At 52.8% G+C, this 121896-nt stretch overlaps 5 protein-coding genes across 5 annotated transcripts in view; 2 read left to right on the top strand and 3 right to left on the bottom strand.

Annotated features, from left to right (window-relative positions):
* The first annotated feature begins 1121 nt into the window (after positions 1 to 1121).
* Positions 1122 to 32379, top strand: SLC4A8 (solute carrier family 4 member 8). Its single transcript, XM_064735031.1, has 25 exons — positions 1122 to 1277; positions 7894 to 7975; positions 9701 to 9835; positions 11038 to 11173; positions 11845 to 12005; positions 13577 to 13762; positions 14702 to 14790; positions 14900 to 15057; positions 15407 to 15494; positions 16914 to 17060; positions 17221 to 17312; positions 17897 to 18071; positions 18335 to 18468; positions 19716 to 19961; positions 20052 to 20157; positions 21514 to 21675; positions 22284 to 22397; positions 22835 to 22996; positions 23516 to 23767; positions 25505 to 25573; positions 27806 to 27979; positions 28956 to 29093; positions 30094 to 30191; positions 30613 to 30716; positions 32057 to 32379. Exons 1-24 carry the CDS (start codon positions 1233 to 1235, stop codon positions 30698 to 30700), a joined length of 3237 nt encoding a protein of 1078 aa, XP_064591101.1. The 5' UTR covers positions 1122 to 1232; the 3' UTR covers positions 30701 to 30716; positions 32057 to 32379.
* A 3147-nt stretch (positions 32380 to 35526) lies between these two features.
* Positions 35527 to 39121, bottom strand: LOC135459255 (pro-glucagon-like). Its single transcript, XM_064735032.1, has 4 exons — positions 39061 to 39121; positions 38453 to 38555; positions 36641 to 36787; positions 35527 to 35963 (listed from the first exon to the last, which is right to left on the bottom strand). The coding sequence occupies exons 2-4, from the start codon at positions 38545 to 38547 to the stop codon at positions 35954 to 35956; spliced, it is 252 nt and encodes an 83-aa protein (XP_064591102.1). The 5' UTR covers positions 38548 to 38555; positions 39061 to 39121; the 3' UTR covers positions 35527 to 35953.
* Positions 39122 to 53532: 14411 nt separating this feature from the next.
* AQP5 (aquaporin 5) lies at positions 53533 to 56786 on the bottom strand. The gene is made up of 4 exons (XM_064734864.1): positions 56424 to 56786; positions 55016 to 55177; positions 54716 to 54799; positions 53533 to 53954 (listed from the first exon to the last, which is right to left on the bottom strand). Exons 1-4 carry the CDS (start codon positions 56784 to 56786, stop codon positions 53769 to 53771), a joined length of 795 nt encoding a protein of 264 aa, XP_064590934.1. The 3' UTR covers positions 53533 to 53768.
* Positions 56787 to 68185: 11399 nt separating this feature from the next.
* On the bottom strand, positions 68186 to 75449 carry LOC135459204 (aquaporin-2-like). The gene is made up of 4 exons (XM_064734928.1): positions 75084 to 75449; positions 71227 to 71391; positions 69335 to 69415; positions 68186 to 68401 (listed from the first exon to the last, which is right to left on the bottom strand). The coding sequence occupies exons 1-4, from the start codon at positions 75447 to 75449 to the stop codon at positions 68186 to 68188; spliced, it is 828 nt and encodes a 275-aa protein (XP_064590998.1).
* Positions 75450 to 96958: 21509 nt separating this feature from the next.
* The window catches only part of FAIM2 (Fas apoptotic inhibitory molecule 2), a 25265-nt gene continuing 327 nt past the window's right edge, over positions 96959 to 121896 (top strand). Inside the window, exons 1-12 of the mRNA XM_064734927.1 lie at positions 96959 to 97315; positions 99012 to 99192; positions 103893 to 103996; positions 104111 to 104175; positions 104944 to 104997; positions 108861 to 108911; positions 109983 to 110022; positions 110831 to 110868; positions 112220 to 112307; positions 115772 to 115867; positions 116744 to 116797; positions 118527 to 121896. The exon at positions 118527 to 121896 is cut by the window's right edge and continues 327 nt beyond it. Coding sequence (XP_064590997.1) covers positions 97301 to 97315; positions 99012 to 99192; positions 103893 to 103996; positions 104111 to 104175; positions 104944 to 104997; positions 108861 to 108911; positions 109983 to 110022; positions 110831 to 110868; positions 112220 to 112307; positions 115772 to 115867; positions 116744 to 116797; positions 118527 to 118676 — 936 coding nt within the window. The 5' untranslated portion in view covers positions 96959 to 97300 and the 3' untranslated portion in view covers positions 118677 to 121896. The remainder of the gene's footprint in view (positions 97316 to 99011; positions 99193 to 103892; positions 103997 to 104110; positions 104176 to 104943; positions 104998 to 108860; positions 108912 to 109982; positions 110023 to 110830; positions 110869 to 112219; positions 112308 to 115771; positions 115868 to 116743; positions 116798 to 118526) is intronic.

Here is a 121896-nt window from a genome sequence, read left to right as displayed (position 1 = left end):
GGAGGGGGGTCAGGATGGTGTTTGGGGGGTACCAGGATGATTTTGGGGAAGGTCAGGACAGTGCTGGGGGTGGGATCAGGATGGTTCTGGGGGTACCAGGATGGTGGTACCCCCGGGATGGTTTTTAAGGGGGTCAGGATGGTTCTGGGGGTACCAAGATGGTTCTGGGGGGTCAGGATGGTGTTTGGGGGGTCCGAATGATGCTGGGGGGAAGGTCAGGATGACCCTGAGGGGATCAGGATGATGTTGAAGGTGATGCTGGGGAGGGATGTTGGAGGGGAACTGGGGGTGAAGCTGGAGAGGGCTGGGGGGTCTGAAGGGATTTGGGGGTGACACTGGAGAAGATCTGAGGGGGAGGCTCGAGGGGATCAAGGGATGGTGCTGAAACAGAGCTGGGGTGATGCTGGGGGGGATCCAGGATAGGGATGAGGGTGGTCAGGGTGGTTTTGGGGAAGGTCAGGATGTTGCTGGGTGGGATCAGGATCATTCTGGGGGCATCAGGATGGTGCTGAGGGGTTCAGAATGGTTTTGGGGAGGGTCACAGTGATGCTGGGAGGTACCAAGATGGTGCTAGAGGGTACCAGGACGGTTTTGGGGAAGGTCAGGATTGTGCTGGGGGGCACCGAGGGCGGGCAGTGGTTCTGGGAGGGGGCCCTGGACTGCCGGAGGGGCCGGGGGTGATGCTGGGGCATGGGGTGAGAGGGGAATCGGGGTGAGGATCCCGGGGGCCATCAGGGGGATCCGGGGGCGCTGCTGCGGGCACGGGGGAGGGGGCAATGCCGGGGGGGGGGCGCTGAGTGCTGAAGGGAATTGGGGTGATCGGGGGGGGGTGGGGGGGGTCAGCCGACGGCAGGTGCTGGAGCAGCATGGGGGCGATGCCGGGGGGGGGCGCTGAGTGCTGAAGGGAATTGGGGTGAATCGGGGGCGTTGGGGGTCAGCCGAGGGCAGGTGCTGGAGCGAGGATGGGGGTGATGTCGGGGGGCACCGAGAGGGTCCTGGGGGGTCGGAGCGGGGCTGGGGAGGGAATCGGGGCTGGGGGCGCAGGGAACCCGCGGGCATCGCCCCTCCCGGCCCTGCCTCCTCCTCCTCCTCCTCCCTCTCCTCCTCCTCCTGCCGCTGCTGCTGCCGCCGGCCTGGGCGGGGTTTGGCCCCGGCCCCGGCGATGCTGGAGCCGCTGTGAGCGGCACCGGCCCCCCCTGGCCCCCGCCCCGGGGGGGTGCCCGGGCCCAGCCATGCCCGCCGGCAGCACCGAGCCCGATGGCATCCTCAGCTACCAGGTGGGGCCGGCGGGCGGGGGGCGCGCGGTGCCCCCGGGCCGGCCGGAGGATGCTCCGCGCCCGCTTCACTGCGGCATTTCCGACCGGGGCGGGGGGGGAGAGGGGAGGGTTCTGCAGGGGGGGCGAGGGGAGCGCGGAGGGGTGAAGGGCATCGGTGTGTGTGTGGGGGGGTGTCCGTGAATTGGGTGTCGGGGATGGGGGTCCGGGTGGGCAAAGGGAGGTGGGCGCGGGAAGGGGGGGAAGGGCACCCCCCCTCAGCGAGCCCCCCCCGGCTCCTCCTGTGCATCTGCATCTGCCTGTGCCCCCCCCCCCCCGGGCGGCTTTGGGAGAGGAGACAAAGGCCACTGTCCCCGCAGAGCCCCGCGTCACCCCGGCACTGTCCCCCCCCCCCCGTCACTGTCCCCCGTCATTGTCCTCCCGCTATTGTACCCCCCGTCACTGCCACCCTGCACTGTCCCCTGTCACTGTCCCCCTGTCCCCCCCTCACTGTACCCCCGTCATTTTCCTCCCGTCATTGTCCCCCCGTTATTGTCCCCCCCTCACTGCCACCCTGCACTGTCCCCTGTCATTGTCCCCCTGTCATTGTACCCCCGTCACTGTCCCCCTATCATTGCCACCTTGCGCTGTCCCCCCCATCACTGTCCCCCCCATCCCCCATCACTGTCCCCCTATCATTGTCCCCTCGTCACTGTCCCCTCCCGCCCCATCACTGTCCCCGCTGTCACTGTCCCCCTGTCATTGTCCCCCCGTCACTGCCACCCTGCACTGTCCCCCTCACCACTGTCTGCCCCGGTCACTGTCCCCCCCCATCACTGTTCCACTGTCATTGCCACCCCATCACTGTCCCCTGTCACTGGCCCCGTGTCCCCCTTGTCACTGTCCCCCCATCAGTGTCCCCGTGTTGCTGTCCCCCAGTCACTGTCCCCTGATCACTGCCACCCTGCACTGTCCCCCCTGTCACTGTCCCCTCTGTCACTGCCATCCCATCACTGCCACCCCACATTGTCCCCCCTGTCACTGTCCCCTGTCACAGCCCCACATTCTGGGGGTCTCAAGGGTTGTGCCCGGGCAGGAGGGGGCAGGGGACCCCTGGGCTGTCCTCCCTTGGGCTGTCCCCCCCTTTCAGCGTCTCCTTGTCCCTGTCCCCCCCGCCCCACACCCCAAGACTGTCGGGAGCTGCTCTGGGTGGAAATTAATAATGAGAGGTTGGGAATCAACGAATCTGCCCAGAAATTACAGCGTGAATGGAGTTTCTGTCACCCCTACCCTGTGACCATGGTGTCCCTAGGATGTCCTGGCTGTGACCAGAGGGTGCCAGGGATGTCCTGGCTGTGACCAGAGGGTCCCTCCCCAGCCCCATTTTGGGGGTACAGAGACCTCTCCTCTCCCCCAGCCCCAGCCAGGGGGGTCCCTGGGGGTGACACGGCCCTGGGGACCCCAGGACTTTGTCCAGGGGGATGGAGAGGGGTCAGGGGGGTGTCTCTGCCACCTCAGCAGCCCCCAGGTCCCCCCTGTTACCCTCATCTCATCAGAACTGTGGGTCAGTTATTAATGAATTATTAATTATTAATTACACCTCGGGCCGGGTGAGCGACATCAATCCTGCCAGCGCTGCTGGTGGCCGCTCCTGGTGTGTCCTGGGCTGGGGCCAGGGGGGCTCAGGGCTGGTCCTGAGCCTCTGCTTGGGGCTTTTCCTCATCCTCAATTACCCCAAAACATCCCCAGAGCAGGAGATTTCCATTCCTAACCTGAGGAGTCGCAGGGAGCCAGGGAAACTGAGGCAGAACACCCAAGGATCCCTCTGGGGGACACAAAATCCCAACAAAATATGGATTTGGAGAGGGGGACAGGACACACATGAGGAGGCAGAGACTGGAAAATGGGATAAAATAATGAATTTCCAAGGAAGTCAGAGACTTCCAAGTGGTGTTTTGGGAAGAGTTGGAGGTGACAGCTCAACCCTCCCCAATTTCTGAACCTTCCCTGCTGGGACTGGGGTATTTTTGGAGAGCAGAAAAGGGCCAAGGGGATTTTCGGGGAGCAAAAAAAGGACAAGGGGATTTTTGGGGACAAACAAGGGTCAAGGGGATTTTTGGGGAACAAAGGGCTGGGTTTGCCCTCAGCTGGGGGAAAAGGGGGTGGGAGGTGGTGGAGAGGGCCAGGAGGGGACTTGGGGTGGGAGGCTGTGGGGTTTGGGAGATTCCCAAGGGGATGGGACATGGAGAGGAACCAAAATGGGTTTTCCTGCTTTGCTCCAGCCATTCCTGATTTCATTCCTAGTAGCAACAATTCCTTTCAGTCTCCCCAGAAAACAACTTCCAGCCAGCCAAATTGAATTTTTCTCCTTAGAAAACAGCAAATTGAAACAACTCTGGCTGCTCTGAGACTCCAGGGTGAGCGATGCCAAGCTCGGCATCCCCCTTGCAGCCCAGTTTGGATGATCTGGTGCTTGCCAGGCTGTTGGCAGTGGAGGAGGATGGAGAGGCAAGGCTGGTGCCCATCCAGGCATCCTGGGATAACCCCTGCTTTGGGGCCATCCCCTTTTCTGCTCAATCCCACCCCAAACCCATGGTTCCACGGCCATAAATCCTCAATTTCCCCTGAATGTCCTCATGGGAGCAGCCCCTTCATCCCACCCCAAACCCACGGCTCCATGGCCATAAATCCTGAAATCCCCCCGAATGTCTTTAGGGGAACAGCTCCTCCCAGTCTGTCGCTCCAGGACACAAAATAAAACTGGAATCTCCAAGGTAAAAGAGAGGGAAGTTTAATTTCTGACTCCAATATTTATAGATTTCCAAAAGTGACCGCGGATTGGAGGGTGGCAGTGCCACCTCTCCAATGACACTGGACAAAACCAACAGGCCATCAGATTTCTCCTCCTCTGTAAAAGAATCCAAACCAATTAATTTTTACATAAAGTCCATAAGAAAGTTCATCACAAAAATAAAAACATCAGAAGGCTTAAAAGAACTTAAAAAACCAGAACAACGCTGAGTGGCCTGACTGGGACTGGGGCAGTTTGGAGGGGCAGCATTTCCCTCACTGTGATTTCGGGGATGTGTCCAGGGAAGGGCCATGGGATGTCAGAGCATCCCACCGGTGCCACCTGCCCCTCCTAAAGCTCCTGGAGCCTCAATCCTGGTTAATCACCCTCAGTGGGGCTCCGGGCTTGGTCCCGGCGGGATTTTCCCAGCTCGGTGTCACCTTCCCGGCCGGTCATTCGACACCCGGGTCACCTTTGCGGGCAGGTGAGCTCTGCAGGGAGCTCATAAAGCAAACGAGTGAGGAGGATGGAGATGCCGGATTCGCTCAGCTCGGGGAGGCAGCAGAGCTGGAGAGGGAGGAGAGGAGGAATGGGGCTTGTCCGGTGTGAAAAACGCCAATCACTTGTTTTTAAAATTTTTAAGAGTTTAATAGTAATAAAATAGTTAAAAAGAATAGTAACACAATTAGAGTAATAACAATTTGGACAAATTGAATTAGGACAATAAGAGACAATAAAAAACAAAGAGTTACAGACAGTCTGGGTACCTTTTCTGGGCATCATGAGCCCGAAAAAGGACCCCGTTAACAAAGGATTAACCCTTAAGAACAATAGCTTGTTGCATATTCAAACACCTCATCCATGATGCATAAATTCCATTCAAACACAGGATTCTGTCTGGTCAGTGTCAACTTCTTCCTTCTAATCCTAACAGCGCCTTCAAGGCGGGAAGAAGTTCGTTTCTTGTGAAAAGAAGGCAATAAATTCCCTTTCTCTGAAAGATTTAGGTGTCCTGTGGCTGCTATCTCGCTGCAAGCCCCTTTCTGTTAAACAAAGCATCTTACATAGCATCGTTTCTATTTTAAAAATTATTATAACCTAAAACTATATTTAACACAGTACTTAAGAAAATTAATACAGCATTATTTTCTAACACAAGACATATAATATTCATTTTAATATTTGCGAAAAGCCAATCATAAAATACATACATTTTTCACATCCAGAGCCTCTGTCCCGCGGCAGGACGGGCTCTGGTTGATGAGGATCCCCCAAGGGATGGGGCTGGTGCCAAAGTGAGACCTTCCAGGAATTCCCTGATTTTCTGCAGGAAATTTGGATGGAAACAGCCCTGCCCATGATGTTTCTTTTCCTGACAGTTTGTGCCTCACTTTTTTTATCTTCACTTTTTTTTTTTCATCAAATAATTAAACCATATATCCCTACATTATCCTGATCACTTATCATCAATACTTTCAATTAACCTTCCTCTACATCACCATCATCACTCCACAACCACCCCCAAAGACATAGAATTAACCCCAGAACTAAGCCCCCCCCAAAAAAACCAAACAAAAATACAAACCATGATGATAAATCATCAACCAATCACCCACCAAATTTTACGTCCTTGTAGCTTATAGAAAGCATGACCCGTACATCAGCTCTGGCTGATGAGGATCCCCCACGGGATGGGGCTTGTGCCAAAGTGCGACCTTCCAGGAATTCCCTGATTTTCTGCAGGAAATTTGGATGGAAACCAGCCCTGCCCATGATGTTTCTTTTCCTGACAGTTTGTACCTCGTTTGCTCTTTGGGAATTTGGGTTTAAAATCCACCCCAATGCCGATTGTCCTTCCTCTGGCAGGATGTGGTGTTTTCACCCCATTCTGGAGAATTTTCCATAAACCAGAGCTGGGTTCTTCCCTTCCATGGCGTTTTCTGAGTGTGGAGAATTTTGGGGAGTGTAAATAATCCTGGGTTTGGAACTCTGGATTCTGATCCTATCCATTTTTGTCTCTGGAGGTGAGGGCCACAAGGTGCCACCTTGTCCTGAGGGATTCTGACCCCTGTTCCAAAACCGGGGATGGACACGGGGATGAAGGAATGGCCTGGATGGGAAGGGACCCACGAGGTCACAGCAGTGACAATGTGACCCTTTCCGGGAGAATCCCAGGGGCTCTGCTGGGGCTGTGCATCCCCTGAGGGAGGGAAAACTCCCCCAAATCCTGCTGGAGCTTCCCTGGGGTACAGGAGGGGGAATGTTTGACAAAATGCTTTTTTTGGGGAGAAAGAGGCTTGAATTGAGGGAGGTTTGAATCTGCCCCTCTCAAATCCCTGTTCACTCCCACTGCCACAGCTGTGCTCAAATTTGCCATTTTATTAAAATTCCCATTTTAAATTGTGATTTATCCAGCTCTTTCACCCTGTGCCTTTTCCAGGGCTGGGGTTTTGTCCTTTTTGGTGGCTCTGGAGGGTGCTGGGAAGGGCAGGAGGGTGGTGATGGGTGTCACTGGAGCGAGGACGGAAGAGCCACTGGTGCAGGAAAATCCGGCTGCTGGGCAACGTGGGGAGGGCAGGCAGAGGAAGCGACACTGGAACTCTGGAATTGGTGCTCAGGCACCAGCAATCATTCCCAGCAGGAATATTTGCTCCTCTTCCTCATCAAACTCACCCGTGCCTGGAGGGACCTGAAGGTTTTCCATCCGTGGGTTAAAGCAGGAATTTGGGGGGAGCAGATTCCCTGATATCCAGCTGAAATCATAATCCATTATTTATTCTCCATTTTCCAATCACCTCATGGCATCATTATCAATACAAGGGCAGTGTCTGCCTGGTGGGGTTGGAAACTTTCCTTACAGATTCCAGCTGTGGTTGCTCTGAGCTGGTTCAGCTCTTGCTCCTGGAATCTCATCCAGCAGCCCCTCCAGTTCCCCCAATTCCCTCAGGATTTTGCTCCTTTTCCACCTTCACTTTCAGGAATCAAAATCTGGGTGATTTTTGTTGTTTGAATAATTTTCGATCGCAGTGATGGCATCGAACCTCATCCACTCAATCATCCCAAACCTTCCCCTTGAGCCTTTAGATGAGGAATAATTGGGAAACTTGATGGAAAATAATTGGGAAAATTGATGGAAAATATGGATTGTTGGGCATTGCAGAGTTTGTTTGCACAGATCATGGGATTTTGGTTTTCTTGGGGGCACAAGGAGAGGAAAGTTGAGCAATGGTGATTCCTTCCTTTAGTATTTCCAGCATAAAAGACTCATGGAATAGTTTGGGCTGGAAAACCATCGGACCATCTTGCCCCACCCCTCTGCCATGGACAGGGGTACATCCCATGAGCGCAGGTTGCTCAGAAATCTCAGTTAAAAAATGGGAAATGCTGTTTTCCATGGGGAATTCGGACCAAGGGGAGCCTGAGCCTCTGCAGGACCTTGAAGGCCTCTGGAGGTCATTGGTGGCCACGTCCTGTGGCCAAGAGCCACCCAGGGAGTCCTGCAGGAGCCACCCTGAGACCAAAGGTGGCTCTTTCCCGTCAGCTTGGAAATCCCTGTGTATTTTTCCATTTTTTAAGAAATCAGCTACAAAAACAAAGCAGGGGGTTGAGTACTTTTAGGTCTGAAATGCCCGAATTTGGGTCTGAAGTGCCTCTCCCCCCACAGTAACCATTCCAGACTCCTATCGTGTACAACATGGATGGGTTTATTTGGGATTGGGAAAAGAACCTTCCACAAGTCCCTGGTTTTTGGGCTGTGCCTGGAGGAGAAGCCGTGATCCTCATGGAATGGTGGATGGACAGGGAGCTCCACAGACCCATCCCCAACTTTTCCCTTCTTCTCCTCATTAGAGACACGACGAGGAGGCCGTGATTGACCAGGGCAGGACGAGCAATGTGGTCAACATCCACTATGAGAAGGAGGAGCTGGAAGGTGAGATCCTGCTGAGAACTTGCTAGGATCCTGCTGAGATCCTGCTGGGATCCTACTGAGATCCTGCTGAGAACTTACTGACATCCTGCTGGAATTCTGCTGGGATTCTGCTGAGATCCTGTTGGAATCTTGTTGGGATCCCGCTGAGATCCTGCTGAGAACTTGCTGAGATCCTCCTGGGATTCTGCAGAGATCCTGTTAGGATCCTACTGGGATCCTGCTGGGATCCTACTCAGATCCTGATGAGAACTTGCTGGAATCCTGCTGGGATCTTGCTGCGATCCTTATGGGATCCTGCTGAGATCCTTATGTGATCCTGCTGGGATTCTGCTGAGATCCTGCTGGAGGAGCCACCAGGCCCTGGGAAAAGTCCCTGCAATGTCCCTTTCCTGGTGTCACATCCAGAGCAGCAAAACCTGATGTGGTTCTTGGTTAAACAACAAATTATTGACTTATTTTTTATTGCAACGGCTTTTAAAGCCCTGGTGGAGGCCCAGTGGGAAATGTGTCCATGGGGTTGGATAATTTCCATCTGCTTTCCCCACAGCAGCTGCTCCTGGCTTGGAGAGGGCAGGATAATCATTTGATGTGGTGCAGATTCCCTGTTTTCCTCATGGAGTTCATTGTCATGGGGCTCCTTTGACCTTTCCTTGTCACCTTCTGCCATAAAAAGATTTCAAAACTATAATTATTGTATTATCTCCTGCTTAATGAGCAAATCTGAGGGGTGGTGGTGGTGGTGGCGTCCAGCCCAAGCTGGAATTTGAGAAGGGTTTTGGTGCTTTCAGGGCACATTTAGGTGACCCCAAACCATCCCTTGGTGTGAAGCTTGAGTAAAATGGGCTTGGAAAAAAGGACAAGTCTGTCAAAGTCAGGGATCCACTGAAATTTACATTGAGGGAAGTTGCTGTGGGAGTTTTGGGTGTCTTGGTTTGGAAAGACAGGAGTCTGCTCAGGAAGGCAGGAGCCTCCCCTGAAATGGAGAATATAAATCCTCCCCACCCCTCTGAATTGCTATAAATTTTAAATTAAGGAGCTCACAAAAATATGGGAGCAGGAAATAACAGTTCTTTAATAGGGAAAAGAAAAAAAAAAGGATAAAACAAACAATGGAGTACACTAGAACAACACTGACAGAGTCAGAACCCAACCTGACACCCTGTGGGGTGTTGGTGGCAATCCAATTGCATTGTGGCTGCAGCCCTCCTGAAGTGTCAGGGGTGGTTCTGTTGGAGCAAGGGGGATCTGCAGAGAAGGATGGATTCTTGCTCTGAAGATCCAGTGGAAGGAGAGACAGCTGCTGTTCCTCTGGGGAATCCCATGGAGAAAGCCGTGCTGGTGTCTCAAAAACCTCTGGATTATATCTGGGTAGCAATGCTTGGCTCCTCCCTCTGGGCGGAGCATCTCACAATGGGATGTTATAGTTCTTATCAGCCATGCAGTGACATTCAATAGCTGTTATCAGCAGATGTCCCTCCCGAGGGAGGATTGAATGTGGTCACTCAGAGAGAGAGATAAGGCAAACTGCCCACTTGACAAAGGTCATCTGCCATACAGATGGCAATGGAAAACACCTTGCATTGCAATCTTCAACATTGGGGTGTCCTGTGTGGGTCCTGGATGAACCTCGCGGGTCCCTGAGGAGCTGCCCTGACTCTGTGGCCTCCTCCTGGGGTGGCTGTGCTGGCCGAGCCGCCAACATTGCTGCCATCCCTGTTTCCCCAGGCCACCGGACCCTGTACGTGGGCGTGCGGATGCCGCTGGTGCGCCAGAGCCACCGGCACCACCGCGCCCACAGCCAGAAGCACCGGAAACGGGAGCGCGAGAAGGACGCGGTGCCCGCCGAGCAGGGATACCACTGTAAGTCCTGCTGGGGTGCCCACCACGCCACTGCCCAGCCAGGTCCCTGGGGACACTTTGTGGGGTTGTTTTACCGAGGAAAAGTGGCTTTTTTTTTTAGCAAGTCTCCCCTTTTCCAAAATTTTTTCTGATTTTGCAGTAAAATAAAAAATAAAAAATAAAATAAAATAAAATAAAATAAAATAAAATAAAATAAAATAAAATAAAATAAAATAAAATAAAATAAAATAAAATAAAATAAAATAAAATAAAATAAAATATCTATAATGGATTTAGGAATCCTGGTGTAAAACTGGAGTTGTGGGAAAGGAAAGCAGTCCCTGTGGATACTTTGTGGGGTTGTTTTACCGAGGAAAAGTGACTTTGTTTTTAAGCAACGCTCCCCCTTTTCCAAATTTTTTCTGATTTTGCAGTTAAATAAAAAAAAAAAAAAGAATCTGTGATGGATTTAGGGATCCTGGTGTAAAACTGGAGGTGTGGGGAAGGAAAGCAGTCCCTGTAGATACTTTGTTGGTCTGTTTTACCGAGGAAAAGTGGCTTTCTTTTTTAACAAGGCTCCCATTTTTCCAAATTTTTTTCTGATTTTGCAGTTAAATAAATAAAATAAAATAAAATAAAATAAAATAAAATAAAATAAAATAAAATAAAATAAAATAAATCTATAATGGATTTAGGGCTCCTGGCATAAAATGGGAGGTGTGGGGAAGGAAAGCAGTCCCTGTGGATACTTTGTGGGGCTGTTTTATCGAGGAAAAGTGGCTTTTTTTTAGCAAGGCTCCCATTTTTCCAAAATTTTTTTCTGATTTTGCAGTAAAATAAAATAAATAAAATAAAAAAAAATTATAATGGATTTAGGGATCCTGGCATAAAACTGGAGGTGTGGGGAAGGAAAGCAGCCCATCCTTATGGGTTTCCAAAATTTTTCCAAAATTTTTTTTGATTTTGCAGTTATATAAAATAAAAAAATCTATAATGGATTTAGGGATCCTGGTGTAAAACTAGGGGTGTGGGGAAGGAAAGCAGCCCATCCTTATGGGATGGAGGCTCCACTTTCCCTTGTGAGAGCCCGGAGGGAGCCGTGGGAGAGGGGCCAGCGCAGCGTTTATGGCTGGACTGGTTCCACTGTGATGCCACTGGAATGTGAGTGTGCTGGGATGGATCCAGGCTCAGAAATGGGATGGGGAATCTCCTCCTGTCCCCAGACACCCCATCCCAGCGGGTCCAGTTCATCCTGGGCACGGAGGAGGACGAGCAGCACGTTCCTCATGACTTGTTCACGGAGCTGGATGAGATCTGCGTGAAGGAGGGGGAGGATGCCGAGTGGAAGGAGACAGCCAGGTAAATAAATCCCTGGGATTTGGGAATGGCAGGAAGCTGTGCCAGAAGGGGTTTACGTTGGACACTGGGAAAAGGTTCTTCCCCTGCTGGAGCAGCTTCTTAGGGAATGGTCACAGCCCCAAGGCTGCCAGAGCTCCAGGAGTGTTTGAACAAAGCTCTCTGGGACAGGGTGGGATTTTGGGGTCTCTGGGCAGGGCCAGAGATTGGGCTCGATGATCTTTGTGGGTCTCTTCCCACTTAGGAGATTCCATGGTTCTAGAGGTCAGGGAATGATTGGTTTGGGGATCAGTGGGATTTTCGGGGTTATCTGGGCCAGAAGTTGGACTTGATGGTCCTCGTGGGTCCCTTCCAATTCTAGAGTTTCCATGATCCTGTGATCCTCATAGGTCCCTTCCACCTCTGGAATTGATTCCATGTTTCCAGAGGCCAGGGACATCTCTAAGTGGGATTGTTGGGGTGTCCTGTACAGGGGTTGCAGTCTGTGATCCTTGTGGGTCCCTTCCAGCTGAGGATATTCCAGGATTACGTGATACCTGCTGCCAGCTGTGGTGGCAGAGGAGTTCTCTGGGACATGGAACTCTCCCAGCTGCAGGAACCTCCTCCAGCCACTCCATGGTTTTATGCAAGGGGCTGCAGGGCTGGAGCCCTTTTCTCTCTGGCCAAATCCACAGGTGGCTGAAGTTCGAGGAGGACGTGGAGGACGGGGGTGAGCGCTGGAGCAAACCCTATGTGGCCACGCTGTCCCTGCACAGCCTCTTCGAGCTGCGCAGCTGCATCATCAACGGCACCGTGCTGCTGGACGTGCGCGCCACCAGCGTCGAGGACATCGCCGGTACCGGGGGGAAATCCTGACCGGGGCTTGGGGCTCCCAGCTGGCCTGGTGGGGCTCTGTCTTGGTTTGGAAAGACAGGTGTCTGCTAAGGAAGGCAGGAGACTCTCTGAAATGGAAAATATAAACCCCCTCCCCCTGAATTGCTATAAAATTTGAAATTAAGGGGCTCTCAGGCAACAAATATGGGAGCAGGAAATAACAGTTTGTCTCGGTTTGGGAAGCCAGGTGTCTGCTAAGGAAGGCAGGACCCCCCCCTGAAATGGAGAACGTAAACCCTCCCCACCCCTCTGAATTGCTATAAATTTTAAATTAAGGGGCTCTCAGGCAACAATATGGGAGCAGGAAATAACAGTTCTTTAATCGCAAAGAAGATAAAAGGATAAAATAATGCAGTAAACCAAAACAACACTGACAGAGTCAGAACCCAACCTGACACCCTGTGGGTCGGGGTGTTGGCAGCAGTCCCATTGGAATTGTGGCTCAGCCCTCCTGCAGTGTCAGGGGTGGTTCTGCTGGAGCAGGGATCCTGGAGAAGGGTGCAGTCTCTTCCCCTGAAGATCCAGGGGAAGAAGAGGCAGCTGCTGCTCCTCTGCGGAATCCAGTGGAGAAGCAGTGCTGGTGTTCCAGAATCTCCAGATTATATCTGGGTAGCAATGCTTGGCTCCTCCCTCTGGGCTCACATCTCCCAATGGGATGCTGTAGTTCTTATCAGCCATGCAGTGACATTCAATGGCTGTTATCAGCAGATGTGCCCCCAGAGGGAGGAGTGATTGTGGAGGAGATAAGGAAAAACTGCCCACTGACAAAAGACAACTGCCACAGAGATGGTGATAGAACACATCTTGCCTTGCAATCTGGGACAGGTTCCTAGGATGGGAGTGGGCTCTGGGTGAGCAGCTCTTGCTGGCAGTGTGGGGTCCTTTGGAAAGTGATTTTTCAGTTAGAGAGAGACTGGAACAAAATTCTGCAGCAAAATTGAAAATATTCTGCAGGGAAAGGGAGAGAATTCTCCCTTTTACTGCACACTTTTCTTTTCTTTACTTTACTTTACTTTACTTTACCTTACCTTACCTTACCTTACCTTACCTTATCTTACTTTACTTTTCTCAGTAAAAAGGAGAGTGTTCTGCAGCAAAAAGGAGAATATTCTGCAGTAAAATGAGAATATTCTGCAGGAAAAGTGAGAATGTTTGGCAGGAAAAGGGAGAATATTCTGTAGTAAAAGGAAAATATTCTGTAGTAAAAAGGAGTATATTTTGTAGTAAAAGGGAGAATGTTTTGCAGGAAAAGGGAGAATATTCTGTAGCAAAAAGGAGACTATTCTGCAGTACAAAGGAGACTATTCTGTAGCAAAAAAGGAGAACGTCCTGCACATTTTTGAGTATTTCAGGACCTGGCTGTTTGGCTCTCCCTAAGAGTTGACCCTTGTTCAATAACAACTCACTCCAAGCCATTTCCTTGCATTACTCTGATTCCATTTTCCCTCCACACACCGGGGTTCAGGGCTTTAGGGGCAGAGTGGCTCTGGCCGGGCAGGTCCATGCTCTGACCTGGTGTCCCTGTCCCCCCAGACCTGATCCTGGCCCAGCAGGAGCCCTCGCCCGAGTTCGACGAGCGCACGCGGGCCAAGGTCCGGGAGGTGCTGCTGAAGAAGCACCACCACCAGAACGAGAGGAAGAGGAACAACCTCCTGCCCATCGTGCGCTCCTTCGCTGATGTCAGCAAGAAACAGGACCTGCACCTGCTGGAGAAGCCAGGTGAGGTCCTGTGGGGTTTGGGGCTGGGTGAGGTCCTGCAGGGGATTGGAGCCAGGTGAGGTTCTGCAGGTATGGAACCAAGTGAGGTTCTGTGGGGTTTGGAACCAGGTGAGGTTCCGCATGGTTCGGAGCCAGGTGAGGTTCTGCAGGATTTGGAGACAGGTGAGGTTCTGCAGGGCTTAGAAGCAGGTGAGGTCCTGCAGGACATAGGGCCAGGTGAGGTTCTGCATGGTTTGGGGCCAGGTGAGGTTCTGTGGGGTTTGGAGCCAGGTGAGGTTCCGTGGGTGTGGAACCAGGTGAGGTCCTGCAGGGCTTGGAGCCTGGTGAGGTTCTGCAGGATTTGGGGCCAGGTGAGGTTCTGCGTGGTTTGGAACCAGATGAGGTTCTGCGGGGCATGGAGCCTGGTGAGGTTCTGCATGTTTTGGGGCCAGGTGAGGTTCTGTAGGGTTTGGGGTCCTCCAGGGCTTGGAGCCTGGTGAGGTTTTTGCCAGGCTTAACACCAGCTTGAGGTTTCTGCCAGGCTTTACCACAAGGTGAAGGTTTCTCCAGGGATTTGGCACCAGGTGAGGGTTCCTGCCAGTTTTCAGCACCAGGTGAGGGTTTCTGGAGGAGATTGTCACGTGGTGAAGGTTTCTGTCAGACTTGGCACCAGCTGAAGGTTTCTATTAGAGTTTGGCACCAAGTGACATTTTCTCCAGGAATTTGCACTGGGTGAAGTTTTCTCCCAAAGCTTTAGCACCAGGTGAGGTCATCTGCCTGTCTTTAGCCTGAGGTGAAGGTTTCTCCAGGGATTTGACACCAGCTGAGTGTTTCTCCAGGCTTTGGCACCAGATGGGGGTTTCTGGGTGACTTTGTCTCCATTAGACTTGTTCTGGCAAATAACAAACACCCCAACTCCTCCTTTCCTCCCTTTCTGAGTGTTTTTCTCTTCCCTCCCAGCCCAAACCCTCACCCCTCACCCTTCTCCCACCACTGCAGAAGCTAAAAATGGGGTGACCCCTGAGACCAGTGCCATGGACCTGAGCAAGGTGAGACCCCTGGACCTCTCCCACTCCTCCAGGGGGGTGAGAGGGACCCTGGGGGGCCCTGAGGGTTTTGTTTTTGGGGGATTCCCTGAGAGTGGCTGGTCATGCCCAGGCGGAGCTGCACTTCATGAAGAAGATCCCCAGTGGAGCAGAAGCCTCCAACGTGCTGGTGGGAGAGCTGGATTTCCTCCACCAGCCCCTCGTGGCCTTTGTCCGCCTGACCCCGGCCGTGCTCCTGTCGGGAATGACAGAAGTTCCCATCCCAACAAGGTCAGAAGGAGAAGAACAAATTTTTATTTAAAAAAACCCCAAACCCATCTGAAATCACCCCAAACCCACCTGAAATCAAATTTGGGGCCCAAGGGAACAAATGGGAGCTGCATGTTTCTCCAATGCTGCTCCTCACCTTCCTCCCTTCCCTGCTGGATCTTTGAAACCTATGGACCCATTTCAATGACATTGGCCCCAAAATGAGATTTGTGATTGGTTTTGGTGCGCAATTCAATCCATCGAGGAGGTGTGGAACCAATGTGTTTCCTCTTGAGGGCCCAGGGGTTTCTCTGGGTGCTCTTGGAGTGAAACCACATTCCCTTCTCTTAGTTTGGTTTTCCTTGTCCAGGTTCCTGTTTGTTCTGCTGGGGCCAGGAGGAAAAGCCCATCAGTACCACGAGATCGGCAGGTCCATGGCCACCACCATGACGGATGAGGTGGGATCAGATAAGGGGGATCTCGGTGTCCCTTCTGGGGTTCTTCACCATTGCCTGTCCCTGGAGCAGTGAGGAAGAGGATTTGCTGTCCCAGCCCTTCCTTCACACGCCAAACCAGGCAGATTTACATCACTTCAAGTCCCAGGGACTGAAATCCCCTCTGGGTGCATCCCACACCCCATCCTTCCCTAGGGGGTGCCCAGGACATTGTCCCCAGTGGTGGCACTGCCCAGGCCAGAAGAACTTCACAGAATCACAGAATCATGAGGTTGGAAGAGACCTCTACGATCATCAAGTCCAACATATGCCTTAACACCTCAACTAGACTATAGCACCAAGTGCCTGTCCAGTCTTTTTTTAAACACGTGTCAGCACAGAAAGTCTAAAATCCTCAGCATCCAGAACTCCAGCATATGCTCTTTGGCCTACCCCAATCTCAGCCCCCCACTTCTCCCTCCAGCTCCATCCCAAGCCCCATCCCTGCCTTTCTGCCTGCTGGATTTTGGCAGGAAAGTGATTTTACACACTTCTAATCAACCGCCCACCCATAATCTCAGGGCTACCAACCAATTTTGGAAGCCTTCTCCATGGCCTCAGGTCAAAATGCAGCACTCTCCTGGCACTCAGGGTGTCACAGAATCAATCACAGAATCACAGAATCAATCACAGAATCACAGAATCACAGAATTATGAGGTTGGAAGAGACCTCTAAGATCATCAAGTCCTACCTATGCCCTAACACCTCAACCAGACTATAGCACCCAGTGCCATGTCTAGCCTTTTTTTAAACACATCTAGAGATGGTGATTCTACCACCTCCCAGGGAAGAGCATTCCAGTACTTCATTATTCTTTTGGTGAAAAACTTTTCCCTAACATGCAACCTATACCTTCCCTGATGTAGCTTGAGACTGTGTCCTCTGGTTCTGTCAGTTGGTGCCTGGTGGAAGAGACCAAACCCACCTGTCTCCAACCTCTCTTCAGCAAGGTCTAGAGAGCAATAACGTCACCTCTAAGAGAGCCATAAGGTCACCTCTAAGGCAATAAGGTCACCTCTAAGTGACCCCTAACTTCTCCCGTTTAAGCCAACACCTCCAGTGTGGCCATGAGGAGCAGGGCTGAAATCCCACCTGGGATTCATCCTGCACCTGATCCTCCCCACGCCCAGGGCTGGCACCATCCCAGGGGTGGCATTGCCAGGGTGGGAGAACTTCTCAAAGCCATGAGGGACAGTGACCTCATGGAGGAGATGATTATAACAACACCACAATGCCTAGATTCTTCCTGCTGGGGGAATGTTTCCAGCTGCCATTTCCAGCTGGAGATTTGGGGAAGATGATCCTGCCATAGCCAAAGGGAGCTGCCCAAGTGAGGACACCTGGGGTGGGTTGTGCTCTCACTGGGGGTCTCCTCTGGGCAGGTTTTCCACGATGTTGCCTACAAAGCCAAGGACCGGGCTGACCTCGTGGCTGGCATCGATGAGTTCCTGGATCAGGTCACGGTGCTGCCTCCAGGAGAGTGGGACCCCTCCATCCGGATCGAGCCCCCCAAAAACGTCCCCTCCCAGGTGGGTGCTGCGAGGGGAATGGGCAGCGCAACACCCCAAATTCTGCTAAACTTGGAATTCCCAGTTTGGCACAGCCACACCCAGGCCAGGAGCACAACAAGCTGGTGGTTGATAAAATACCTGAAAAATGCCAGTTTAGAGCTGAATTCCATGCTCACAGGAAAAGAGGAAGGTGCCGGGAGCTCTGGATGAGAGTTCTTCCCACAGCAAACCGGAGAAACACAGCGGTCCTGAGCTGGAGCGGACTGGGAGGTGGGAGCTCTCCTGGTTTGGGGCCTTCTTCTGTTTTGCCCCCAAAATCTGAGCAGGCACCTCCCCTTCCAGCAGCATCTGGGGTCACCTGGTTCAGTGAAAGGGCTCCATGTTGCCACCTTGGGCTGGGCAGGGGGGACATCTGGGAAGGTGGGAGATCTGGGAAGGTGGGAGATCTGGGCAAGAGGGACACCTGGGCAATGAGGAGTTCTGGGAAGGTGGGAGACCTGGGCAGGGAGGAGAATTGGGAAGGTGGGAGATCTGGGAATGTGGGAAACCTGGGCAGATGGGAGACCTGGGCAGGTGAGAGATCTGGGCAATAAGGAGGTCTGGGAAGGTGGGAGGTCTGGGCAAGTGAGAGATCTGGGTAGCGGGGACACCTGGGCAGGGAGGAGGAGGTCTGGGCAGGTGGGAGACCTGGGCAGGGGCACACCTGGGCAGGTGGCCCAGCACCAGCATCAGCACACCAGGGTTTCCTGGCTTTGGGGCAGGGGCAAACACCTCCAGGTGAGGGCATTTTCTGCCCAAAGGAAACCAAAGGTGCTCTCCAAGAGAACAGCCTCGTGTTCCCTCCCTCCCTGCAGGCTCTTTGGGGGTCTGGTCCTGGACGTGAAGCGCAAGGCGCCGTGGTTCTGGAGCGACTTCAGGGACGGTCTGAGCCTGCAGTGCCTGGCGTCCTTCCTGTTCCTTTACTGTGCCTGCATGTCCCCCGTCATCACCTTCGGGGGCCTGCTGGGGGAGGCCACCCACGGCCACATTGTGAGCTCCTCTCTCTGTAGGGAGCATGGGGAGGGGGAGACGCCCCAAAAGGACCCCCCCTGGACTGGTGGGGAGTGTCCCTGCTCGTGTGGAGCATTTGGAACCCAAACCAGTCCCTGCCAACCCAACCTGCTGGTCCCTTCCAACCCAACCCGCTCCAGAACCTTGGAAATCTCTTCGCTGATGTGAATTTCCTTTGGGTTTTTGGGGGGGTTTTATCCCTAATGATTGATTTGCTTTCTGCTCCCTCTCTTCCCTGCCAGAGTGCCATGGAGTCACTGCTGGGAGCATCCATGACGGGCGTGGTTTATTCTCTCTTTGCTGGCCAACCCCTCACCATCCTCGGCAGCACTGGACCCGTCCTGGTCTTTGAGAAGATTCTCTACAAGTTCTGCAAGTGAGATGTTTGTCTTCAGTTCTTCTGGGGGAAAGATTTTTTATTGTTTTAGGCAGGGAGAAGATGTTTTTCTTCTCATTTTCTCGGTGGGAATTGTCAGATTTAAGTTGTTTGCTGGGTCACAGAGGTCTCCTGCTGCTGCTGTTGCACAGGAAGGATGAGAGTCCTTGGGATTCAGGGTCATATGGGGTTTTTGGCTTGGGGTCATTTCGGATTTTAGGGTTAAAATGAAGCAGTGGGAGGAGGAGGAACCAGAGGCTTTGGATGGATGCCCAAGAAAGGTGAAACAGATCACTCTGGTTTGGGAATGATGGAGGGTTTGTTTTCCACTGAGTACAAAACTTTTAAGCCTGGTTTTTGCTGGAAGAAGAAATAGATTTTGCCCAAGTATTCATGTAATTCAATTGGAATATTTTGCATTTTGGTGATTTTATTGAACAAGCAGGATCTTTTCCTAGGAAATAGCTCTTTTCTATGACAGTCCTTTCATCTTGGTGACTTTGGTGTGGGATGAACCCCCCTCACCAGAATTAAACTTCTCATTTACCCCCAAGCTGACTGTGGGTGACCGGGGCAAACCCAGCTGGTTTTGGTGTCAGGGCTCTGGGGCACATGGGAGAACATTCCACAAACTCAATCAGCCTTCAAGGCATTAAGAACACATTAATTAATGCTAATTAAACACTTGGCTTCTCCACCCACTGTGACGGTGTTCACAGGGGTTTTTGGATGAGGGAAGAGACGAGAATGTTGACTCCATGTTTCAGAAGGCTTGATTTATTATTTTATGATATAGATTACATTAAAACTATACTAAAGGAATAGAAGAAAAGGTTTCATCAGAAGGCTAGCTAAGCTACGAATAGAATCAGAAAGAATGATAACAAAGGTTTGTGGCTCAGGCCCTGTGTCCAAGCCAGCTGGGCTGTGATTGGCCATTAATTAGAAACAACCATATGAGACCAATCACAGATGCACCTGTTGCATTCCACATCAGCAGATAACCAATGTTTACATTTTGTTCCTGAGGCCTCGCAGCTTCTCAGGAGGAAAAAAATCCTAAGGAAAGGATTTTTCATGAAAAGATGTCTGTGACAACCCACATCCTGCAACCTCAAGGACATGGAAACCTCAATTACCACCTGCAACCTCCACACCCTCTCCCATTGCTCCTAATTTTCTCTGGAGGAAGGCTCGGCTCCGAGGCCTGTGCTGGCCTTTCCCCAGGAGGTTTTGTGCTTTTCCAGGGACTACACGCTCTCCTACCTGTCCCTGCGGACGTGCATTGGGCTCTGGACTGCGTTCTTCTGCGTGGTGCTGGTGGCCACGGACGCCAGCTCCCTGGTGTGCTACATCACCCGCTTCACCGAGGAGGCCTTCGCCTCCCTCATCTGCATCATCTTCATCTATGAGGCCCTGGAGAAGCTGAGCCACCTGCGGGAGACCTTCCCCGTGCACATGCACAGCAAGCTGGACCTCCTCACCATCTATTAGTGGGTGTTCTCCTCCTCACCCTCCCTCAGGTGCCTCTGGGTCTGTCCCAGTGCTGTTCCCTCAGCCCTGTCCTGGTTTCCCCCCTCCAGCTGTAAGTGTGAGCCCCCAGCTCATCCCAGCAACGAGACCCTGCGGATCTGGCGGAGCAACGGGGTCAACGTGTCGGGAATCACCTGGGGAAACCTCACAGTGACCGTAAGTGCCCTGGGCCACCACTGCCTCAGGGAGGCCAGGTGCCAAAGCCACCTTTTTCAGGAGACTTAGGGCTTCAAAGTGCTCCGAAAAGTCCCTGCTAAAATCTCATAAGTATTCATAAGCCTGCTTGGTCCTGGAAAGGAGAGTCCAAGGGTGCCGAGCCTACCTGGTCCAACTCACCTGGTCCAGCCCCCCTGGTCCAGCCCACCTGGTCCAGCCCACCTGGTCCAGCCCCCCTGATCCAGCCCCCCTGGTCTACCTCACCTGGTCCAGCCCCCCTGATCCAGCTCACCTGGTCCAGCTCACCTGGTCCAGCCCCCCTGGTCCAGCTCACTTTGTCCCCAACCTCGGGGACAAGAACTGTCCCCCTCAGCCGGGCTGTGGGACCTGGATCAAGGTTAAGAGAGCTTTGATTCCTGGAGCATTTCAAGGTCTGAAGTTCCTGCCTGGAGGCCGTGATTGGCTCCCTTAATTGGGTCCTAATGACTCCAGGCCCTGCTGTCTGAAGGGTCTCGCACAAATTTGCATGTCTGAGCAGCCCCACAGGGATTGTTCCTGCAAGCAGAGCCCAGGTGTGGGACGGGGGCTCTTTTGGACATCTCCAGCCCCTTTTGGCCTTGTCCTGAGAGCTCCAACTGCAAAGGGACAATTTGTCTCTTTTTCCATCCCATGGTTGTCCCAGCCCTCCTTCTCTGGTCCCTCTTTATCCACAAATTTCCAGCTTTTCCTTCCCTTCCAGTGTTTTCCTCAGCCATGGTGGGGCAGAGGATGTGCCATGGGTCCGTGGTGTCCCACCACATTCTGCTTCTGCTCCCCTCTGCGTAATTTCAGCTCCATGTGTCACTTGTTCAGCTGCTGCTGCCCATATTTGCATTATATAAATATAGAAATATTTTCACATAAACATCCACATGTTTATATAACACATTATATTTAATACTATTTATGTTTATATCTTTTATATATCTCTAGTTATTTCTCATTGAAATATTTATATTTATATTTATATTTATATTTATATTTATATTTATATTTATATTTATATTTACATTTACACTTATTTGTATGTATAATATATAATATAGATAATATATTATATAATATTTATAAATATTTATATTTATATGTAAACAGTAACACATTTATATTATTATATTCTAATATAATAATATTTATATTGTATTTTTCTATTTATTTATGTATGTATATTTACATCATGCTGATATATTTATAATATATTGATATATTCATATTAATAACTTCTATGGCAGCTGCAGGATCACAGATCTTGCACCCAGACCCTTCACCCCCCGTTATCCTGGTTTTCCTCTGTGTCCTGATGCTCTGTTTCTCCAGGAATGTCGCTCCTTGCATGGGGAGTTCCACGGACCTGCCTGTGGACACAATGGCCCCTACGCGCCCAACGTCCTCTTCTGGTGCTGCATCCTCTTCTTCTCCACCTTTGTCCTGTCGAGTTTGTTGAAGAAGTTTAAAACCAGCCGTTACTTCCCAACCAGAGTAGGTAGAAGGTGGTGGCTCAGGACAGATTCCATGCTCCTTTCCCAAAATGCCATTCCTGGAGCACTGAGGGATTGGCCACCGCTCAGTCAGGCAGGGAAATGCTGACCTTGGATGTCACTCCCTCGTTTCCATGAGTGCAGAGAGGTTGTGGCATTCCCCACCTGCCTCACAAACTGTTCCAGAGTGATGGTTTTTGGCTCAGGCAGTGGGAAATCTGCTTTTCCAAAGTTATTTATTTCTCTTTCCCTTCTGAGCATCATTTTCTGGAGTGGCATTCGAATGAGGAGTTGCCATGGAAAAACAGGAATGAATGATGCCTCAGTGCCTTATCCCCATTTTACCCAGAAGCGTGGAACCTTTCCTCATTTTTGGTATTTTTGTTAATGTCTGAATTAAAATTTGAATTTTCCCCCTAATTAAACTCTTTCTACTGTCCAACACCAGATCCCCAGACCTCCAATGTGGCAGCACCATCCACCCAAAGGAGTTGGCTGCATGTCCTTGGAGTGGAGGGATTTTAGGGATTAACAATCCCAGCTCTGTGGGTGTCCCCAGGTTTCCCATCTCGTGTCCTGGCCCCTCTCAGCCCCGGTTTCTCGCCCCAGGTCCGAGCCACAGTGAGTGACTTTGCTGTGTTCCTCACCATTGTCATCATGGTGCTCATCGACCTCGGGATCGGGATCCCGTCCCCCAAGCTCCACGTCCCCCACGTGTTCAAGGTAACGGGGTTGGGGATTGGTGGAGGAGGCTTTTGGCACCTCAGGTGATGTCAGGGCAGGGCTGGAGGAGGTGCTGGTGGTGGAACCATCTCTTCTTGGACATCCAAGAGCATCGATCCCCCCTGGAAATCAGGGTACAGCCCCAAAACCAGACACTGGACAGGAGAACCATCTCCAGCAGGGCAGGGCTGGGCTGGAGGAGCTGCTGGTGGTGTCAGCTTCTGCCACATCCAAGCCATAAATTCCTTACTGACTTTTGGGAAGCCAGCCCCAAATCCAGGGGAGAGGGGACTCTGGGACAGATGACACTGGCACTGCGAAGCCCCCTGGGAGAGGGTGACACCAAGGGAAATGGGAAATGCTTGGACACAGGGATGGAGGAGTACAGAGGCCAGGAAAGGGTTTGGGCTGGGAGCTGATCTCACCCTCTGTTGCAGCCCACCAGGGATGACCGTGGGTGGCTCATCAACCCCATTGGGCCCAACCCTTGGTGGACGGTGTTGGCCGCGCTCATCCCGGCCCTGCTCTGCACCATCCTCATCTTCATGGACCAGCAGATCACGGCCGTCATTGTCAACAGGAAGGAGCACAGGCTCAAGGTGAGGGGGTGCAGGGGCTCACCCTCTGCCCACCCTGCTCAGGGTGTGGGGCTGGGACAAGCTCCTGTCCCAGACACTTTGGGGAGGTTTGGGATAACACCAGGCTGTGTGGCAGGAGCTCTCCTGGGCACAGGGATGGCATGGCAACTTTTGGGAGCAGCAGGGGAATATTGGAGTGTAGAAGGGTGGTGTTTTTTCAAATGTCAGTGGCAGCTGGGAAATGAGCTCCAGGGATCACTCAAAGCCATGTCCTACCGCAAGTGGTGGGAATTTCTTTATGAACGAAAAAATAATGAATTTTAAAATTATTTCTGAGAAGCAGAGATGGTACAAGACCCACTTTATCTGATCCTGCCAGACTTTTGTGCAAGACATCAAATCCACGTTTTTTTCCAGTTCTTGTTTCAAACCTTATTTAAATTTTCCAGAAGTTGCCTTGTGCTTGGGCAGGGTTTGAGCCCCACCCGTGGTGTTACCCTGCTCCCTGACGGATGCTCCTGTTCCACTTTTGCTCCCCAGAAAGGCTGCGGGTACCACCTGGACCTGTTCATGGTGGCCGTGATGCTGGGGGTGTGCTCGGTGATGGGGCTGCCCTGGTTCGTGGCCGCCACCGTCCTGTCCATCACCCACGTCAACAGCCTCAAGGTGGAGTCCGACTGCTCCGCGCCGGGCGAGCAGCCCAAGTTCCTGGGCATCCGGGAGCAGAGGGTCACTGGCCTGATGATCTTCGTGCTCATGGGCTGCTCCGTTTTCTTCACCTCCGTGCTCAAGGTGAGAGTGGGATGGAAATGCCCTGGTGACCCACAGGAGTTTGGGGGGAGATGTGAAATTAGGGCCTCTCTCCCCCAGGTGATGCCAAGGGCAGGATGGGAACCAGCCTTGGTGACTTCCCAGCCCTTCAGACCTGGCTTAGGGCGCTCAAGCCAAGCAAACAGGACAAATCCCTTAATTTGGGATTGTCCTCCACACCCTCTGTAGTGAGAGGGATCCTGCCTGGATCCCACCAAACCTGGTCCATCCCTGCCCTTCCCAGCTGGACTGGAGAGAAAATAAACCAAAGTTCATGGCTTGAGATAAGGACAGGGACAGATCCCTCATCAGTCATGATCATGAGAAAAAAATGTTGGAATTAGGGATATTAATTGAATTTATTAGTGACAAAGTTACAGCAGGATCATGAGAATTAAAACCAAACCTTAAAAACTTCCTTTCTTCCCCATTGGTCCCTCCCAGGGGACACAGTTCTCCAGGTTCTCCTCCAACCTGAATCCATCCCATTGCAGACAGCTCTCCCCAAACTGCTCCAGCAGGTCCATCCTGGAGCCAGCTGGAGCTGGCTCTGCCAGACATGGAAGAAACTTCCAGCAGCTTCTCACTGAGGCCATCCCTGCTCCCCAACCATGGCCACGAAAAATCTACACATCCATCCCCTCTTTGGGTTAGAATTTAGCATTTCAGACAAGCAGGACTTTATTGGCTGCAATTCACTCCCCCAGGAGCCTCAGGAAAGCCATTCCCAGGAGCTGAACCTTCAGAGTTCCCCCCACAGGCTTCCCTGCCCCTTCTTTTCACCAAACAATCCCAGCTCCAGGTTCACAGGAGACAAAACCCAGGCTCAAAGGAGACACAACTCAGGCTTAAAGCAGACACAATCCCAACTCCATGCTCAAAGAAAACACACAATCCCAGCTCCAGACTCAAAGCAGACACAATCCCACTGCCAGGCTCAAAGGAGACCCATTCCCAACTCCACGTTAAAACCAGACCCATTTCTACCTCCAGGCTCAAAGCAGACCCAGTCACAGATCCAGGCTCAAAGGAGACACAACCCAGGCTCAAAGGAGACTCATTCCCAACTCCAGGCTCAAACCAGCCCCATTTTTACCTCCAGGCTCAAAATAGACACAGTCCTATTTCCAGACTGAGAGGAGACCCAATCCCATCTCCAGGCCTCAAACCAGACCCAGTCCCACCTTCAGGCTCAAAAAGAGACACAATCCCACCTCCAGGTTCAAACCAGGCTTATTCTCATCTCCAGGCTTAAAGGAGACCCATTCCCACCTCCAGGCTCAAACGAGACACAATCCAACCTCCAGGCTCAGAGGAGACACAATCCCAGCTCCAGGCCTCAAACCAGACCCATTCCCACCTCCAGGCTCAAAGCAGACACAATCCCACCCTCCAGGCTCAAAGGAGATGTCACTTCCATGCATTACCACAGGAGTTTTTCGAGATCATTTTTACCCCCCACAGGAGGTCTCAGATGGATGAAATGTGCTCCTGATGGATGAAATCCCCTCTTTGTCTCCAGCCTCTCTGGAAAAGAGGATTATTCTGATGAAATGAATCAAAAGATCAGCCTGACACAGAGAACAAAATCTGTGCTGGATAAAATCCAGCATGGGAAAGTTGGGAATCTCCAGGCAGCACTCGAGAAAGGAGTGATGGGAGAGAGTGGCAATGCTGCAAATGAAATTGAAGCCATTAATTGTTGCATTTTTTCCCCAGTTTATCCCGATGCCAGTCCTTTATGGGGTCTTTCTGTACATGGGAGTCTCATCACTCCGAGGAATTCAGGTATGGCTGCTCCAAGGAATTTCCTCTCCTGAAGGCCTTGGGGTGGGAAAAATGTCTCTGAGAGCAGGAAATTCAAATGGTTTTTGTCAGGGATGGTGGGTGCAGGCTCAGGAAGTTTTTACAGCTGGCAGGGCCTGTTCAGCACTGGGAGGACCCATTTCAGTGCTGAGAGAGTCCAGTTCAGCACTGAGGGAGGCATTTCAGGACTGGGAAAGCCAGTTCAGTGCTGGGACAACCCAGTTCAGCACTGGGAGAGGCCCAGTTCAGCACTGAGACAACCCAGTTCAGCACTGGGAGAGTCCAGTTCAGTACTGGGAAGATCCAGTTCAGCGCTGGGAGGAACCAGTTCGGCACTGGGAGGGGCAATTCAGTACTGGGAGGAACGAGTTCAGCATTGGGAGGACCCAGTTCAGTGATAGGAGAACCCAGTTCAGTACTGGGAGAGCCCAGTTCAGCACTGAGAGGGCCAGTTCAGCCCAGGGAAAGCCCAATTTGGTGCTGGGAGGACCCAGTTCAGCACTGGGAGGCCCAGTTCAGTGCTGGGAGAGCCCAGTTCAGTACTGGGAGCAACCAGTTCAGCATTGGGAAGGCCCAATTCAGTGCTGGGAGGACCCAGTTCAGCACTGGGAGAGTCCAGTTCAGTACCGGGAGGATCCAGTTCGGCACTGGAAGGAACCAGTTCAGCACTGGGAGGAACCAATTCGGCACTGGGAGGGACAGTTCAGACTGGGAGGACCCAGTTCAGCACTGGAGGGGCAATTCAGTACTGGGAGGACCGAGTTCAGCATTGGGAGGGCCCAGTTCGACACTGGGAGGACCCAGTTCAGTGCTGACAGAGTCCAGTTCAGCACTGGGACGATCCAGTTTGGCACTGGGAGGAACCAGTTCATCCCTCTCTGTTTCAGGCGTTAGGACAGGTTGGTGTTTGGTGATGGGAATTGGCAGAATTCATGTGAAGAGAAGGAAATTCTACTGTTGGGAATCCTCGCTGGGGGATTCCCTGAGCCAAGAGATGCTGACCGGAGAAAACCCTGGAATAATTTGGAATTTGGTGGGCAAAGCCAGGTGGATTTTGGATGGAGTGAAGGGACAGCAGGTGCTGGTCCCAGGAGGAACAGAAGGGGATCCCAGATTTCTCCTTGCTCCCAAAATCTCCACATCCCAGCAGCTGCAGGAGCTGTGGCAGTGTGTTAAAATAACTTTTTTGAGCTAGGTTTAATGAGCTCTAGGGGGCTTAAAACACACTTAAGATAGCCTAGCTACTTTTGGAGGCATAAAAATCAGCAGGATGGCTTCTGTTGCAGTGTTGGAAACAAAAAAGTTTAATAAAAGGCAAAATAATCAGAAAAACTGAGCTAAGTGTTAGATGTTCTTGCTCTTAGTGAAAACGCTTTACAAAAGCAGTTCGTTTCTTTGTTCACGTCTTTTTCTAGTTAATTGTTTAGGCAAGACTTTTTAGCTCTTGTCTAATTAGTGATCCTTGAGTTTGAAGTGAAGCCTCTTAAATCTTATGATGTGTCTTTTAACTTAATTAAAGAGAGAAACTTCTAAGTTTCTGTCTTGGTTTGGAAACCCAGGTGCCTGCTAAGGAAGGCAGGAGCTTCCCCTGAAATGGAGAATGTAAACCCTCCCTACCCCTCTGAATTGCTGTAAATTTTAAATTGAGGGGCACAGGCAAAAAATATGAGAGCAGGAAATAACAGTTCTTTAATAGGGAAGAAAATAAAAGGATAAAATAAACAATGCAGCAAATCAAAACAACACTGACAGAGTCAGAACACAGCCTGACACCCTGTGGGTCAGGGTGTTGGCAGCAGTCCCATTGGAATTGTGGCTCAGCCCTCCTGCAGTGTCAGGGGTGGTTCTGCTGGAGCAGGGATCCTGGAGAAGGGTGGAGTCTTCCTCTGAAGGTCCAGTGTTCCAGAACCTCCAGATTATATCCGGGTAGCAATGCTTGGCTCCTCCCTCTGGGCTCACATCTCCCAATGGGATGCTGTAGTTCTTATCAGCCAGGCAGTGACATTCAATAGCTGTTAGCAGCAGATGTCCCCTCCCGAGGGAGGAGTGATTGCGGAAGAGATAAGGAAAAACTGCCCACTTGATAAAAGACAACTGCCATACAGATGGCAAATAGAATACATCTTGCCTTGCAATCTGGGACAGCTTCTTCCTTTTTCAAGAGACAAAAGACAATTTTATCACTCCTCCAGCGGTTCTCTCTTTTCCCTGCAGTTCTTTGATCGCCTGAAGCTGTTCTGGATGCCAGCCAAGCACCAGCCCGACTTCATCTACCTGCGCCACGTGCCCCTGCGCAAGGTGCACCTGTTCACACTCATCCAGCTGCTCTGCCTCGTGCTGCTCTGGGCCATCAAAGCTTCCCGCGCCGCCATCATCTTCCCCATGATGGTGAGGGACGGTGTTCCCAGTGTTCCCAGTATCCTCGGTGTTCCCAGTATCCCAGTGTTCCCGGTGTTTCCATTGTCCCCAGCGTTCCCTGGTGTTCCCAGTGTTTCCAGTGTTCCTGGTGTTCACAGTATCCCCGGTGTTCTCAGCGTTCCCAGTATTCCCAGTATCCCCAGTGTTCCCAGTGTTCCTGGTGTTCCCAGTATTCCCAGTGCTCCCAGTGTTCCCAATGTCCCTGATGTTCCCAGTGTTCCCAGTATTCCTGGTGTTCCTAGTATTCCCAGTATCCCAGTGTTCCTGATGATCCCAGTATTCCCATTATTCCCAGTGTTCCCAATGTTCCCGGTGTCCCTGATGTTCCCAGTGTTCCCGGTATTCCCAGTATTCCAAGTGCTCCTAGTATCCCCAGTGCTCCCAGTGTTCCCAATGTCCCAGTGTTCCCAGTATTCCTAGTGTTTCCAGTATTCCCAGTATCCCAGTGTTCCCAGTGTTCCCAGTATTCCCATTATTCCCAGTGTTCCCAGTGTTCCCAATGTTCCTGGTGTCCCTGGTGTTCCCAGTGTTCCCAGTGTTCAAGGTATCCTCGGTATTCCCGGTATTCCCAGTGTTCCCAGTATATCCCTGGTGTTCCCAGTATTCCCGGTATTTCCAGTGCTCCCAGTATCCCCATTATTCCCAGTGCTCACAGTGTTCCCAATGTTCCCACTGTTCCCAGTATCCCAGTATTTCCAGTGTTCCCGGTGTTCCTGGTGTTCCCTGTGTTCTCAGTATTCCTGGTGTTCCCAGTATTTCCAGTATCTCAGTGTTCCTGATGGTCCCAGTATCCCAGTGTTCCCAGTGTTCCCACTGTTTCTAGTGTTTCCAGTATTCCCACTGTTCCTGGTGCTCCTGGTGCCCCTCACTGCCCCCCATGCTCACAACCCTGGAGGGATGGAAGCACCATGTCTGGCCTCACCCATCTCCCCTTTCCTTCCTGAAGGTCTTGGCTCTCGTTTTTGTTCGGAAAGTGATGGATTTGTGCTTCTCCAAGCGGGAGCTCAGCTTCCTGGATGATCTCATGCCAGAAAGCAAGAAGAAGAAGTTGGATGATGCCAAAAATAAAGCCAAAGAAGAGGAGGTAACACCAAGAGCTGGGAATATCCTTGTGGAAGTTTCAGGGTCCCCTGTGACTGGGAGGAATTAATGAATCTGACTCCATGCTCTTAGAAAGCTAATTTATTGTTTTATGATGTATATTATATAAAAGAATGCTATAGTAAAACTACACTAAAGAATAGAGAAAGGATACAGACAGAAGGCTAAAAGATGCTAAAGAAAATCTCATTACTCCTTCCAGAGTCCCGACACAGCTGGCTGTGATTGGCCAATAAGTAAAAACAATTCACATGAAACCAATGAAACAGTCACCTATTGGTAAACAATGTCCAAACCACATTCCAAAGCAGCAAAACACAGGAGAAGCAAATGAGATAATATTGCTTTCCTGTTTCTCTGAGGCTTCACAGCTTCCCAGGAGAAGAATCCTGGGCAAGGGGATTTTTCCAGAAAATATGACAGTGACATTTCCCCTGGGCTGTGAGATTCCCTGTTCCTGTCACAGCTCATCCTTAGATCATGGAATTGTGGGGCCATGGAATGGGTTGGGTGGGAATTAAAGCCCAGCCAGTGCCACCCCTGCCCTGGGCGGGTTCATCTCCCACTATCCTGGGGTGCTTCAGGCTCGTCCAGCCTGGCCTTGGCCCTGCCAGGCTGGGGAAGGGATGGGGAATCCACAGCTCCTCTGGGCAGCAGCTGTTGGGAACATCAGAACTGAGACAAACAGATCTCACAGCCTGGATCCCATATTCTGAACGTTTCCCCCTAAATTCTGAAAGAGTTTCACACCAGAACAGAGACATCATTATAATTTTAAAATGAGCCTTATAATAAAAATAATTATATATTTCTGTGAAGGTTTGCTCCCAGCAGTGTCACTAACCCCAAACACACACACAGATCTTTACCTGCTGCTAAGAGTGCTGTGGGTCAGAGGAGAGGGCAGCCTGCCAGGTTTTTACTGGAATTTCATTTTTCCTCTCTTGGATCAAGAAGAGAGAACTTGACTCGTCTCTTTTCAGGAGTCCCAGAAAATGATGGAAGCAGCTGCTGCGAATTCTGTTCAGCTGAAGCTGGGCAAGACCAGCAGGGTGGACACCCCAAAGCCCAGCAGTGACAGGTAAAGACCCCCCAGGTCAGGACCCCTGGCAGGATCAGTGGGAAGTGTCTGGCTCAGGTTTCTCCACTTGCAGATTTATCCCAAATCATCTTAGTGGGAAAATCCCAATTTACTGGAAATTTAGGAGGTCACAGAGCTCTGACCCCACTATGGCTGCATAATTCCTGTTTTATCCCAAAACTACATCACCAGTGGTTTCCTGGGATCTGCTCCCACCTGAGAGGTCACAGGGGGAAACAGAAAACACCAGCTGTGGGTCTGCAGCTCCGGGCCTTGATGCCCAAAATTCCTCATCCAGCCAAACCAACCCCACCAGCTGAGCTCCAGATTTCCAGGCTCTCCTGTTCCTCTGGCCACTGCCAGTGCTCCTAGTGGGATCAGACCCATCCTCGTGGAAAACCATCTGGAATATTCCTTGCAGGGCTGATCCTTCCGAGATCAACATTTCAGATGAGATGTCCAAGACCACGGTATGGAAGGCTCTGACCATGAACACAGAAACGCTCTGAAGCCGGGAGGAAGGAGGTAAAGGCTCAGCTGTGGGGTGGCCTTGTGGGGACAGCACAGGCCCATGGCCCCTCTGGGCTCTGGCCAGTGCTGCTAGGCAAGGGGCACGCTCCTGGGAACAGGCAGCAGGACCATGGCCACCAGCAGCAGGACCATGGCCACCAGCTTCTCTCTGCAGGGAAGTGTGGGAGCTGCACCTGGAATCCTGGGATCCTACACCCTGAGAGGGTTTGAGGGGCTGGGGGCATCTCCAGAGCTAGGAGTGGAGCTGGAGAAGGGCTGGAACAGCAGGAGGAGGGTCTGGAGAGCTCCTGAGGGAGCTGGGAAAGGAGCTCAGTCTGGAGAGAAGGGCTCAGGGGGACCTTGTGGCTCTGCACAACTCCCCGAGAGGAGGGGAGAGCCAGGGGGATTTGGGATCTGCTCCTAGGGAACAGGGACAGGAGGAGAGGGAACGGCTTCAGGTTGACCAGGGAAGGTTCAGGTTGGATATTGGGGAAGATTCCTTCATGGAAAGATTGTCCAAGATCTGACACACCTGTCCAGGGCAGGGGTGGAGCCATCATCCCTGGAAGAGTTCCATGAACTTGGATGTGGCACCTGGGGACATGGCCAGTGGTGAACATGGCTCCCAGGGAACAGGGACAGGAGGAGAGGGAACGGCTTCAGGTTGACCAGGGAAGGTTCAGGTTGGATATTGGGGAAAATTCCTTCATGGAAAGGTTGTCCAAGTCCTGACAGAGCTGCCTGGTGCAGGGTGGAGCCATCATCCTTGGAAGAGTTCCAAAAATGTGGACGTGGCCCCTGGGGACATGGCCAGGGGTGAACATGGCTCCCAACAGAAGGAGAGGGAATGGCCTCAGATTAACCAGGGAAGGTTCCGGTTGGATATTGGGGAAGATTCCTTCATGGAAAGATTGTCCAAGATCTGACACACCTGTCCATGGCAGGGGTGGAGCCATCATCCCTGGAAGAGTTCCATAAACTTGGACGTGGCCCCTGGGGACATGGCCAGTGGTGAACATGGCTCCCAGGGAACAGGGACAGAAGGAGGGGTATGGCCTCAGGTTGACGAGGGAAGGTTCAGGTTGGATACTGGGGAAAATTCCTTTGTGGAAAGGTTGTCCAAGCCTTGGCACAGCTGTGCAGGGCAGGGGTGGAGCCATCGTCCCTGGAAGAGTTCCATGAACTTGGATGTGGCACCTGGGGACATGGCCAGTGGTGAACGTGTTGGCTGATAGTTGGATTTGTTGATCTTAAACACCTTTTTCAACCTGAACAATTCCACGTATCTCTGATTCTGTGTCTTCCACTGATGACACCCTCCCTCTTTCCCCTTTTCCCCCCGTGCCAACGTTCAGGCGCCTCGACGCCGCCGTCGAGGAGCAGGAGTGTGACTCAGGGATGTGCCAAGGCAGACACGGAGGAGCGGCTCGTTTCCCAGCAGAGGGGTCCCACAAAGCCATGCAGAGTTTCCCGTTCCCCCCGGGCTGCTGCGTCCCGGGGGTCCGTGTTGTCCAGCCTCGTGTGTCCTCGTGTGCGTGTGTTGTGCAGTGGTGGAGGCTCCGCTACCGCTTCCCATCAGTTCTATTTTTTTAATCTCGAATTCTTCGTCTCCTTTCTCTCTTTTTTTTGTCTTTTTTTTTTTTTTTTTCCAAATATAAACTCTGAATGTACAAAACCATTCCCTGCTCAATCTGGCGCCTTCTCCTTCCTCACAGCTGGGGTTTCGGGCTGGTTTGGGATCCTCCTTTGGATAATTTCTGTCTCTTACTGGTACAAGAGGGATGCTCTCCATGGTGGGACAGCATTGGGAGCATCTCAGAAATTGGGATAAACCACCTCTGAGCACTCAGGATAGCACAAAGGAAAAGCTCCCTATGCTCCATTTTTCCCATCTTTTTTGAGGGTTCTTTTTGGGCTCTGCCACCAGCCTGAGAGCGGTAAAATCCAGAAATGTCCCTTTTTAGTCAGCTCCAAAATGACCATAAGGTAAGCTTAAAAATAAAATCCCTGGTGGTGTTGAGTTTGTGAGGGTCCCCAGGACGAGGTGAGAGATGAGAATCTGACTCTATGTTCTCAGAAGGCTAATTTATTATTTTATGTACTTATATTCTATTAAAGAATGCTATACTAAAGCTATACTAAAGAAAGAGAACATACAGACAGTAGTTTTAACAAGAATGATCATGAAAGCTCATGACTGACTCCTCAGAGTCCGACACAGCTGATGGTGATTGGTCATTAAGTAAAAACAATTCACATGGAACCAATCAAACGTTCACCTGTTGGTAAACAATGTCCCAAACCACGTTCCAAAGCAGCCAAACACATGAGAAGCCGTCAGGTAATTATTATTTACATTTTTCTCTGAGGCTTCTCATCTTCCCAGGAGAAGAAATCCTGGTGAAGGGATTTTTCAGAAAATATGGCAGTGACACTGGTGGTGGGAGCAGGCAGGTGAGATGTGGAGTTCTGCACCCCCAGAATCCCCATTCTTGTTCCTCCCCTTCCTGTCATCTCCTGGACTCTGGTTTTTCCTTCACCCCATCCTTGCAAAGCCTCTTTGGAGCTGCAGGGAAGTGGGAAGTGCCTTTTCCTCCTCCTTTTCCTGCTGTCTCACAGGGAGAGGCTGGGAAACGGTGAAGGTCCTGAAGCTCTCCCCACACTTTGGGGGTTTGGGGGGCTCTGGGGTGCCCCTGGGATGTGTGGCTGAGTCTGGGGTCTGTGGAGCTGGGAAGGGAGGAGGTTCCAAAGGAAAAGGTGCTCCCACAGCCCTTGGGAGGTTTGGAACACGCTTCAGCCTCTTGGAACACACAGCTGGGACAGGGGAACCACTCCTGCTCATCCCACCCATCCAGGAGCCTTCTCCTGCATGGAACCACCCCAAAAGGACAATGGGGAAAAGAAGGTGGAGAATTGCTCTGTGAGGATGGAGGTGCCACCTCCCCAGGCAGGGCAGAACTCCACCAGGTTTGATGTATGGGGATTTGGGGAGTGGAGTTTCACTGCTGCCAGCCTGGAGTGGGCAGTGGCCGAGCAGGAAAAGCTGCCTTGGGCCTTCAGGAAGGAGAGGGGGCTGAAAAATGAAGTAAATTCTGAAGAAATGGAAAGTTGGGATCAGTTTGGATTAGTGTGATCCTCTGCTCGGACAAGGTTGGTTTTCCTGTTTTCTATTTCTCTCTGGAAGCAGAGAGACAGGGCTGGGCTCAGCTTCCAGGGGAAGGAAGGAAGGAAGTGGCAGAAGGAAGTGGCAGAAGGAAGTGGCGGAAGGAAGTGGCGGAAGTGGCGGAAGTGGCGGAAGTGGCGGAAGGAAGGAAGGAAGGAAGGAAGGAAGGAAGGAAGGAAGGAAGGCTGGCTCCATATTTTGGGAGGATTTGCTATTTCCTTGTGCAGGGGAAAACAACACAGAGGGAAAAGCTTCCAGAAATGGTTCCTGGAGCTGCTTTAGAGATAAACTCAAAATATCTTTGGAATGACCCAGAAAGTGAAATCTGACATCAATCCCCTCCCACTTCCCCCCGGGCCCTTCCAGAGAATTCCCAAAAGGAAATCCATGGGAATGGAGATGACAAAGGCTGTAACCAGGGAATAAATCAAACAGGGAATAAACGAGGTGCTGACACTTTCTTTGTGTTGTTTTTGTGCTCTCTGTGAAAATTCTGGAGTTGTTTCTCTTTCTAAGAGGTGGAAATTATTTTATTTATTTTATCCCAAGAGAGTTTGGGGACACTGTGGGCTGGAAATAAAACCAAGGAGGGAATTTTTAATTAAAAATATTATTTTAATTTTTTTATATTTTTGATTTTAAATTGTATTTTTAAATATTTTTATGTTAATTTATTTAATTTTTAGAATTTTATTATTCTGAAATTAATATATTTTAATTTAAAACTATTTCCAAATTATTATACTTTTATTTTTTTGAGTTATTTTATCTTAAAATGATTCTATTTTAAAAACTATTCTTTTTTTAATTATATATTTAAAATTTTAATTTAATTTATTTCTCAGTGGGAGTAGCTGTGTCACACGTGTCCCCTGCGCCAACCCTGGCTGTGTTGGGACTCCAGGAATGCCCTGGAGAGGAGAAATTCCCCAGCCAGAGCTGTTGCCTCTGCTGCGCTTCTGGGCTTTTTTTGGGCCCACTTGCCCTGTCATTAATTGGAACTAAATTAACTCCAAAGAGGTTCTTTGGATCCAGGTTAAATTGCAATAATTTAACACCACAAAGGGAATTACTGGAGGGTTTTTCCTAAGTTTCTCTCCAATTTTTGGCCCTGGTTTGTGGGGTCCGGTGGGCACACCCTGGTTACCTCTTTTATCCCAAACTCAAGGAATTGAGGGAAAATGAGGTACCAAGTTGGGAGTCAAGAGGATTCTGAGCCTCGGGGACTGTGTGGGATCCCAGTGGGATGCTTGGAAAGGCTGGAGAAAACCCAAAACTTGAGGAATTGAGGGAAAATGAGGCACCAAGATGGGAGTGAGAGGCTCAGAATCCCTGGGGGCTGTGTGGGATCCCAGTGAGACTCGTGGACATGCCAGGAACTGCAGGAGTGATCAAAGGTTTTATTGGCATTGAGGGAAAACCATGGGGAGAAGAAGCCAGAGGGAAATCCAGGCTGGAGGGACGACTGATCCATGGGGGCAGAGTTCAGGAGGAGCTCACAGGGACCAGGGGCTGGGTCTGGGAGCTGGGAATTCCTCTGTGGAGCTCCCAGAGACCATGGGCTGAGGCTGGGAGCTGCAGGTGATGGTGAATCCTTCCCCTGGAGCTCCCAGGGACCACAGGCTGGGTCTGGGAGCTGTGAATCCTTCCCTGGAGCTCCAAGGGACTGGGGACTGGGTCCAGGAGCTGTGGGTGATGGGTGAATCCTTCTGTGAAGCTCTGGGACTATGGACAGGGTCTGGGGGCTGGGAATTCTTCTGTGGAGCTCCCAGGGACCATGGACTGGGCTTGGGAGCGGCAGGGGAGGGATTCACCCATCACCTGGAGCTCCCAGGAAGCACAGGCTGGGTCTAGGATCTATGGGTGATGGGTGAATTCTTCCTGTGGAGCTCCCAGGGGCCATGGGCTGGATCCAGGAGCTGCAGGTGATGGGTGAACCCTTCTGTGGAGCTCCTAGGAACCATTGGCTGGGTCTGGGAGCTGCAGGTGATGGGTGAATCCTTCTGTGGAGCTCCTGATCCCGGCGGATGAGGAGAGGCCCAACCTTCCCACGTGGATGTGGCTGGAGAGCTGCTGCCTGGATTTGCTGTTAATTGTACCTTAAAAACAAACCCCAAAGAGCTTCAGGGGGTGGAAACTTCTGCTAAAATCAGGAGCTGGGAAAGGGAGGGGAGGGTTCCCTCGCTCAGGGAGGAGCTGCCCCTTGGGAATGGCTGGAACAGAAATGTCAATGATCCCAGGAGGGTAAGGCTGGAATGAGGAGGAAAATGTGAGGACAAAACACAGGGATGATGAAACAGCCCCTTCCCATCCCAATCCCCCCACAAATTCCTCTGTTTTCTTGACCTTATTACAAGAAACCAGAGGATCCTGAGGAAGTGTTGGGCAGCAGGAAAAGGGAGTCCAACCCTGCCTTGGCACCAGATCCATGGATTTCATGGAATGGTTTGGGTTGGGAGGGACCTCAAAGCTCATCCCACCCCACCCACTGCCATGGGAGGACACCTTCCATTGTCCCAGGGTGCTCCAACCTGGCTCTGGACACTTTGAGGGATCCAGGGGCAGCCACAGCTGCTCTGGGAAATCCATTCCAGCCCTCCCCACCCTCACAGGGAGGAATTCCTTCCAATATCCCACTCATCCCAGCCTTCTGGCAGTGGGAGCCATTCCCTGTGTCCTGGCACTGCTCCAGCTCCCTCTCCAGCTCTCCATGAGGATCAGGACTGGGGTGGTGGGTGGTTGTTTCCCAGCACAATCCTCTCCCTGCTCCCAGCACCTCTTTGTGTTGATGAGCCAATGCACGAAGTCCTTGGCCTTCATCCTGTCCAGGTACCGCGTGAAGTCGCTGGTGAAGGTCCCCTCCGAGTGTCGCTTGACGTGGGACAGGAAGCTCTGGGAGTTCTGGGCTCCCAACAGCTTCCATCTGCTCAGGGAGGGGAAGGGAGGAAAATGGGGTTTAATGACCACCCCAGCAGGATCCTGCCCCAGGGGATGCCCAGGGCAGGGCACAGGGTTTGTGCCCTCCAGACCCTGTCCCTGTGAGGATCATCCCCAAAAAGATTTAATAGGGCAGAGAGGAGAAGGAGGAGAAGGAGGAAAATGAGGTTTAATGACCACCCCAGCAGGATCCTGCCCCAGGGGATGCCCAGGGCAGGGCACAGGGTTTGTGCCCTCCAGACCCTATCCCTGTGAGGATCATCCCCAAAAAGATAGAATAGGGCAGGGAGGAGAAGGGAGGAGAAGGGAGGAAAATGAGGTTTAATGACCACCCCAGCAGGATCCTCCCCCAGGGTTTGCCCAGGGCAGGGCTGAGCCGTCCAAACCCTGTCCCTGTGAGGATCATCCCCCAGTAAAGATGGAATAGTGCAGAAGAATAAATCTGGAATATTTAAAATGATTCCTACAAATCAAACACACAATTCTTGTTTCAGTTTCTGGAGGTTTGCCAAGCCTGGCCTGGATTTCCTGGCATCCAATAAACACATCCAGTGTCCTGTCCCAGATCATCCCCCTCTTTCCTGCTTGGTGGATCCCAAACTCCACCCTGGCCCCTGCTTCCCCCATCAGAGCAGGAACGTGGGGCTCTCCAAGGTTTGCACCATCCCCAGCAGCTCCAGGGTGATTTTGGGATTCACAACAGAGGGTTCCCACAGGACAGGTGCCATGGGAGCTGTGGGGCTGCTCCGGGGTTTGCACCATCCCCTGCAGCTCCAGGGTGACTTTGGGATTCGCCACAGAGGGTTCCCACAGGACAGGTGCCATGGGAGGACCAGCCCAGATGGGGCTCAGCCCAGCCTGGCTGGCCTGGGGCAGGGTGTCTGCTCTGACCCAGGTAGGAAATCCCAGGATTCCCTACAGGGAATGTCCCTGCCAGGAACTGCCCTGTGAAATTCCTGCTGCAGCTCCTCAGCCAGGCAGATCCCACTCGTGATCCCAGCCTGGTGTGGCTCCCCCAGTCCAGACCTGGAACTGGGGATCTTCCCTGTGATTTTGGGTATGTTCCCTGTGATTTATGGGATCTGGGGGTGAAATGATGGCCCCATGAGGGGCTGCAATTCTGGATCCCCATGAGACATCCAGGCTCAGCCCAGGAGCTCTGGGAGCTGGGAGGGAATTTGTTTGGATCCATACAAAATAAATGGGAACATACAAAACGGATACATAAACAGGATCCATACAAAATAAATGGGAACATACAAAATGGATACATAAAGAGGATCCATACAAAATAAATGGGAACATACAAAATGGATACATAAACAGGATCCATACAAAATAAATGGGAACACACAAAACGATACATAAATGGGATCCATACAAAATAAATGGGAACATACAGGATGGATACATAAACAGGATCTATACAAAATAAATGGGAACATACAAAACGATACATAAATGGGATCCATACAAAATAAACAGGAACATACAAAACGATACATAAATGGGATCCATACAAAATAAACAGGAACATGAAAGATGGATACATAAATGGGATCCATACAAAATAAACTGGAATAGGGAGAGCTGGGACAGGAGTGGAGAGGGATAAGCTGCTCCCACAGCCCTGCTCCACCCAGCCCCGTACCTGGACAGCTCCTCCAGGTCCTTGGGAGCCACCTGCCCTCCGGCCGGGATGAGCACGGCGAGCACCAGCCCGGACAGGTACAGCCACCGCACCATCTGGGCTCCTGGGGAGGCAGAAACCCTGCAGGGAATTTCCTGGCTGCAATTCCCACTGAGCCCCAAAACCCTGCAGGAATCCTTGGCAGCACAGCCCTGATCCCCGTGGGACAGCCCTGCCCGGGGTGTGGGCAGGATTGGGGTGACAAACCCACCCTCACCCTCCCCGTGGGCACATGGCACGCAGAACAGCACCCAAAGATAAAATTGCAATGAGCTTTATCCCAAACCTCCCTTTTCTGTCTGGGGGTGACATTTCTATCCTGGAACTATCACCACAGTGCTGGAGAACTTTCCCACTGCTCGGAAAAGCACCTTCCAGATGAGCAGGTTTATTCGAATTTTACATTCCTTATTTTTGCTGGACACCTCAGAAATTCTGCAGGAATAAAATGCCACCTCCCACCCTTTATTTGGAAAAACCAGACTTCTGCTGCCCATCACCAAATGCTCTCTTCTCCTGGTTAGAATCCTTTGGAGACTGGGAGAATGAAGGGAGGGAGAGGCACCTACCTTAGGGATTGAGCTGCTCCTTCCACACCAGATCCAATTTTCCTCCTTCGAGCCAGTTCTGGCTGAACTCTTCTCCTTCCTGGTGCTTTTAAACTCGTCTGGAGGATGCCCAGAGCTGACAGGTGGGTCACAGGTATCCTGCTTTTCCTCAGATGGGTCACTGTGAATCATTACAGCTTTTCTGGAGTGGGGCTGCTGCAGACAATGTTCTTACTGGCGGATTTTCCAACTGACGCCTTCAACGAAGTTTTTTTAAAATTGTTGTTGCTGTTTTTCTTATATTTTCTTTTTTTTCTCCCTACTTTTTGGACCAAAGCAGTGACCTGTGGGTTTCCTCCTCTCAGGTGAGGTGGCCTCTTGCTGGCACAGCGTGTCCTGCACAGATTCCTCTGCCCACGGGCTCCCCTTTCCAGCACCTTCACTGGAGAAAACAAACAAGGAGGGGAAAAGAACAAAGGCACAAACCAATGATTTGTGTCTCCAAACACTTCCTGCCGTGTGAAATTCCTGCTGCAGCCCCTCAGCCAGGCAGATCCCACTTGTGATCCCAGACTGGTGTGGCTCCCCCAGTCTAGACCTGGAACTGGGGATGTTCCCTGTGATTTACGGGATGTTCCCTGTGATTTATGGGATGTTCCCTGTGATTTTGGGTATGTCCTCTTTGATTTATGGGATTTGGGGGTGAAATGATGGCCCCATGAGAGGCTGCAGTTCTGGATCCCCGTGAAGCATCCCAGGAGCTCTGGGAACAACTGGAACTCATTGGTTCAGAGTTTTCCAGGGTGTCCCATAGGAACTGGGCTTGTTTGTTTCAAATCCTTGAATCCAGTGAAGGAAAAAGGAAAAGAGGAAAACTCAGGGCAACCCTAAAGAGCTGGGTCTGGGCCTGGAGGAGGGTGGGGGCTCCCAGGTGGGCCCAGGGCAGAGCCCTCAGCTCCCTCAAGAGCTTCTCCCCACCTGGGGGCTCTGCATTCCCAGTGTGGATGGCAGGAGGGGCTTCCAGGGCAGGTTTGGGATCTCTGGGGCATTTCCAGCCAAGGAAGAATGTCCAGGGTTTGGTGTTTGGGGGTCTGAATGTGCCTTTTCCCCCAGGCAGCGGGAGACAAGAGCCAATCCCGGGGAGCTGGGCCTTGTCTCTCCCACCAGGAGAGATGGGGGTGCAGGTGCAGATTTCTCTTTTTTTTCCTCTTTCTCCAGAGCTTTCTGTGCTCTCCCCCCACCGGGACCTTTCTGCTCGTGCCTGGGTAATTATTGTCATTCCAGCACGGAGAGTTCTGTAATTACTGCCACTGTCAAAATAAGGTCGGTGTTTGGGCGACGCTCATCCTGATGAGCCTTTAATGAGGGCCGCTCGCGGCCTTTGGAGGGAGCCTGACATCCCCCGAGGGAGGAAGGGGGACATTAATTAGCTGGATCTCGGGAGGACAGGGCCAGCTCTGCTGCCCGTCACTCGGGTGGGATGTTTGTTATTAACGCCACCGAATTAGCTCAGGGTGTCACTGTTTGCGATGTCCCCGGCCCGGGAGGCCGCAGTGCTGTCTGTGGAGGTGGGAGCTCGGGGAGGGCAGATTCAGCTCAGCCCATGCTCCTCATGTGGGTTTCTCACCGTGGATCCCAGTGCTGGAGTGAACTCAGGAAATGTCCCATGGGGCTCTCTCCCCACAGCCCTTTGGGGATTTTCTGCAGCCCTTTGGGACGTGGCGCTTCCCCATTCCGAGCAAACGCAGCTCCCTTTCCCAGCTGTATGGAGCTGCTGGTGCTCTCCCGGGCTGGAGGAGCCCAGCAGGCAGGACCCTGAGCTTTGGAATCCTGCAGAGCTGAATCCATCCCGGTTCAGGACTTTGAGAGGTTTTAATGGACACCAGGTGGCAGCGTTTGTCTGTCTGTCCTTCCCTGCCCATCCTTCCCCTGCCCTTCACCATCCTCGTCCCCTCCTTCTCCCTTCGAGGCTCCCAGAACTGCCATCCTGCCCCTCCAAGGACCGCGGCGATTCCTCTTTTTGAGGAGGAGAGTCCCCAAGGGGGCTGCTTGGACATCCTGATGACATCACAGTGACATCACGGTGACATCACAGCAAAATTGGGACAGTTTGGGATCAAACTCTGGCTCTGGGAGCATCCCTGGAGAAGCAGCTTTGAGGCTACCAGAGCATCATGTTCTGATGGAGCAGAAACAAAAAGCTGATGATGGAAAACTCCTGGAATGTGTCCAGATACCACATCCATCAACTCTCATCCAGTCCCCATCCAGCCCTTTTCCCATTTTTACCCAGGAGCTTTCATGAGGGTGAGCTGATCTCCAGGAGTGGGGAGAGGCAGGACGAGCCAGGGCTGCTCCCATGGGGATGGTGGGACATGGTCCTGCTGGGAATGTCTAAAATCAAGCTGGGAACACGATGAGTTTGTCATGGAAGCGCAGATGATGTGGGTTAGAAAGGACCTTAAATCCAGTTCCACGTCCCTGCCCAAGTTTATGTTTAAACCTGCTCTTAAATTTAACCCAGATTGCTGAAGTGGGGTCACCCAGGGGATGCTTCATTTTGAGGGGATTTATGGCAAACAGGGAAGAATGAAGGCTTTGGCTTCCCCTTAGCTGCTCTGAGAGGTCTTTGCTGCCCACAGAGCCCAGCCCAGGCTCTAACCCAGGGCAGGGACTGGAGAACGTCCCCATCTGTCCCCCAGCCATGGTTCCGAGCCTGGTGCCCTGGGAATCAGCACTTTTCACCCCCATTTTCCCCTTGAAGGAGTTTGTGGCCTCCTCCTCCCCAGCACAGCTGGAGGTGCCACAATGGACAAGGCAAATCTGGCAAAGAAAAACCTCCCTGGGTCACTGGTTCCACCTGGAACCTCCCCTGTGACGCCGAGTGCCTGGGTTTGGTCTCAGCATTTTTTGGGCTGTTTTTTTTCTGTTTTGCTTTGCAGGTATTGAAGAGCCAAGGGAGGGGCCACTGCAGAGCGAAACTCTGTGTTCTCACCGGGTATTTTCGGTGAAGCCCTTTCTCTGAAGGGCTGGGGATTATTTCCTCTCTCCTTTGTGCCCAGGTTTTGGCAGGAAACATCTCAGAGTTGATGTCCCACAGGCTTGGTGCTAGGGAGGAGCAGTGGGGTGGGATGGGAAGCTGAGCTGGTGCCAAGAGTGGGACCTGATGGGTTGAGCTGTGAGAAGCCAAAACTTGGGCCCACTCCAAACCCCAGCTCAGGCTGATCCCTGTGGTGGATCCCCATTTCTGATGGATTTATGACTCTTCTCACATTGCTGGTGACAAACTGGGTGAGGTCCCTCTTGTCCCCAGCTGCCGGCACTCTTCTGTCCCCAGGCACCTTCCCTGAGCTCTCAATGTCCATTATCCTGGACACTCGACAGGGGGCCAAGGACAGGCTTTGCCCATGGAAAACTTGAACATGAGCCTGGAGAGCTGGAAGTGGTTTCATCAATGGGGGTTGGAGCAGAAACCAGTTTGAGCCCGTTGCTGGGCTGGGAGATGGGTGAGAAAATGGGATTTGCAGGTAAAACTCTTTGGGGTTGAGCATGGGGCTCTCACTCCTGGGATCTGGACACTGGTGGGTCCCCAGCCATGGTGACCCCTCTGCTGGTGTCCCTGCTCCTCCTCATCACTGGGAGCTGCTCTTTGGGGTCACCTGGAGGTCAGGCTGGAGGCTCTCACCCGGCTGAACTGGTGCATTTCACCTCTTCTGCTGAACCTTGGTGGGTGGAGCAGGGCGTGGGACGCACCTGGCTGAGCCCACGGCGCCTGAAACAAACCCTGGGGTCTGAGCCCTGCATGAGCTCCAGTCCTGGCCCTCCTTGGCTGCTCCTTCTGACCCCTGGCCCTCCCTGCTGGTTTCTCCTGCTCTCTGTGTTGGGGAAGATGAAACAGGAAAGCCTTATAAATATGATTGTCTGGCAAAAGATTTTGAGAATATGGAAACTATAAGTGAGATTGAAATGAAAGCAAGCTTTGAGATCCCTCAGTTACTGAACAACTGGAAAACAATGGTGTGGCCAGCTGAAGGTGATCCCCCTTTGATGAAACAACACCCTCTGCTTGCACACAGGCCCAAGGGTCAGAGCAGACCCTGCCACCTTGGCAGAAGGGGCCTAAAGAGGAGTTTTTAGGGTTTAAAATGTAGCATAGTATGGTAATGTAGTGATTCTTATAGGTTGTATGGAAATGCTATAGGATTTGTATATTGGACTACATTGGTTAGTGAGAATTGGAATATTCAACACAGAAGATTTATTGTATTGGAATGGGAACCTCGCTCTCTTAGCTCTTAGCTTTTGCCTCTTAGCTCTTACCTTTTACTCTCTTACCCCTTTTACGCTCTTATGCTTTTACTCTCTCACCCTCTCATCCTCTCTGCCCCTCTGTTCTCTCAGTCCTGCCCTGAGCTGTCCCTGGCAGCTCCCAGCAGGGCCCTGCACTTGGCCCTTTGCAATAAACACCAAATTCCAGATCTGGCTTCAGAGATCTCTCATCTCCATCCGTCCTGACCGTGCAACCCCCGATGCTCCTACACTCTGGAGCTCCTCAGTGACCCCTGTTTCTCCCTGGATGTTCTCAGCTCCTCCTGGGTGGCCCCTTCTGCTCCCTGACCCTCCAGGGTGCTCCCAGCACCATTCCCTGCAGTGAAAGGTAGTTTCCATTATGGAGGAAAGACTTTTTTGGGTACTCTCAGAGGTTTTTGGGGAGCCCTTGGGTGCTCTGAGCAGCCTCAGGCCCTCAGGGCCCAGCACCAGTGCTTACTGGGACCACACAGGAGCTGAACTGGGGCAGCTCTGAGCACCATCAGCTCTGAGCACAGGTTTTGGGGGCTGTGGGGTGGTTTTGGATGGCGGTGGGATGTTTTTATGGGGCTGTGTGATGGTTTGGGGAGGCTATGGATATTCTTAGGAGGTTATGGGATGGTTTTGGGTGGCTGTAGGATGGGTTGGGAAGCTGTGGGATGGTTTGGGAAGTTGTTAGATGTTTTTGGGTGGCTGTGGATGGTTTAGGGAGGCTGTGGATGTTTTTAGGAGGTTATGAATGGATTTGGGTGGCTGAGGGAGGATTTGGGGAGGGTGTGGATGGTATGGGAAGGGTGTGGAATGTTTTTGGGTGTCTGTGGGATGGTTTTGGGGGGCTGTGGATGGTTTGGGAAATGTAGGTTTTTGGGAGGTTATGGGATGGTTTTGGGTGACTGTGGATCGTTTGGGAAGCTGTGGGATGGTTTTGGGTGGCTGAGGGATGGTTTGGGGAGGCTGTGGATGTTTTTGGGAGGTTATGGGATGGATTTGGGTGGCTGTGGGATGGTTCTGACCCTGCACCTCGGTGGTTACGCACCTGAAGCCTCACAATGGCTGATCTTGGGGCAGGGTGGGGTTAATTTCCCCTCTTTATCTGAGACAGAGGCAGATGGTAGTTAATGGTTTATTCTGGTTAAAAGTTTATTTCTGCTAAATGTCCCTCTGGCTTTGAATGTGGAAAAGCATCAGGGTTTTGTTTCCCTGACTCTTCTTCCTGCCCATAATTCTGTGGAAATTTTAGACACCCCCCCGAGGCAACTTCCCCTGGTGCACGAGCCAAAAACCTTCAGTGGAGTCTGCAGCAAATGTGGCCAAGGTTTTAATTCCCCTCTTTTGCAGGCTTGGTGATGATCAAACAACCCAAATACTCCTGAATTTGAAAAAAACCCAGCTATTACGGCCAAAACCCTTTGTGGAGTCTGGAGCAAATGCGGCCAAGGCTTTAATTCCCCTCTCTTGCAGGCTTGGGGATGATCAAACAACTCAAATACTCCTAGCTCTGAAAAAAAAATCCCTCTTAGAGCCCTTTTTTGGCTGTTTGCAGTGCTTTTAGCTGGGCATCAATCACCAGTAACGGCTGATGAAACCTGATGGGGCCGTAAATCTGCCCTGCTTTGAATTCAAATGCAGCAATTAATCCCGGGGGGTGTGGCTGCAATTAGATGACAAATTGTGCCTCCAGATTCACTTGCCTGCTTGGACAGCAGCCGCCCGTGTTTGCTCAGCCGCCGAGGCTTGGCTGCAGCTCCTGCTCTCCCCGGGGATGGGAATGAGCCCCGGAGCTGCAGCTGCACCGTGAGGACCCTTCAGCCTCAGCCCCTTTACATGGAGATGGGACGTTCGGCTCTTTGGCTGCCCTGGATTGTCTGAGCCCTCCTGCTCCCAAGGTGCAGAAATCATCCAGGCTGGGAGAAAACCACCGAGAGCATCAGCAGCATTAACCAGGCCCCCAAGGGCCACATTCCTGCGGGTTTTGGACACTTCCAAGGGTGATGACTCCAGCACTGCCCCAGTGCCAGGGCTGGACAAACTTACAGTGAGGAAATTTCCCAACCTAAACTTCCCCAGGCACTTTATTCTTGTTCCTGCTCCCTGGGAGCAGAGCCCGAGCCTGCCCTGGCTGTCCCCTCCTGTCAGGAGTTGTGCAGAGCCACAAGGTCCCCCCCGAGCTTCCTTTCTCCAGGCTGAGCCCCCCAGGTCCCTCAGGAGTTCTCCAGACCCTTCCCTGGTGCTCCAGCCCTTCCTCAGCTCCATTCCTGGCTCTAGACTCACTCCAGCCCCTAGGGGTCTTTCTTCAGGCCCCAGCCTGAGCCCGGGTTTCAGATCTGCCTGCAGGATTTATCCTGACCATCCTCAGACGTGGGGCAGGAGGATTTGTGACCCCCATCTGGGGCAGGAGCAGCCTCCACCTGAGACACCCCTGGCAGAGCCTGGTTTGGCCCCGTTGGGCTGGGCTTGAGACCAGAACTGGTCCTAAACAGCATCGGCCCGAGCCGAAGGAGTCCAGTGCAGGGTTTGCTGCTGGATCTCGCTCCTGCCCATCCCGGGATGGCTCATCCAGGGGTGGTCTGGGGTCCTGCCCAGGGTGGGGGGTGTTCCCTGCCCTGGGGGGGCTCTGGTTAACTCTCGGGTTGCTGGTTGTTAATTGCTGCCCCGAGATGTGTAGGATTGTGACCGTGTTCACAGAGGTTTTCAGATTTGGGAAGAGACAAGGATCTGACTCCATGTTTCAGAAGGCTTGATTTATTATTTTATGATATATATTACATTAAAACTATACCAAAAGAATAGAAGAAATGGTTCTCATCGGAAGGCTATCTAAGAATAGAAAAAATAATAACAAAGGCTCTGTCTCCGACTCTCTGTCTGACCCAGCTGGGCTGTGATTTGCCATTAATTATAAACATCCAACATGGGCCAATCAAAGATCCACCTGTTGCATTCCACAGCAGCAGATAATAAATGTTTACATTTTGTTCCTGAGGCCTCTCAGCTTCTCAGGAGGAAAAATCCTAAGAAAAGGATTTTTCATGAAAAGATTTCTGCGACATAGGATGTCTCTGTTTTGGCCCACACAACTGAAGAACGAGTCTGGACTCTTCACTTTTCGGTCTTGAGGTTGTTTATTAATTCTTATCTATAAAATTTTCTTTCTGCCCAGCCGAGACCTGCTCAGCAGGGCAGCCACAGGCACTCTGTGTTGTCCTTTTATACTGCAAACTACGTATAACATATTTACACTTAATCCCCAATACCTATCACCTATGTTAGACAGTGCACTTCTACTCTAAACCAATCCCAAAGTGCCACCATCACTGCAGAAAATGGGGAACAAGAAGGAGGAGGAGAAGGACAGGACAAGCCCACATTCCTCCATCTTGCCCCCTGAACCCCCATTCTAAAAACTCCAAAATTCTACATTTTCACCCTGTGACAAATTCACTATCATTCTACTCAAACTCTTGTGGCTTGTAACTCCTTGTAACTCCTCACACAAAGCTGGCAATTGTTTCCAGACCTTGGGGTGATGTTAGTTTTTTATACTAAAATCTACGTGTACAATATTTACACTTAATGCCCAATACCTATCACCTGTGTTAGACAGTGCATTTCTGTTCTAAACCAATCCCAAAGTGCCAACATCACCCAGAAAATGGAGACTAAGAAAAAGGCTGGACACGCCCAAGTTCCTCCATCTTGCCCCCACAACCCCCACACCAAAAATCCTAAAATCTACATTTTCACCCTGTGATAATTTTATTATTATACTATTTAAAATTCTGTGACTTTCAGGTCCTCATACAAAGTTGGTAACTTGCTGCAGGCGTCAAAATCAAATCCCCAGGTGTTTTGGGCTGTGTGCCAGGGTCTCTGAGCCCCCCAACTCTGGACACCCGGAGGGATGTGCTGAGTTCTGGCAGTTAACCACACTGAGACCTTGTTTTGCTGCACAGCCCGGGGCTCAGGGTGGCTCCTGCACGGAGGGGAGCTCTCAGTTTCACCCCTGTTTCCATGGGAAAAAAGGAGCACCTGGGGGTTGGATGGTGCAGGAGGGATGAGCAAAGCCCAGCACAGCTCTGCTGCTGCAGAGAGAGAGAGAGCCCAGCTCTGCAGCTCAGCTCAAAATCCAAACACAACGTGGCAAAAATCCAGGGCAAAGCCGTGGAGATGCAAGCCCTGATGTCAGCAGAGGGATAAGGTTGTGTTTGCACACCCAACACGCTTTTATCCACTGATTAACTGTTCCTACAGGGCTCCTTTGCGAAACACACCAGCGGTTTCTGTTCCAAGAGATAAGAAAACAAGCTCAGTTTTATATCCCTTCCCCATGAGGGTGATAACAGAATTTCAGAATTCTTGTGGACTCTGATCTCCAAACGGGGGGCTCCCGGTGAGGAAACAATTGGCTGTTGGGATAAGTAGCTTATAAATAAGGAATTAAAATAAAAAGAGTGGAGGAAGAGCTCATTTTCTTTGGTTGCATGGCAGGGAACCAACTGCCCTGTCCCCAGAGAAACCAGCTCCTGGGCAGGAGGGGAAAAATCCCCACTGATAAAAGCTGGAAGATTTGCTGGGGAAGAGGAATTGATTTATATTTTTCTTTCTGACTCTTTAGAAAAGGCCGATTGTGCTGGACATTTAAGTTTGTTTTCATCTCCATTTTTAATCCTGGCTGCACAAGAGGGCTTTATCCCAACCTGCAGCTGCACCTTGCTTTGGGCACAGGAGCTCCTGTGGCCTTTGCCAAGCAGGATTAATGTCAAGTGGCAGAGCCGGGCCTGGATCCTGGAGGCCTCGTGCCAGGGGATTTATTTGGTTTATTTTGCGGGTTCGTGGTGATTTTTCAGGGGTTGTTTCTGCCATGGATCAGGTCCCAGTTTTCCTGAGTGGTTCTGTGCATGGAGAGGACCCTTGAGGTCTTGTCCTCCTTTTCCTGCCCATCCTGGGGCTGGATGGAGGCACCGAGCTTGGAGAGCTCCTGTTGTGGAGGAACCCAGCCCAAAGCCTGGCTGGAGCAGCTGGGGCAGCTCCAACACCTCACCCCAGGGCTGCAGTTTAACAAAGCTGAGTTCAATCCCCTCCTTGCCTGCTGGGTTCTTGCTTTCTCCAGCCTGGGAAACCTTCTCAGCTCCAGAGCTGACCTTTCCCAACAAAGCCCCTTTGTTAGGCCAACCTGAGGCCTGCAGGGCTCCTTTATCTTGCCTTCTTATTACCCTTGATTTTTATTGATGCCATCACCAGCAGCCCTCAGAGGAGCCGCCTGGACTTTGTTTGGAGGGTGATTAAGAACAAACAGATCCTGGAAAGCCGAGGCAAAACCTTGAGCAAGAGGAAACTTGGCAGCGGGAAGAGCCGTGCCGCCGGCAGCGCCAACGAACGGAGTCCCCAGGGAGGAACCTCCATTTCCATGGGGTGCTGAGGCTCAGCTCTGGGAAGGGTGGGTGGAAACAACAGAGGCGTTTTCCCCCAGCTGGGGCTGTTTTGGGAGGGTTTTCCTGGCCTTCTCTCCTGTCCCCACGGCAATCCCAGCAGAGGGCAGCAGGAGATGCCCTCGGCACCCTTGGCTCTCCCAGAGCACCCAGGGCAGGGGGACACCTGCCCCCTCCTGGTCCCCACCTTGGGACACCTGCTAAAAACTCCCAGCTGCTCTGGCTTGAAGGCTGAAGGGGCTGAAGGAGTTTGAACTTATTGGAGTTTGAACTTATTAGAGTTGAGTTGGGACTTATTAAAAGCTAAGTTGGAACTCATTAAAGTTGTTGGGATTTATTAAAGAGGCGTTTTTTGGCCTGTAGGAGTTGGGACTTATTAAAGTTGGGAGTTATTAAAGAGGTTATTACTGGGGGGCTGTGGGAAGTGTTTAGTGGGAACAGAAGCACCTTTGGAGCTCCTCTTGCCCTCCCTGCTCTCTGGACATCTCCAGCCCTTCGCCTCCTCAATGTCCCGGGTGTTTTTTGGGCAGCTCTCACCTTTCCATGAATTATGAACGCACTGGGCTCTCAGTGCACTGTGGGGACCAGGCAGGGCACTGGTGGCACTGGCAGCACAGGGGGTGCCCAGCCTGACCCCCAAATCCCCGTGAACTGAGCCAGGGAGCCAAACACAAATTGCAGGAGGTGCTGCTCAGGCGGAGGCCACGTTCCTGGCCGGGGTGACAACAGGAAGGGTGGCTGCTGTCCCTCGGTGGCCTGGGAGCTGTTTCCTGGCTCCTAACGAGGGATTCTATGGCACAACAGGCTGGGCTGAGGCTGAGTAGGAGGAGGAAGGCTCTGGAGGAGGTGGATGCTGGCACAGCGTGTGCCATGACTAATGCCACCACCCAGGCTGGGCTCTGCTCCTGGGGCACAGCTCGCTCCTCTCCAGGGGCATTTCAGCCCTGGGAATGCTCTGGAAATGCTCTGGAAATGTCAGTATTTGCAGGAATAAAGTTTCCTGGTGTGGAGCCTCGAGCTCTGTTCTGGGTTTGTTGTTCTGGCTCCTTTATTCTGGGTTCTGTTCTGAGTTCTGGGTTTTTTGTTCTGTATTCTGGGTTTTTTGTTCTGTGTTCTTTATTCTGGGTTCTGTTCTGTATTCTTTATTCTGAGTTCTGGGTTCTGTTCTCTATTCTGGGTTCTGTTCTGTGTTCTCAGTTCTCTCTCTGGCTCAGCTCCTTCGTGGTGCTCCTGGGCTCCTCTCTGCTTGCTGGGGGCTCTCCAGAGCAGCCCTGGAATTCCTCCTGCAGCAGGGAGGTGCTCCCTGGACTGCTGAGATTTCCCAGCTGGGATTCAAGCCCCTCTGTGATGCTTTTCTCCCTCTCTGGGATTTCCTGGGGTATTTCCTCCTCATCTTCCCAGCAAGCTGGGCTGAGCTTCCAGGTGAAACCAGGCTCTGCTCCCCAGGACCTGAGGATTCAAGGGAAACGTTCAGGGATGCACAATAATTGGAGCTGGGAGCAGGTGGAAGGGATGTGCCCCAGATGTGGAGCTCTGTCCCTTCTGAGCCTCACCCTCTGCAAGGTGAAAACCAAAGAAGCTCCTGCATCCCACAGAAGAATCCTTAACTGGGCCATTTCAACTGATTTTTGCTCCTTCTCATGGCCCTGGTTCCTTCCCCTGTCCAGAAAATTGAGGTTCAGGGAATTTAAATTATCTGGTGTAGATCTTTCTAAATTAGACTTAAATAGACCTGGAAGCCCTTTGATGTATTAAAAATGTGAAGTTTCCAGACTGTTGCAACCCGTGAAAATCCTGGGCTTGTCCTCTCTCCAGGAAAAAAAATAATTCCAGTTTTTAAAGCTGAGCAGTGATTACCTGAGGATGGAAAAGGTACTCAGGAGTGAGGAATTATCTGTGAAATCTTCTTAGAGCAGAGCAGCTGCTCATGGGCACGTTCAGGAAATAACCCTTAATTAGAGCAGAACCACCCAGGAATGGTAATGAGGTGCCTTTGGAGTGGTTTCACCTGGTGAGAAACGTTTAAATTAGGGTAAGAAAAGCTGGTAATAAAGTGTAATTCACCTTTTAATACCCCAAACGATGGTGGAGAGGCGTGGAATGGAATGGAATGGAATGGAATGGAATGGAATGGAATGGAATGGAATGGAATGGAATGGAATGGAAACTCCTGTTTTAGGGGGAAACAGGAAAACCAGCACAGCACTGCAGGTTATTCAGTGTGAACACACAGGTTTGTGCCTGGCCTTGCTGTTTCTGCTGAAATAAAGGTGAATTTTTCCATGAAAAGCCAATTTCTGCTCAGGGAGTGAGTGGGGCACTGCTGTCTCCCAGCCTTCCAATCTAACGAAAAATGAGTCTGAAGGAGCTGGAATGTTAGAGAAGTAGCAATAATAAATACTCCATTGGTTTCCAAGTGCTGCTGTTGCCATTCCTGGACAACAGCAGGTGAGGATGGGTGGGAGGCCCTCAGTCCTTTCGCAGCCCTGCCCTGGGCCCTGCCCTGGCCAGGTGAGGTCACGGGGTTTGCTGGATGCCAGAATTGAGTCTGGATTGAATTCCCCTCCCTGCCTGGATCAAACCCTCAGGGCCCAGGGGAGCCGGGGGGAAGGAGCTCTGGGCTCTGTTCTGGGGGGTCCTGCTGGGCTCAGCTGCCCCTGCCCTGCCTTGGGGTGCCCCTGACCCCAAACCCCCCCGGCAGTGCCCGAGCTGGGCTCAGGGCTGGGCCCTGTTTGGTTTTAGTGCTGACACAGAGCCGGAGCTGCAGGAGCCTCTGATTCATCCCGGGAGGGCTCACACCCAGCCCGGGCTCCTTCCCCTGCTGCTGATCACCTGCAGGGACTGGGGGGGGCTGTGCTGGTCCCCAGTTCCCACTGGGGCTCCCCCATCCCTGCTCTGGATGGGGTTCAGAGCTCCAGAACCAGGGGATGGCCAAGATTCCCAGTTTGGGGGGCTGAATGCACCCTTTGGGGGCATCCCCAGGGTCCTGGGGTGCAGGGGAAGCACATGGGGGGTGCAGGTTTTGGGAGAGCTGCCCTGCCCCAGCCCCTGAGAGGGGTCTCTGGGATCTGCTTTAATCTCCCCAGGGCCGGTGTTCTTCCCTTCCCTAATGGGAAGGTGGCAGAATATCCCTCAAAAGGGGAAGCTGAGGTGTGTGGGGTCCTCAGCCCATCCTGAGGACACCTGGGGGGGGTTGCAAGGTTTAATTTCCTGACCCGAAGGGTTCTTCTACCTCCCTTCCTCCTCCTGCTTGTCCCCAACCCTTTCTGGGGACAGCAGGGGGGTGACAGTGCTGTCCCCAGGCTCAGCAGGGACTGCAGGTCCAGGGGGGCCAAAATCCACGTGGGGCTGCCCTGGCCAGGGCTGCAGGACCCTCCGGGTGGGATGGAGCTGAACCTGGGATGGAAGAGCTCCCCGGGCAGAGCCTGCCCGTCCCTGGGGCTCTGTGGGGGGAACCTCCCCTGGGCAGCAGGAGGAGGGTGTCCCTGTCCTGCTGCCCTGGTCCTGGTGTCCCTGTGTCAGTGTCCCTCTCTCGGTGTCCCTCTCCCAGTGTCCCTGTGCCTGTTCCAGTGTCCCATGCTGGTGTCCCTGTGCCAGTGTCCCTGTCCCTGTGCCGGTGTCCCTGTCCTGGTGTCCCTGTGCCTGTCCCTATGTCCCTGGTGCCTGTTCCAGTGTCCCGTGCTGGTGTCCCCGTGCCTGTCCCGGTGTCCCTGTGCCAATGTCCCTTTGTCAGTGTCCCTGTCCCGGTGTCCCTCTCCCCATGTCCCTGTGCCTGTTCCAGTGTCCCATGCTGGTGTCCCTGTGCCAGTGTCCCTGTGCTGGTGTCTCCCTGTCCCTGTGCCGGGAGCTGCTCTGGCAGAGGGTTGTGGTAGAACTGGAAGAGCAGGGCCAGAGCAGAAGGGCAGGTGAAGGTGTGGGTTTGGCACAGCTGAGGGGCTGGGGAGTTGTGGGTCACTTTTTGAGGGCACCCGCGGAGCTGTCTGGGAGAACTGGTACAGCTGGAGTCAAACCGGCCGTGTGGGAAGGGCTGGAAGCACTGAGGATGGAAAAGGTGAGGATTGTTCCTGCTCCTTCCAGCCCCGGGATGGATCCCAGCTGCCCTGCACTGCAAGGATTGCTCTGTCCGGCCCCAGGATGGACTCCCAGCTGCCCTGCACTGCAGGGATTGTTCCTGCTCCTTCCAGCTCTGGATGGATTCCCAGCTGCCCTGCACTGCAGGGATCATTCCTGCTCCTTCCAGCTCTGGATGGATTCCCAGCTGCCCTGCACCTGCTGCTCTTCCCCACTCCAGCACAGGCACCCACTCATCCTTCCCAGGATTCCGGTTTTCCCCTCCCAACCCAGCAGCTCCCACAGGATCCAGAGTCTGAGTCCTTGCTATTTCCCTGACCCTTTGGGATGAGTTTGTGTCCAGCTCAATCCATTCTTCCCCCTAAACTTTGAGACTTGAGCTGATTTGCACCCAGGAATTTTATTTTTTTTAAACTTTCCTTTATTTGCAATAAATAATAAACTATAATACAAAGATCTCAATACAGAATCCAAAAAGTCTCGTTCTTTTGGGAATAAAAAGGACTCCCAGCACCAGGAAAGGTGAAAGAGCATCTACGAGCAGCCCCTGGGCTGGGGGTAGCTGCGCCCCCCTGCCCTAAGCAGTTGTTCCCCTTCCCCCAGGTGTTCCCATCCCTGGGCCAGGTGAGGTCCTGCAGGTGCCCCGGTGTGGGGTGTGGGGCCCTGCCAGGGTGCAGGGCTGGAGCCGAGGGTGCCAGGGCCTGGCTGAGGGGAAGCTGGAGAGGTTCTAGAGCTCATGCAGGGGTTCTTTACACACACAGAGAGCCCCCGGCCTTCCGGCACCCGCGGGGGCCGGGATGGGAATGTTTGGATGAAGAGTCAGCAGCTGCAGCTGGGTGTGGTGGTGGCCTGGCTTGGGGCACACACGAGCCCACGGGTGGGCCTTCCTCCCCTCCCTCAGCCTCGCTTTGCCAGCTGCTCCTATGGCGGGGTCAGCTCCATGGACTTCTTCCTCTCCTCCCGCTGCTCCTCCCACTCCTCCTCGGACTCATAGGTGCCCTTGATGATGGCCACCCTGTCAGACATGTTCATGCAGTAGGGGACCAGGATGTAGAAGTAGAGCAGGGAGGCCAAGCAAGCTCCAAGGATGGGCCCAACCCAGAACACCTGGAAAGCAACAGGGACGTGGTGAGAGCAGCTCTTGGGGCTGCTGCTCCAGCTCTGCTCATGGCACCATCATGCATCCATCCATGATTCCATCCATCCATCCATGATTCCATCCGTGATTCCATCCATCCTTATCCATCCCTATCCATCCATCCATCCATCCCTATCCATCCATCCATCCATCCATCCATCCATCCATCCCTCCCTCCCTCCCTCCCTCCCTCCCTGCCATGCAAAGAGGAAAATACCTGTTCCAGACACTTCCTGGGCTGAACCCCCCAGCCTGTGCTCACTGAGGGCCAAACCTGCTCTGTAAGTGTGGGGCTGAGCTTGCAGGAAGTGCTGGGTGAGAGGAAAGGCCAAGCTGGGCTCCTCCATGGGCTTCCTTCCCCTCTGATGATGCACCAGTGGTGCTCAGAGGGCACCAGGGCTGATTTCTGTGCCTGGAAGTGTCCAAGGCTGGATTGGATGGGGCTTGGAGCACCCTGGGCTGGTGGAAGGTGTCCCTGCCCATGGCATGGGGTGGGACTGGATGAGGTTTTAGGTTGTTCCCACCCAGCCTACCCTGGGATAGGTTCATTTCTGGCTGGCTCTGTGCCTGGGGATTCACTGTTCCCGATGCATCAGGGGTCAAAACCTCCCTCCTTCTCCAGCCCCTTTTAGCCCTTCCTGCCTGGGGTGGGCTCTGAAACCATTCCCACAGCAGTCCTTGCTCTGTCCCCACCTGTCCCCCACCTCTCCCCAGTGCCACCAGCACCCACCCAGTGCGCGGGGCTGAACCTCCTGGTGACGACGGCGGGCCCAAAGGAGCGCGCAGGGTTCATGGAGCAGCCGGTGAAGTAAATCTGGAGGTGTGGAAAGAGCCCTGGGTTAAGGAGCAGATCAGAGCCACCCTTTGGGAGCAGGGACTGAGGTGTCCCCGATGGTGTCTGCTCCAGAGAGCTGGAGATGACCCCTCACCACAAAAAAACCCAAGATCTCCTGTGTTTGCTCCTCCAGAGCAGCTCCAACTGCTTGAGGGCATTTTGGGGAGCTCTGTGCTCGCAGGACCCCTGACTCACCCCCACCAGGTGGCCCACGGTGACGGAGAGGCCGATGGACAGCGCGGGGGAGCCGACGCCGCTGCGCCGGTTGTCCGTGGATGCGAAGATGCAGGCGGCCAGCTGGAAGGTGAGGATGATCTCCACCACCAGGGCCTGGCCTGGGGTTATGTTGTTGTTGAGCTGGAACCACAAGAGTGACAATAATTAACCCTTCCAGGGCTTAGCACCACCGGGAGGGCTCCCGGGTGCTTTGCTGGGAGGTTTGGGAGGGTGAAGTTGGAGGAGAAACCCCCAGGGCCCCTGCCAAGCCCCTGCTTGAGCTCCCTGCTCCTTTTCTCAAAAGAAATTATCTTTCTTTCTTTGCAATTCTCCAAGATCTGTCTCTCCCCCAAGCCTGTCCCTTGCCTGGGCTCTCCACATTTCTCTACACTTTCCTGTCTCCACAGCACTGGGTGCTTTCCCAACAAATCCCTTTTTTCCTGCATTTCTTTGATCCTTGCAGCCTGTTGTACCCTGCAATTCCTGGAGCACCTGCCCAGGAGGATGAGGAGCAGCGGGGATGGGATGGAGGGTGAGGTTGGGATGAAGGTCATGGCCTGGGATGGGCTGTTCTGTCCCAGTGACTCTGCACAGAACCCTGGGGACTCTCAGGGGAACTCGACCCCACTGGACACGGAAAGGACAAAGTGACCCAACCCATCAGAGCTCATTTTTTATCTAAATCTGTCTCGTTTGGGATGTGGAACCTGTGGAATGAGAGGCATTGGAGCTCCTCATCCCAGTGAACGTCTGAGCTGCCCCCAGGCCTGTCCGTGGTTGGAGCAGCAGCCCCACCACTCTCACTGCAGATGTTCTCCAGCACTGCCCTGAGGGTTTCAGGCCATGCTTCATTCCTGCTTATCTCAGAGGGTTCTGCTGTGCCCCCTCCTCCCCTGGGAGCAGCCCCCACTGCTCGGGGCCCCTCCACACCGTCCTGCCCTTGCTCCTTCTCCAGCTCTTGCCCACCACTCTCCCCATCCCTCTCCATTCCCAGCTCCCCCAGGGCTCTGGCTCCAGTGGGCTCCTGCTCCCCCTGCCCATACTGGTCTGACTGGGCTCTGCTCCCTCCCTTCCCCCTGCTGCTGGCACGGCTCCTGTCCCGCGCTAATCTCCAGGTGGAGAGGCTGCACTCAGGAATATCTCAATGGTGCGAGTGACTCACGGGGCCCTCGGGACAGAGGAAGCCCTCATTACAGGAGGGAAAAACATCCCACTCATCACTCGCACAATAAAGCCGTCATGTCAGAGCTCGGCTCCGCTCCCGTCCCATTCCCAGCCCGCCGTGCGTGCGGGACAGAGCGCTCAGGATCCATCCCCAGGATTCTCCTCCCTGTGCAGGTGCCAAGGGGAAGGCAAGGCAAGAGGGGAGATCCTGGGCAGGACTCACCGCGTTGATGGCCAGGTTGCCGCGGGTGTTGGCGGGGGTGACGCCGTAGAGGATCCCGGCGCCGGCGATGGCCCCGACCAGCTGGGCCACCACGTAGAGCAGCGTGCGCAGCAGGGAGATCTGGTTGCCCACGAAGAAGGCGATGGTCACGGCCGGGTTGATGTGGGCGCCGCTGATGTGGCCGAAGGCCTGCACCAAGGTGCCGATGGCCAGCCCGAAGGCCAGCGCGATCTGCAGGATGCTGGGCAGCGCCGACGGCCACTTCAGCGCCGAGCCCAACCCGATGAAGACGAAGATGAGCGTGCAGAGGAACTCCACAAAGACGGCTCGAGCAAAGGCCAGGGTTAGTATTTCCTTCTTCATGGTGGGAGCAGGTGGAGGGCAGCCAGGGAGGAAGAAAGTTTAGGATTGCTCTGTGTCCGGGCTCTGGTGTGTGCAGCCGGGTGTAGGGCCATACCTATCTATATATGCAAGAGCAGCAGGAGCTGTGTTACAGGGTGGTGGGTGGAGCCAGGGGATTAGCCAGTCCTCCCAAATTACCATGTGAACCTGCAAAAGTTTCCACCTGAAAACGTCTTTGGAGCCTCTTGGTGAACCTGTGACTCAGATATTGGTGGTATTTCTCTCCTTTCCCTCTGCAAACAAAGAGCCCCTATAGGGTGTCTCTGTGGTCGTTGAATAACGAGGTTGCATAACGAGGCTGAGCTCCCTCCTCTGCTTTTGGCTTTTACTGCCTCTCGCCAGGCCCTGGGTGTTTCACTAGCACAGGTGTAGTTAATATTTGCTCCCTCCCTCCCTTCCCTGTGCTTGCACACTCCTCCTGTTGGAAAACCCTTGTTGGGCTGGAGCAGCTCTGCTGGGCCGGGCTCTGGGTGCGTTTGATTTCCATGGAACCTTGAAATGGAAAATCAAACACCTGGAGCTTCTCCCAGGCTGCCAAGAGAGCTCAGCTCCAGCAAACAAGTGGTTTGCGGTTGTCCAGGGAGCAGGGGAGGGTTTGGGGGAAGCTTTGTCCGTCTGGGGAGCTGTAGATGAGCCGGAGCTTCCTTGAGGTGCGTGGATGGAGAAATGGCGTGGAAAGAGCTCCTGCTGCAGAGCCTGGCTGGGAACCTCTGCTCCCTGCCCTTTCTGCTGCTCCTTCCAGAGCACTGGAACAAGTGCTGGAATTGGGGCGTGCAGCTGGGAATGGTGTCTCCTCCCCTGTCACCCTGTGCCCTTTCCTTTTCTTTCTGCCTTTCCAGCTCTTGCTCAATGAGCAGTGATTTTGCTCCTGGGAATGCCAGCACCAAGCCACAGGCTCTGCATGGACACAGGCTGTGTTTACACGTCTCCTTTCATGTTCCTGGGGCGCTGCCCTCCATCCCAAACCCATCCATTGGCAGGTGCTTGGCTGGCAGGGAGGGGCAGGGGCGGCTCTCGGGGCTGTGCCCATGGAGCTCCTGGGGACGGAGGTTTTGGGGCGGAAAAGGTCTCGGGTGACACTTAACAAAGAATTCTTGGTTCTCTCTTAGCCCTCGCAGCTTTGTGCCAGGATATTTGTTTTTAGATGGGTTTGGGTGCCAGATCTCCTCTCCTTGCTCAGTTGATCCACTTTTCCTTTCCCCAGTGATGCCCAGGCTGGTTTTACCCCTGGCTGCCAGGTCCCTCTGCAGGGGCAGCTATGCTGCAGCACTCAGGGAGCAAAGCTCTGCATTGGTAAAAATTGTAAACCAATTGGACAGTGGTAAAATCCTCCCTAAATATAAATAGTTGGATTCACTGCTGCCTTCTGAGGAGGCTGTCAGGCCTGGGGGGGTCAAACACCTGGAGGATTCTTGTCCAGACCAAGGAGAGGGAACTTCTTGTCCAGGACTGGAAATAAATGAGCTTTTCTCTTCCTTTGTACCCAAAATCCTGAGCAAAACAGACCTGGTGGGCCTCAAGGGACTGAGGATCTGTTACAGCCTTAATTCCTGATAATGGTTTTCTCCTGGATCTGCTGATCCCGGGGCTGATTGCAGAGTCAAAGCCCAGATCTGTTATCCTCGAAACACCTGGTCCGTTGGCATGTTTTGGTGAAAGTTTTGCAAGCTGGTATTTCAAGACACCCTGGCCGGATTCCAGGGTGGTAATTACTTGCCACTTCCCTTCAGCCCTGTCTGTGGCTCCAGCAGGATAAAATGCTCCCTGTTCCCATCCTTCAAACCCTTCCTCGATGTCCCCATCCCTTGGGGGCAGCTCCATTTTGTTGTCGGCTCCTCCAGCCCTCTCCTTGCTTCGGCTGAAAGGCCAAAAATGCTTTTCCAGCCTCTCAAGCGTGGATTATAACAGCAAAATCCTGCAGCTGACTGGGAGATCTAATCAAAGAGGGCTGGGAATGACAGGGAAAACTTCTGGAAAACACCACACAAAGCCTCTGCTCCTGAGGCTCTTCAGGAACCCTTTCTCACCAGGAGGAAGATTATGAGGGATGTTAAAATTAGGGCTCATTTGTGTCCTTTTTTGTCTAGAGGCATTATTAGTTGTTTTGTAACTAGGTTGATAAACCATAGTTGGAGGGTTGAGAGTTGGTTAGTGATTCATCGATTGTCTTGGGATGGCAGTAGGAGAGCTGGGAATGTTATTGAGATGAGGATTAGTGGGATTCCTAGGAGGGATGGGCTTGAAAACTGGTCAAAGAAGGTTGAGTTCATGGTGAGGTTCAGGGGGTAGTGCTTGGTGGTTTGTTAGAAGGGAGATTTATTGATACGAATGACAGAAGTTTGGGTTGGATAATTAAAGAGAAAGTGAGTCATGAAGTGAGCATGATAAAAAATCAGGGACTGGGGTTTAGTTGAGGCATATCATCAAGGGGGGAGGGGAACCCCTCTTTCTTTAGCTTAAAAGGCTAAAGCTGGTTCATAGCTTCCTAATGATTAGGATGCTGTTAGAGAGGATGGGCTTTCCAAGTTAGCGAGGGCATTGCTGCTGGGCTCCTCGGGTGCCAGCCCTGGCGTTTGGAAGGCTCCCTGTCCTCTCCGTGGCTCGGTGCCACCCGAGGAGCTTGGCTGAGCTGGAGGTGCTTTGATGTGTCAGGATTAATGGGATTGGGCAAGGTGCAGCAGGCCTGGGGCGGGCGGTGCTGACAGACGGACACCCACGAGCCGGGGGCACACACGCCTCGCCCGCCCTGCAGGGACAGCGCGGGAGGCTTTGGGCAACAGGGGCGGGTTTGGCTGCCTCCTTCCTCCTCCTCCTCTTCCTCCTCATCCTCCTCCTCCTCCTCCTCTTCCTCCTCCTCTTCCTCCTCATCCTCCTTATCCTCCTCCTCTTCCTCCTCCTCATCCTCCTCCTCATCCTCCTCCTCCTCCTCCTTATCCTCCTCATCCTCCTCCTCATCCTCCTTATCCTCCTCCTCTTCCTCTTCCTCCTCATCCTCCTCCTCCTCTTCCTCCTCATCCTCCTCCTCATCCTCCTTCTCCTCATCCTCCTCTTCCTCATCCTCCTCATCCTCCTTATCCTCCTCCTCCTTATCCTCTTCATGCTCCTCCTCCTCCTCCTCCTCCTCCTCCTCCTCCTCCTCCTCCTCCTCCTCCTCCTTATCCTCCTCCTCCTCCTCATCCTCCTCATCCTCCTCCTCATCCTCCTCATCCTCCTCCTCCTCCTCTTCCTCCTCCTCCTCCTCCTCCTCCTCCTCCTCCTCCTCCTCATCTTCATCCTCCTCATCTTCATCCTTCTCACTGGTATCAGCAGACAAACAACACAACCCAAACCTGCCCCAGTCTCCCACTCAGGAGAGGGACCCCAAAGCAGGGCGGGGGTGGCAGGGAGGCAGCTGCTGCCTCATCCTCACCCAGGTCTGCCTCACCCAGGGAGGCTGTGTGTCACTGAGGCCACCCCGTGCCACCCCTGGCTGTCCCTGCTGTCACCCAGCTTGTGGTCGGAGCCTGTGCTGGGCTGTTGGTAATGTGCTGTTGTTAATTTGCTGTTGTTAGTTTGCTGTTGTTAATTTGCTGTTGTTTGCTGTTGTTAATTTGCTGCTGTTAATTTGCATTTCTTCGCTTTTTCTGGTGAGTTCAGCTCCGTGCTGCACCTCGGAGCCTGGCAGAGGCTGCTCCAAATTCAGGTTACAAACGCTGCTGAGCCAGGGTTTGGGGTTTCCTCCTCACCTGGCTCTGTACCTCAGCCAAGGACCTTAGAACTGGCCCAGTAATGGAGGCAGGAACAACAACAGTGACAGGATGTCCTCAACAGGAGACACCAATTCTGCTGGAACTGGGATCAGAAACACACAGTTAATTGAGCTGGAAAAGACCTCTGAGATCTTCAAGTCCAACCCATGATCTAAAGTCATGAGCTGGGATGAGATGACCCAGAGATCTTGGCTGGGATGACATCAGAAGACAAAGTCTGGTTCAGTTTTTCAAGAGAAAAAGTACTTCTTGCTGGCTCAGCTCCAGCATTTTGCAATGAGGCATTGATAAGGAAAAACTGAAATATCACAGAGCAGAAACAGCAAACTTTGCCCTCGTGATGCTCAGTTTGAGGGCTGCAGGGAAGGCTTTGCTGCTGCTCTGGGATGCCCCTGTGCAGGTGTTTCAGGTGTGGATTTCAAGGATCCCTCTTATCTGACCCCATCTGCTGCCCTCTCTTTGAAGCTGAGTGATGACACCGCTGGCCTGGGGCTGGTGGCGTTTCCACTTTCTCCTGCCCTGCAGCAACGAGGCTTTGGCTTCCCTCAGTGCTGGCTGCAGAGCCAGAGCTGTGACACTGAGCTCTGGGCTGTGACACTGAGATCTGGGATGGTGACACTGAGCTTTGGGGCTGTCACACTGAGCTCTGGGCTGTGACACTGAGCTCAGGGGCTGTGACACTGAGATTGGGGCTGTGACGCTGAGATTGGGGCTGTGATGCTGAGCTCTGGGATGGTGACACTGAGCTTTGGGGCTGTCACACTGAGCTCTGGGCTGTGACACTGAGCTCAGGGGCTGTGACACTGAGATTGGGGCTGTGACGCTGAGCTCTGGGATGGTGACACTGAGCTTTGGGGCTGTGACACGGAGCTCTGAGCTGTGACACTGAGATCTGGGATGGTGACACTGAGCTTTGGGGCTGTCACACTGAGCTCTGGGCTGTGACACTGAGATTGGGGCTGTGACGCTGAGCTCTGGGATGGTGACACTGAGCTCTGAGCTGTGACACTGAGCTCAGGGGCTGTGACACTGAGCCTTGGGGCTGTGACACTGAGATCTTGGGCTATGACAGTGAGCTCTGGGGCTGTGACACTGAGCTTTGGGATGGTGACACTGAGACTGGGGCTGTGACACTGAGATTTGGGATGGTGACACTGCGTTTGGGGCTGTGACACTGAGTTTGGGGCTGTGACACTGAGCTCTGGGCTGTGACACTGAGCTCTGGGGCTGTCCCCATGTCCCCTGTGACTGTGACACTGAGATCTGGGCTGTGACACTGAGCTCTGGGCTGTGACACTTGAGTTTGGGGCTGTGACACTGAGTTTGGGGCTGTGACACTGAGATCTGGGCTGTGACACTGAGTATGGGGCTGTGACACTGAGCTCTGGGTTGGTGACACTGAGCTCTGGGCTGTGACACTGAGTATGGGGCTGTCCCCATGTCCCCTGTGCTGTGACACTGATCTCTGGGGCTGTCCCCATGTCCCCTGTGCTGTCCCTGCTGCTGCAGCCCGCCGTGGCTGCTGGAGGTGACAGTGACCTGCCAACCCTGGATGCCACCTGGACGCTCGTTAATGCTGAGTGGTGACAAAGCTTAATGACAGCTCTGCTCTGCTCTTTGCTCAGTAATTCCTGCTGGTCAGGGCTGCTCTGGGGCTGCTCTGCCCCCTCAGGAGTTCATTTGCACTGAAACCACCGTTAAATTGTCCCATGGGATAATAATCAGGGAAAGCAAAAGCCAGGTCAGAAAACCAAACCGTACAGTGGGAAAGGCAGGATGAACCCTCCTGATTTTCAGGTCCAGCCCTTTCCAGCAAAGCCACAGGCACCAGGGACATCCCAAGACTCCCCTTCTGGTCACTTGGAATTTTTTTGGGCTGTGTTGTGTCCTCAGGATTCAGAGTGGGGGGCAGTGGTGTTTTCCCTCTGGAAAGATGTTTGCTGTGGAGATGTCTTCACCTGTGCAGCCCTTCCTTGGTTTACAAGGAGCACAGCCTGGAATAAATGGGAAGGATGTGGGCAGGGAGATGTCCCTGGGAAGGTGATTTCACCCTGCCCTTGGCACTGCCATCCCACCTGGGCTGGAGGAGCTGCACCAAGGCACAGGGGCCTGAAATCACAACCAGGCTCTGAATCACCTGAAAAACACACCATAAATAAATTAATGACTTCTTGATATCATTGCAGGAATCTGGAAACTCCTAAAAACCTTCTGGGGGTTGTTGGGGAAGATGAAACAGGAAAGCCTTATAAATATGATTGTCTGGCAAAAGATTTTGAGAATATGGAAACTATAAGCGAGATTGAAATGAAAGCAAGCTTTAAGATACCTCAGTTACTGAATAACAGGAAAACAATGGTGTGGCCCAACTGAAGGTAATCCCCTTTTGATGGAACAACACCCTCTGCTTGCAGACAGGTCCAAGGTTCAGAGCAGACCCTGCCACCTTGGCAGAAGGGGCCCAAAGAGGAGTTTTTAGGGTTTAAAATGTAGCACAGTATGGTGATGTAGTGATTCTTATAGGCTGTATGTAAATGCTATAGGATTTGTATATTGTACTAGATTGGTTAGTGAGAATCAGAATATTCAACACAGAAGAAGACTTATTGTATTGGAATGGGAACCTCGCTCTCTTAGCTCTTACTTTTCTATGCTCTTACCCCTTTTACTCTCTTATGCTTTTGCTCTCTTACCCTTTTACTCTCTCACCCTCTCATCCTCTCTCCCCCTCTCTCCTCTCAGTCCTGCTCCAGCTGTGTTTGGCAGCTCCCAGCATCTCCCTGCCCTTGGCCCTTTGCAATAAACCCCAAATTCCAGATCTGGCTGCAGAGATCTCTGGTCTCCATCCATCCCGACCATACTACCCCCCAATGCTCCTACAGGGGGTGAGAGCTGGACTGGACCCAGAGCCCCCCAAGCATGGGCTGAACCCTCCCCAGAGGGGGTTTCTGCCCCTGTGCCCAGGTGATTTCCCACCTGCAGAGCTGCTCCAACCTTGGGGCCCAGCACAGGCAGGAGCTGGAGCTGCTGCAGAGCCCAGAGGAGGCTCCTGGATGAGCAGAGGAATGGAGCAGCTCTGCTGGGAGGAAAGGCTGGGAGAATTTGGATTATCCAGCCTGGAGAAGAGAAAGCTCTGGGGTGGCCTTTCAGTGCCTGAAATAGCAGGAAAGATGAAAGGAGACAATTCCCAAGGGTCTGGAGTGCCAGGACAAGGGGAAATGGCTTCCCACTGCAGAGGGCAGGGATGGATGGGACATTGGGCAGGAATTCCTCCCAGGAATTCTCCCAGGAGAGACCCTGAGGGTCTGGAGCTTTTCCAGGGCTGGGAATGGAGCTGGGGAAGGGGCTGGAGCACCAGGGAAGGGTCTGGAGAGCTCCTGAGGGATCTGAGTGTAGGGAGGGGCTGGGATGGATTTCCCAGAGCAGCTGTGGCTGCCCCTGCATCCCTGGCAGTGCCCAAGGCCAGGCTGGACAGGGCTTGGAGCACCCTGAGACAGTGGGAGGTGTCCCTGCCTTGGCTGGGATGGGACAGGATGAGCTTTAAGCTCCCTTCCCACTCAAACCCTCCCATGGTTCTATGAAAAGCCAAGATTTTCACGCAATCCCCTGGCTCCAAATGCCCAGGATTTCACAGCAGAACACTGGGGACAGCGGGGGAATAGGAAAATCCATTTCCCCCCCGCTCTGCCTCTGAAACTCAGAGCAAATGTACCAAGGAACTTCTCAGCTTTAAAAATCTTCACTGGGGAGTTAAAGAGACCTATGCTGGGAAATTCCCTTGTGCCATCAGATCCCAAACTGAAAGTTCTTGTACTGAGAGGTGCCTATAAATGTGGGATTTTCCTTTGGATTCCTGAGAAGTCTGGATAAAACTTGAAGCAGAAACTCCATTCTCTCCAGCAGATCCTTTGGCAGAGTGCCGGGAATAGCAGAGTTTTGGGATGTTTGGCTTCCCCCTGGAGCACCAGCACCCTCTGTGATGGTCTATGGTCACTGTGGTCATTTTCTACACCTGGCCCTGCCTCCTCCTCTTCCCCTCCTGGCTCCTCAAGGAAAACACAGTTGGAAAATATTTCTCCATCTACAAATAGATCCATAAAAATGATTATGTAAAATAATGAGGTACCTGATCCCAGGCAGGTCATGGTATTGCAGGGCAGTGACTGCTGGAGGCTCACACAGGTTTGGGACTGGGAAGGTTTGGAAAGGTCAGGCCAAGAAATCCCAAGCACAGAACTCAGCTCTGTCCCCTGCTGAGGTGACCCTGGGCTGGTCTCTGTCCGCCCTGGTATGACGAGGGGCTCAATGGGTTTGTCCTGTGCTGGGATTTCCAAGGTACAGCTGGGTTTGGGCTTCTCCAGGCCATGATTTTACTTCCATGTTGTCCCAGTGGTTTCCCCATTTCCCCACATGATGCAGAGACCCCTCAGGCACTGGGATCAAGGTCGGTGCTCCCAGGTTCTCCCAGATTCCCTGAGCTGGGATTTGGATGCTCCCAGGTCCCTACAACAGGTAAGGGATCAGTGGGTGGGTGTGCAATACTACATCCCAGAGTTGGAATGGGCAAGGAAGGGAATTCCTTGGGATTAACTGCAAATTGTGGCAGAAGTTGTGAGGAGCAGGACCAGGGCTCTGCTGAGACCCCTCAAATCCTGGGATTACCTTGGAGAGATCCTGAGGGGCTGGAGCATCTCCAGGGCTGGGAATGGAGTTGGGGAAGGGCTGGAGCACCTGGGAAGGGTCTGGAGAGCTCCTGAGGGACCTGGGCAGGGTTGAGCCTGGAGAACAGGAGGCTCAGGGGGGACCTGGTGGCTCTGCACAACTCCTGTCAGGAGGGGACAGACAAGGGAAGTGGCCTCAGGCTGTGCCAGGGGAGTTTTAGTTGGATATTTTGGGAAATTCCTCACTGGAAAGGGTTTTCCAGCTGCTCAGGGCAGGGGTGGAGTCCCATCCCTGGGGGATTTCAAAGCTGTGGCACTTGGGGACACAGTCAGGGGTGAGGAAACGCTTGGGCTGGGTGGTCCCCGAGGCATTTTCCAACCTGGACAATTCCATGGTTCCATAAGCATGGAACAAGCAGCAAGGACAAGGAGGGGATGTGGTGTGTGGAAAATGCTCTGGAGGTTCTGCAGCTCTGCAGAAGGGTCAGCCCAAAGCTGAGGCACCCCAGGGTGGGAGAAGGGGAAAACCTCGTGGTCTTGGGGGTGGAAGGACATGGGAATGCCTCAAATCCTGGCTCTGACATCCAAGTGTGGCCAGTTCAGCGAGGGTTGGGGTCTGGCCATGGCAGCTCCAGGTTCCTGATCCTGCTCACCAATTCCAGCTCCCCCGGTGCCATCTGGAATGTTTGGGTGCTTTCCTGACAGGGCAAGTTTGGGAAGTGACCCAGCTCCACAGGGAAGGTGAATTTGTGCTCCCAGGAAGACTGGGGCTCCTTCAGCCCCCTGGCTGAGGGGTCTGGGCTCTGAGAGGTGACTTTATATCTGTTATTTACCATAAATGTGTCAGTGTTTTCCATAAATGTGTCAGTATTTCATCCCTGTGTTCAAATTCAGGAGCTAAAAAGGAATTTAAAGCACTTTGTTGGAAAGAGGAGAGCCATTATCAGACATTAAACCGCAGGTTCAGGCCCTGTGAGACTTAAACATTGTCATGGTAAATAATAAATGAAATGCTTCGATCTGGAGAAGAGCTATTGAACGCACCAACATTAATTTAAACAAATAACTGAATTCATCAGTGGCTTTTTCCACAGCAGAGCATGCCCAGGGTGACTTCTGGAAAAGTCTGCTGGGATTTTCCTGCACACATACATGGATTAATTTTCCTTGATTTAAAACATGATTTTATTGCCACTGCTGAGAACAGAGGGAATTTTTGAGAAGCCTCTTCTGAGCTAAAATTCAAATTCGCCATCAAGGAGCAAAGGGAAGCAGAGCCCCTGCTTTGGGTGGATCAAACCAGGGCTGGAAATGCTGCCTTGGCAAAGCCCTCTGGGGGTGTTTGCATGGATTGGCCGTGGGTGAACACCAGGTCTGGGACAGATCAAAGCTGGGCTCCCTCCTCAGCCCTGCAGCAACAGCCACTCCAACATCTGAGGAAGAGCACGGGAGGAAGGCAAGGATGGATTGGATGGGAGGAGGGGATGGTGTCATGGAGCAGAGTGAAGAGCATCCTGTGCTGGGGGTGTCCTATCTGAACAGGGACAGCACAGGATGCTCCATAAATCACCTTGAATGATCCATAAATCACCTTATGATTGGAATTGGGCCCAGTCTCATTGAATATTCCCATCCCAGACTTTCCAGAGAAATCCTGGTGGGGCTGACACTGGTGGGGCAATGCTGGAGACACTGCTGGGATCCACTCTGGGAAGGGAGAACTTGGGGCAGAGCAAGGGAAATGGGCTTAAATCAATGGCTGAAATGGGCTTAAATCAATGGCTGAAAGAGCAAAGTTCACCCAAAAACCATCCCAAATTCCTCAGCCAGGCTGAGGACCATGGCCAGGTCCTGAGAGGGCAGAGGGAAGGGGTGGGAGGGGTTTGGAGGGTCTGGAGTGATGCAGCCATGAGAAAGGGATGTGAGAAGGAGGTGATGGAGATGAGAGGGAATTCCTCCCTGTGAGGGTGGGGAGGCCCTGGAATGGAATTCCTGGAGCAGCTGTGGCTGCCCCATCCCTGGAAATGCCCAAGGCCAGGTCGGACAGGGCTTGGAGCAGCCTGGGAGAGTGGGAGGTGTCCCTGCCCACGGCAGGGGTGGGACTGGGTGGGGTTTGAGGTCCCTTCCCATCCTACCCATTCCATGATTCTGATTCTTCACACCTGGAACACGCTGGGTGTGAAATCTTGCCTTGGTGTGTTCCAGGTGATCCAAGGGGAACAGGACCAGAGGAAAGAAGGGAAAACCAGGGAGAGAGAGGAAGGACAACCCTGCTCCAGCAATGAGGTGGGTCTGAGTTTGGGCTGTAACCTGGGTTTGCTGTTTCACAGGAGGGAGAAGTGCAAGTGCTCCCCAGTGGGGCCTGCAGGGACTCATGGCCGTGCTCCCAGTCCCATCTTCCCAGGAAAGCCCCTGTGGGAGCACCTCTGTGTCCTGTGGTGGGTGGGAAATGGCACTTGGGTCCCTTTCACAGCAGAGCCTGTTGTGTGTGGCATTCATGGCTCAGAGTGAGTGCTCCTGCGTGTGGGCCCAGAGCTGAGCAGGGGCCCGGGACGGGAGCAGAGTGCAGCAGCAATGAGGCATCGGGTGGAACCTCCACACCCAGGGTAATGAACACTCTTCGGGCTCCTCGGAGCTCTCCGGGCGGGAACAGCCCCAGCCAAGCTCCGTGTCCTGCAAGGGGCACGAGGGACAGGGCATCCTGGGGACATCCCTTGTTCCTGCAGGGTTGGGATTGACTGGCTCTCCCCCAGATCAGAAACCCCCCGGGCATGGGGAGAGCTGGGACAGGAGGTGGTGGGACCAGCACAGCATCTCCTGGGAGAGGAGTCAGCTTCAGTGCCCCAGGAGAAACGAAAGGAGAGAGGGGACAGGGGAGATGCTCCTCTGGATGAGCACTAAAACCACGCCAGAGGTTTCCAGCTCCTCTCTCGGCCCAGGGAGGGTTTGGCTACACCTTCTCAGACATGCCCCTGGGCAGGCTCTGGGGCGAGTGCAGCTCCACGGACTGGCGCCGCCGGGCCTCGCGCTCGGCCCAGTCCTGCTCGGGCTCGCAGCCCTTGAGGATGGCCAGGCGCTCCGAGAGCGTTTTGGCCTGTGGGAACAGCACGAAGTTGTAGAGGATGGAGGCCGCTGCAGCCCCAATCAGGGGGCCCACCCAGAACACCTGGAGAGAGGAGGAGAGAAAAGTGGGGTGAGCAAAACCCAGCCTGGCTTTGGAGGGTGGGGAGGAGCTGGGATCTCTGAGGGGCGTTCCAGGGGCTTGGGTTCCCTCCTGGGGACAAAACACAGAGTCAGCTCTGCTTTGGGCATGGCTGGGGATCTGAGCTCCCCTCCAGTGCTGGCATATTCCCAACCATCCTCTTCCACCATTCCCCCTCTGCCTAGACTCTGCATTAATGACAGGCCCATTGTGAACGTGCTGAGGGATGTGGCATCATCTGGAAGAGCATTTTCCTGCCCACTCATGGATTGCTGTGGGAGGAGAAGCAGGAGGAGGAGGAGGAGGAGGCACCTGCCTGGGCCAAACACCTTGGAACACATCAAGAACCACCACAGCTGTGCCTCCAGCCAGGCTCTTTGTAGATGAAAACAATGAAATAATGAAATCTCCTGAGCTGGAAAGGACCCACAAGGATCCTCAAAATCCAGCTTCTGGCTCTGCTCAGGACAAGCACCACCAATCCCACCCCGTGCCTGAGAGCATTGCCGAAATGCTCCTGGAGCTCCAGCAGGCTCAGAGCCACGGGCATTCCCTGGGGAGCCAGGGAGTGTTCCCTAAGGTGCACCTAGATCCAGGAACCAGGAAAGTTCCCCAGGACTGGCAACAGCTCCACTCTCCATCGGTTTTGTTCCCTGTGCCAAGCCATGTCAACAGACCTCACACCCTGATCCTGTTGCAATGCTCCCGGTTTGAAGTTTGGAAAAGCCAATTAAGCACCCAGCAGCCGCACCTCCTTCTCCTAATCTCTCCATCTCTCCTCCAGCTGGGAGCTGGCATGGAAATGCCTGGGATTTGCCTGGCTTGGTGAGTTTCGAGGAATACTGGCATTGTGGGGGCCTCATCCACCCCAACCCAACCCAACCCCAGAGTTCTCACCCAGTGGTCACTGAAGTCTCCAACGACGACGGCGGGGGCGAAGGACCTGGCGGGGTTCATGGAGCAGCCGGTGTAACGGATCTGCCGGGAACACCACGGCTGCTGTCAGCATCAAACCCTTCCACCTCACTTTAAAAACGCTGGGGTGTCATTAGGGTGACAGCTGAGCTACTGCTGCACCCTTCAGCACTCCTGTTCCAGGAAAAGGCATCCTGGGACCTGCCAGCACCTGAGTCAGCACTGTGAGGTGGCTGAGCTCACAGTGTCCTGGGGTTGCTGTGCTGCAGCCCCGGGAGCTGCGGGGATGAGCTCCCAGTCCTGCAGAAAATTCCCTCTCATGCCCCTGAGGACAGGAGGAACAGTCCCATGGACACAGGGGCTCGTGGGGCACTAAGGATGGAAGGTGTGATGTTGGGGAAGATGAAACAGGAAAGCCTTATAAATATGATTGTCTGGCAAAAGATTTTGAGAATATAGAAACTATAAGCGAGATTGAAATGGAAGCAAGCTTTGAGATCCCTTAGTCACTGAACAACTGGAAAACAATGGTGTGGCCAGCTGAAGGTGATCCCCTTTTGATGAAGTAACACCCTCTGCCTGCAGGCAGGTCTGAGGGTCAGAGCAGACCCTGCCAGCTTGGCAGAAGGGGTCCCAAAGAGGAGTTTTTAGGGTTTAAAATGTAGCACAGTATGGTGATGTAGTGATTCTTATAGGCTGTATGTAAATGCTATAGGATTTCTATATTGTACTAGATTGGTTAGTGAGAATTAGAATATTCAGCACAGAAGAAGATTTATTGTATTGGAATGGGAACTTTGCTTTCTTATTTCTTGCCTGTCTTAGCTCTTACCTCTTACCCTGTTTATTCTCTTACCCCTTTTACGCTCTTATGCTTTTACCCTCTCATCCTCTATCCCCCTCTCTTCTCTCAGTCCTGCTCTGAGCTGTGGCTGGCATCTCCCAGCAGCTCCCTGCACCCAGGCCCTTTGCAATAAACACCAAGTTCCACGACCAGAAGAAGATTTATTGTAACAGGAACTTTTCCCCACTCTCTCATCTCTTTACCACGCTCTTGCCTTCTCTCCCTTTACCCCTCTCTCCTCTCAGTCCTGCTCCAGCTGTGCCTGACAGCTCCCAGCAGCTCCCTGCACCCAGGCCCTTTGCAATAAACACCAAGTTCCACGACCTGGCTCCAGAGATCTCTCATGTCCGTCTGTCGCCACCGTGCCACCCCCCGACGCTCCTACAGCCTGGTGTGACCAATAGCATTCTCCTGTGTGCACTGGGTGTGGGGGCTGCTTTGGGCCATCACCCAGGTGGGATTTCCCTGAGCATCCATCCCAAACACTTCCCAGGCTCATCCTAGAGAGCCCCAGCAGCCAGCACATTCACTCCAGGAGAGATCCCACATATCCCTGGAACTCCCAATGGGACTCAAGGAGAGGCAGAGTCCAAGGGAAGTGTCTGTGGCCAGCTGGATCCTTCCTCTGGCTTCAGCCCCAAAACCAGGGGGTATTTTTGGCACCAATATGAAAAAAACAAAAATTTCCCAGCTGGAAGAAGTGGCTCAATGGGAAATAGTTGATGGACCTCAGGAAATTTCAGCCCTAAAACTAAATGAGGAAGATGAGTCCTGCCCTCATCCCTGCTTCTGGCAGGAGCCTTGGAGCAGCAGAGTCCAGCAGGTGCTGGGCTTGGGCTTGGAGTTTTTCATGCCAAATAAAGGCTGAGCTCAGGCCACAGCTCTCCCATGGCTCTGGTGGGATTTTTCCCTCTCTCTGCTGGAAAACCACACGTTACATATCCCCCATCAAGCCAGGAGATGCAGCCAAACCAAAACCTTGGGGCATAAAAGAACCCCAAAAGTGCCAGGTTTTGGCCCATCCACTCACCCCGAGGAGGTGCCCCACGGCCACAGAGAGGCCGATGGAGAGGGCAGGGGAGCCCAGGTTGTCCTCACGCCGCTCGTCCGTGGAAGCAAAGACGCACAGGACCAGCTGGAAGGTGAGGAACAGCTCCACCGTCACTGCCTGCCCCGTCGTGGTCTCATTGTGCAGCTGGAACGGGAGGAAAAACATGTTCCAAATCCAGGTTCTGTGAGTGGGTGGGAAATATGGAGGAGGAATCCAAAACCAGGGGGAGACAAAGGAGACAGGGGAGATTTTTGGCACCAATAAGAAAAAACTTCCCAGGTAGAAGAAGTGGCCCAATGGGAAATGCTTGATTGACCTCTCAGGAAGTTTTATTGGCAATTTTTTGGTATTTCTTAATTTTTTTTCTTTTCCCCCTTCCCAAAATGCCTTTTGGAAAAGTTTACAAGTTGTATTTTGAAGACATTGAAAATAAATATTTTGGCATGTAAAAAGAAAAAAAAAATCCCTTTCCACACTTTTATGACTCAGAGAATTTGTCAGGTCTGATCTGGAGCTGATCCTCCAACTCAGTCCCTTCTTTCCTTGTCCCCTCCCAAATCTAATCCCATCGCTTGGTGATCCCAGGAAGGTCCTAACTGCCCTCCTGCATGAGCTCCAGAGTCAGATCTTCCTCATTGTCCTCTCTAATATTCCCCTCCCTTTTTACAGGGGTGATCTGTGCAGGCAGCCACACCATGAACAGCTCACAGGGGAAAAAAGCCTTCTCAAAATCCCAAAATCCCCAGTTCCCACTTTAAGCTGTGAACCAACAAAGCCGAGCAGTCTGAGTGTCCCTTAAACCTCCCGCTTTTATTACCCTCAGTCATTACCAGCCTCAATCTCCTCATTCAGACCAAACCACAATCCCTCTTTTTAACCCTCTTAATCACTCTGGCAGTGCTGCTGAGTCCTGGCAGTGCCTGCCTGCTGTGGGAAAGGCAATTTCCATGTGCTGCCTCCCAAGCCAGCTCCCTGCTCCTCCTTCATTCCCTCCCTTGGGGTTGGGTGATGCTGATCCTGATCCCCCCTGGGATGGGACAGTGAACCCCTGGATTTCAATTCCCTTCCCCCCTCCTATGGGGAAGGGGGTGTTCCAGGATATCACTGGAGAATCCCCCATGGGGATCCTGAGCTTCCCTGGCTTTATTTTTTCCCTGAGATCCTTGTGAAGCTTTAGGGAATCCGTGTGTTGGGTTTTGGGATGAACCAGCTGGATCTGGTGTGATCATCCCGTCACAGTGGGAGGCAATGAGCAGAATCTAATGAAAATCTGGGATTTAGACCAAATCTCTCCTGTCCCCACCACTTCAGCAACCTGGGAATTGTGGCTTGGCCAAGGCAGAGCCAGGGGGGATTGACTGGCTCTCCCCCAAATCAGAAACCCCCCAGGCACGAGGAGAGCTGGGGACGGGTGGTGGGACCAGCACGGCATCTCCTGGGAGAGGAGTCAGCCCCAGGAGAAATGGAGGGACAGAGGGGACAGGGGAGATGCTCTGATGCTCCTCTAGATGAGCACTAAAACCATGCCAGAGGAATATAAATCCAGGGAATCCCTGGGTTTAGAGCCAAATCTCTCCTGTCCCCACCACTTCAGCAACCTGGGAATTGTGGCTTGGCCAAGGCAGAGCCAGGGGTTGGGATTGACTGGCTCTCCCCCAGATCAGAAACCCCCCAGGCACGAGGAGAGCTGGGGACAGGGGGTGGTGGGACCAGCCCAGCATCTCCTGGGAGAGGAGTCAGCCCAGGAGAAATGGAGGGACAGAGGGGACAGGGAAGGTGCTCCTCTGAACCAGCACTAAAACCATGCCAGAGGAATCTAAATCCAGGGAATCTCTGGGTTTAGACCCAAATCTCTCCTGTCCCCACCACTTCAGCAACCTGGGAATTGTGGCTTGGCCAAAGCAGAGCTGGGAAAAGGCAGCCTGTACCCACACCAAAGGGGAAATTGGGATGAGCCTGGGACAAGAGGGATACAGAGGTGGTAATTTGGATTTAACTTCCTTAAACCCCTACCCCCAAAATCCAAGTCCCCTGAGTACAATCCTGGGAAAAACGAGATGGTTGTGACTCCAAGGGAGGTGCTGTGGCCAGCTGGATTCTTCCTCTGGATTCAGCCCCAAAACCAAGTGGGCATTTTTGGCACCAATATGAAAAAACCAAAAATTTCCCAGCTGGAAGAAGTGGCTCAATGGGAAACAGTTGATGGACCTCAGGAAATTTCAGCCCTAAAACTAAAGGAGGAAGATGAGTCCTGCCTTCATCCCTGCTCCTGGCAGGACCCTTGGAGCAGCAGGGTCCAGCAGGTGTTGGGCTGTGGCATTCAGAGGCACCAGGAATTCTGGGAATTTTTGGGAATTTTGGGAATTCTGGGATCCCTGGCAGGAGGTTTTGGGGAGCTGAGGGGGTTTTTAGGGATTTTTGGGTGGATTAAGGATGGAATTTCCCCAATTTTGGGCCTCTCCTGGTTCTCTGAGGAAACCAGGAGAAACCAGTGGGAATCTTGAGAATTTTGGGGAATTCTGAAAATTTTTGGGAATTCTGGGATTCCAGGCAGGAGGTTTTGGGGAGCTGAGGTGGGGTTTTAGGGATTTTTGGGTGGATTTGGAATGGAATTTCCCTGATTTTGGGCCTCTCCTGGTTCTCTGAGGAAAATCCCAGTGGGAATCTTGGGGAATCCTGAGAATTTTGGGGAATTCTGAAAATTTTGGGGAATTCTGGGATTCCTGACAGGATGTTTTGGGGAGCTGAGGGGTTTTTTAGGGATTTTTGGGTGGATTTGGGATGGAATTCCCCCAATTTTGGGCCTCTCCCGGTTCTCTGAGTAAAATCCCAGTGGGAATTTTTGGAATTCTGGGACCCTGCCAGGATGCTTTGGTGAGCTGAGGGAGTTTTTAGGGATTTTTGGGGGGATTTGAGATGGAATTTTCCAGATTTTGGGCCTCTCCTGGTTCTCTGAGGAAAATCCCAATGAGAATCTTGGGGAATTCTGGGATCCCTATCTGGAGGTTTTGAGGAGCTGAGGGGGTTTTTAGGGATTTTTGGGTGGATTTAGGATGGAATTTCTCCAATTTTGGGCCTCTCCTGGTTCTCTGAGGAAAATCCCAGTGGGAATCTTGGGGAATCCTGGGAATTTTCAGGAATTCCAGGAATTCTGGGATCCCCAGTTGAAGAGGTTTTGGGTCAGCTGAAGAGGTTTTTAGGGATTTTTGGGTGAATTTTGGATGGAATTCCCCAAATTTTGGACGTCTCCTGATTCCCTGAGGAAAATCCCAGTGGGAATCTTGGGAAATTCTGGCATCTCCATCTGGAGTTTTTGAGGAGCTGAGGAAGATTTTAGGGATTTTTGGGTGGATTTGGGATGGAATTCCCATGGAATTCCCCCTATTTTAGTTCTCTCCCGGTTCTCTGAGGAAAATCCCAATGGGAATATTGAGGAATTCTGGGATCTCCAGCTGGAGGTTTTGGGGCAGCTGAGGGGTTTTTTAGGGATTTTTGGGTGGATTTGGGATAGAATTTCCCCAATTTTAGGCATCTCCCAGTTCTCTGAGGAAAATCCCAGGGGGAATTCTGGGAATTCTGGGATCCCCATCTGAAGAGGTTTTGGGGCAGCTGAAGGAGTTTTTAGGGATTTTGGGGTGGATTTGAGATGGAATTCCCTGGATTTTGGGCCTGTCCTGGTTCTCTGAGGAAAATCCCAGTGGGAATCTTGGGGAATTCCGGGATCCCCAGTTGGAGAGGTTTTGGGCCAGCTGAGGGCGTTTTTGGGGCCTGTCACCCCTCAGCTCCCAAGCCTGCTGTCCCGGGCCTGCCTCGCCCTCCCCGTGCCCCGTCCTCACCTTGTTGAGGGCCAGGCCCTGGCGGGCGCTGGCCGGGGTCACCTCGTGCAGGATGGCGGCGCCCACGACGCCCCCCAGCAGCTGGGCCGCCACGTAGAAGACGGCGCGGAGCAGGGAGAGCTGCGAGCCCAGCAGGCAGCCCAGCGTCACGGCCGGGTTGATGTGGGCGCCGCTGACGTGGCCCAGGGCCTGCACCAGCGTGCCGATGGCCAGCCCGAAGGCCAGCGCGATCTGCAGCGTGCTCGGCGCCGGCGCCGAGGGCCAGTTCAGCGCCGAGCCCAGGCCGAAGAGCACGAAGACCAGAGTGGCCAGGAATTCCGCCAGGACGGCCCTGCTGAAGGCGATGGAGCGCAGTTCCCACATCATTGTGGCTCCCGGCGGTGATCCTGCCCACAGTGCCCTCGGTGCCCACCTCCTGCCGTGTCCCTGAGGGCGACCTGGGCCAACATTTATATACCTGGAGGAGGGGGGGCTGCAGGATCAGCTGCTGAAGGGGATGGGATCACAGTCCCGGGAAATCTGATGCTTTTTTTCCTGCTGTGTTCCAGCTGAGGGAACATCAGATCCTGCCTCTTCTATTAGAGCTGGGGAATGCAGAGCTTGCCACCCTGGGGAGGTCATAGATCAGCCTCCAGCAGTGCTGGGAAGGCTGCTCCCCTTCTCCTGGACTCCTTACCTGGGAAGGACTGATCCATTCCCCTGGGCTCCCTTACCCTGGGAAGGACTGCTCCCCTTCCCCTGGGCTTCGTTACCTGGGAAGGACTGCTCCCCTTCTCCTGCTGCCCTGCTTCTGCTCCCCTGCTCCTGCTCCCCTTCTCCTGGGCTCCCTTACCTGGGATCCATCCCAGAGCTGTTCTTGCAGCTGGACCCTGGGAGCATGGAGAGGGCAGGAAGAAATGGGGAGTCTGTGGAGATGGAGCTGAGGTTGGGTTGTGTTGAAAATCAGGCTGTGGGCTGTGATTTACCAACCAGAAAATCCAGGAGCATGGAGGGATTCCTGAGGGTGTCCTGTGCAGGGCCAGGAGTTGGAGTCAATGGTCCTTGAGGGTCTCTTCCAGCCAAGGATGTTCCATGACTCCATGAAAAGTGAGGCACAAAAGGGATTCACTACAGCTCAGCTCCTCAGAGCACCAGAATTTTGCTGCCTGGGCACAAATTTCCTACCCAGAAAATTGGGAACCAATCCCAAAGCAAAGACTGTCAAAAATTCCCATGTGAAAATGTGACCCCAGAGCTGGAGCACCAGCTGTGCCGTAATTATGTCAATTTTGGCCAACTCTGCTCTTCAGAAACCTCCTTTTCTTGGTGTCAATCCCAGAGTGAGAATTTCTTCTCTGGGATTTGGTTCTTCCCATCTGCTCCTTGCCCAGAAAGTTTCTTTTCCCTTTTCTCTATTTCCCATTCCTGAGGGATGTCTGCAAAATCTTTTCCTCACCTTGTCACTGGGGTTGGTGGCTTTACTGGAAATTGAGGAGCTGGTTTTTCCTCTCCAGAGCCAACTCTGAGGTGGGATCATTTAATCCCAGAGGGATGCAGAGCAGCAGGACCAACTGTCCATGTTTGGGCTCTAACAAAGGCTCTTGCTCTACCATAAACTGAGTATTTTCCCTTCCAGAGGAGCTGTGCAAGTGCCATGGGACTGATGCTCCATGTTGGTGGGATTATATCATGGGATGAGGGGTATCCCAGGCTGGAAGGGACCCACAGGGGTCTGTGAGGGTTCTTTTCTCCAAGACAGGTGGAGAACAGAGCTCCAGGTGGAGCAGAGGATGGATGTAGGTTCCTTCCAATGGAACTGTTCTTCTCATCTTTCCTCTTCTTGTTTTCCTTCCTTCCTCCTCCTCTTTCCCCTTCCCCTTTTCTTTCTCCTTCTCCCTTATTTTTTCCCTTCCCCCTCCTTTTCCCCCTTCCTCCATCCCCTTTTCCCTTCTCTTTCCCCCTCCCCTCTCCTCTCCCTCTCCCTTTTTTTCCCTCTAAAAAATGTTTTTTTGGGAACATCACTTTTAACAAAGTGAGGGACTGCGGGAAAAACAAGTCCAGCCCATGGCTGAGTCTGAACAAGGTGGGACTGTGCTCCAATAAAACCTTTTCCTCTGAAAATCCTCCCCTGGGACTGTGTCCCTCCCCAGCATCTCTCCAGCCAGAGCTTTTCCATCAGTGGAGTCAGTCTCGTAAAACAGGTTTGGAGGCTAAAGGGATTTGGGTGCTGCTGAGCCTCAGGATCATGGTCCCAGCCAGGCTCGTGCTCCACATGCCTGGCACAGGGCTCAGCCCTACTCAGGGCAGGAGTTACTCAGGGCTGCAATTATTGCAGGGAGGATGGAGAGCAAATCCAGGTAATTACTGGAGCTCATACCCTGCCTGATGAGTGGTTACTCGTGGGGAGCGTGGGGATGTATCAGTGATCAGGACTAATTAAAAGGAAGGAGAAGTCAGCAGGATTAGTTCTGAGCCACTTAGAAGTCCAACCCCATGGTCCTGACTTTTGTCTGGAGATGCAAAACTCATTGCATCTCATTTGTACTGAGCTTAGAGATGCTGGTGCTGAAATTGGAGATGTTTGTTTTGAGCTTGGAGCAGTCTGTGCCATGGCTGGGGGGTTCCTGTGCTGCTGGACTGTGGGGAAAGGGTCAGAGCTGCATTTTGACACTGGCTGTCGTGGTGTCCATGGCATTTGCTGGGAGATGTTGATTTCCAGCAAGAACAGCCCATCCCAGCTTTGCCCAGAGACCCCCAGCACTGTAATTCCACTGGTTTAACAGAGGAATCCATCCATGGCACAAAACCAGACCCTGGTGACTCCAGACACTGAGTCAGTGGCAGAGCCAAGGTTTCCTGGCACTGCCATGGTTGGGCACTGCCCTGGAAAAATGGGAGATGCCACAAGCTGAAGGGTTGGGAATGGGCTGTTGAATCTGTGCCTGTGTCTAGAAGGGGGTCCTGGAGCTGCTGGAGATGATGGAAATGTGCCTTTCCACCTCACCCCAGGTGTGCTGCTGCTTTGGGAGCAGCCAGCAGCATTCCAGCCCTGCAGGAAATCCAACGAGTTTGGGAAAGTGCATGACTTTACCTGTCAACCCCAGCCCTTGGAGTGTGACGGTGTCATCAGCCCTCCCTGGGACCAAGTGCAAATTTAATGATCTCAAGGAGCAGGTTGGAATCTGCAGGAAGTTGGAACCCTGTGGGTGCCTCATGCTGGTGCCCTGTGTTGGAGCCCCATGTTGATGTCTCATGTTTGGAGCCCCATGTTTGGAACACCATGTTGGTGCCCTGTGCTGGTGCCTCATCTTCATGTCCTGTGTTTGGAACCCCATTTTGGTGCCCTGTGTTGGAACCCCATGTTTGGAATCCCGTATTTGTGCCCCTTATTTGTGCCCAAGTTTGGAACCCTGTGTTGGTGCTCACATGGGTAGTCCAGGTTTAAGCCCTGCGTTGGAGCCCCATGTTTGGAACACCCTGCTCATGCCCTGTGCTGGTGCCTCATGTTTGAGCCCTGTGTTGATGGCTCATCTTCATGTCCTGTGTTTGGAATCCTGTATTTGTGCCCCATGTTGGTGCCCATGTTTGGAACCCTGCATTGGTGCCCTGTGTTGGTGCCAATGTTTGGAACCCCATTTTGGTGCCCTGTGTTGGTGCCCATGTTTGGAACCCTGCATTGGTGCTCATGTGGGTGCTGCAGGTTTGAGGCCTGTGTTGGAGCCCTGTGTTTGGAGCCCCGTGTTAGTGCCCGTGTTCCAGCCCATGGATTCCCTGTGTTCATGTCCCATGTTGGAACTCCATGCCAGAACCTCATTGCTGGTGCCCTGTGTGGATTCTCTGAGCTGGTGCCTCATGGTGGTGCCCGTGTTGGAACCCAGTGTTTGGAACCCCTTGCTGGTGTCCAGTGTTTGCAGCCTTGTGTTGGTGCCCATGTTTGGAACTCCATCTTTGTGACAGTGTGTTGGTACCCTGTGTTTGAACCCCATCTTGGTGCCTGTGTTGGAGCCTCATGTTGGTGTCTCACGTTGGAACCCTGTGTTTGGAACCCTGTGTGGGTTCCCCGTATTTGGAACCCCATCTTGGTGCCCTGTGTGGGAACCCCATGATTGGAACTCCGTGTTGGTGTCCCATGTTGCAGTGCTGTGTTTGGAACCTGGTGTTTGGAGCCCTGTATTGGTGCCCTGTGTGAGTTCCCTGTGTTTGGAATCTCGTGTTGGTGCCCATGTTTGGAACCCCATGTTTGGAGCCCTGTGTGAGTTCTCTGTGTTTGGAACCCCATATTGGTGTCTGTGTTTGGAGCCCTGTGTGGGTTCCCTGTGTTTGTAATCTGGTGGTGTCCATGTTTGAACCCTGTGTTAGTGTCTGTGTTCAGAACTCCCTGTTTGAGCCCTGTGCTGGTCTCTGTGTTTGGAACCCCCTGTTTGAGCTCCACGTTGGTGTTTGTGTTTGGAACCCCATGTTTGGAACCCCCTGTCTGAGCCCTGTTTTGGTGTTTGTGTTTGGAACACCTGTTTGAGTCCCATATTGGTGTCTGTGTTTGGTACCCTCTGTTTGGAACCCCCTGTTTGAGCCCCATGCTGGTGTCTGTGTTTGGAACCTCATGTTTAGAACCTGTGTTTGAAACCCCATGTTTGAGCCCTGTGCTGGTGTTTGTGTTTGAAACCCCCTGTTTGGAACCCCATGTTTGGAACCCCATGTTGGTGTCTGTATTTGGAACCCCCTGTTTGGAAGCCCCTGTTTGGAGCCTCGTATTTGGAACCCCATGTTTGAGCCCCATGTTGGTGTCTGTATTTGGAACCCCGTGTTGGAACCCCCTGTTTGGAACCCCCTGTTTGAGCCCCATGTTTGAGCCCCCTGTTTGAGCCCCATGCTGGTGTTTTTGTTTGGAACCCCCTATTTGGAATCCCCTGTTTGGAACTCCATGTTTGAGCCCTGTGTTGGTTCCTGTGTTGATGTCCTGTGGGTTTTCTGTGTTTGGAATCCCCTGTTTAGAACCCCATGTTTGGAACCCTCAGTTTGAGCCCCGTATTTGAGCCCCATGCTGGTGCAGCAGGAAAGGCGCCGCTGCCGCGTTTCGAAGAACGTTTTGAAGGTGCCGTATTTTGAAGAACGTTTTGCAAGGCAGGGAATGGTTCTTGCACAACCAGGAGCTCCTCCAGTGCTTTAGATGGCCCTGATATCTCTGCTCCCCTGGCTTCCAGGAAAGTATAAACATCCCGAGGTATCTCCATTCCATCTGAAATACCTCGGAGCCACAAAAACACTTATTGCATAAACAACGTGCAGTTTTCCTGCTTGGATCTGAACCGTCACAGAAGTCCTATGTCCTGCCCAAACCCTGCTGGAAATCCCATTTTCTGCTCTTTTCTGGGAGCAGGGAGCTCCTGCAGGCAACTCTCCCTCCCCTAAAACAGCCTAAGGGACAACCTGAACTGCTGCTTCCCAAGGCAGCAAACTCTCTTTTCACTGGACACCAGAGAATCCACCACTGGAATAAGGCTCAGGAGAAAATTTTGTACAAATTGAATGTTTTTGGTTCTGCTGTCCTTGAAATGCAAGATTTCTGTCCCACAAAGGAGGGGGAAAACTCAAACGTGTAAAACTGGAGTGAGTAAAACTGGAATGGGTCAAACTGAAATCCTGTCCCGGAGAGTTCTCCAGGAGCAGCCCTTAAAAGAAAAATAAATTCTTGTATTGTGACAAATGCTGTTTTTGGTTCTCTGTTGGCTGCCTGGAAAAATGGATGTGCCTGAGCATTCGGTCCCATCCTGCTCCCCAGCAGAGTGTGGGGAATGGCAGCTGTGGGCTTGGGAAGCAATGGGAATGAAGGAATGGACTCATCTGTCTTGGGGTCTGCAGGAAGTGTCCAAGGAAGTGTCCTGGGAGCCCCTCGGCCTGGCTTCCAGCTGGGAATTGGAGCAGTTGCACCCTGCAGCTCCTGATCCTGGTAGGATCCCCAGACAGGAGCGGCTGTGAGTGGGGGTCCCTCAGCAGGGACAGGACCAAGAATGGGTCCCTCACTGTGGGAGGGAGCCTGTGCTGGGTTTTTCCAGGATTTGGCTCCTACTGTCTGATTCCAGACTGGTTTGGGTTGGAAAGGATGTTTAAAACCATTGAATTCTAGCCCCTGCCATGGCAGGGACACCTCCCACTATCCCAGGCTGCTCCAAGCCCCATCCAACCTGGCCTGGGACACTTCAAGGGATCCTTCAAGGGACACTTCAAGCCAGAGCCACTCTGAGAAATCCATTCCAGGGCTTCCCCACCCTGACATGGTGAATTCCATCCCAATATCCCACCTAACCCTGCCCTCTGGCAGTGGGAGCCATGTCCTGTGTCCTGTCCCTCCATCCCCTGTCCCCAGCCCCTCTCCAGCAGGGAGCTGTGGCAGCCAGGGAGGGCTTTAAGGTCCCTGTTGGTGACCATCAGAAGGGATTTTCTCACAGTGCCCAATTCCATCCAAAGGACGTTCACCCAGGGGAGCAAAGCAGGGAAAGAATCCCCACCTTCTCTGCTTTCACCTCAAGTCCTAAATCCCTTTTTGCACAGAGCTGTGTTGGCTCTGGCTGTGTTTGTTGTTCCTGAGGGAGGCATTGGATTATTGCAGCCCCGATTCCCTCCAGTGCCTCCCGAAGGGACCTTGGGCGTGGGCCAGGAGCAGAACCTGCCTGAGAGTCTTTGCTTGGTTCCTTTATCCCATCTCAAGGACCTGCAAGTTCAGTCCTGAATGTTTGCCCGGGCTTTGGTGCAGGCAGACAGCGAGACTGGCGCTGCCAGAGCCAGGCTGTGGATCCTGCTGGGACCAGGACATTCCTGTGGCTGTGGAGACCATGGGGCCTTTTGGCCCAGCAGGAATCATGGAATAGTTTGGGTTGGAAAGGACTTTAAAGCCATCCTGTCCTATCCCCGTCATGGCAGGGACACCTCCTGCTATTCCAGGTTGCTCCAAGCCCTGTCCAGCCTGGCCTTGGACATTTCCAGGGATGGGGCAGCCACAGCTGCTCAACATCCCGTGACAGCAGAGATGGAAGCTGAGACCTCCCTTCAATCCCACCTCAGAGATGGCAGAGAAGAGAATGTTCTTCCCATTGCTGGGTGCTGAAGTTCAGGCCAGGGTATCTAAACATCTATAGGAAAATAATAAATGCTTTTCTCTCAAATCCATGAAACAACTCCAGCCAGAATCCAGGACATCCAGAAACCTGCAGTCTCCTGTGGGGGTCCCAGTTTTTGGTTTTTCTGGGTCTGGATTGAAGGCACTTGTAATTCATGTTTGGACTCAGGTGTTTATTATTTTTTATCAGTAAAACAGTCTCATTACTGTGGGTTTGGCAGCTTTTCATTAGAAGGCACAAAATGGCCAACAATCTCTTGTTACAAGGTCTTTTAAGACTAAACTGTCCAATTAAGAGCTGACACAGATTATTTTCCCTTTTAACCCAATAACAGGTCCCAAAGAGCCCCAGTGCAGGCTTTTCTGCCCAATTACAAAATGCCACACAAACCCATGAAGAAGAAACCCAGGATGACACCCTGTGCCCTCCATCTTGCACACTAAAAATCCTCAAACCTCAATTTCTCACCAAGTGACACACCTACACTGCTCTCTATAATCCATTTCACACTTTTGTGGATTCTGGTCTCTCTTGAAGTCTAGGAAACTTTCTCCGTGAATGAGGGTCAAAGTCAGGGTACCCCAGAGCAGACAGAGCAATATTCCCTGTGGTGCCCTGGGTTTGCACAGACCCCCAAGTGATGGAGCCCCCATGGCCCTGCTGGCTGCTGGAAGCTCTCTGTCACCTGCCTGGGCAGGAATGTGACATCAGTGAGGAGCAGGAGGGTGGGACACGACCCTGGTGACAGAGCTGGGCAGGAGAGCTCAGCTGGGCTGCCCCGGGGTTTGTTTGCACAATCAAAGAGCTCAGAGAGCCCCAGAGCTGCGGGTGGGACCGGGGAGTGGCGGTGACACGGTGCGGTGACACCGGGCAGTGACACGGAGCAGTGACGAGCAGGGACACGGGGCAGTGCCAGCCCGGGCTCAGCTTTCCTCATTTTATGTAAATCTCAGTAATCCGGGGCCGTGGGCTGGAAGGGAATGAGCTCTGGGAGATGCCAGCTCCAGGTGACCCCAGAGTTAAAAAGGAAATTAAAACCAGTGTTGGGTGCTGCTGGGAATTGGTCCTGCTGGTGGCTCTGGCAATGATGTCCCATATCTCCTCCTCCCCTGGCACCTGCAGCCCCTTTTCCTTGTCCCCTCCAGCCCTGGGGATCCAAGGTTCTCATTCCCTGTCCCCTCCTGTCCTGTCCCCTCCTGTCCTGTCCCCTGCACATTATCCCTGTGCCAGTGCCTTTCCTGGGGAGCTGCTGTCGAGAGGAGGGGCAGGGATGGGCACGGAAAGAAGAGGCTTATTGCCAAAAATCCCTCTAAAAACCAGCTGGGATTGAGGCAGAAAGGAAAAGGATTTTGGCTTCTGTCACCTGAGCCCAAGGTCAGTCCATGGCCCTTGTGGGCCAGACATGGCAGAGGCAGGGCAGGGAACTTTGGAGTCCACAGGGGAAAAAACCAAGGATCATTTCCAGGCTGAGATGCAGCAATCAGAGGAAGCTGGAGGAAATGTTGGACTGCACCAAATACCTCCCAGCCTTCACATGGAACATCTTCAAATCAATTCCTGAGCAAGAATGCTCCTGCCTCTGCTTTGGGGGAGTGTGGAACTGGGATATCTGCGTGGAGCTGGGATCTGGGCACTGAGATGGGATCTGGGCACTGAGCTGGGATCTTTGCACTGAGCTGGGATCTCTGTATGGAGCTGGGATCTGGGTATGGAGCTGGGATCTGGGTATGGAGCAGGGATTTGGGCACTGAGCTGGGATTTGGATACTGAGCTGGGATCTGGGACTGAGCTGAGATCTGGGTGTGGAGCTGGGATCCAGGTGCTGAGCTGGGATCTGGGCATGGGGCTGGGGTCTGGGCACTGAGCTGGGATCTGGGCACTGAGCTGGGATCTGGGACTGAGCTGGGCTCTGGTATTCCCATCCCCAGCATTCCCAGTGCTGGGTTCCTGAGTCCAATGGGGTTTTGCAGGACCAGCTCATCACTGAAGGTCGATCCCACCAGGATGGGATCCAGGGGAGTTGCTGTGCCCAGAGCCAGGAGGACAGGGATGGTTTCTGTCCTCCAGCAGCTGCCCCTGCCTGGAGCTGCCCCTCCTGGGGCTGGGAGGGATTGGAAGCCACTCCTGGACTCTGGGACAGCATCAGGAGCAAGGCTAAGAGCTTGTGATGAATTCCCAGAGCTCCATGCCCCCAAGCTGCCTCTGGGAGCTGCTCTGGCCACCTCCAGACACAGCGAACGAAACCCTCACGCTTCTCATGATCCCTGCATTGCTTCAGGAAGTTTTTCCCATGGGGATTGAGTCTGGGAGTGTGGGAGAAGCAGGAAAAAGTGCAGAACAGCTCCACAGGCTGGACACCCCCATGGAAAGGCCTCCACAGCCCTCAGAGTTGGCTGCAGCCCTTCCCACCAGCCTGGATTCTGCAGAGAGCTCCGTGTGATCAACAGCTGGAAAAGGGCTGGGACAAGCTCCAAAACTGCTCCCAAAACTTCTGTTTTTACACAGAAGGTGCAGGCAGGAGATCCAACCTCTTGTTTTTCACTTTTCAGAAGAAGGGCCATTTCTCTTCCCTCCTTCCATCTCTTTTCATCACCTCCTTCACTCTCCACCCTCCATGTCCCTCCTTCTGCTTCCTGGGCCTTCCCAGACCCCTCCTCAATGCCGAGGCTGAAACGAGAGAAGCCCACAGTGGGCTCTGCAAAGCCTCTCCCCGAGGAGGAGATAGGGGAGGGTGAGGGTTCAGGGTGGGATATTTTTGTTTGTGGTGAGTGGATTTCAGTGGGGCTTGGGCGTGGTGAGGCCTGGGTTGGGATTTGCCCTCCTGTCACGGTACAGAGCCTTTTGGAGGAGTTTTGTTTTTAAATCTGGGCTGTGGCTCTGGTTTCCTCCCGTGCCCGTGCCTGTGCTGATGGGATTTGGCCCCGCTGTCACTGTGATTTGCTTTGGCTCTCTGAGCTGTGCTGAGGCTCGGGAGCCCTGGCAGCTCCTCGAGGCCATGCCAGCCAGTCCAGCGTGAGGAAAGCTCTGAAATCCTCTCCTGGGTGGGGACTGAGCTGCCCACGAAGCTCAGAATTTCATTTTGCTGCTCCAGTGGAGTTTGTGAATCTGGTGCCCTGGAATCCAAACGGGGCTGGGCCTGGCTGGGGGTGGAGGAGCTTTGCTGTACCCCAAAACCTGCCACAATCCACCCAAAGAGCACAAACTAAGGCTAAAAGAGTTCTGCCTGGAGGTTTTGGGGGTAAATGTCCCAATGTGGGACAGGGAGAGCTGGGGGCAGCCCCAGGTCCATCCTGGGAGGGAGGGAGCTGTTCCCTCAGGGTAGAATGGGGGAGACAAAGAAATCTGCCCCCATTTAAGGGCTGAGGGGGCTTTCCGGGCAGAGATGTGAGTGCAGGGATGTCATGGGAAAGGTGGGGTTTGGAGAGGAAAGAGAAGAAGAAAGGGGATTTTGGGATGTCTGGAGGAAAGCAGGTCTTTGTGTGCCATGGAGGAAGGTCAGGGAGGCATCAGCCACAGGCCTGGTTTACCAACTGCTGCAAGAACCTGGAGAGGTGCAGTGCAGATACTGGGGAGGAATTCCTCCCTGTGAGGGTGGGGAGGCCCTGGGATGGATTTCCCAGAGCAGCCGGGGCTGCCCCTGGATCCCTGGAGGTGCCCAAGGCCTGGTTGGACGCTGGGACAGTGGGAGATGTCCCTGCCAACCCAAACCATTCCAGGATTCCCTGGTTCTGCAGTTCCATTCCTGGGACATCCTTAGCCAGGTGGGAAATGCCCTTCCTTCTAAATTTGGGCTTCCAGGGCAAGGACAGAGGATCCTTCCAGGAGAACACCAGCAAACCTGGTTTTAAGCCAATTGTTGGGAATTTGGGCTCTGGAACCACAGAACCTGGAATACGCTGAGTTGGAAAGGACTCCCAAGGATCACCAAGTCCTTCCTCCATGTGCTCTGCTGGGCAGGATGTCACCAGCACAGTGACTCCTGGGCCAGGAGCAGTGTCACACACTCCTGTGGCCACCCTGGGCTGTGTTCTATTGTAGGAGCCTGAATGAGGGATGTGGGACTCAAGGCAGCTCTTCAAAATGCAGTTTATTGTGTACAAAATGCAGTTTATTGTATCCAAGATGCGGTTTATTGTGTACAAAATGCAGTTTATTGTATACAAAATGCAGTTTATTCCATCCAAGGTGTTACAGCAGTCCAGGGTGGTGGGTGACAGAGCTGTGCCCACAGCTGTCAGCTCCAGCTGCAGGCAGGCCTGGAGACCCTTGGCTTAGGTTACAAAAGCATTTTATACTTTTCTTTTGGTTCCAGTGCATTTTATATTTTTCTTTGCTGAGCATCTTAATACAGTAGCACCAATCTATACCTTAACTATTATCTCTAGGCTATCATAACTACTATAATTACCATATTCATGTTACTATTCTCCAATCACTAAAAGTCAGTACATTGCAATTTAAGTTAAAAGTTGTTTTTCAGTTTTCTTGCAGTGGAAAATTCTGAGACCTTTTTTCTGCTTGCAGCTTTTCTGACTTGTTTACCTGTGCTATCTTTCTGCTTGACAAAAACATCTTCTTGTTTGAGGTGGGTTTATCCTTTGCTCTAAGCCATAAAACCCCCCCTAACTAATATAACCTTTGCCTCCTTGGTTATCCAGTAGGACTGGCTCAGCAATCAAAACTTGCTTCCATCTCTATTCCTAATTCAGATTCTACATTCAAATATCTTTCAATATCAATATATTGAATATATTGATATATATTATATATCAAATAGATCAAAACTTGCTTGCATCTCTATTCCTTCTTCAGATTCTACATTCAAAAATCTTTCAATATTAATATATTGAATATATTGAATATATTGATATATATTATATATCAAATATATATCAATATATTGAATATATTGATACATATTATATATCGAATATATATATCTATAGCAAAACTTGCTTGCATCCCTATTCCTTCTTCAGATGCTACATTCAAATATATTTCAATATCAATATATTGAATAAATTGATATATATTATATATCAAATATATATATCTATAGCAAAACTTGCTTGCATCCCTATTCCTTCTTCAGATGCTACATTCAAATATCTTTCTGCCAAGCATCTGTGAGACTTTCCTGTCAAACTTCCATCCTTCCCAGCATTATTTAAAGTCCCTGCAGAGCAGTGGGAGCAGCAGGAACTGCTGTGGTGGCTCTGCCGGTGTCCCCAAACCTGTTCTGCTCCATCTCTCTTCCTTCTTCAGATTCTACATTCAAATATCTTTCAATATCAATATACTGAATATATTGAATATATTGATATATTATATATCAAATATCTATCTATCTATCTACATCAAAACTTGCTTCCATCTCTGTTCCTTCTTCAGATTCTACATTCAAAAACCTTTCTGCCAAGCATCTATGAGAGTTTCTTGTCAAACTTTCATCCTTCCCAGCATTATATAAAGTCCCTGCAGAGCGCCTGGGAGCAGCAGGAACTGCTGTGGTGGCTCTGCCGGTGTACCCAAACCTGTTCTGCTCCATCTCTATTCCTTCTTCAGATTCTACATTCAAAAACCTTTCTGCTAAGCACACACACCTGTGAGACGTTCCTGTCAAACTCTCATCCTTCCCAGCATTATATAAAGTCCCTGCAGAGCAGTGGGAGCAGCAGGAACTGCTCTGGTGGCTCTGCCGGTGTCCCCAAACCTGTTCTGCTCCCCCTCCCAGCCAGGCCTGGGAGCTCTTGAGCAATTCCTGCCCTGCAGCAGCCGGGCTGCACCCGGGGGCAGGACGGGGAGCGCTGCCAAGGCCTGAGAGCTGCTCACTGTAATCCTGGGCAGAGCCAGGCTGGCCTGCAGTGTTTGCAGTGTTTGCTCGGCCCGGGAGCACCCGGAGCTGCTGCTCTGACGTGGCAGCGCCCATTTCGCCTCCGTTTGCTCCTTTGTGTCCGCGCTGCTGGGAAAATTCATCCGCAAACACCAAAGGTTGTGTCCAAAGAGGAGCCAGAGGAATCCTTGTGCTTTATTCCAATAAAGGGAGAGGCCATGGGGCATTGCCCTGGGGTCTCTCAGATTTTTGGAGGTTGCAGCCTCCTTTATATCCCAATTTTCTGGGTGTATTTCCCTTCTCTCTTTCCCCATTTCTGAGGTGCTTGAGAGGTTCAGACTTCCCAGAACTCTTGATACCAAAGATTCCCTTCTAATGTATAATCTTCTCTTTTAATTTTTAATTCTTATGGAATTTAGAGGTTTTTCTCCATTTCTGAGGTGCTTGAGAGGCTCAGACTCCCCAAAATGCCTGATACCAGAGATTTCCCTCTAATGCAAAACCCTCCCTTTTAATTTTTAATTCTTAGGGAATTTAGGGGTCTTTCCCAATTTCTGAGGTACTTGAGAAGTTCAGACTTCCCAGAACTCCTGATACCAGAGATTGCTCTCTATTGTATAACTCTGCCCTTTAATTCTTATGGAATTTAGGGGGTTTTCCTCCATTTCTGAGGTGTTTGTGAGGTACAGACTTCCCAAAACACCTGATACCAAAGATTCCCCTCTAACGTATAACCCTGCCCTTTAATTTTTAATTCCTATGGAATTTAGGGGTTTTTCTTCCCCATTGTTTCTTTCAACTTTCAATATCCAATTTCATTCAACAGCAAACCTAAAGTTTATTTGTAAAAGCAAATATTCTTTTTCCATTCATCAATCATTGGAATCCTTCCCATTGTTTCTTTTATCTCCCAGCAGACCCAGAGCTGGTTTGGAAAGACAAATCCCTCATTCCTCTCAACACTGTCCCCTGTGACCCATGGAGATCTCACACCACAGCCTTGGAAGTGTTCAAAGAAATGAACCAGCCCCAAATTTCTCCAAACAGGTGAAAATTTCTTATTTCCAGGCCCAAATTTCTCCAAACACTCCAATTGCCTCGGTCCCAAGGCAGGGATGAAGCAGGAGCTCCCTCAGCTGCTGCCCCTCACAGATGCTGCCCACCAGGGCAGGCCGAGCCTCGTTAATTAAAGTGGCTGCTCAGGGTTATTAATTAATGTTCCCTGGGAGCCCGGAGCAGGGGGACAGCTCGGTTTGTGGGATTTTCCTGCAGGAAATGGAAAACTGAGGCACAAAGGGGGTTTGGGGTCAGCAGGAGCTCTCCAGGCCCGAGTGCAGAAACCCAGGAGGACATTCCCACCCCAAAGGGTCCAGGCTCATCCAGCTCCTTCCCCCTCGTGTTCAGGGGGTGTTGTCCCATCCCACAGGAACATCCTGGGGAGGAGGAAGGGGACATTTCAGCTGGAAGGGGCTGAAATGTCCCCTCCTTCCAAGAGGCAGGAGCTGGCTGGGAATCATGGACTGTTGGGTGGGAAGGGCCCCTAAAGCCCATCCAGTTCCAGGGCAGGGACACTTTCCTCTATCCCAGGCTGCTCCAGACCCCTCCAACCTGGCCTTGGGCACTGCCAGGGATGTGGAAATCCATTCCAGGGCCTCCTCACCCTCCCAGGGAGGAATCCCTTCCTCACATCTGCTCTAAGTCTCTCCTGCTTTAGTTTAAAACCTTTCTCCCTTGTCCTGTCCAGGTTTCCATCTCCCATGGAGGTGAAGCTCCAAGGTTGGCAGCCCTGGGAAGCTCCCTGGGATGTTGTCAGGCCTCTGCCCCTCAAGGACAAGGAGGTTTTCATTTATTTTATTCTGCAAACCCCTCTCTGTGCATTCCTTGATGTTCCCAGCCTGCAGGTTAATCCCCTACCTAGGGACCAGGGATTTAGCATTAATAATCCATGGATAATTCAGCGGCCTGGGGTAAATTCCTGAATTTTTAATGTCTTATTTTCAAGCCCACAGCACAGCTTTCACTGCCAGGGATTTTTTTCCCTCTTGGGATGGGGGAGAGAGTATTTGCTGAGGGCTTCTGGGTGTGCCACTATGGATGTTGGTGCAGCAAATCCCTTAATTATCCCATCAGGTTCCCTTTCCTTTCTTTTTGATGTGATTGAGTGTTCAGCAAAGTTGTTTTAATCCTGCAAAATCCCTGGTGGATTTGGCTGGGTGTGGCCTGGACAGAGGTTTTTTATTGCCATTATTTCTCAGTCTGAGTGTTGAAGGGAAGAGTGAGGAGGGGAATGGCCAGGGCTGGAGCTGGATGGGTGTGCCAGACACCTGCACCTGGGATCTTCTCCCTGTGGGATGGGCCCTGGGGACAATCAACACCTTGGGAGGACTCTGGCACCTCTGGGAGCTGCCAGCTCAAACAGGAGAACAAAGATCCAACAAAACCTTACACAAGCCCATCAGTGGGAAACAGAAATATAGAGGTGGACACTCACTGCATTCTTTGAGGCATTTCTCAAGCCAGCTCCTCTGCTGACTGGTGTTAATTAAAATCATTGTCGTTCTCCTTCCTTTCTCTCAACCAATTTCTTTTACTGACTTGCCTGTGACTGCTTTTTCTAGGACAGAAATCCACAGCTACTTGCCATGGAGCTCATTCTCATGATTCTTGCCAATTGTAGTAGGGGCAGGGTTTGGGGAGAGGAAAGGTCCCTGCCAGCCTGAGGGATCTGCTCTCCATTGCTCAAACAGAACAGGGATCCAGGCTTGGGGCAGGGTTTGGGGGGTCCCTGCAAGCTGAGGGATCTGCTCTCCATCAGCTCAAACAGAACAGGGATCCAGGCCTGGAGTAGGGATTTGGGGATTCCTGCCAGCCTGAGGGATCTGCTCTCCATCAGCTCAAACAGAACAAGGATCCAGGCTTGGGGCAGCTTTTAGAGGGAGCGATGGTCCCTGCAGGTCCCTGAGGGATCTGCTCTCCATCACTCAGCTCAAACAGAACAAGGATCGAGGTTTGGGGCAGAGTTCTGGGGGTCCCTGCAAGCCTGAGGGATCTGCTCTCCATCCCTGCAGGCTGGGCAGATTCATCCTCCTCCTCTCCAGGAGCAGGCAGAGCCCTGAGGGCTCTCCCAGATGCTTTTCCTGGCTCTGTGAGGTCCCGGTGGCTCATCAGAGCTGGTGCCTGGTGGGGCTGGGTTTGGTGCCAGGCTGGGCCAGGAGGGGAGGCCGAACTGCCCTGGGTGGGGATGTGTGACGGCGTTCACAGGGGTTCTTGGATCAGGGAAGAGACGAGGATCTGACTCCAGGTTTCAGAAGGCTTGATTTATTATTTTATGATATATATTACATTAAAACTATACTAAAAGAATAGAAGAAAAGGTTTCATCAGAAGGATAGCTAAGAATAGAATAGGAAAGAATGATAACAAAGGTTTGTGTCTCAGACAGAGTCCGAGCCAGCTGGGCTGTGATTGGCCATTAGTTATAAACAACCACATGAGACCAATCACAGATGCACCTGTTGCATTCCACAGCAGCAGAGAATCATTGTTTACATTTTGTTCCTGAGGCCTCTCAGCTTCTCAGGAGGAAAAATCCTAAGGAAAGGATTTTTCATTAAAAGATGTCTGTGACAGGGATGGACCTTGGCCGCTCCTGGAGCTGGGCCAGGGGGGATCAGGCTGGGATCAGGGCAGGGCTGTCCCCAGAGGGTGCTGGGTGCTGAACAGCCTCCCCAGGGATTGGTCATGGCCCCAAGGCTGCCAGAGCCCCTGGAGCCTTTGGACATCCCTCTCAGGCACAGGGTGGGATTTTGGGGGTGTCTGTGAAGGGCCAGGGGTTGGACTGGATGATCCTGGGGTCCTTTCCTGTCGCGCTGATTTTTAAAGATTTTTTTAAGCCTTCTGATGTTTACATTTTTGTAACAAACGTTCTCACAGACTTTTTTGTAAATAACTTATTGTTTTGCATTCTTTTATGGAAAAAGAGAAATTTAATAGACTGCTAGTTTATCCAGTGTCATTGGAGAGGTGGCATTTCCCCCTCCAATCCTCTGTCACTTTTGGAACTCTGTAAATATTGAAGTCAAAAAATAAACTTCCCTTTTTTACCTTGAAAACAACAGTGTGTCTGTGTCACGTTATTTTGTGTCATCTAATGACACCTTCTCAGGTTGCTGTTGTTAATTGCTGCTCCAAGATGTGCAGGATGTCTCTGTTTCGGAACTGAAGAACGAGTCTGGACTCTTCACTTTTCGGTCTTGAGGTTGTTTATTAATTCTTATCTATAAAATTTTCTTTCTGCCCAGCCGAGATCTGCTCAGCAGGGCAGCCACAGGCACTCTGTGTTGTCGTTTTATACTACAAACTATGTATAACATATTTACACTTAATCCCCAATACCTATCACCTATGTTAGACAGTGCACTTCTACTCTAAACCAATCCCAAAGTGCCACCATCACTGCAGAAAATGGGGAACAAGAAGGAGGAGGAGAAGGACAGGACATGCCCACATTCCTCCATCTTGCCCCCTGAACCCCCATTCTAAAAACCCCAAAATTCTACATTTTCACCCTGTGACAAATTCACTGTCATTCTACTCAAACTCTTGTGGCTTGTAACTCCTCACACAAAGCTGGTGATTGTTTCCAGACCTTGAGGTAGTGTTAGTTTTTTATACTAAAATCTATGTGTACAATATTTACACTTAATGCCCAATACCTATCACCTATGTTAGACAGTGAACGTGTATTCTAAACCAAAACCAAAGTACCAAGATCACCCCGAAAATGGAGACCAAGAAGAAGAAAGGCTGAACACACCCAAGTTCCTCCATCTTGTCCCCACAACCCTCATACCAAAAATCCTAAAATCTACATTTTCACCCTGTGATCATTTTATTATTATACTATTTAAACTTCTGTGACTTTCAGGTCCTCATACAAAGCTGATAACTTGCTCCAGAGGTCACAATCAAATCCCCAGGTGTTCTGGGCAGCATGCCAGGGTCTCCGAGCCCCCCGGTGGACTCTGGACACCCAGAGGGATGCACTGAGTTCCGACAACACCTTCCCACGGAGGGTGTTCCCTGAGCAGAGCAGGGCAGGGGCTGGAGTCTCTTCCTGCTGTTTTATCCAGGAGGAGCTGCTGGGGCTGTGGCTTTGTTGGGAGATTTTCCCCTCCCAGAGCAAACATTTCCCCTCTTGGAGCCTTTCTAGGCTGGGATGGAGCTGTGGGATGTGGAGTTGGGGCTCCAAGGCTCCTGCCCTGGCTGGGCATACCTATCACCTACCTGTGATAGGTATTGGGCATGAAGTGTAAATATGTTATACATAGTTTGTAGTATAAAAGGACAACACAGAGTGCCTGTGGCTGCCCTGCTGAGCAGATCTCGGCTGGGCAGCAGAGCCCTGGGCTGTGACCGTGTTCACAGGGGTTCTTGGAGGGTGACGGAAGAGATGAGGATCTGACTCCGTGTTTCAGAAGGCTGATTTATTATTTTATGATATATGTTACATTAAAACTATACTAAAAGAATAGAAGAAAGGTTTTATCAGAGGGCTAGCTAAGAATAGAATAGGAAATAATGATAACAAAGGTTTGTGGCTCGGACTCTCTGTCTGAGCCAGCTGACTGTGATTGGCCATTAATTAGAAACAACCAACATGGACTCATCACAGATGCACCTGTTGCTTTCCACAGCAGCAGATAATCAATGTTTACATTTTGTTCCTGAGGCCTCCCAGCTTCTCAGGAGGGAAAATCCCAAGGAAAGAATTTTTCATAAAAGGTGTCTGTGACACTGGGGCTCCCTGAGGAACTGGGCTCACAAAGCACCTGAGCTCCTGTTCCCAAGCCCCTGGAGCCCTGCCTGGAGAGTGTTGCAGGTTCTTTACCCATCCTTGTGCTCAGTAATTGACCCGTGGTTGTTCATCCGTCCTCGTTCTCGGCTGTTTGTCCGTCTGTCACAGACATCTTTTATGAAAAATCTCTTCTTTAAGATTTTTCCTCCTGAGAAGCTGCGAGGCCTCAGGAGCAAAATGTAAACATTGATTATCTGCTGCTGTGGAATGCAACAGGTGCATCTGTGATTGGTCTCATGTGGTTGTTTCTAATTAATGGCCAATCACAGTCAGCTGGCTTGGACTCTCTGTCTGAGACACAAGCTTTTGTTATCATTCTTTGATATTCTATTCTTACCTAGCCTTCTGAGGAAATCCTTTCTTCTATTCTTTTAGTATAGTTTTAATGTAATATATATCATAAAATAATAAATCAAGCCTTCTGAAACCTGGAGTCAGACCCTCGTCTCTTCCCTCACCCTCAGACCCCTGTGAGCGCGGTCTCAGTCCGTGCTCACCCTGGCAGGGCAGCAGAATCCGGGCACCAGCCCTGGCTCGGTTTCTCTCCCTCCCTTGGGCCCTGCCCAGCTCTCAGCCCCTGCCCAGCCCCGGGGAGCCCTTGAGGAGCCGCGGGTGAAGTGGCCCTGAATTGATTCGGAATAATCCTGACAGGTCCTGCGGAATCGCCCCTTTCCGACTGAATGGCTCGGGCTGGGTCCGTGCGGATGCCAAGGCTGCTTTGCTTGGCTGCATTCCTGCCCTTCCAGCTCGTGCTTTCCTCTTAACCCTTCCTTTCCCGGCTTCTCCGCAGAATCCAGGAGTGGGGAGGGTTTCCCTGCAATGATTCAAAGATTCCTCACCTTCTCTGCGCTGGGCCTGGACTTTGTCATGGGTTTTTGTGGGTTTTTTTGTGTGGTTTTTTTTTTGTTTTTTTTTTTTTTTTTTTTTTGTGTTGGTTTGGGTTTTTAATTTTTTTTTTTCCGGCAGATTGCTCAGAACAGCTGATTTATTGTTTGTACCTCTGTTATCGACCTGGCAAACTCAGGAGTGATTGGAAGGGGCTGGGGAGGGACGGGAGGTGGGGTGGAGGCTCTCTGCGCCAAATTGTTCTCATTTTGGGGGAACAGAGAGAGCAGCTGCTCTGCTGAGAGCTCCCATTCCTCTCCAGCCCCTCTCCTGGGCTGCAGGTGGAGCCTGGGCTGTGCTTGCTCTGTCCTGGGCCCATGGGAACCCCTTCACCCTTCAAAAGGGACAATTTTCCAGCATGTCCTGTGGCACAGGAGCAGATGTCCCCATCTCGCTGTGCCCTGACGTTGTATTTCCCCCCCAGGCTCTGTCAGAGCAGTGAAAACCCTCAGTGATTCCCTCAGTGCCCCTTTCCCTGGGCTGGGAGATCCTCATTGTCCTCCTGCCCATGGGCTTGGATCAATAACTGATCAATAACTTGGATCAATAACTGATCAATAATCTGCTCTGGGGTGGGGCTGCCCCTGTCCATGGGCTTGGATCAATAACTGATCAATAACTTGGATCAATAACTGATCAATAATCTGCTCTGGGGTGGGGCTGCCCCTGTCCATGGGCTTGGATCAATAACTGATCAATAACTTGGATCAATAAATGATCAATAATCTGCTCTGGGGCTGCCCCTGCCCATGGGCTTGGATCAATAACTGATCAATAATTTGGATCAATAACTGATCAATAATCTGCTCTGGGATGGGGCTGCCCCTGCCCATGGGCTTGGATCAATAACACTGATCAATAACTTGGATCAATAACTGATCAATAATCTGCTCTGGGGTTGGGGCTGCTCCAGACCCTCCCTGTGCCCCCCTGGGGCTGCAGCAGCCCCGAGGGGACAAGGTGGGACCCAGGAGCCTCCAGTGTGGGATTCCCCCCTGGAATCCCGGTGTGGGATTCCTCCCTCCTGCCCTCGGCCGTCCCCTCTTGTCCCACTGGAGCCTCCAGCCCCCAGAGCACCCCCAGGATATTTGGGAGCTGCTGGGTTTGAGGCTGCAGCAGAAAAAGGTTCCTCAGAGCCTCCCTCCCTTTGCAAATCCCAGTCCTGAGGTTCAGCAGCTCAGGGGCAGCTGATCCCAGCCGTGGAGTGGGACCCTGTCCCTGCATCCTCTCCAAACCCGGATCATCCCTGTTCCTGAATCCCTACATCCTCCCAGCCATGCACCCTCCCCATTCCTGACCCCAACCCTTCATCCTCCTGTGTGCTCTGTCTGTCCATCCTCCCCATCCCTGCATCCTCCCTATGCCATCCTCCCAGGCTCTGCATCCCTGCGTCCTCCCTAACCCTGCATCCTCCCTAATCCATCCCTGCATCCTCCCTAACTCTGCATCCTCTTCAACACCCCAACAGTGCATTCTCCCCATCCCATCCCATCCCATCCCATCCCATCCCATCCCATCCCATCCCATCCCATCCCATCCCATCCCATCCCATCCCATCATCCTCCTCATCACCTCAACTCTGTACACTCTCCATCCCTAAGCCCATCGCTGCATCCCCCAATCCCAACCCTCTCTCCATCCCAACCCTCTCTCCATCCCAACTCTGGCTCCATCCCGACCCTCTCTCCATCCTGACCCTTCCTTCATTCCCCCATCCTCACCATCTCTCCATCCTGACCTTCTCTCCATCTCCTGCATCCCAACCTCTCTCCATCCCCCCCATCCTGACCCTCTCTCCATCCCAACCCTCTTTCCATCCTTCCCATCCCAACCTTCTCTCCTTTCTGACCCTCACTCCCCCCATCCCAACACTCTCTCCATCCCTCCCATCCCAGTCCTCTCTCCATCCTGACCCTCTCCCCATCCCAACCCTCTCTCCATCCCTCCCATCCTGATCCTTTCTCCATCCCAACCCTCTCCCCATCCCAAGCCTCTCTCCATTCCTTCCCTCTCTCTCCATCCCTCCCATCCCGACCCTCTCTCTCCATCCCCCCATCCATCCCAACCCTCTCTCCATCCTTCCCATCCTGACCTTGTCTCCATCTCAACCCTCTCTCCATTGCCCCATCCCGATCCTCTCCCCATCCCAACCCTCTCTCCATCCCTCCCATCCTGGTCCTTTCTCCATCCCAACGCTCCCTCCATTCCCCCATCCCGACCCTCTCTTCATCCCTCTCCCATCCTGATCCTCTCTCCATCCCGACCCTCTCCCCATCCCAATCCTCTCTCCATCCCATCCCTCTCCCCATCCCTTTCCATCCCTCCCTGTCTCCCCGCCCGTCTCCCCTGCTCTCCGGGCTGGCAGTGGTACATCCCTCCCTCCCTGCCTCCCTCCCTCCCTGCCCGCATTGCCCGCTGCTCGGGGACGCTGCTGGCAGCGCTGCGGGGGCTGCGGCGGCCGCGTCCGGCCCCACACCCGCGGGACAAGGGCTGGAAGCGCCCCCAGGTCCATCCCCATCCCGATCCGAGCCCGGGGCAGGCAGCAGCCATGACCCAGGGGAAGGTACGAGCGAGGCCGGGCGGGCAGGGCCGGCCCGTCCCTGTTGCGTAACGGCGGGGAAAGAGCGCAGGGAAGGGGTTTGGGAATAGGAGGGGATTTAGGAACAGAGCGATGGGTGCAAGGGGAGCGGGGTACCGTGCACGGAACCTGCTAAGGGGGTGGAAGGGGCTGGGGGGCTGGTTTGGGGGTTGGGGGCTGGCTTAGGGGTGATTTTGGGATTGGAGGCTGGTTTGGGGTTGGTTTGGGGATTGGGCTGGTTTAGGGGTGATGGATGCCCAGCTCGAACCCCGTTGGACCGGATCTGTGGCCGTTTTACCCCCCTGTGCCCCCCACATCCCGGGTGCCAGGGGGCTCTGTGAGCTCTTCGTGCTGTCCCACCCCTGTCCCCACCTGGCAGCACCTCCTGCCCGGCCCGGGGGCTCGGGATTTTGGGGATTTTGGGGATTTTGGGGCTCTCCAATGCTCTCAGACCGAGGAGGGGGGTTGTGGATCCTCTGCCAGCTCATGCACCATCGCCATGGCAACGCTCTGGATGCAGCTCCATCCCTCTGGATCTCCTTGGATATTGGGGGGGTGGGGAGGGGGCTCGCAGGATCTCGGCCCCCTGAATCCGAGGGACAGGGAAGGGCGGGGAAGGGCAGTCCCTGGGGCTGCCAGGGAAGGTGGCACAGCCGATCTGCATGTGGGACTCATCCCAGCCCGGCCCTGCTGGGTTTTCAGGGCCCGTGGCCCCTTCAGCTGGATTCCTCCTCACTCTGCTCCGTTAATGCGCCCCCTGTTTTGGGGTTCATTGCCTCTGCAGCCCCCCCGAGCTGTGGGGCTGCTGCTCTGGGGCTGAGCCGGCTCCTCCACAGCAGCAGAGTTATCCTGGCGCTTTATCCACCCCAGCCCAGCTGGCAGGTTAAAGGGATCAGGTTCCCAAGGAGAGGAGAGCGCTCAGGTGGCCCCAGGTTGGCTCCTTGCTGCAGTCCCGGCTCCTTGGAACGCTGGGAAGCAGCACAGCTGAGCCTCCACTCGGGCACAGGGGAGAAAATTCTGGAGGGCCAAGCCAGAGCATTCCTGGGAGCAGCTGATCCCAAATGGGGTAAATGGGAATGAAGAGTTCAGGATTTTCTGCCCAGGAGCTGAAAGCTCTTTTTAAGGAGCAATGTAGGAAGTTTGATGAGAAGCAGAGAATTCCTTGGATGTTTTTGGTGTCACATTGAGCCCGAGGCACCGCGGGGGCTCCGGGTCCACCTCAGACCTCCCTGCCTGGAACTTCTCATCCCAACGAGCACCTCTGGGGCTTTCCCATCTCCCCTCAGCCATGGATGCCATTCCTGGGGTGCAGGGATGGGCCCAGCCCCAGGAATGGCTGGGGGGATCCCAGTTCCCATGGATCCCAGTTTGCATGGCTCCCAGTTCCCGTGGCTCCCAGATCCTGGGGCTCCCAGTTCCTTTAGCTCCCAGTTCCCGTGGCTCCCAGTTCCCATGGCTCCCAGTTCCAGTGGCTCCCAGTTCCAGTTGCTCCCAGTTCCTGGGCCTCCCAATTCCAGTGTCCCCCAATTCCAGTGTCTCCCACTTCCCGTGGCTCCCAGTTCCCATGGCTCCCAGTTCCTGACCCCTTTTCCAGAGCCCATCCATGCCAGTTTCTCATCCAGGGCAGTTTCTGGGATGCTTTTACTCATCTCTCTCTCTCTGTTTGCTCCTCTCTGTGCAGCTCTCCGTGAACAGCAAACCCCCCAGCTCTGAGGGGCAGGGGGACAAGAAGGACAATGCCACAGCCCCCCCGGCGCCCCCGTCCTACGAGGAGGCCACGGCGGGAGAAGGGATCAAAGCCGGGGCTTTCCCTGCCCCGCCCGCTGCCCCGCTCCACCCCAGCTGGGCATACGTGGATCCCAGTAAGTCCTGCCTGGATGGGCTGGGGGAGCCCTGGGAGAGGGGCAGGGATCCCCGGGATGAAGAGGAGAGGGGGAACCAGGATGAGAGGGGGAGCAAGGATGAGAGGGGGAGCCGGGATGAGAGGGGGAGCAGGGATGAGAGGGGGACCAGGGATGAGAAGGGAACGAGGATAAGAGGGTGAGAAGGGATGAGAGGAGGAGTAGGGAGAAGAGGCAGAGCAGGAAGAAGAAGAGAAGCAGGGATAAAATGGGGAGCAGGATAAGAGGGGGGACCAGGGATGAGAGAGGGACCAGGATAAGAGGGGGAGCGGGGGCAAGAGGGGGACCAGGGATAAGAGGGGCAACCAGGATAAGAGGAAGAGCAGGGATAAAAGGGGGAACAGGGATGAGAGGAGCAACAGGAATGAAAGGGGACCAGGATAAGAGAGGGAGCAGGGATAAGAGGAGGAGCAGGGATGAGAGGAGGACCAGGATAAGAGGGGGAGCAGAGATAAGAGGGAGACCAGAGATAAGAGGAGGAGCAGAGATGAGAAGGGAACTAGAATAAGAGGGGGAGCAGGGAGAAGAGAGGGAGCAGGGAGAAGATGGGGAGCAGGATAAGAGGAGGAGCAGAGACAAGAGGGGGGACCAGGATATGAGGAAGAGCAAGGATAAGAGGAGGAACGAGGATAAGATGGGGAGCAGGGATGAGAGGGGAACCAGGATAAGAGGGGGAACAGGAATGAGAGGGGGGACCAGGGATAATCGGAGGAGCAGGCATAAGAGGGGAACCAGGGATGAGAAGAGGAGCAGGGATAAGAGGAAGACCAGGGATAAGAGGAGGAGAAGGGATAAGATGGGGAGCAGGGTTAAGAGGGGGATCTGGATAAGAGGAGCAGCAGGGATAGAGGAGCAGCAGGGATAAGAGGGGCTCCAGGGATGTGGGCCTAGTTTGGCCCAGGGCAGAGCTGCAGCCATGAGCTGTGAGCCTCTGTCTGCACAGGAGAGTCTCTATCAGTGCACAAAAGTCTCCATCTACACATAAAACTCTCCAGCTGCAGATAAAAGTCTGTATCTGTGAATAAAAGCCATTCCAGCCATCCCAGAGACCTCACAAGGGAGTAAACTCCTTCCCAGTCCCATGTGGGAGAAATCCCCATTCCCAGCTCCTGGCCTGGAGGGAAAGTCCTGGATCAGCTGCAGGGATCCCCCACCCCCTCCAGCAGCTCCTGCTCAGCTCCCAGAGCAGCTGAGGTGGCACAATTGGTGTCACAAGTGGTGTCACAGCCCCCAGTGTGGCTGTTGGCAGCTGCTGGCAGAGCCAGGGAGGCTGGGACACGGCTGGGGCCAAAGGCTGGATTGTTCCAGCATCCTCGTGGCCATTCCTGGGCAAACCAGCAGTTTTCCCAACACCCAGAAGCTCCCTGGAGCTGCTGCTAGGCTGCAGCAAAGGACAGAGCCCTGGCTGTGCCCAGGAAATGGCTGCAGGCTTGGAAATGGGGCTGGAGCCTGGGAAGTGACCCTGGGGGTGGCCAAGTGCTCACTCAGCACAGCTCCAGCCAGAGAAAACACTGGGATTATGGGATTTAGGGACTCCCGAGCTCTTGCCCTGCTCCATCCTTTGCTGCCTGTTCTGTCCAGCTGCCGGGATGGGAAGCCTGGGAAGGGGAAGGAGTGAGAACCTCCCCTGCTGTGTCTGTGCTGCACATTCTGATGGTTTCTCAGCCCTTCCCCTGAGGAACAGGACAAATCCCCCCAGGTGCCTCTGGGCATCATCTGGAATTTTCTGCTCTTGCAATGAATTGGGGGGGTGAGGCCTAAATGGGGTGGGATGGGGTATTTGGGGTTTAGGGGTGGGATGGGGTGTTTGGGGTTTAGGGGTATCTGGGGTGTTTGGGTTTAGGGGTGGGATGGGGTATTTGGGATTTAGGGGGTGGGATGGGGTATTTGGGGTATAGGGGATGTTTGGGGTTTAGGGGGTGGGATGGGGTACTTGGGATTTAGGGGTAGGATGGGGTATTTGGGGCTTAGTGGTGGGATGGGATATTTTGGGGGCTCCAGGTGGGAAGCCAATCCCACTCTATGGGATGTCTCACACCTGACTGGGAGCACCTGGAGAGAAGGGATGTGGGTTTGGAGGTTGTTTCTGTGACCATGAACTCAGGACACACCGTCCTGCTGTGGCCTTGGACAGGGGGACAGATGTAGGGACACCAGGAGGGAGGGGGATGGAACCCCCTGGATGCTGGCAGGGAGGGAGGGAGGAGAGTAAAACCCTTCAGCTCCTCGGGGCACTGAGGTGCCAGCTGGGGGTTTAGGGGCCAATTTGGTGTTTAGGGGCTGGCTGGGTGTTTAGGCATTTATTTGGTGTTTAGGGGACAATTTGGTGTTTAGGGGACAATTGGGTGTTTAGAGGTGAGCTGGGAGTTTAGGGGCCAATTTGCTGTTTAGAGGACAATTGGGTGTTCAGGGGCCAATTTGGAGTTTAGGGGCCAGTTGGGTGTTTAGGGACCAGCTTGGGTGTTTAGGAAACAGTTGGGTGTTTAGGGGCCAATTTGGTGTTTAGAGGACAATTTGGTGTTTAGGTGTCAGCTGGGTGTTTAGGGGACAATTAGGGGCCAGTTGGGTGTTTAGAGGCCAATTTGGTGTTTAGGGGCCAGCTGGGTGTTGTTTAGGAGCTGGGACTGCTTTGGTGCAGGAGGCCTGGAATTCCCAGGGATTCTCCCTGCCCAGGTACTCTGGGACCGATGAGGGATCCAGGGGAACACACAGGAGGTTCAGCTCCAGTGGGGCAGGAAGGAGGGACCAAGGGATTTACTGATAACAGAACAGCACCAGGGACTTGTTTCCTGCTGGGAGCATCTGAGTGAGGCTCCTGCATTTTGAATGAGCAGTTTTAACCAGGAAAACAGGAGAAAATCAGGATCAGGACCTTGAGTTTGGCTCTCCTGGTGTCTGCTCTGAGATTGAGAGGTCTCTGTTCCATCTTCCTGAAGGGTTTGGGCATCCCTGAGCTCAGAAGCTTTAGGAGGAGGGGAGGTGTCTGTGGACCAGGCAGGGACAGGAATGTAAAGCAGGAAAATCACACAAAAATCCTTCTGTGAAACCCAGCAAGAGGGACTTCAGTGGCACTGGAGGGAAGCAGAGAGGGCACAGAATGGTCATGGAGCCATGGAATGGTTTGGGTGGGATGGGACCTTTGAGCCCATCCAGGTGCCACCCCTGCCATGGCAGGGACACCTCCCACTGTCCCAGGCTGCTCCAAGGCCATCCAGCGTGGCCTGGGCACTGCCAGGGATGGGGAAAGGAAACCCAGCAACAGGAGCTGCTGTTCCAGTTTTGGCTCAGCAGAGATGACTTGTGCAGGGATTTGAGGGTTTGGGGGAAGGTTTTTCTCACTGGTAGCATTGGAGCTGTTTCCTCCTTTTCCAGGCTTGGTGCTTAACTGTTACCTGAGTCCCTGCATGGAAATGGAGCTGAGGGATGGACTCAGCGAGCTGCCAGGAGCTGCACAGAGCTGAGGCGTTGTTGACAAAGCCAGGATGCAAACACAGCTCAGGAGAGCAGCGAGGGACTCCTCCTGCTCCCCTGGGAATGCTGAATCACAGCTGCTCCCCTGGGAATGCTGAGGCACAGCTGCTCTGGGGATGCTTTAATATCCCGTGGAAGGAGAGCAAGGGATGATTGCAGCCCTCCCATTGCTGTGGAAGCTTTGGTGTTTGCTCAGACAAGGATAAAGCAAAGCTGAGGGAACACTCAGAAGTGGCCCCTGGTGTTGGGGTGGTTTGAGGGAATGTTCCCCCTCTGCTCCCAGGGATGGTCCTGAGCAGCAGCAGGAGTGGGAAGGGAGCAGAACTTTTGTATTTGCTGGGAAATGTTCCAATGAAGGCAGGAATGGTGAATCTGACTCCATGTTCTCAGAAGGCTAATTTGTTACTTTATAATACTATATGATATTAATTAATACTATAATTTAATATAATATATCTATACTAAAGAATAATATATTTAATATTCTTTAATATTAATATCCTTAATTAATATTCTTTAATATATTATATTAAAGACTGTTATAACCTAATATATAATATACCTATACTAAAATAATATATTTAATATTATTTAATATTAATATCCTTACATTAATATTAGTTAATGTATTATATTAAAGAATACTATAATTTAATATAATATAACTACAATAAAAAAGAATGTATTTAATATTCTTTAATATTATTATTCTTATAATAATATTCTTTAATATATTATATTAAAGAATACTATATATATAAATATATATATTTAATATAATATATAATATAACTATACTAAAGAATACAGAAAGGATACTTACTAAATGCTAAAAAACTAATAATGAAAACTCTTGACTCTTTCCAGAGTCTCGACACAGCTTGGCCCTGATTGGCCAAAGAGTCAAAATAATTCACATCAGAATCCAATGAAACAATCTCCAAACACATTCCACATGTGAGCACAACACAGGAGAAGCAAATGAGATAAGAATTGTTTTCCTTTTCTCTGAGGCTTCTAAGCTTCCCATGAGAAAAATCCTGGGTGAAGGGATTTTTTCAGAGAACATGAATGCCACAAGGAACCTCTGGGGGGTTGAGGCACCAGATTGAGCTGTGGTGGCTCCCTGGGCTCAGGTGCCATGGCTGGGTGGGATTTGGGTAGGAGCTGCTCCTTTGGCCTCCCTGCAGGCAGCAGCCCCAGCTATGGCAGCGGAGGGTACCCGGGGGACACGGAGCTGCTCACCACCTTCAGCTGGGATGACCGCAACGTGCGCAGGGTGTTCATCAGGAAGGTGAGGCAGGGACGCACCCCTTGCCCTCGGGGCTGGCAGAGCTGGACCCCCAGCCCTGGAGGGCCTGGCTCTGCTGGATTCTGGGATCCATGGATCACACCTCTCTCCCTGCAGGTGTATGCCATCCTGATGGTCCAGCTCCTGGTCACCGTGGTCATCGTGGCTTTCTTCACCTTCTGGTGGGTGCTGGGTGTGTCCTGGGCCACCTAGGACAGGGCTCTGGGCAGGTTCCTGGGGGTTGTGTCACACCTGGATCCTTTCTGACTGTTCCAAGAGAAAAGCAGAGCTGAGGGAACACTCAGGGGTCCCTCAGTCCTTTTGCCCCCATTCCCACCCACACTCGGGGTTGGATCTCCCATCCTGGGTGATCCCCAGGGCTGCTGCCCTTGGCAGTGGCTGCTGGGTTTTCCCTGTGGGTCCTTTCTGGCTATTCCAAGAGAAAAGCTGACCTGAGGGAGCACTCAGAGGTCCCTTTTGCCCCCATTCCCACCCATGCTCGGGGTTGGATCCCCCATTCTGGGTGATCCCTTAGGTTATTGCCCCTGGCAGTGGCTGCTGGGTTTTCCCTGTGGGAGTCACCAGATCCCAGCTCCAGGGGCTGCCTTCCCTCCCCTGCTCATCCCCCTCTCCAGCTCGGATGACCGAGCGCTCTGGGTGTGTATGGCTCATGTTGCCTCCAGAATAAATAATGGATCAGTGCCAGCCTGAGGATTTGGGCTCCCTAATCCCCTGTGGGAGCCATTCCCAGCCAGCTCCAGTGTGGAACTGGGGGAGCAGGGCTGCCCTTCCCACCTGGCAGCTGGAATTCCTCTCCACAGGCTCAGGCTGCCTGAGGATTCACCCAGGGCTGGGTCTTAATCCCCTGCTCAGGCTGTTCCAGGGTTCATTGAGCAGGGAGCTCTCAGGGACCGGGTTCTCCCTGCTCAGGATCTTTCCTTGTTTTGCAGTGAACCTGTCAAGGGCTACATCCAGACCCACTCTGCCTGGTACTGGGCTTCCTAGTGAGTATCCCTGGCTTTTCCTGTGGCCTTGTGTGCTCCACACAGCCTGGGTGGGGATGTGGGGATGTGGGAAGGGTTCTCCAACACTGTCCTGCATGTGAAGCATCACTCCAAAGAGTCCAGGGGGAGCTGGGGAAGGTCATGGAACCATGGAATGGGTTGGGTTGGGTTGGGTTGGGTTGGTTGGGTTGGGAGGGACCTCAAAGACCATCCAGTGCCACCCCTGCCATGGCAGGGACCCCTCCCACCATCCCAGGCTGGGCAGGGACCCCTCCCACCATCCCAGCTGCTCCCAGCCCCAGTGTCCAGCCTGGCCTTGGGCACTGCCAGGGACCCATGGCCAGCCCCAGCTGCTCTGGGCACCAATCCATGGCTGAGCCTGAGGTGGGAAATCTCACCTGAATGAGCAAGAGACCCCAAACACTTCCCCAAAAATGGCTCTAGAAACCAGGGTCGAAATAAATACCTGAGTATTTCCTGCAGAAAGCCAGAGAAAACTGGGGAGTTTCCAGGGGAACAGAAACTCCTAGTGAGACCTGGAGGGATGTCCAGGGTACCTTGGAGGGTTCACTTTGGGAAGGCCCCCTGGGAAGCTCCAGAGGCCTCCTTGCAGAGCATTCAGGAAGACACTGCAGAGCCCCATATCTGACATCTGGGAGGATGCTCAGGGCACCATGGAGGCTGAATTCTGGGATTTTCCCCTTGGAAGCCAGGTGGTTGTGGGGGTTTCCATTATGTAATACCCAGTGGGGTGGATTTGGAGGTGTTGGGATGTTCCTGGCCATGTCTGGGTGGGGCTGTCACTCCTGGGGCTCCATCCCAGAGCCCTGAAGCTGGGATTCCAGTCCTTGGTTCCCCCAGCCCAGAGTGGAGCTCCCAGGTGCTGGCATCTCCCGGCTCCAGGGTTTCCAGGCTGCTGGCGGGGTCAGTGCTGCTCATTGAGTGTGAGGTGAACTCAGCTTTAATCAGCTCACACCCAAATCAGGAGATGAGACACAGCTTATGTAACCTGGGAGAACCCTCCAAACGCAGCCATGGGAGCTCCAGGGCACCATGAGGGAGCCAAAGGTGCTCCAGAGGGCAGCTGGGCTTGGGGAGGCACTGTCACCTCCCAGGGGACAGGGGGAGGAGGCTCAGCCCTGCTCAGGTGCCCACCTTGGCCTCTGGGGTCCCCTCTCCATCTCCCTGCCCAGATGGGGTTCATTCCCTCCTGTTTCCCACTAGAAACACCCCTGGGGGGGTTCTGTCCTGCAGGAAACTCCCCCTGGTCATTGTCCCCCTGTGCCCAGGTGAGACCCCACCTGCAGAGCTGCTCCAGCCCTGGGGTCCCACCCAGGGAGGATGAGGAGAGAGCCCAGAGGGGGTCACGGAGCTGCTGCAGGGCTGGAGCCCCTCTGGGACCAGGCTGGGAGAGCTGGGGGTGCTCACCTGGAGAGCAGAAGGGAAAGGAGACCCTGGAGCCCCTACCAGGGCCCAAAGGGGCTCCAGGAGACCTGGAGAGGGGCTGGGGACAGAGATGGAGGGGCAGGACACAGGGAATGACTTCCAAAGGGCAGGGATGGATGGGAGACTGAGCAGGAATTCCTCCCTCTCAGGGTGGGGAGGGGCTGGGATGGATTTCCCAGAGCAGCTGGGGCTGCCCCTGGATCCCTGGCAGTGCCCAAGGCCAGGCTGGACAGGCCTTGGAGCAACCTGGAACAGTGGGAGATGTCCCTGCCCACAGATGGGATGGGATGGGATGGGATGGGATGGGATGGGATGGGATGGGGTGGATTTTAAGGTCCCTTCCCTCCCAAGCCATTCCATGACTTTAATTTTGTGTTTTTTCACTGCTCAGTGAGCCAAGCCCTTCCCTTCATTCCAGTGCCTCCAAAAGTTTTTCCTGCTTTTTGCCTGGGTCTCCTTCCCAACCAGACACCTCTGTAATAAAACCTGGGAGCCCCAGGACGTTTTCCCACTGCTGGGATGGCCCCTCAGTGGGAATAAGTAAACCCAGAGCAGCCAGGGATGGAGGGCCCTGCTGGCTCTGTGCTCTGACAGTCCCTGCCCAGCTGCTCAGCCGTGTCCAGGCTGCTCCCACTGGGCTTTCCTGGTTTCCCAGTGGGAGAGCTGGGCCTGCCTTTATCTCTGTGCCCTGGGCTCTGCCGTCACCTCCCTGCCCTGGCCGAGGGTCAGTGGCTATCGGAGCCATCGGCACTGCTGCCCTGGGGGGAGCAGGGAGCAGAGCCTGGAAAAACACCCAGCCATGGGCAGGAGGGCAGGAGAGCCTCCTTCAGCTCTGCCTGCTGCAGCTCTGGGGCTGCTGTGCTTGGACAGCCTCAAATGCTGGCAGGTAAAACCCTAAACCTGCCAGGACCTGGGTGGGGCTGGGCAGCCACTGCACCTTGGGCTCTGCTGAGCCAGGGCTGCCCTGGGCTTGTTCTGGATGGATCCTCCTGCCCTGAGCCCTTTCTGGATGGATCCTCCTGCCCTGGGCTTGTTCTGAGTGGATCCTCCTGCCCTGGGCTTGTTCTGGATGGATCCTCCTGCCCTGAGCCCTGTTCTGAATGGATCCTTGTGCCCTGAACCCTTCCCTGAGCCCTTTCCTGAATGGATCCTCCTGCCCTGAGCCCTTCCCTGCCCTGAATTCTTCCTCAAGCTCTCCAGCAGAGGAATCCTGGAATGGGTTGGGTTGGAGGAACCCTTAAGTCCACCCAGTGCCACCCCTGCCATGGGCAGGGACAGCTCCCACTGTCCCAGGTTTCTCCAATCCCTTTTCCAGCTTGGTCTTGGGCACTTCCAGCAATGGAAAGCCCAAAAATTCCCATTCCTGGAGGGATGTGCCATGGGAGCAGCTCCCTCCTCCAGCACAGCCCTTCCTGCCTGAGCCTGGTCACTTTGCCAGCCCTTGGTTTAAGAACCTCCAGCCTTGGCACCCCCAGGCTGGAACAGGTTTGGAAATGAGGGGCAAACCTGGAAATGATGACAAACCTGGCACTTCCATGTGAGAAACTCCCAGAACCAAGGAATCCTGGAATCGTGAAGGTGGGAAAAGCCCCTGGAGACCATGGAGTCCAACCACCAAGCCTCCCCTCAGCACTGACCAAGTGTCCTGGGTTGATAAGTGAGTTTTTTGGGAGGTTGTAGTCAAACCAATCAGTGCTCAGACCTGGATGTCTCCCAGTGCCACTTCCAAAGGCTTTGGACACTTCCAGGGGTGGGATTGCACCACTGCCTGGGCAGCCCCTCCCAGAGCCCAACCTCCCTTTCCATGAAGGAACGTTTCCCCAGAGCCAACACAAACTCAGTGGAATTGTGTTTGTCATTCTCACATTTGGGTGCTCTGCTCCAAATCCTGCCCTCGGCTTCTCCAGGGATGTTTTGTGCCACCCTGGGGACGGGCACAGGCGGAGGAGGCTCCTGAGGGCAGGAAGGAGCTCAGTGAGAGGGAGCAGGGCTGGGAACCACCCTGATCCAGCCTGCTGGGTGCTTGCATGTCCAGGCTGCTTTTCCAGGCAATTCCATCCCAGGGAATTCCACCATGCCTGGCTGGTTTCCCAGGGAATTTCATCCCAGGGAATTCCACCCTCTCAGGCTGCTTTTCCAGGGAATTTCCCCCTGCACCACAATTCCAGGCTGGTTTTCCAGGGAATTCCACCCCAAGAAATTCCCCCTGCTCCACCATTCCAGGCTGCTTTTCCAGGGAATTCCATCCCTGGGAATTCCATCCCACCCCCTGTACCACCATCCCAGGCTGGTTTTCCAGGGAATTTCATTCCAGGGAATTCCCCCCTGCCCACCACCTTCATCCCAGGCTGCTTTTCCGCATCCCCCCCCATCAGCTTTTCCCCCCATAGACTCTCCCTCTCTTTCTCTCCTTGCAGCGCCGTTTTCTTCGTCACCTACCTGATCCTCGCCTGCTGCTCTGGGCCCAGGTGAGGAGGGGATGCTTTGGGGTCTGGGACAGCCTGGGAAGGCAGCAGGAATGTTCTCCTCGGGTTTCCAGCCCTGCTGTGCGGCAGGGATGCAGCTGCTGTGTTTCCATGGGATTGTGGAATGGTTTGGGTTGGAAAGGACCTTAAATCCCACCCCGTGCCATGGCAGGGACACCTCCCACTGTCCCAGGGTGCTGCACTGTCCTGGCCTTGGAGGCTTCCAGGGATCCACAGCTGCTCTGGGGAACTGTTCCAGGTGCTGGAAACAGCTGTTCCAGGCCTTGGCTTGCTGCAGCTCAGTCCAATTGCAGCTGTGGCTTCAGCAGAAACTGCCCTGCAGCAATGCTGTGAGGGCCCTCATGGAGGAGGAATGGTGCATCTGACTCCATGGACAGCTAATTAATGACTTTATTATACTGTACTATGTACATATTAATGACTTTATTATACTGTGTTATGTACATTTCATCTGAACTGGATCTGCCAAGCACTCACTCTGCACACACTGCACAGAATCCCAGGACTGTCACAGTCACACACACACCTGGCCCTGACAGGCCAAGGAAACAAAACATCCTCACTTTGGGTAAACAATCTCCATATTGCATTCTACACAGGCACAGCAAGTGATAAGAGTTGTGTTTCCCCTTTCTCTGAGCTTCAGAGAATGTGAATCCCAGAAATCCTTGGGAAGAATTGTGCCTTGCTTTTCTCTGTGAAGAGAAATGTGGCAGCACCGCCCCGTTTGCAGCTCTGGATTCTGGGATTTAACCATTCCAGAGGATGCTCTTGCTGGGTTCCTGATTTAACCATTCCAGAGGATGCTCTTGCCAGCTCCCAGGGGAGCAGGAATATCCTGGGGACCTCTGTCCTGCTGGCCCAGGAGGACCCCAAATGCCCCTGGTCACTGTGCTCTGCACTGCCCCAGCACTTGTGCACAGGGCACTAATTACCAGCATGGACATTAATTACCCATTAATGGCCATTAATTACCCTCACAATCACTAATTACCCCATGGTCAGGGGTTCCCTGGCACAGCCCCAGCTGACTGAGCCCTGTTTCCCTTGCAGGAGATACTTCCCATGGAACCTGATCCTGCTCAGCATCTTTGTGAGTCTGGCCAACATCTGGCCAACATCTGCCCTGGGGTCAGGGTGGCTCCCAGGACAAGGCTGGAATTCTTGGGGAAAAGTGGGAATTTCATCCCCTTCTTGTCCTGGGCTTGGGCTGAGGAGCTGGGGTTGCCCTGGGATGGGAGGAGCTGGAAAGAAAGGGAGCCTCTGTTTGTTAAAAAATTGCAAAAAATAATCTGTGGGGTCTGGTGGGAACTGGGGTGGGAGCAGGGATGGGAACTGGGATTGGAGCTGGGAGGAGAACTGGGATGGGAACTGGGGTGGGAACTGGTGGAAGGGGATGTGGAGTGGACAGACTGGATGGAACTGGGGAGAACTGGGTGGGAACGGATGGGAATGGGTGAATCGGATGGGAACTGGGATGGAGGAGAACTGGGATGAAACTGGGATGGAGAACTGGGATGGGAGCTGGGGTGGGAACTGGGATGGGAACTCAGGTAGGAACTGGGATGGGAGCTGAGAGGAGAACTGGGATGAGAGCTGGGGTGGGAACTGGGATGGAAGCTGGAATGTGGGATGGGAGCAGGGATGTGGAAGGGAAGCTGGGATGGGAGCTGGCTCCTGTGTGGGAGGGATGCAGGAGCTCCTCCCGTGCCATTTGCCCTCCCTCTGCCCTCTCCTGTGCCCATCAGTCACTGGAGGGTTCCAAATGCTGCCCAGGCTCCTTCTCCTGAGAGCCTGGGAGGCTCCCCTGCCCCTTTCTCTGGGACTGAGGGATTTCCTGTGGGATTTCCTGGTGTCTGCTTGGGGCAGGGAGGCACTAACCGGTCTGTGTTCTCCCCCAGACCCTGTCCATGGCCTATCTCACTGCCATGCTCTCCAGGTGGGTTGGGCACTGCCCTGTGTCCTGTCTCTTCCTGAAAGCATTCCCTGTTCCTGAGCTCCCAGCAGCCACACAAAGCTGGAGCTTCCCTGTGAAACTTCCCAAGGAAGGTTCCCAAGGCTGTCCCTGTGCCAAGGGAGGCAGCACTGGGGGATCCCACATCCCAAATCCTGCAGGAGAGCCCCGGAGGGGCAGCACCTGGAGGGGCTGCAGGTGACCACTCAGAGATCCCCCATTTCTCACTGGGCAGGTCCCAGGCAGGGGGGACCAAGGGGTTTGTTCCAGCAGTTTCAGGAGTTTGTATCCCCCAGCCTGTTCCCTTCTGCTCATTCACACCAGGAAATCTGAAATGTGCTCCTAAATCACGTGGGAGGCTGGAGAGAGTGCCATGATCCAGCCTGGGTGATGGATGGATGCATGGGGACAAAGAAATCCCTGGCCTCAGCAGCTGCAGGGGAAAACTCCACACAAATCCCCCAGGGAGAGCAGGGCTGGCTTTTCCAAGGGCTGAGCCTGGCACTGCAGCCAAAACCCTGATCCAGCCTGGAACCCATTCCTGAGCCTGCAGCCCCTGTCCCTGCCCCTCCTTCTCCTACAGCCACACTGGGCAGGGGCCCGGGGCTGCTCCTTTGCTTTCCCCTCATGCTGGGGGGACTTTTGTCACCCTGGTTTTGTCACCTCCCAGTCAGGACCTTCCCCATTCCCTGTCTGTCCATGGACAGTGGGATTGGTGGACTTGGAGCTGCTCTGGGAGGCCCAGATGAACCCTCCTGCCTTCCCTCCATCCTCCCAAAGAGCAGAAAAACTGACGGTGTTCACAGGGGTTCTTGGACTGGGGAAGAGATGAGGATCTGACTCCGTGTTTCAGAAGGCTTGATTTATTATTTTATGATATATGTTACATTAAAACTATACTAAAAGAATAGAAGAAAAGGTTTTATCAGAAGGCTAGCAAAGAATAGAGTAGGAAAGAATGATAACAAAGGTTTGTGGCTTGGGCTCTGTGTCCGAGCCAGCTGACTGTGATTGGCCATTAATTAGAAACAACTACCATGAGACTAATTAAAGATCTACTTGTTGCATTCCACAGCAGCAGATAACCATTGTTTACATTTTGTTCCTGAGGCCTCCCAGCTTCTCAGGAGGGAAAATCTTAAGGAAAGGATTTTCCATAAAAGATGTCTGCGACAGAAAACCCATCCAAGCTTTTTTCCATCCCTCCTTTCCCAGCATTAGTGTGGAATGTTGATAATTCCAGCGCTGTTTGTGCCTGTAGCGTTCCTTGCCCAGCTGAATCCCCTTTCCCATCCCTGGGAATGACCCCAGTTTGGTTTTCCCGGTCGTTTTGCAGCTACTACAACACCAAGTCGGTGCTGCTGTGCCTGGGGATCACGGCCCTGGTCTGTCTGTCTGTCACCATCTTCAGCTTCCAGAGCAAGGTGGGGACATCCCTGGGGAGGGGACCCTGGGGCAGGACAGGGGGAGCTGGGGGCGTCTGGGAATGGGGCCAGCCCCAGGGATGTGGGGATGGCGCCAGGACACGTGCTGGGGAGGGACGTGGGTGGGATGGAAGTGGGGCTAGAAAATGGGGATGTATGGGAATAAAATGAGATTTTTTATGTAGATTGGGGTGGGGGCTAGAAGTGTCTGATTTATGGGAATAAAATGGGATTTTTTTTGTGGATTGGGGGCTAGAAGATGGTGATTTATGGGAATAAAATCAGATTTTTTTGTGGATTGGGGAGGGGCTAAAGATGCTGATTTATGGGAATGAGATTTTTTTATGGGTTGGGGTGGGGGCTAGAAGTTGCTGATTTATGGGAATAAAATGAGATTTTTTTTTTTAATGGATTGAGGGCTAGAAGATGGTGATATATAGGAATAAAATGAGATTTTGTAGATTGAGGTGAGGGCTAGAAGATGCTGATATAAGGGAATAAAATGAGATTTTTTTGTGGTTTGGGGTGGAGGCTAAAAGATGCTGATTTATGGGAATAAAATGGTATTTTTTTGTGGATTGGGGGCTAGAAGATGCTGATGTGTGGGAAAAAATGAGATTTTGTTGTAGATTGGGGTGAGGGCTAGAAGATGCTGATAAATAGGAATAAAATGAGATTTTTTTGTGGATTGGGGTGGAGGCTAGAAGATGGTGATATATAGGAATAAAATGAGATTTTGTAGATTGAGGTGAGGGCCAGAAGATGCTGATAAATGGGAATAAAATGAGATTTTTTTGCATGGATTGGGGTGGGGGCTAGAAGATGCAGATATGTATATAATAAATTAAATGAGATTCTTTTGTAGATTTGTGTGAGGGCTAGAATATGGTGATATATGGGAATAAAATGGGATTTTTTGTGGATTGGGAGCTTGAAGATGCTGATTTGTGGGAATAAAATGAGATTTTTTTATTGGGGTGGGGGCTAGAAGATGCTGATTTATGGGAATGAGATTTTTTGTGGATTGGGGGCTAGAAGGTGGTGATATATGGGAATAAAATGAGATTTTGTTATAGATTGAGGTGCGGGCTAGAAGATGGTGATTTATGGGAATAAAATCAGATTTTTTTGTGGATTGGGGAGGGTCTTGAAGATGCTGATAAATGGGAATAAAATGAGAGATTTTTTTGTGGATTGGGGTGAGGGCTAGAAGATGCTGATATATGGGAATAAAATGAGATATTTTATGGATTGGGGTGGGGGATAGAAGATGGGGATACATAGGAATAAAATGAGATTTTGTAGATTGAGGTGAGGGCTAGAAGATGCTGATAAATAAGAATAAAATGAGATTTTTTTTTAATGGATTGGGGTGGGGGCTAGAAGATGCTGATAAATGGAAAAAAAAAAGATTTTTTGTGGATTGGGGTTGGGGCTAGAAGATGGTTATTTATGGGAATAAAATGAGATTTTTTTGTGGATTAGGAGCTAGAAGATGCTGATTTATGGGAATGAGATTTTTGTGGATTGGGGGCTTGAAGATGCTGATTTATAGGAATAAAATGAGATTTTTTTATTGGGGTGGGGGCTCGAAAATGCTGATTTATGGGAATAAAATGAGATTTTGTTATAGATTGAGGTGGGGGCTAGAATATGGTGATATATGGGAATAAAATGGGATTTTTTGTGGATTGGAGTGCGGGTTAGACGATGGTGATATATAGGAATAAAATGAGAGATTTTTTTGTGGATTAGGGGCTAGAAGATGCTGATATATGAGAATTAAATGAGATTTTGTTGTAGATTAGGGTGAGGGCTAGAAGATGCTGATGTGTGGGAATAATCTGGGATTTTTGGAGGATTGGGATGTGCCAGGGGTGTCAGAGGGGCTGGAACAGACTGCAGGGTGGTGAACTGGGTTCTGTCAGCCTCACTTTTGGAGAAATCCAGCGAAATTTGCCAATTTCCAGCTTGGCACGATATCATTGGCAAGTGTGAGTGGCTGCAGAGAGACACCATTTTCTATGAGAAAAAGAAGTAATTTTCCCAGGGTCTGGGTATCAGATGAAAGGTGGCCTTTAGGGCTCGAAGGACTTGCAGGGTCCTCGTTGCTGACAGCTTTAGTTTTGGAGAAATCCAGCAAAGTTTTCCAATTTCCAGCTTGGCACCGTACTATTGGCAAGTGTGAGTGGCACAAACAGAGGCCATTTTCCATGGGAAAATAAGTCATTTCTCCAAGGCCTGGGTATCAGATTAAAGGTGGCATTTGGGGATTGAAGGACTTGCAGGGTCCTCCTTGGTCGCAGCTTTAGTTTTGGAGAAATCCAGCAAAGTTTGGCAATTTCTGGCTTGGCACCACACGGTCTGACAGTGTGAGTGGCCATAATTGGAGGCCGTTTTCCAGGGAAAGAGAAGTCATTTCCCCAGGGTCTGGGTATCAGATTAAAGGTGGCATTTGGGGCTTGAAGGATTTGCAGGGGCCTCCTTGCTGGCAGCTTTAGTTTTGGAAAAATCCAGTAAATTTTGTCAATTTCGAGTTTGGCCCCGCCCTGTTGGCCAGGGCGAGTGGCCACAAACAGAGCCCATTTTCCATGGGAAAAAGAAGTCTTTTCCACAGGATCTAGGTATCAGCTCAGAGGTGGCCTTTAGGGCTCAAAGGACTTGCAGGGTCCTAGATGATGGCAGCTTTATTTTAGGAGAAATCCAGCAAATTTTGCCAATTTCTAGCATGGCCCCGCCCTGTCCGCCAGGGTGAGTGGCCGCAAACGGAGACCATTTTCTGTGGGAGAAGTGAGCCCTTTCCCCAGGGCCTGGGTATCAGATTAAAGGTGGTGTTTGGGGTCTAAGGATTTGCATGGTCCTCCTTGGTGGCAGGTTTATTTATGAGAAATCCAGAGAAGTTTGCAAATTTCTGGCTTGGCACCACACGGTCTGACAGTGCAAGTGGCCATCATTGGAGGCCATTTTCCAGGGAAAGAGAAGTCATTTCCCCAGGATCTGGGTATCAGATTAAAGGTGGCATTTGGGGCTTGAAGGACTTGCAGAGTCCTCCATGGTGGCAGCTTTAGTTTTGGAGAAATCCAGCCAAGTTTGCAAATTTCTCACTTGACACCGCCTTATTGCCCAGAGCGAGTGACCACAAAGAGGCCATTTTCTGGGGGAAAAAGAATTAATTTCCCCAGAGTCTGGGTATCAGCTCAGAGGTGGCCTTTAGGGCTCTAAGGATTTGCAGGGTCCTAGTTGCTGGCAGGTTTAGTTTTGGAGAAATCCAGAAAATTTAACAAATTTCTTGCTTGGCACTGTATTATTGGCAAGTGTGAGTGGCCACAGTTGGAGGCCGTTTTCCAGGGGAAGAGAAATCCTTCCTCAGGGGCTGGGCACAGCGCAGGGGTGGCATCTGGGGCTCCCCTGGTGCAGCCCCTGGTACAGAACCCCCTCCCTCCCTCCTTCCCTCCCCTCTGCAGTTCGACTTCACCTCGTACCAGGGCGTTCTCTTCGTGCTGCTCATGGTGCTGTTCCTGGGGGGGCTGGTCCTGGCTGTCATCCTGCCCTACCAATACGTGAGTGATAACCGCGCCAAACTGGGACAAACTGGGCCAAACTGGGCGTGCTGGGAGGGGGGGCCCAGCTCCCTGACAATGGGTGGGAACCCCCATGGAGGGGTGGGAGAGCAGGGCCATTCCCTGGGATGGACCGTGGGATACAAGGATGGAGCTGGCCCAGGGCTGGGGATGTTTCCTGCTGGTTCTGGTGGTGGAATCGTGGAATGATATTGGTTGGAAGGGACCTCAAGAAGGGACACAGTGGGAGGTGTGGGGGTGAGATGGGATGGGCTTTAAGGTTGCTTCCCACCCAAACCATTCCAGGATCCCATGATTTCCACAGGACAGGTGCTGGGGCCAGAGCTGATGGAGAAGTTCAGGAGCTAAATGGACAGAAAGGGCTCAGGGAGGGAAGGTCCAAGTCCCCGTGTCCTGCTCTGTGCCACACAAACATTCCCAGGGCACTGCACAAGCTGGAGGTGCTGCAAACCCAGCCTGGGCTTTTGGGGCCTCTCCAAAACTTCACCCTCCAGCTGGGAGCCGACTGCCTGGGGAGGGAAGTCCTGCACAGCCCATTCTGTGCGGCTCTGACGGCTGTGTCCGTGTGTCCCTGTCCGTGTGTCCCTGCCTGTGTCCATGTGTCCATGTCTGTCCATGTCTGTGTGTCCCTGTCTGCGTCCCTGTGTCTGTTGTCCCTGTCCATGTCTGTGTGTCCCTGTCTGTGCCTGTGCCCCTGTCCATGCCTGTGTCCCTGTGTCCGTGTGTCCATTTCCATGTGTCCCTGTCCATGTCCGTGTGTCCATGTGTCTGTGTCTCTGTGTCCATGTCCCTGTGTCCCTATGTCTGTGTATCCCCGTCCCCGTGTCTGTGTGTCCCTGTGTCCGTGTCCTGCAGGTCCCGTGGCTCCACGCGATCTACGCTCTGCTCGGGGCTGGGATCTTCACCATGGTGAGTGCCTGCTCCTGGGGCCCAGCAGGGAAAACAGCAGGGAAAGGAGCTGGGAAAACAGTGGGGAAAGAAGCTGGAACCTGGGGGGAAAGCAGCGGGAAAAGGAGCTGAGCCTGGCAGGGAAAACAGTGGGGAAAGGAGCTGGAGCCTGGCAGGGAGCCGGGGCAGGGATGGAGCCGGGACAGGGATTGGAGCCTCACAGGGAACCAGGGAAAGGAGCTGGAGCCGGGGCAGGAGCTGGAGCCTGGCCAGGAGCCAGGGCAGGGATGGAGCCAGGGCAAGGTCTGAAGCCTTACAGGGAGCTGGGGCTGGGATTGCAGAGCTCAGGGTGGCCCTGGAGCAGCGATCCCGGCAGAAGGTGCCCCAGACGTGCTCATGCCCATGTCAGTGCCAGTGCCGGTGCCAGCGCAGGGCATGGTGTGAGTGCCAAGCTGTGAGGGGTGAGCAGTCCTGGCTGGATTGCTCTGCAGGGATCAGGGACAGGCCAGAGGTGCCTCTGGAGTGGAGCAGGCAGAGCTGAGCTCACAGAGCCCCCAGGAGTGAGGGGATGCAGGGATGAGGCTGCACGGTCAAGTCGGGGCCGGTCGGCTGAGAGCGAGCCAAGGTTCGGGATGAGTTTGGCTCACAGAGGTGCAGAAAACCAGGGAAGGCTGAGATTGGGGATTAGGAGGCATTAGGAGGGTTTACACAGGCAGGAAAAGCCCCGGAGCTGGGCAGCTCCTTCAAGGAAAGGCTTGGGCAGCTCTCGGTGCTCCATCCCCAGAGCCCCTTCCTGAGCGAGTCCCGGTCCCTGTGCTGGGATCCAGCTGGGGCAGGTGCCACTGGTGCCCGCTGCTCCCGGGGCCAGGGCAGTGCATGGAGAGATGCCCGGTGCTCCTGGGACGGTGCCCGCAGAGTGCCCGGTGCTTCTGGAGCTGGGGCAGTGCCTGTGGAGGTGCCCGGTGCTGCCGGTGCTGCCCTGGCTCCAAGGCGGTGCCCATTGGGCACGTTGGGAATGGCAGCAGTTGAGCAATTGTCTTTATCACCCATAAAAGTCACTCCAAGGGAGCGCGGGGAGCTCGGCGCTGATTCATGGCTCAAGATCCCTCTGTAAAATACAAGGAGGCTGCAACATCTGATAATTACCCCATAAACATCAGTCAGAGCCTGGGCCTGGCCCTGCCAGGGCAGCTGGGCTGGGATTTGTTCTGGGGGGATAAAAGAGCAGCTCTGGAAGATGGTGCAGCCCTGGAGAGCTTTGGGCCCGTGAGGGGCAGCAGAATGGCAGAAGGAGGAAAGGGAGGGAGGAGAAAATGGTGGATTTCAGTCACACCTGGGATTTCTGGCGGAGCTGCTCCGTATCCTGTTGGGGCCAGGCCACCCTGTGAGCACCTCGTTCCCTGGCTGGTGTTTCCCACCCGAGGGAAGTGTGGGAATAACAAGTTATGGGCTCTGGGATGAGGAGGAAGAGGGAGGGTGGCTCCAGAGCTGGCCCTGGGATGGAGGAGGCCTGAGGGAAGAGGGCCTGGACTGGGAGCTGCACTCGGGGTTTGATTGTCAGGGGGGAATGAGGGAAGGGGAAAGTTGCAGCTCATTCTGTGCCATGTTCTGAGCTCCTAAATTGTGGCTACAGAACATAAAAAGGGCTGCACCCCAATCCAGGGGACTTCTCCTGTCGTCAGAGCCCTTCTTGCCTCCCTGGGCCAAACCTCCCTGTCACTGGCCCGGGGTTTCCTCCCTTCCCTTCCAGTTCCTGGCCCTGGACACGCAGATGCTGATGGGGAACCGCCGCTACTCGCTGAGCCCCGAGGAATACATCTTTGGAGCCCTCAACATCTACCTGGACATCATCTACATCTTCTCCTTCTTCCTGCAGTTCTTTGGCTCCAGCCAGGAGTGAGGGTAGCGGGGCAGGATGCTCCCCGTGCTGGCAGATGTGAGGGGTTAGATGGAAAAGCAGAGGTGAAAGGGTTCAAACCCGCCAGCCTGACCCAATCCCTCCCTTTCTGGTCCATCTGAGGGGCCCCAGGCCCCTCCTGCAGCTTTGTACATTTGCTGCCAGGCCTTTGTGACCCAGAGAGCAAAGCAGGGCTTCAGTGTCGTGTCCCTTCTGCTCCCCCCAGTCCCGCCCAGCCCAGTCCAGAGGCTGGGGCAGAGACTGGGACCTTCCCAGCCCCAGGGGCTGCTGGAGGTGCCCTCTGAGTGCTGCCCATCACGGGGTGAGAGCTGTGACCAAACAGCAGAGAGGGCAGCAGAGACGGGAGTTTGGTGAGATCCTGGCAGGAAAAGCCTTGGGGAATCCCGGCATTGCCCTGTTCCCCACAATCCATTGGAGCTCGGTGGCCTCTGTGCTATTCCTGGTGACTCCTGCTGTTGGAAAGGTGGAGTGTGGGATCACGTAGCTGGATTTCAGTGCTCCAGGCACAGGGAACCTGTTTGTTCAGGACGTGCAGCTCTCTGAGGTCATCCCTGGTGCCACTGCAGGGAAAATTCCCCTGGATCCCTTGCATCTGACTGAGTGCCCTTCCCTTCCCTTCCCTTCCCTTCCCTTCCCTTCCCTTCCCTTCCCTTCCCTTCCCTTCCCTTCCCTTCCCTTCCCTTCCCTTCCCTTCCCTTCCTTCCCTTCCCTTCCCTTCCCTTCCCTTCCCTTCCCTTCCCTTCCCTTCCCTTCCCTTCCCTTCCCTTCCCTTCCCTTCCCTTCCCTTCCCTTCCCTTCCCTTCCCTTCCCTTCCCTTCCCTTCCCTTCCCTTCCCTTCCCTTCCCTTCCCTTCCCTTCCCTTCCCTTCCCTTCCCTTCCCTTCCCTGATCCATGGCTCCCCCCCAGGGGACTGTGCTGGTTCTTTTTGGACTGTGGCTCCTCACAGGGGGATTTGGGATCCCAGGGAAGGAACATTTCAGGAGAGGGCAGAGAAGAGCTGGAGGAGGCTGAGTTTCCATGCTGGGAAATGCCATTCCATGTGTGACCAACCCTGAGGCTGTGACACCCTCACAGAGCCGTCCTGCTTGCTCCAAATTTGGGTTCCTAAGGGGTTCTTTGTAGGAGCTGAGGCCATTGGAGCAGCAATGTCCCTCTCCCTGGCTGTTCTCCATTTCTCCTCTCCCAAAGGGGAATGTCAGCGCGGGCTCTGGATGTGCTCAGGTAAATTTCCACAGTCCCGCTCACATTCCCTGTCCGGGGCTCAGCTGGCTGATCTGGGGCTGTAAAGCTCCCCAGGGAGATAAGGGCCCTTTTGCTCTCATTCCAAGAGTGATCCGTGCTGCAGATAGGAGCTGGTATCTCCCATCTCGCTGGGAATGCCGCGAGTGCTGCGTCAGGAGCTGCCTCCAGCAATTCCTGCTGCACAGGGGCTCTGCCAGAGCGCTGGAACGTTCCTGCTCCTTCTGCCCTGGCTTTTACCCCACACGTGCTGTCCTCCTGCCCCACGTGCCCAGGGAAAGTTACTGGGCAGGGAATGGAAACGCTCTGGCCCCTCTGCGCTGCAGTGATGGGCAGAAGTGATGCCTTCCCCTTGTCTTCCTTCCTTCTAAAACAACCCCCCCCAAAAAAACCCCAACCAGAACAAAAATCCCCAGTCAGACACAAAAAAACCCAATTAGACAAAAAAAAAACCCCAGACAGACATAAGAAACTCCAACCAGACCAAAAAATCTCAACCAGATCAAAAAACCCCCAACCTGACCAAAAAAACCCAGTCAGACCAAAAAATTCTCATCCAGATCAAAAAAGCCCCAGTCAGACACAAAAAACCCCAACCAGACAAGAAAACCCCAGTCAGACCAAAAGACTCCAACCAGACCAAAAAATCTCATCCAGATAAAAAAAAAAGCAACCCAACCAGACCAAAAAATCTCAGCCAGATCAAAGAAACCCCAACCAGACCAAAAAACCCAGTCAGACACAAAAAACCCCCACAGACCAAAAGCCCCACAACCAAACCAGAAAATCTCTGACCGGGCAAAAAAATCCCCAACCAGACCAAAAAATCTCAACCAGATCAACAAGCCCCCAACTAGACCAAAAAATCTCATCCAGATAAAAAAGACACAACCAGACAAAAAACCCCAGTCAGACATAAAAACCCCCAACCAGACAAAAGCCCCAGAACCAGGCCAAAAAATTCTCATCCACATCAAAAACCCCAGTCAGACACAAAAAAAACCCAACCAGACACAAACCCCCCAACCAGATACAAAAAGTTTCATCCAGATTAAAAAAAAAAACCAACCAGACCAAAAAAATCTCAATCAGATCAAAACCAACAGACAAAAACCCGTCAGACCATAACCAACCAACAAAAAACCTCATCCAGATAAAAAAAAAAAAAAACAAAATAAGAAAACCAACCAGACAAAAAAGACCCAGTCAGACTCAAAAAACACCAGATCAAAATCTCAACCAGACCAAAAAAATCCCAGTCAGACCAAAAAATCCCAACCAGACAAAAAAAACAAAACAAAAAAAAAAACAACAAAAAAAAAACCCCACCAAACAAACCAACAGACAAAAAAACCCCAACCAGACCAAAACCGCCAAGCAAAACTGAATTCTTTTTGGGATGAAGGACAGCACGAGGTGATGGCAGCAGGGAGTTCATGCCCTGCTGGTTCCTGCTGAGGAGACCCAAACCCTTGGATTGCTGAGCAGGCAGGGCTGGGAATGGCACGGGAGGAACCCTAAAAATGGATGGAATTGGAGTTCCAGGAGGGAATTTCCCAGCCCTCAGCAGCCTTTCCTTGTTCACAGTGATTTCCTGTAGGGATTTGTGCTTTCCAGGCTTGGAGGGAGGAGTGTGGAGCTCCATGATGAGCTCTGGCTCTGAAATAGTCCCAAAACTCCTCCAAAATGCCCTGCTGGGAGCTGGGGAGGAACACAGGGACCTGCAGCCCCCTCTGGAATTGTTCTTGTTCCTTCTGCTGTGGAGAAACTTTGCTGCTGCATCCTGGCTTTGCTGCTGATATATCCTGGCTTTGCTGCTGATATATCCTGGCTTTCTGCAGATATATCCTGGATTTCCTGCTGATATATCCTGGATTTCCTGCTGATATATCCTGGCTTTCCTGCTGGTATATCCTGGCTTTGCTGCTGGTATATCCTGGCTTTTCTGCTCCTGTTGGGAACA

This window comes from Zonotrichia leucophrys, chromosome 29, assembly GCF_028769735.1.
Source record: "Zonotrichia leucophrys gambelii isolate GWCS_2022_RI chromosome 29, RI_Zleu_2.0, whole genome shotgun sequence".
Classification (NCBI taxonomy): Eukaryota; Metazoa; Chordata; class Aves; order Passeriformes; family Passerellidae; genus Zonotrichia; species Zonotrichia leucophrys.
Note: the sequence above shows the minus strand (reverse complement) of the source record. Positions and strands in the feature narration are given on the sequence as shown.

Bases quoted from the DNA above. Each gene is read 5' to 3' on its own strand.
- AQP5 (XM_064734864.1), bottom strand. From the start codon at position 56,786: ATGAAGAAGGAAATACTAACCCTGGCCTTTGCTCGAGCCGTCTTTGTG. The intron at 54,800-55,015 runs GTGAGTCAGGGG...CCACACCTCCAG, and splicing joins CCGTGGGCCACCTGGTGGGG to ATTTACTTCACCGGCTGCTC. The intron at 53,955-54,715 runs GTGGGTGCTGGT...GTTGCTTTCCAG, and splicing joins GGTTCAGCCCCGCGCACTGG to GTGTTCTGGGTTGGGCCCAT.
- LOC135459204 (XM_064734928.1), bottom strand. From the start codon at position 75,449: ATGATGTGGGAACTGCGCTCCATCGCCTTCAGCAGGGCCGTCCTGGCG. The intron at 69,416-71,226 runs GTGAGTGGATGG...TGTTCCCGGCAG, and splicing joins CCGTGGGGCACCTCCTCGGG to ATCCGTTACACCGGCTGCTC. The intron at 68,402-69,334 runs GTGAGAACTCTG...TCCTCTCTCCAG, and splicing joins GAGACTTCAGTGACCACTGG to GTGTTCTGGGTGGGCCCCCT.
- SLC4A8 (XM_064735031.1), top strand. From the start codon at position 1,233: ATGCCCGCCGGCAGCACCGAGCCCGATGGCATCCTCAGCTACCAG. The intron at 20,158-21,513 runs GTAAGTGCCCTG...CTGTTTCTCCAG, and splicing joins GGGGAAACCTCACAGTGACC to GAATGTCGCTCCTTGCATGG. The intron at 22,997-23,515 runs GTGAGGGGGTGC...TTTGCTCCCCAG, and splicing joins GGAAGGAGCACAGGCTCAAG to AAAGGCTGCGGGTACCACCT.
- LOC135459255 (XM_064735032.1), bottom strand. From the start codon at position 38,547: ATGGTGCGGTGGCTGTACCTGTCCGGGCTGGTGCTCGCCGTGCTCATC. The intron at 36,788-38,452 runs GTACGGGGCTGG...CTCCCTGAGCAG, and splicing joins GACCTGGAGGAGCTGTCCAG to ATGGAAGCTGTTGGGAGCCC.